A 144179-nucleotide genomic window follows, 5' to 3' on the forward strand; every position below is an offset into this window, starting at 1 on the left:
GCTATTGTAAAGAGAAAAGTGTCGCATATCGGCCTTTTTGTAGAAAATTTACTTATGTTGAAACTGAGGTATGGGGTATTGTAACTCACGAATTGTTGTAATATACCATAACTTTTGAACGCATTTAGGTAAAATAAACTGTTTTAGCACGATTCACCAATGGATTTCTTAAAATTATAATTTGAGCGGAAGCTGTGGTCGTATTAATGTAGAAAAAATAGGAAAAAATCGTTGAAGGAAACAAGTTTTTTTAAGTCAATTTTCAATTAGTGGCCTTACAATACAATGTAGAGTATAATGTTCAAAGAAGAAGTTAAAGAATACACTTCAGAGATTAAGTTTCTAATGTATAATTTTTTAATATAACCACTGCATCAATCTCAAACGGATGCCGACATTTTGAAGACTGACAAATTGGGTTTTTTGAATTTTTGCTCTAATCGGGACGCGCAACTGTACTCGTTTAAAAACTGATTATGAGATTGTAGTACTCGCGAATACGCATTTTTTGATGTATAACTCGGGCGTGTATCCTTCAAAGGTTCGCAACAATTTCAGCTTAAAGTCGAAATCCGCGTGAATTTAGTTTTTTTACGTTCTGAATCTAACAAGCCTTTGCGCGTCTAAATCCATCCACTAGATCGGCGGATATGATACCCCTCAAATTTCGAAAATCTGCAAAAAATGTGTTTGAAAATATCGCGTATTTAGACGCGTTTTAGATGTGTTATTCCTACTTAGATAAATAGAGCGAAACGCATATTTAAAATGTGCGAAAACAGATATTGAAAAACGTTCGCGAATCCGGAGATATAATAGATTTTTTCTAAAAACTGAGTGCGATGCTACATCGACGGTTCTGAATGGATCGCATTAAAATGACATAGGATGATGTATTTTTTAATGGTGATCATTGAAATCGGATGCGCATTAAATGCAAATGTACTTCGTGGAGATTATGGGCATTTTACTGTTTTTTGCACCCTAACATGCAACTGATGCTACATCGTGGTCGCCAAATGGAATTTCACAAAGTGTATATCAAATAAGAGGGATTGATTCGGATGCGCATCAAACCATTTTCACTATTACGTGGTTTATATGCGTTTCAAATGTTGTAATATTCAATATAATATTATTTTAATGTTATGCCACAATTGGAATTCCTTCCTTCCCTATATACGAAAAATTTGTTGCAACGAAATATCTTCATTATTGCGTGACATTTGGACGAAATTGACGAAGAACTCAAACATTTTTTCTTCAACCTTTCCTATAAAACCATAAAAGAATAACATTATTTTTATTTCTTTTGTCATATTTTCTTTGTAGTTTTGCAAATAACATGAATACTATAGCTCCAAACTTCACGACTTAGGTTTCATTTTATTCCTCACAATGTCTGGATGCTGCTATAATTTTTTTATATATTTTTTGTAAGTATAAGCGCTATTGTTTCAAAAATATGTTTGTAAATACGTGAAATTATTTAACAAAATTAATTTTTCGCGAATCCATTGAAACTTTTCCAATTTTTTTTGCATCATCGCAAAGGGTGCGAATTCAGTTAATGCAAATAGGATATAACAGCTTACTATATTAAGCCGCGATTTTTTTTAGAATTTTTTCTAATTAGCATAATTAAAACGGTCATATCTTTTTCGCGCAACTATCAAAGTTGGTAACGAAAACAGATTTGGAATGACGATTTTTGTCTTAATCTATGTACCATATATCATAGATGTAGTATCAAAATTTTTTTTTCGATTTTTTTGAAATGGAAAAGACGATTTTAGAAATTTTTGCTGATATGTATATAAAACCACGGTCTTCCCGTACCATCGTAGTAGCAATGAATCAGTATGCACTCAACAGCACATCCATCTACTTCAGTCGTGCTTTCAATTCATTCGCTTCAATCAATGAATAATTCCCATTCGCTTCATACCAGCTGAGCCTTTAGTATTTCAGTTTTGAAGTGAGTTTTCTAGTGTTGGGAGCTTGCTATCCACCATGGTGGGGTGTTGTTAAATTATGGAATGGAGTAACAATTGTGACAGTTCTAATGATGCACACACTGACTTTTTGTTGACTGTTCTACACAAAGACTTCGGTTTTCTTCCCCACACTAAGGCTTGGGCTTTCCGTCCAACTCATAGACTTCGGCTTTCTGTCCCAAACAGAGATTTCGATTTTCTGTCCCAAACGGAGGCTTCGGTTTTACGTACACACAGAGACTTTGGTTTTCTGTACCTCACAGGAACGTTGGTTGCCTGTTTATACAGATACGTAGTATTTTGTACAAGATCGTAGCAGTAACTATAGTAGCGTTAGCTAGTTATTACATCGTCGTATCCGATCTTCACCAGCCGAGCAACGTTCCTGATCATCACTAAATCGTATAATTAACCAGCTTTGACAACTTTCATCGATCATCGTAGTTCCCGAACTCACACTGATTACACTGCTCAACAAAATTGAAAAAGCTGAATATTTCAACCGAAATTTTTGTTGTTTCTAAATGACGACGTAATTACAGCTTAAAGTGCGCAAAATATGCAATTTTTACAAGGTCCATCGAATGTTTTCTATATTTTTTCGTTATATATTCACTGTAATTTTTTCAAAAACTGTTTCTATCGAACGTACAACATCTCCTTAATATATTAGTGTCGAAAAACCCACAAAAAATATTTGCTTGTATCCGGAAATAATAAAATTCTGGGTAAAACTCGTAAAACCCGATTTTGAGCTATATCTCAAAAAAAAAGAGCTGATGGAGAAAAACCGTGACCGGATTTGAAAATAACTCGTCGAATACATTTAGAAACAACAAAAATTTCGGTTGAAACAAATGTCGTGTTTACCAGTGTTATCATCAGCCGAGTTCAATCGCGATTATCGTCAACATAGTTCCCGAACTTCATCATATCGTCGTCAACCGAATAATCAGCAATCAACATGTTCCCGATGATCGTTAAATTGTAGAACTCGTTTGCCAATCAGCTTCGTCTTCCTGATCAGTGTAGAACCCGATAATCAGAGCAGTTCGTCATTAACGAACACCTTCAATACTGAAACATCAATCAACATCGTCATTACCGATCATCCCTAACAATTAGTCCCTAAACTTCTCATAGAAGTTTTTTTTCGTTCACCTTTATACTTCGAGTTGACGATTGATGTTTGGGTATAAAAAGTTGTTTGTTGAAAAAGTTATTGAAAAATAACTTCGGTGGGGAATCTCCCCAAACAAGAAAAAAGGGAACTGATGAGATCCTGTGTCGAGAGTCAATCTAGTCTTCCCTGCCTTACCCCTTGGCGAACAATTCCAAATATTCTCCACTAATAAATTATTTATTTAAAAATATTAAAACAACAACAATGGGATTAAGCCAGACTATTTTGAAAAAAAAAATTGTAACACTGGCACGGTTTGTATGGTTGGTTATGACTGTAACAAGCATACCAACAACATTTTGTTTTACGTTTTTATCCGCTTAACAGTTACAAATTGTTAAAAAAAATCCACCACGAGTTGTATTGAAGTAAAAAGGAACAACTAGTTTTAGTTTTCGCTCGTTTATGAAAGTAATAGGCTCTTCCTCTACATTAACTGTATTATATTGAGAGAGAGACATCCCATTACCCATTCAGAATCCGAAATACCATGTTTCAGTCATTCCATTTGGTGTGTCCACTTTGAAAATCCGTAAAATCTGGAGATATCTTCATATTGGGAATATAACAACATATGAACTTATATTGATAATGTTCTTCAAGGAGCTTTTCTACCCATTAAGAATTTACCCATTATGAAATACAATACTAACAGCGAATTCCGTCCCGAAAAATGGCTGACACGATTTTGTCCTATCGAGTAAAAAACGAAAAAAATATGGAAAAATGCATGGATTGGATTGTATTACAAATTTGCTCCTTAGCTACCATGTTGCCCGGTTTTAGCCCACTCTGACCATTTCCATTTTTATGGAGCATAAAAACTAACGTGTTTTTCTCGAAATGACGTTTAAAAGCGGTGTCCACTGAAGCTCGAAAATGGATGATCCGAACTTAAATTTTTTTGGTAAGTTTACTATACACATAAAAATCTTCTCCTTAATTTTAACGGATTTATGGCCGAATTCGTTTAATTCGTTAAAATCGAAATTTTGACTTTGACAGTTCACCATTTTTTTTTTAAATGGATATTTTTTATTCTATTTCGCTTAAGGACAAGATTGTTAGGTTCTTAATGATAACCTGATCGGTTTATTCGTTTTCGAGCTACAGTGGACACCGCACACTACTTTAGTAAAACACCTGTGCAAGATTTCAGAGTTAGCTCAAGGTGCGACCTTTCAGATGAAAAACATCTTCTAACATTTTTTCCCACTAATAAAATTAAATTGTTTCAATAAAATATTAAAACAACGACTGTGGGATTAAGCCTGACTATTTTGAAAAGCAAAATAGAAGTCGTCATCCCAAATAACCCTCCTAATTGTGAGACCGCGCACCATCGAAAGTGTTGTTTATTGCTGTCCTAAGCAATACCAACAAATTAGTTATGTGTTTTTCGTTGAGATTCAACGAACGCATAGCAGTGGGAAAAATTTGGTTTTGTTTGCAAGTGAAAATGCTCGAGTTCAGAGTGTTTCTTTGGACACGTATCTATTTGAGCGAGCAATTGACACTTGGGTATAAAAAGTTTCTTGTTGAAAAATAGGAAACAAGGGAACTGATGAGGATCTGTGCCGAGATCCGAAACTATAGTCTTCCCTGCCTTACCCCTTGGTAAGCATCACCAATTTTTCCCACTAATTAAATACAGTTGTTTTAATAAAATATTAAAACAATGACTATGGGATTAAGCCTGACTATTTTGAAAAGCAAAACATAAGTCGTCATCCCAAATAAAAACGCCAACCCTCCAAATTATTGTTTTATTAGATAAAAACTACAATTGTGTCTGACTGGATTTTAAAATCTGGGGGCCAAAAAAATAACCACTTATTTCAGGCAATATGTCCTTGTTAAAATAACGGGTTTTGTAATGAGTATTTTTGCGACCTGACGTAATGCGCTACGGTTATTAGGCCCAAAAATAATTTTGGTCACTATGACTGTTCAGGCCGCACCCATAAGGTGCAATTTTACATTGGGCATTACATAGGACACAGCGCCCAATTTTTTGGTTTATAAAAATAAGTTTTCTTGGAGTTGTCTGCCGTCTGCAGGGAGTTAAGACTTCCCCCTTGGATAGATGCAAATTCCTGTAAGCAGACGACCTTCGGCCAGACTTCAGACTTTCACCCTTGAAGAGGCCTAAAGCCGACTATATCTCAAGGTCCTATGGGTCAAAACTGAATTTGGTTTTATGACAACGATATGTATGGTTATAAAACCCAAGATTAATTTTGGCCTTGTCTCCATATTGGGCCACTATGTGCGGAGCCCAAAAGTGTAGTGGCTCCTATTACAACGATATAATTTGATTTTCCATGCTTACCTCGACAAAGGTCCGAAAGTTTCAAAAATTCCGCCCAATTGGTGTTATTGTGGAATATAAAGGGTTATTACATATAGTCGTTAGTCCGGTGAAGCTCGATACCCCACTTGCTAACAATGCAGTATCTTCTGAGAAATTTGGTCTGACTAACGGACTCCTGCAGCAGTGATTGTTTCTCAGAAACTCCATTCTGTCACCCGAACATCAATATTTGACAGTTCTCTGAAGGATAAATCCTAACGACTATTGAAGTTCACTATTTATTAAATTTACCCATTCTGCAAATGTTTAATTTCGAATTGAGGGTTTTCAGAGCAAAAAGTCTTTCATAATGAAAAATATTGCTCGAGAGGTACCGTTAAATTAAATGGGATTATAATAAAACATGAACGAGCTTTACAGAAATCGGTCGAAAAGTCTTTCATAATGAAAAATATTGCTCGAGAGGTACCGTTAAATTAAATGGGATTATAATAAAACATGAACGAGCTTTACAGAAATCGGTCGAACCCATTCAACAAAACTTAAAATAGGAATGAACCTCTGTACAGGAACTTCCATCTCTAATATGTATGTATATACATATGTATATGACTTCTAATCGATCTAGAAATATATTCGTCGTCAAACCGAAAGAATGTAGAAATTGTAAGCAGCAACACTTCTAATTATAATATATAATAACTAGCAAATGCCCGCTACTTCGTATGCGGAAAGGGAATAAAATATATATAAACAATATTTAATATGAAAATGTACCCTATTTTAATACCAATATTTAATCTATTTAATTCCTTTTAGTAATTTACACTGTAGTTAGAATTTCCAAAAAAAATAATAATAATAATAATAATTTGCCGTATGGCACCCCTACACAGCTACCATATTTTTTATTTCGAATTTCCAAAACTACGACCTCTTATCACAGATATACAACAACAGCGACTCATATTGCAAATTTTAGACTTGACTTCTGGTTTTACCACTTCAGTAACACAGGATTTCCTTTCCAGTACGAATTTTCAATGACTAAGTTTTACCTCACCCCTTCACAACAACAATAACCCACATTCACAATTCAAGGTCCTAGCTTCAGCGGTTTCCCCAAGAAACCGAATACGTCCGTAAACTTAATTCCAAATTCCAGATCTATGCGTTCACCCAAATCCAAATCATACTAAACTTACTGCCATTTAAGACTTTCCGAACTTTGGTACATCTTTCTTACTCTTCATCCATCACATCATTCCAAATTTCAGGATTCCAGGCTCTATTCGTTAACCCAAATCCAAATTCAACTATATTTAGTACCATTTATTACTTTTCGTACACTTTTAGTTCGAATTTCCAAAAACCTATCTTTGTTACTCCCCATCAGTGACCCCTCATTCCAAATTTCAGGATTACAGCTCTATCCGTTCACCCAAATGCAAATTGTACTAAATTTAGTACCATTTATTATGCTTCGTACACTTATTGTTCGACTTTCCAAAAACTTTTCATTGTTACTCCTCATCAGTGACCCTCTTTCCAAATTTCAGGATTCCAACTCTATTCGTTCACCCAAATCCAAATTATACTAAATTTAGTACCTTTTCGAACTTTTCGTACACTTATAGTTCAAATTTCCAAAACTTTTCTTTGTTACTCCATCAGTGACCCTCATTCCAGGATTCCAGCTCAATCCGTTCACCCAAATACAAATTGTACTGAATTTTGTACCATTTAGTATAGTTCGAATTTCCAAAAACCTTTCATTGTTACTCTTCATCAGTGACCATCATTTCTAATTTCAGGATTCCAGGATTCCCAAATATAAATTGTACTAAATTTTGTATAGTTAGAATTTTCAAAAACCTTTCATTGTTACTCTTCATCAGTGACCCTCATTCCAAATTTCAGGATTCCATCTCTACGTATAAGTACCGATTTCCAAAACTTCCCCAATCCTACACTCCAACAGTAATCTCAATTCCAAATTTCAGGATTCCAGCTCTATCCATTTACCCAAATCCCTATTGTACCATATTTAGTACCATTTAGTACTTTTCGTACACATAAATACGAATTTACAAAACCACCCTCATGTGCCAATCCTACACTTTAACAGTAATCTTAATTCCTAATTTCAGGTTTCCAGCTCTATGCATTCACCCAAATACAAATTGTACCAAATCTAGTACCACTTAGTACTTTTCGTACCCATAACTACGAATTTCCAAAAATACCTCTGTCCTACACTCCAACAGTAATTCTAATTTCAAACTTCAGGACTTAAGAGCTATGCGTTCACCCAAATCCAAATTGTACCACATTTAGTACTTTTCATATCCATAAGTACGAATTTCCAAAACTACCTTTATCTAACACTTCAACAGAATTTCAATTGCAAATTTAAGGATTCCAGATCTATTCGTTCACTCAAATCCAAATTGTACTAAATTTGGTACCATTTTGTACTTTTCGTACCCATAAGTACGAATTTCCAAAACTACCTTAATCCCACACTTCAACAAGAATTTCAATTATAAATTTCAGGATTCCAGATTCCGAATACCCATTATACTAAATTTAGTACCATTTAGCACTTTTCGTACACATACTCACCAATTTCCAAAACTACCTCAATCCTACACTCCGTCAGTAATCTCAATTCCAAATTTCGAGATTCCAGCTCTTTCCGGTCACCCAAATGATCATTTTAGCAAATTTAGTACCATTAAGTACTTTTCGTACACATAAGTACGAATTTCCAAAACCACCCTCATATCTCAATCTTACACTCCAACAGTAATCTTAATTACAAATGTCAGGTTTTGCAGCTCTATCCGTTCACCCAAATCCAAATTGTACTTAATTTAGTACTTTTCGTACGTATAAGTACCGATTTCCAAAACTTCCCCAATCCTACACTCCAACAGTAATCTCAATTCCAAATTTCAGGATTCCAGTTCTATCCATTTACCCAAATCCCTATTGTACCATATTTAGTACCATTTAGTACTTTTCGTACACATAAATACGAATATACAAAACCACCCTCATGTGTCAATCCTACACTTCAACAGTAATGTTAATTCCTAATTTCAGGTTTCCAGCTCTATGCATTCACCCAAATCCAAATTGTACCAAATTTAGTACCATTTAGTACTTTTCTTACACATAAGTACGAATTTCCAAAACCACCCTTATGTCTCAATCCTACACTTCAACAGTAATCTTAATTCCAAATTCCAAATATCCGTTCACCCACATCGAAATTGTATCAAATTTACCCATAAGAACGAATGTTTAAAACTACCCATATATCTCAATCCTAAACTTCAACAGTAATCTTAATCACAAGTTTCAGTTTTCCAACTCTATCCGTTCACCCAAATATATATTGTACTAAATTTAGTATCATTTAGTACTTTTCGTACACATTAGTACGATTTTCTAAAACCATTTAATTACATCAACACCACTTCCCAACCTTGATTTCCTTGCCAAATTCCATTATTCTAGCTATATTTGTTCAAAATATTTCTAAGGCATTTGACACTTTTTCTCATTCTTTGTTGTTGAATAAACTGTATAATTTAGGCATTCATTCCTCATGTTTAAATTGGCTAAAGTCATATCCATATGATCGGAAATGTGTGGTAAAAATAGGTGAATATGAGTCAATGGCATACTTTCAAACGTCTGGCGTTCCCCAAGGAAGCATCCTCGGACCCTTACTGTTTAGTATATTTATCAATGATATTCATATTTGCTTTGAACATACAGAATTCTTACTGTATGCTGATGATTTGAAGATCTATTTGAAAGTTAATTCAATAATGGATTCTTTTTAAGTTCAAAACGATCTTAATAATCTTAATCAATGGTGTTGCCAAAACAATTTAACTCTCAATGTTGATAAATGTTTTCATCTCAGTTTCTATCGTTCTAGAAATCCAATTCAATTTACATTTATGATTGGTAGTCACAATTTGAATAAAGTTGATGAAAAAGGTGACTTAGGAATTCTTTTTGATCATAAGCTTTCGTTTACCCCTCACATTGATTCATTAATACCCAAAGTGTATTCTTTACTCGCTTTTGTTAAACGTAATTCTGCGGAGTTTAGAGATCCTTATACGTTAAAACTCCATAATACTTCTTTAATCCGATCTAAATTAGAATACGGATCCATTATTTGGAGTCCCTATACTAAAATTCAAATAAATCGTTTGGAAAAATACAAAGAAAATTTATTAAATATGCCTTATCGAATATTAATTTCACTCAGCCTTTTCCAAGTTACGAGTCCCGTTGTCTCCTCATTCATTTGGATATACATATTTGAGTGGAGAAGAAAATTGCATTCCATGATTTTTATCTATGACATTGTCATCTATAGTATTGATTGCTCTTTTCTTTTGGAAAAAAAATTCCTTCAATGTGCCAATACGACATCTTCGGAACTTTAAAATGTTTCATATTGATTGTCATCGATCCAACTATACCTTAAATAGCCCTATAAATAGGGCATTAATAAACTATAACAACCTTAATCGATCCTGCCTTATTAAATTTAGCGCATCAAAAAACTCTTTCAAAGAAACTTTAAAAAGATTTTTATTGTAATTCCCTTTCTTATGTATGTATATAATAAGTAAATTATATGTACATATTATTTTTATTTTTAATCATAGTCTGTAAGGAACATTGTTCTATAGACTATTATGAAATAAAGAAATATACAATTGGTACTAAATTTTGTAAATTTTAGTACTTTTCGTACACTTAGAGGTCGAATTTCCAAAAACACTTTGGTGCATATTTATAACTCTCCATCAGTTACCCTCATTACGAATTTCAGAATTCTAGCTCTTCCCGTTTGCCTTATACCAAGGGTACCATATTTAGTACCTTTTAGTACTTTTCGTACACTTCTAGGTCGAATTTTCAAAAACCCAGCCTTATCTCACCCCTACAACCTAAACCCAAAATTTCAACTTTCTAGCTTAAGCGGTTTCGTCTGGGAGCTGATGAATCAGTCAGTCAGTCAGTGAATACCTCACCTCACTGCTCTTTTATATATATAGAAGATACACACTTTTTTATTCCATGTCGTATATCTCTCATATCACACTCAACTTGTTCTTTCCTCTGCATTATAGGTAATTTGGACAAGTTTTTAGGCAAAGAGTCGATGTTTGCACTTTTAATAAAGCGAGTTTTCTAATTTGATTCAAAAAAAGAACATATCGACGCCTCCAAACAATAGTATGCTAAGTCGACTTAGCATGTTTTCAAGTTCTTTACATTTTAATATTTAACGTCCTTTAACTTAAATTCTGTCTAATTTTGGTAATGATCGGTCAATCCGAACAGAAGTTATAAACAAATATTGACTTAGCATAGTACTGACGTTCAAAAAAATTTCCAAACTTTGAGAGCTGCTCCTGCAAAACTCACTTTTTAGACTTAGCATACTATTATTTGGAGGTGTCGATATTAAGTTATACGAATGTGCAATTTGTTTTCAAAAATTTCGAAGACAAAATAAAAATGTTAAAAAAGATTAAAACTCATAGCAGAATTTGAACGAAATTTGTAAGAGTTTGGCAATAATCAAAAACATAGATATGATATTCAGTGGAATTGTGTACTTTCTGTTTAAATAAAAAATTTTGTTCAAAATGTATGTTACAGCGGAAAAAATCGTCATATAGGATACAACCTAAGATTTATTTTTATAAAATTATAGTTATACCTTACACCACTATGTGGGGAGGGTATTTATTATAAGTTGGTTTTGGCCAAAAAGTTTGTAACGCATCGAAATAATGGTCGCAGACCCATACATATATATACCAAAATGAATGTCTCGATGAGCTGAGTCGATCTGGCTATGTGTGTCCGTCCATCCCTCTAAATTTTGTTATCACGCTACAGGTCGCAATTTTAATCCGATCGTCACCAAATTTTGGGTGTTGATGAAGGTCCCGGAGGGGAAGAAGCCTATTGATTTTGGTGGTGGTCGAATCGAAAAAGTCAACGTTTTATTCCAAACGAATATCTCCGCTTCTATAAGGAGTATATCAAAAACAAAACCTGCTAATAAAAGTAGAAAATATCACCTTTGCAAACGATGTAAGGCTGTCGTAGGTGGTCAAACAAGGAGGATATCGCAATAGCCGCTAATAGAACCCAACGCAATAGTAATACATCCCATTTTTTAATTTTTTTTGTAATCCCCCTACAGGTCGCAATTTTGATCGGCTTGTCACGAAATTTTTGGGGTTAATGGGGGTCCTACCGAAGAAGAAGAAGCCTATTGATTTTGGTCATGGTCGGATAATATTCAGGAGTCGGAATGGGTGAAAAAATTTTCGAGAAAAAGTCAACGTTTTATTTCAAAGCGAATATCTCCGCTTTTGTAAGGAGTATATCAAAAGCAAAACCTGCTATTGAAAGTAGAAAATATCCCCTTTTCAACGATGTAACGAAGGTTGTCCAACAACAGTGATATCGCAATAGTCGGTAATGCATCCCTTTTTTCCATTTTTTGTGCAATCAAACTACAGCTCGGAATTTTGATCAGATCCTCACGAAATTTTGGGGGTTGATGGGGGTCTCACAGAGAAAGAAGCCTATTGATGGCTGGCGTACATCTCACTTTTCCATTTTTTATTTGAGTTGCGCTAACGATGCACTTAAATGCGTTTCAACAAAATTTACCTGTATTAATGAAGACATTCAGAGCAAAGACGCTAAGCTATCCCAATTTTAATATTTTGAATTTTACCAGTGAAAAGCTTATTCACAGGGGTAGTGGTGTAGGGTATCACATAGTCGGCCGCGACCCGACTATAGGCTTGACATTTACAAAATTGTCCAGCTTTGTCTGAAAATCTGCCACCCGAAATATCTTCAGCAAAGGGTTGTGAATGAACTACATAATATACCAAGTTGCGATATTTTGTGTTTTTTGATTTATACCACTTTTTTAAGGTGCCCTCCTTGCAGAAAAATATTTGTTTTTATACCCTCAGCCTTTAGGCTAAAGAGGGTATTTACACTTTGATACGACCAAAACTGTGCCTCATCGAAATAATGGTTTTAGACCCCAAGTATGTTTGTACGATATCTGTTTCAGACAATTTTGAGTAGATCTAGCAATGTCCGTCCGTCTGTCTGTCTGGCTGGCTGGTGCGCACGATAACTCTCGAACGGATCAATCGATTCGGTTCAAATTTTGGGTGTCCAAATATTTTGTTCAGACTTGATTTAAGTTCTAAGATGGGCCATATAGGTCCACTCCTTCAGGTACCTCCCCCGCAAATGTTCAAAAATTGTTGCAATACTTGTGCGCATGATAACTCTCGAAGGGAGTAACCGAATTGAACCAAACTTTGCATATGGTGCATACTACCTCTATGCATACTACCTCTAGGCATACATCAAGTTCGAATATGGATTATATCGAATATGGATTATATCACTCCTTCGGGTACCTCCCACACAAAATTTCGGAAAAGTTCAGTTTAGAGCCATCTCTCGAATCGCTTTGATTTTTGTTTTAGCAACTTGTATTCACTGCCCTCCATACGACGGTACAAGTTTCATCAGGGGCAAGTCCTTACTTCCTGAGAATATAGCTTGAAAGTTGCAAAAAAAACCCGTATGACACCGTGTGAAGTTGTTGGAGCGCAAGATAACTCTCGAACGGATCTGCCAATTCGGTCCAAAATTTGGCCTTAGTAATATTTTGTCCAAACATAGTTTAAGTCTGAAGATAAGCCATATCGGTCCTCTCCTTCAGGTACCTCCCCCACAAAAGTTCAAAAATGTTCGGAAAAATTGTGCGCACGATAACTCTGGATGGGAGTGGCCGAATCGGTCTATACTTTACACATCCTAATATATCTACCAGATATAGATCAGGTTCAAATATGGACTATATTTGTCCACTCCATCCGGTACCTCCCACACAAAATTTTGGATAAGTTCACTTTAAGACATGCTCTCGAATCACTTTAATGTTTGTTGAAGCAACTTACATTCGCTGCCTCAATTACGATGGTAAAAGTTTTTTAGGGGCAAGTCCATACTTCTTGAGCAAACAGCCCGAAGAGTGTAAAAACCCCCTATGGCACCATATGTTGTGGCTGGAGATCCACTTCCATAACGGTCAATGTCGATCCATTCCTTTTAGTATCTCCTCCGCAAAACTTTTGATCTTTAATCCTAATCAACCGCTTTGTCGATTCAAACACCCAAAATTTTTAAAACCCCCTAAGAACATACGTATTTTGGGAAAAATTGTTTCAATATACAAAGGCTGAGGGTATATTTCTGTCGGCAAAGCCGACTGATACTTTTTTACTTGTTTAATTTGTGGTTTGGAGAATAAGATATTAAACACAAGAAAGCATCCGATTTTAACTAAAAAGACATTTTCTTCAAAGACATATTCACCATTTGTTGTAAAAATGTACAGACGTGACGTGGTCAACAGTTTTGTAATACGTTCTATCTAGGGATCATGATTGCTCGATTTATTTTGTCTTTTTGAAAAACTAACATTTTTTAATATCTCTTCGCGAACCAATATTTTAAACAAATCAATGTTTATAAAAATCTTTTGGCGGATCAATATTTTAGTTCATTGTAACCGTTTTTCTTTTGTTTTAACCGCGTTCATTGGGTTGGAACGAATAAAATAGGTAAAATGGGAATAGGGGGGTAAGGAACAAGAAAATTTGTTCGTATATCAGGTGTTCGTTATAAACGTGTTCATCTGTAAAATTCTTATTAAAGCTTACTTTTAAATATGATATATTAAAATATTTGAAACAGTGCTTCAATTCCTCGCTACCTTGTTGTGCTTTAAAGCGGACATGTAAATCCTAACATATTGTAAAAAAATCTACTCGCGGTGTGACAATTTTTGTTCGTTATAATCGTTGTCATTTTAAGAAAATATTCTTTAGGAAGACAAAACTTTGTTCCTTATAGACGTAGTTTCTTATAACCGATGTTCGCTATATCCGAATTTTACTGTGTAATTCTTTGTTTTAGGTTACTTTTGCATATAAAGCATTAAAAATATATAAAAAGCCCATAACTCCACCGCTATTAATGTTTGCCTCAAAAACAGGCCAAATTGCCTATAGTGCGGCGTATGATTAATACAAATTATATTATTTATGGTATGGTAGTTATACGCCAGGGGTAGAACTATAATTAACTTTCCTTATTTCAGAAGCACTTTCAATGATTTGCTTCTAACTTTTATAACTTTTCATCGATTTCGTTCATCCAAGGACCATTGTAATCATGACTTTGTAAACTATAAAGGACATATCAAATCCGTATATAGTTATATTGTAATTTGGCCGACGAAAAGAGATCCAGTTGTTCAATTCCAAAAATAACTGAAAATACTAATAGGCAAAATTTTCAAATAAAAAATAAAAAAAATCAGCTTGAACCAGGCTGGGGTTCGAACCCACGTCCTTGAAAAACACATAGAAAAAAGTGTTGTCACGGCGTGTTAGTGTTCAGAACCAAACTCATAACTTCCAAAGGCTACGCTAATCGTTTGTCATGAAAGCCATACAAAGATTTGAACAAAAAATTCAACTTTGTAAAAAAACAAATTGCATTTGAAAGAGGAAAAAGTTAGATGATAGCGAAGCCGCCCCACAATCGATGTATCTGAGGAGCCTTCCTAAACCAAAGGCGAAACATGTCATGTCACACAGTGGTGGTTGTGTGGGTTCGTATCGTCGGCTTTCCTTTTTCAAAAAAGAATCTTGGTCAGTAAGCTCGTCTCTAATGAGAAATTAATTAAAAATTACCTTCGCCTAATAGGCAAAATTTTCAAATACTAATTTTTTCGTTGATTAAATGAAAAAGAGAAAGGACTATATTAGACAAAATGTGCAAAGTTTAAGCTTTGAAATTTATCGATGGTAGTTGTTGTGGTCCTGTTTACAACCATATAATATTTTTTTGTGGAAAAGTCCATGTTTCCTGACATAACAGATGCTTTAAAAATCCTACGGCGACCAAAAAAATGGCAGTTGGGCACAGTTACTATCGAAAGACTATGGACTATGTTCCTCTAGGTACCACCATCACAAGTATAAACACACAGAACAAAACACAAAATACACTGTTATATTAGACCTCTCAAAGGGATCTTCTAAAGGGTACTGTTTTGGTGGTAGACCTTCTAAATTATCTTCTAATAATGGGCTTCCCAAAAAATCTTACAGCGACCAACAAAAATGTCAGGTTTGCACAGTAACTATCGAAAGACTATGGACTATGTTCCTCTAGGTACCACCATCACAAGTATAAACACACAAAAAAAAAACACAAAATACCTTTGATGGCCACTGTTCAGATTTATAGTAGACCTCTAAAAGGGATCTTCTAAAGGTTTTGATGGTAGACCTTCTAAATTATTTTCTATTGATAATGGACTTCCTAAAGAGGTCTTCTATTGATAGTAGACCTCATATAGGGGTCCTCTACTAATAGAAGACCTCCTAAAGGGGAGTTTTATTGATAGTGGACCTCATATAAAGTTATTCTATTGATAGTAGACCTCTGCTATTAATACTAGACCTCCAAAAGGGGTATGCTATTAATACTAGACCTCTTAAAGGGGTCTTCTATTGATAGTATACCTCCGAAAGGGGTATGCTATTAATACTAGACCTCATAAAGGGGTCTTCTATTGATAGTATACCTCCGAAAGAGGTTTTATATTGATAGTAGATCTCCGAAAGAGGTCTTCTATTAATAGTAGACCTCCTAAAGGGGTCTTCTACTGATAGTAGATCTCTTAAAGGGATCTTCTATTGAAAGAAGGCCTTCTAAAGGATACTATTTTGATGGTAGACCTTCTAAATTATCTTCTATTGATAATGGACCTTTGATGGCCACTGCTGAAATTTACATAGCATGACGCCTCTGGAATCATTTTGTAATTTTATTGCAAATATTCCGTTGATAATGACTACAACATTATAATATTTCCCGAGATATGAGCCCCCGGTATGTTTCAATATTGAGGGCCACCGCCATCCCCAGTACAAAAGTGTGACTCTGCGAATAGTACTAATTCCAAAATATAGCAGAATTAACCCAATACGAAAGAGAAAGGACTATCCCAAAATCCGTCCAATTTATCATTATGAATGTTTACCCAATGCCCAATTTTTATAACCTCAACCAGAATATATATAAATGTATCATTTCGTTCGTAACACATAGAAATATTCGTCGGAGACTCTCCAAAGTACATATTCTTGATCAGCATAAAATTCTAAGACGAGAAAGCCATATTCGTCCGTCTGTCTGTTGAAATCAATATACAGGATGGAGCTTTGAAAATTGGTAAAATAGTTTCAATTGCTCCTAGAATGTTTGGTATTAAAAATACTTACTTACTTAGCTGGCTTTTTGCAGAACATTTGTTCCATAAGCCGAACTAAGAAAAAATCTCCAATCCTCTCTGTTTGCTGCTGTATTTTCCCAATCTGGGATAAGTAGCTTTTTGATGCCTCGTTTCACTTGTTCGCTCCAACGAAGCTTTGGCCTTCCAGATCTGCGTGCGGCTCGTATTTATACTCCTTTTTAGCGGGTTTATCATCACTCATACTTATGACATGGCCTAGCCATCGCAATCGTTGTATCTCGATTCGTTCAACTATATTGATGTCGCACATTGTTCAAAAATTGTGATGTTAACTTTTACATATGTTCATGATTTTTTCTTACAGTAAACACATCCCATACAACGAATCTGAAAGAATTTTGTCGATATGTGCATCCATAATGAAGTTAAAGCCCTTGAAATATGAAAAATATTTCCCAGGTAATCTAAAGCGGTAATCATATGAAAATTAGACAATTTTTAAAATAACATTTTCTAAAAAGTTTGATGATAAAATTAAATGTTTTGGATGGGGATTTGATGGGTGGGCTATAAATATAAAATTTTAGTACAAAAAGTTGACATCAACTACACGAGGGCTATGAACCGTTATCAAGAAATCAAAATTTAAATTTGATAAAAAAAATTCAAATTCTTATTATTTAGTAGAGCAGATCTTTTGATTGCCACCTATTGCCACCTCGGCTCTTGTTTTCCGTTAATTGGCCATCTCTTCCAAATAAAAATGTGCAAAAACGTTCTGCCCATCCCTGCAACCTTCTGAGATATATCGGTTCAGGTTTTATATTACCCCCATATATATCTTTTCCCGATTTAGCTACAACTTGTTCAATTTTGATCGGATAGTAGTACGTGTTATTTTCTTGGGCCCCTGAATAGCCACACCGATTTTCACAAAAATCGGTTCAGATTTGGATATAGCCCCCATATATATCTATCACCGATTTTGCTATAACTCGGTCAATTTTAATCGAATAGCCTTCAAATTATATTTGCGATATTTTCTTAGGCCCCTGAATTGATTCACTGATTTTCGTAAAAATCGGTTCAGATTTGGATGTAGCCCCCATATATATCTTCCCACGATTTTGTTATAATTCGCTCAATTTTTGATGAATAGCATTCAAATTTAACATGGGATGTTCCTCAGGCCCCTGTTCAGTTTTACCTTTGACCTAGGTTGATGAATGTTTGCACAAGTACTTATGAGGGCACAGGAATGAAAAAAATCAACTTTGGTCCATATCGGCTCTGGTTTGAACATGGCTTCGATATATAATTTCGCCCGATGTCACTCAAGTACGGATAATTACGTCATATTTTCTTATTTAACCAATATCTCATATACATTGCGTGTTTAGTGAAAATATATATGAGAGCTATATCCAAATCTAAAATCGGTGAAACTAAAAAAGGCCTTAAGAAAACATCCCATGTTAAATTTGAAGGCTATGTTTCAAAAATTGATCGATTTATAGCAAAATCGGTGAAAGATATATATAGAGCCTATATCCTAATCTGTAGCGATTTTTGCGAAATCAAATCAAAATCGGTAAAACTGAACAGTGGGCTGAGAAAACATACCATGTTAAATTTAAAGGCTATTCATCAAAAATTGAGGGATTTATAGCAAAATCGGGGAAAGATATATATGGGAGCTATATCCAAATCTGAACCGATTTTTACGAAAATCGATGAAACTACTCGGGGGCATAAGAAAATATCACATATAAAATTTGAAGGCTATTCGATTAAAATTGACCGAGTTATAGCAAAATCGGGGAAGGATATATATGGGGACTATATCCAAATCTGATGCGATTTTTGTGAGAATCGGTAGAGCTACTCATGGGCCCAAGAAAATATTACATATTAAATTTGAAGGCTATTCGATCAAAGTTGACCGAGTTATAGCAAAATCGGGGAAAGATATATATGGGGGCTATATCCAAATCTGAACCGATATGGACCAAAGTTGAAATTTTTCATTCCTATGCCCTTATAAGTACTTGTGCAAAAATTCATCAACCTTGGTCAACTACTTCTATTTTTGTCCACTTTTGTATGGAAGCGGCAACACTGTGTGTCGTTGTATAGTTGATACAGCTCGTTGTTCATACGACATCGATATTCCCCGTCAACGCAGATTGGCCCGTAGATCTTTCGAAGAATTTTGCCCATGCTTCGGTACCATACATTAGCAAGGGCAGTATCAGTGTTTTGTAAAGTGTTACTTTTGTTTGACGAGATGTGGCGTTATTCTTAAACTGCTTACTTAGCCTAAAGTAGCATCTGTTGGCCAACACAATTCTTCTTCGTATTTCACAACTGATGTTGTTTGTTGTGTTTATGGCGGTGCCGAGGAAGAGGACGTTCTTTAATACCTCAAAATTGTAGGTACTAACACAGACAGATGTTGCGAGATCTGTGGACGTATTACGTGTTGATACCATTAACATGGTTTCATCGCCGTTTACTGCCAGACCGACTTTAGTAGATTCGCTTTCGACTTTTGCAAAGTTATCAGTTACTTCCTTTACCGATCGACCCATGATGTTAATGTGGTGGACATAAGTGAGTAACATATGGCTGTTTGTGTATATTGTTCCACTTCTTTTGACCTTCGCCTCTCGTATGACCTTTTCCATCCGGATGTTGAAGAGATCACACGACAGGCCGTCTCCTTGTCTGGAACCTCTTTTGGTAATAAACTCTTCGGAGTGGTTATTTCCTATTTTAACTGAGGCCCGAGTATCACACGTCCACTTGAGATGTGAGAGGGACCAAAATAAAGCCTGGACTTTGCCATGTTAAAGCCGGTCAGGACCGTTCCTTGGTATCTTTCACCCAAATTATTAAAAATTAGCTATATGAAATTGGTCGGTATAGGTCCACGCCTTACCATAGCCTTATAGAGCGGTACATCCCGATTTTCAGTATTTTGAAGGTTGTGACCTCAATATCCCACCGATACTACTGAAATTTGGTATTTAGTCTTCTTTGCGGGTTTAAACTTTCCACCTGTTCCACCAATTTTCGGTATTGGCGCACGACTTCATATAGCCACATCATTCAACCGGAATTACTGAAATTTGGTACATATTTAGTCTTCGCTAAAGATACAAAATATTTTTACAGGTACAAAATACCCCTTGCAAAAAAATATACAGTATACGTCCACGTTTTGCTATAGCCCTTATAAAAGGGCGTCACCACTTTTTGAAGATCTTAGTCACGTTTTTCTATCGAATTGGTTATTAATTTTACTTACCTCAATACCATTGTTATACCCCTACGCATTTATGCTAACGAGGGTATATGGCAAATAACAAAAATGTTTTGCAATCGATGAATCCGAGTTTCACCCTATCAGAATTCGCGAACTGTTAACATATTCTATAATGTATGACTACAGTTCTTTAAAATGAAGTGTTTTAGGAGGGATCCCATAATGTCGACCATTAAAATTAATTTTCGTGGAAGCTGTGTTGGCATCAATGTAGAAAAATGAGTAAAAATGGGTTGAAGCCAACAAGTTTTTTTATGTTCCCATACGATTTCTGGCTTAACCTTACATTTGTTAAACCTATCCCCAAAGAAAGAATTACAGAATACTCCATGGGCAACAAGATTGTAGTGTATGATTTTTCGATATATCCACTGCATCCACCTAAAATTGATGCTAACATTTTGAAGCCGGAATTTCGGGGTTTTTTGAATTTTTTTAATAATCCGGACGCGCAAGAAGATAATATTCCAAACACTTAACACGATTATAGAACTCGTGATTTTACGTCGTTTGATGCATATCTCATGAGTGTGCTCCTTACAGCATCCTAGTAATTGGAGTCGAAATGCCAAAATTTGATGCGAGAATTTTCTTACAAAACCTATTTTTTGCGTCTAAAATTTACAACTGTCATTCCATTTCCTTTGAAACCCGCGTAAATTTAGTTTTTTTTACGCGACGGTTCTAATGAAGCCTTCCGCGATCGAATCCATCTACTAAAACCGCGGATATAGATACCTTGAAAATCGGAAAATCAGCAAAAATATATTTTGACAAATCCGCGTACTAAACCGCGATTTTCTTTAAAATTTTGTACATAAATGGAATCCTTTACTGGCGATTATAATATTTGCGAAAACGCGTGTCATAAAAGAAAAGAGATACGCGAGTAATATGGGTCTTTCACAAAAAATTTAATGTGGAGGCACATCCGCGGTTCTTGAAGAATCTAATTAAAATTGGTATATTTTGACGTATTTTTAATAGGCGCTGATGAAACCGGATGCGCATCAAAATCGTATGCACATTGCTCGACTTTTACCAACTTTAAGGTTTTTTGCAGTGTATGATGCAACTGGCGGCACACAATGGTCCCTGAGTGAAACATCGAAATATGCATAAATTTTGAAAGAGATAGATTCGCTGTATCGAAAAACGGATGCGCATCCACCGACTTTAACTAATTCGCGAATAACGGGCTTTTTAATTTTAATATTAATTGAATGATTGTAATTTCAATATTACTCTTAATTTCCTACCCTTATAAGTTATCACAGTAATCAGTTAAACTCTCGCGATAGTAAACCATATTTTTTGATGAAGTTTTAACAGTATACATTCATTATTCTATGGGATTTTAGCAAAATAGTTGGAGAACTCCCAAATATTTTTTTCTAATTTTCAGAATCAAACCAAAAAAATATTTGCATCAAAATTTTCCAACAATAAGCTTTTCTCTTTTGTTGTTGCTATAATATGCAATTTGTGTACCCAATCTCTATAAATTTGGTATCATATTTTTCTACGCATTGTCTAGATTCCGCATATATTCTTTAATTTATTTTTTGAGGGTTTGTACGGATTCTGGGACAGGATAATTTGGATGTACTTCAATTTTTTTATTATGTGTTGATTTTCCGCGAAAATAATAATAAATTTAATAACTATTTAAACATCTACGAATAGATATGGAATGCTGTTAACGATTTATGCATACATTTTCTCATAACAACAAAAAATATATTTTTAAATATTTTTTCTTTATATGAGAATAAAAACCGCTATAACTTTTGCGCGCATTGGCCAATTTCGTGAACGCGAGCAGATTTGAAACCGGATTTTTTTCCTTTACCTCTGTACCAAAAATCGTAGATGTGCTCGCAAAAAAAATTTTTAATTTTTTTCAAATGGAATTGTAAAGGAATTTTGTTATTCGCCATATACACTTTCATACGGGCAAAATGTGCCTCATCGAAATAATGGTTTTAGACCCCAAGTATGTTTGGACGAAATGTGTTTAAGACAATTTGTAGTCGATTGAGTCCGTCCGTCTGTCTGCCTGTCTGGCTGGCTGGCTGGCGCGCACGATAACTCTCGAACGGATGAACCGATTCGGTTCAAATTTTGGCTTTCGTAATATTTTGCCCAAACTTAGTTTAAGTTCGAAGATGGGCTATATCGGTCCACTCCTTCCGGTACCTCCCACACAAAAGTTCGAAAATGTTCGGAAAATTTGTACTCACGATAACTCTTGAAGGGAGTAACCGATTTGGTCCATACTTTGCACATTCTGAAATGTGTACCAGACTTAGATAAGGTTTCAATACGGACTCAATCGGTCCACTTCTTCGGGTACCTCCCACACAAAATTTCGGAAAAGTTCAGTTTAGGGCCATCTCTCGAATTGCTTTGATTTTTGTTTTAGCAACTTGTATTCACTGTCCCCGATACGACGGTACAAGTTTCATTAGGGGCAAGCCCATACTTCCTGAGAAAATAGCATGAAAGTTGCAAAAAACCCCTAAGACACCGTGTGAGGTGGTTGGAGCGCAAGATAACTCTAGAACGGATCTGCCGATTCGGTCCAACATTTAGCCTTAGTAATATTTTGTCCAAACATAGTTTAAGTTCGAAGATAAACCATATCGGTCCACTACTTCAGGTACCTCCCCCACAAAAGTTCAAAAATATTCGGAAAAATTGTTCGTACGATAATTCTTGAAGGGAGTGGCCGAATTGGTCCATACTTTACAAATCCTAATATATCTTCCTGGTATAGATCAGGTTCAAATACGGACTATATTTGTCTACTCCATCCGGTACCTCCAACACAAAATTTCGGTTAAGTTCACTTTAAGACCTGATATCGAATCATTTTTATTTTTGTTGAAGCAACTTGCATTAGCTGCTTCAATTACGATGGTAAAAGTTTTTTTCAGGGGCAAGTCCATACTTCTTGAGAAAACAGCCCGAAGGGTGTAAAAACCCCATAGGCACCATATGTAGTGGCTGGAGATCCACTTCCATAATGGTCTATGTCGATCCATTTCTTTAAATATCGCCTCCGCAAAACTTTTGATCTTTAATCCTAATCAACATTTTTGTCGGTTCAAACGTCCACAAATACATAAGTTTTTTGGGGAAAAATTGTTTTAATATACACAGGCTGAGGGTATATCTCTGTCGGCAAAGCCGACTGATACTTTTTTACTTGTTATTAATGAAGGACACAATGACCTTAATACATCGATCTGTACCGTAATAACGCCCAAGATTTTTTGGGCCTTATGGCCGTTGGTCGTAATGTCAGATCCCCATTTCGTGCCACTATTCGCTGTGCTATTTAATTTTATTCTCCATACTTACCCGATAATGACCCGTAAGTTACAAAATTTCCAACTGAGTGGTGTTTTTGCTTATTTTTAAGGATTATGGATAAAGCTCGATTCTCTCATTTGTTAGTCCCGCAGTATCTTCTGAGAAATTTGTTGGAAATATGTAATGAAAACTACTTGTTTATCTTAATTTGAAATTGAACTTTTTGTTTACCAATATTATTTTTCTGTAACATAGTAAGCTTTGATTTAAAATAATGTACACTACATTTCTATTTTGTCAACATTAAATATTTTTCTCATTCTCTTGTTAACTTTTGTGAAATAAACATTAATTGAATTTGTAATATAAATTGTGGTGTTTCTTCTGCGTTTTGCTCTGACAAAATTTTTTCTCACCAGCGGACTTCAGAAACTCCATTCTGCTACCAAAACATCAACATTTCACAGTTCAGCTCTCTAAACGATAAATCCCAGCCGTTCTCAACTGATGTCATTATCAACGGACGACATTTGATTTTTATTTATATAGATAAAGCATTTTTAAAAAAATAGGGTATAGGGGAAGTACCCCGCCCCTTCCCAAATTGAACAAAATATCTAGCATAATTTTACTGGGGGCCATCCCTGTACATTCCCTGACAATATCAGGAAAATCAGTTCAGTAGTTTTTGTAGAAAAGACTAAAATTATTAATTAAGAAAGTGGGCGTAAAAGTGTGCGTGGTCAAATTTTCGCTGCATAAAAACCTAAGTTGGGTTATGATGAACATTTCAAAAAAAGGGGTTGCCAAATCGACTTGAAAAGCGGCAGATTTTTTAGTGATATATCAAAAGATGTCAATGTTGCTCTCAATAACGTTTATTGTAATTGGGAAGTTCAAGTGAGTGGCAATAGTAAGCATGAAACACGAATGTAGTATATTTTATTATTTAATTTATTTATGAATATCCATTATATTTATTTGTTCTTTATTCTACTATGAATTTGTTAAAAGATTATACAAATTTATATTAATTGATGTATATTACAAATTACGTTATATAAAATTAAATTCTAAATAAAAAACAAAAAAATAACTTCTATTGTACAGAAACAGCATTTCTAGGTTTATCGATAGCGGTAAGTGTATTGGTATATTATAATATGTTTGCATATAAGCGACTGACTACTTCATTATATTTAAATTGATAAATTCGATTAAGAGAGAGGCAGCAGATTGACGCGTTTATGCCCGATTTATACATGCGGTCAATAGGAAAGTGTAGGGATCTATTTTTATACTCGTATGTATGTATTCAAATTGTTTGTACTTACCAATGCTATTATTTATTGTGTGCAAGCAATTAGCGGGGGAGAGAAAACTTTTTAAGTGTCTCTAATTTTAATGAAGTTCTTTTAATAAAAGTAACACAAAGTTATAATTTTTGTAAAATATATATTTATTCTATTTTTACTATGAACATTTTAGGCGATATTTTATAGGGTGGAAGGGGGACATGGTGGAACTCATTGGAACTGATTTCTATTTGGAGCACAATGTTATGGAGTTGTGTCTGTCGCTGAATGGAATCGAATTATAAACAAAGAACATCACCAATATTAAGAAAGTTTTGATTTGCAGAAGAAAAAAGAAGAAACATTGCTGCAATTGCTGAGGTGGTTAAATATCCCTGAAAATGAGATATTTTTGTAAGGAAAGTTGTGTTGTGTTAGGCGGACATATCGCTCATTGACTCAAGGAGTCTCAGGACTGGAAAAGACTGGGAACTAAGAGTTCCTTTATAATAAGATTACCAACACTAATAGTCAATGGTCGCACAAAGTTATAATTTTTGAAAAAAATATATTTATTAATTATACCCCTGCCAGCAATTGGAAGTGAGTTTCGCACTCCCTCGCCTAAGAGGTCACTCCGGAGACACCCCAAGGAAGATAGTCGGTGAATTACACAAACAATTTCTATAGCCTTATTGTGATTACGTTTTATCGCGTATGCCGACACTTCGGAGTGACTTCTGAGTGACTTCCAAGGCGATTGTTTACATTCATTTAATGATTCAACACATTTGAACAAATATAGAACATTTTCTATGTGATGATTGTATGAGACGGTGGTGCAGTGGTAAGCACACTCGCTTTGCACTCTGAAGGTCCGGGTTCGCTTCCCAAGTCAGGCAAAAAAAACATCACATTTTTAAAATGACAAAATTAATGTAGGCGTAAGTTGCAAAAACTAATTTCTTTAAAATAGAAGAGAAATAAAAAAATAAATAAAAATAAAAAATATTAAAAAATAAATAAAAATAAAAAAATTAATTAAAAATAAATAGAATTTTTTTTTTAATTTCTAGAACTATCGCGGAAATGATCTTCTACAAGTGTCTCTGGGGTGACTTCCAAGACGACACCCCGGCGTGGTTCATTTCTTCACAACGGAGGTCACTTCGGGGTGACTTCTACGACTATCGCCGCGACTGTTTTCATCGCCCTGGGCGACACGCCTAAGTCACTTCCGCGATAGTTTTTGCTTGCAGGGACCCTCAGCATTTATGCTAACGAGGGTATATACACTTTCATACGGGCAAAATGTGTCTCATCAAAATAATGGTTTTAGGCCCCAAGTATGTTTGGACGAAATGTGTTTCAGACAATTTGGAGCTGATTTAGCCATGTCCGTCCGTCCGTCTGTCTGCCTGGCTGGAGCGCACCATAACTCTCGAACGGATCAACCGATTCGGTCCAAAATTTGGCTTTCGTAATATTTTATTTAAACTTAGTTTAAATTCGAAGAGGGGTTTGCCGGTCCACTCCTTCCCGTACCTCCCCCACAAAAGTTCGGAAAATTTGTCGGTTACTCCCGAGTTGGTCCATACTTTGCATATCGTGAAACGTCTACCAGAGTTAGATGAGGTTCCAATATGGACTCAATCGGTCCACTCCTTCGGGTACCTCCCACAGAAAATTTCGGAACAGTTCACTTTAAGACCTGCTCTCGAATCATTTTGGTTTTTGTTGAAGCGATTTGCATTCGCTACCTCCATTACGACGGTAAAAGTCTTTTCAGGGGCAAGTCCATATTTCTTGGGAAAACAGCTCGAAAGGTGTAAAAAACCCTTATGTCACCATATGTGGCGGTCGAAGAGCACGATAACTCTCGAACTGTTCAACCGATTTGGTCAAACATTTGGTCTTCGTCATATTATATCCAAACTTAGTTTCATGGGGCAATATCGGTCCACAACTTCCAGTACTTCTCCGCAATATTTAAAAAATGTCACTAAAATGCTGGGATAATATCACTTGAATGGGGCAACCAAACTTTGGAACTCCTAATAATTTGTCAAAATATAGTCTAACTTCTTAAATGGCCCATATCGGTCCTCCCTAAGGGTACCTCCTCCACAAAAGTTCAACATTTGTATCTTAGTGCAGTTAATTCCTAATCCACATTTTTATCGGTTCAAATGTGTAAAAGGGACATAAAATTCTGAAGAGACCTTAAATACATTCGATCTGTCACATAGGTGAAAGTTTCACTTCACATTGGCTGAGGGTATATATCTGTCGGCAAAGCCGACTGACACTTTTTTACTTGTGTGTTTATAATTGTTTAAGCGATATTTGATATAAGGGAAGAAAAACCTGGTGGAACAAAGCGTAGTGGGATTGGATCTCAATTTTATGGAAGTTCTTAGTGCTAAACCAGGTACGTCACCAACATTAAAGAGAAATACTGATACCATAAAATTAATTATTCCTGAAAATGATATATTTTTGTAAGGCCAAGTGTTGTGATAGACTGCCATAATACGTTCACTTAATCCAAACATACATACATGTTTATACCCTGCACCATAATATGGAGGGTATAATTATATTTGTCATTCTGTTTGTAGCACATGGAAATATTTGTCGGATACCCTATAAAGTATATATATTCTTTATCAGCATAACATACTAAGTGGATATAACCATGTACGTCTGTTGACATCAAGATACAGCTCGCAATTTTTAAGATAGAGCTTTATAATTTAGTACAGAATTTGAATTTTCTATTACTCCTAAGGTGTTTGGTATTGAAAATGGGGTATACAGGTCCCCATAGAAAGTCAACTTCCGATTATCGATATTTTGAAGGTTGTGGGCACAATATCCCACCGAAAAGGCTGAAATTTGGTATTTAGTCTTTGTTGGGGTTATACAACTTTCCAGAACGGTACCTCCCGATTTTCGGGGTTTTAAAGGTTTTAGCCTCATTAACACACCGAAATGGCTGAAAGTCGTCGTTGGGAGTAAAAAGATTTCCATTTGACCGGGTATAAAAAATTTTGGGTATAAAAAATTTCTTGTTGAAGAAGTTATTGAATAACAACTTCGGTGGAGAATATCCACAAACAAAAAACAAGGGAACTGATGAGATCCTGTGGCGAGGATCGAAACTAGTCTTCCCTGCCTTACCCTTGGCGAGCAATGCCAAACTTTCTCCACTATTAAATTAGTTGTTTTAAATATTAAAACAACAACAATGGGATTAAGCCGGACTATTTTGAAAAATCAAAATTGTAACAGCTATCCCAATAAGAAAACGCCACCGATGTTCTATTTGAGAAACACTGGCCCGGTTTGTGTATGGTTGGTTATGGCTAGAAAAAGCTACCAAAAACATTAAGTTGTGTTGTTTTCGTTGAAAATCAACGACACACAACAGTGAAGAAGGTTTGCTTTGTTCTACAACCACTTTCGTCAGGGTTGTGTGAGGTTGCCAAAGAAAAACTTCTCATTGAAGTTTTTTCTTGGTTTACCTTTATACTTCGAGCTGACGATTGATGTTTGGGTGTAAAAAGTTTTTTGTTGAAGAAGTTATTGAATAACAAAATCGGTGGAGAATATCCACAAACAAAAAAGAAGGGAACTGATGACATCCTGTGGCGAGGATCGAAACTAGTCTTCCCTTCCTTACCTCTTGGCGAACAATGCCAAACCTTCTCCACTAATAAATTACTTGTTTAAACAATAACAATGGAATTTAGCCAGACTATTTTGAAAAATCAAAAAACTTTTTATTTTTCAGAACTTTTGACTATTTTTTGAAGTCACTATAAGCGACATTTAACTGAAGACAAGGTAAGGGGCACGCGACGGAAGCTATTTTAGTCATAAATAGGTAAAAGGTCATTCATTCGTGCAACAGGAAATAATTTTTTGAGACATTTTTTTCATTTCTTAGATTTAAGAAAGAACAATTTTCAAAGTGGTTTGCGCGGAACTTTTTTTTATAAAAGTTTCAAAAGTTCATTCATTCTCATACAGGAAATTATTTTTGAGAAAACATGTCAAAAAATCATAACCCTAACCCACATGTTTCAACTGCATTCGCTTTTATTTGCCATTTTTTTGAGTTCTAATACCCTCTGAGAATTGGCAATATAGGGATTCTTTTGGCTGGAGAACTTCCACGCAGAAAACATCGAAAATAGCTCCAAGCGTAAATGAAATCCCTATATTCATAATTCTATTCAAATAGAGTTATGTAGGGTTTTAATGTGATGAAGTGTGTAAAAAATACTTTTTATATCTTTACAGTACATATCGACACCAAGGAGTCGAGCCATGTTATCAAAATCCAACTTCTGTACCACTTTTAAAAAAGTTTTCAATTGGAAACATAACCTGTAGTGGAATTCTGTAACTCATTTTGCAAGTTACCGACAAAAATCGATAAAATTAAAACGCATATAATCTCGGTAAGCAACGATCATTTTCGGTAAGATAACAACCAAAATAATGTCGTCGCTAAGTCCTACCGATAGCAACAGTGTTGTCAATGTTTATTGATATTTTTCATTCATAATTTTGCATTTTAATTTTACCGATTTTTGTCGGTAACTCAAAAAATGGGTTACAGAATTTCACTACTGATCTGTCTAAAAAATCTTTTTGTAGTCAGTAATCCTTCAAAGTATTTTATTAACTAGGAATTTTTCTCTCTTTAAACTAGTTTAAAAGTATATATCTAAAAGGACTCTGCGTGATATTCTATGATTCCTAAGTGCAAAATAAACGTCTTATATGAATTAAACTTAGTTCCATTGGATCTCAAATCAAAGTTAAAAACCATCTTCAGGCCTTCAAACCATGGTATAACAAAGAAGGTAGAACAGCTTCGGAAAAACTATGGATTTCCAACACTACAGCTGTGCCCGCTTTCTTTGTTTATTGGCACACGCAACAAGTTGTTTATATTTATTTTGGTATTTTTGTTATTTTATGGAATTAATAAGAAAAACATGAAAACTGAATGAAACATCGAGTTTTCGCTTCATACTTATACTATTTCCACGGTAAATTTGATGAATATCTTCTACAGCGGCTCTATAAATATGGTTTCTATTATAATCGATTTTTAATTATTTTCAAAATAGTTTTCGTATTTTTCAAAACAATGTACATATTCACAAAATAAAACATAAAACTTAATGGTGGATAATTCAGATGCCTGGGAGCATTTGGGCATGGAAACAGCATCAGGAGAACATTTATTTCACAAAGTTACCCAACTTTTTGGCGTTTTTTTTTTTTTTGACTCAAGCTTACCGAAAATTAAATTCTTATTAGTCCACAATATGCTCTGCCATAATGATTGTGGGGGGTAAATGATTTTTATTGAAAATCTAATTGACAATTTTTGTAGCTATGCCTTATCAACCGAGTGGAATACCATATTATGACATCAAATTAATTTTTTCTAATGTCTAAAGGTTCTAATCTTAACAGAGAACTTGTTTTGGGATCGAAATTGCTCAGAAGATGAGGATTTGTCTGCATAAGTAAGATTAGATTTGTAATTCTGCTCTATTTACCGGAGAGTAATTTCACATTTTTCTGCCTAGATCGTGCATATTTACAACGTTTTCAGTATTTTGATATTTATCCGTTACAAAATAAACAAATAACTGCAGCATATCTAATCATTAGCTACATTTATCACCGAAATTGTAATTTTAAATTTCGTTACAACTTTTGCCACCAACATTCCCTATTTTATTTGAAAATTTTGCCTTTTTAGGGCGAAGATCATTTTTAATATTAATTTTTAATAAATTTATCGTTGGAATCGAGCTTAAAGATCAACGATGCAAGTGAAGAAGGAAAGCCGACGATTTGAACCTACACAACCACCACTATGTGATATGCATGTTTCGCCTTTGGCAGAGGCTCTTCAGACATATCGGCTGTGGAGCGGCTTCACTGCCATCGAAATTTTTTTCTTTCAAATGCATTTTTTGTTTTTTACAACAACAATGGGTACTTGCCCATTTAGTTGTGCTTTCATGACAAACGCTACGCGCTGCCTTTGAAAGTATTGATTGAGTTTGACTCGGAACGTTAACACGCAGTGAAAACACCTTTTTTCTTGTGTTTTTTTTTTAAGGGCGTGGGTCCAAACCGCAGCCTTGCTCAGCTGATTTTATTTAATGGAAAATTTTGCCTTTTTAGGGCTAAGATAATTTTTAATATTAATTTTCAATTAATGAGCTCGTGGGAATCGAGCTCAATGATGCAAGTGAAAAAGGAAAGCCGACAATTCGAACCCACACAACCACCACTATTTTGACATGCATGTTTCGCCTTTGGCAGAGGCTCTTCGGACATATCGGCTGTGGAGCGGCTTCGCTGTCATCGAACTTTTCTTCTTTCAAATGCTTTCCTTTTTTACTTGCATCATTGATCATTAAACACGATTCCAACGAGAAATTAATTAAAAATTCCCTATATTAAATTAAAATCTATGACTGCCAAGTACATTTTTACTTAAATGTTAATAATTTAGCTAAAGCATTTAATTTTTGTACCAAAAGGTACGATTAAGTACCAAAAGTAACATAACTATGACGTGTCAAAATACTTATGCCGTTTTGTTTTTGTCTTTCTATTTAAACATTCGCCTACATAATCAGAAATTAAGCTGGAATTTCTTTGATCCATTAACATTTATTTAGCTGAAAGTTCAAAGAAACCCCCTAAGCTGTTAATATCCCGTTTTATGAGTGCTGACAATAATTATATGCCTTTAAGACAAATGTAGATTTTGTCAAAATAATTATGTCAGGGACTGTATATTGTACCACACATTTTTTCCTAAAATGTCGAGAATTGGAGAAAATTATTTGGTGTTAAATACCCTCAAAAAATGCTTATGTTTAAATATGAAAATGCTTATAAAACAAAATATACAAACTGTTTTCCAATATTTCGCAATGACGTGCAAAATGTCCAGTTGATAATTTTCTAAGTGTATTTTTGAAGGTAACGCAAGGACTACACAGCAATTTAAATGCGATTAATTCACAATAACAATGAATTGTCAATAACATTCTTTCCTACTTTGTTGGGATACAAATGCACAATGCGTAAGATTCTTAAATACGTATACAGTAAAAAACGACATGAAAATAAATATAAAAATTCAATCGACACATATGGACGATAGAGCATGTAATTCTGTATTTTATATGGCCTAAATATGTATATATTTCAACTACGTAATGTAATCATATCAATCTAAACTGACTTTTTCGGTGAAATTGTTAACCAAAATTTACATATATGATGACATTTTATGACAAAAATCAAATCGATTAAGTTTCCATCACAAATTTTAAGCACCTGTATAAATATTCAGACCATATCGACACCTCCAAATAATAGTATGCTAAGTCTAAAAAGTGAGTTTTGCAGGAGAAGCTCTCAAAGTGTGGAAATTTTTTTGAACTTCAGTACTATGCTAAGTCAATATTTGTTTATAACTTCTGTTCGGATTGACCGATCATTACCAAAATTTGACAGAATTTAAGTTAAAGGACGTTCGACACCTCCAAATAATAGTTTGCTAATTCTGAACAGTGAGTTTTGCAGGACAAGCTCTAAAAGTTTGGAAATTTCTTTGACCTTCAGTACTATGCTAAGTAAATATTTGTTTATAACTTCTGTTCGGATTGTCCGATTATTACCAAAATTTGACAGAATTTAAGTTAAAGGACGTTAAATATAAAAATGTAAAGAACTTGAAAACATGCTAAGTCGACTTAGCATACTATTGTTTGGAGGCGTCGATATGTTGATTTGAATTCGATAGAATTGTGCAAAGCTATTTAAGATGAAACAATAATTTTCTCTCCCCTTTATGTGAGTTAAAAGACGCCAAATTTCAAAACACAAAATTCAAATTTCGAAAAATAAAAAAAAATAAGTTTGTTTTTGTTTAAAATGTTTGTTTTTTGATTTTTTTGTAATTTAATTTATTAATTGTTCTTTTTTGTTTCTGCATATGCAATTCAGAATTATGTATATCGATTATTTATTAACTAATACGAATAGCAATAGGTAATTAATTAATTTTTTGTTTTACTTTCGATCACTTACAATAATAATTATTATTATGGAGATGTGGTTACCCTATTATTACGGCTATAATTTGTTTTTGGGATTGTTTTTTTATTTTATGAATTACTTAAAATATATATTTAATTGTTTTCCTTTTTTTTTTTAATTAATATTAGCAATATTTTAATGACAATTTAAAAATTTTTTGCCTTACTATTTATAGTTATGTATATTTTTTGTATAAAAAATGTTTATTATTGCAATGAAAGGAAGAAAGACTTAAACGAAACCACATCAATTATAGTAATTTTTATACAAAAACCTAATAAATTGTATTCACTTTTTAGAAAAATAATATCGTTGTCCAATTTGACTAAATTTTGGGTTGGGGAAAAGCAAACTAAAACGTAGGGAAACAAAAGCAGTAGAAAGAAATAACATAGTTGTTTAAAGTATAAAAATTGTTTTTTTTATTTAAAATATTTTTTGTTTTATGAAAAAATAATAATTTAAATTATAAACAACATTAATATAAGTATAAAACTTATATTCCACTAATTAATTACAGCTATTTATTGATGAGATGAGAATTATTTAATAGAAATTGGGTTTTTTTTTATAAATGTATAATTCACAATAAACAAATTAAGGCTAGAAATTACAAAAAGAAATAATAACACAAGAAATTACAAAGAAAAATAAACTTAAGAAATTTATAACTAAAAGCAAAAAATAGCAACTCATTTACAATAACAAAATTCATTAATACATTGTTGTTTTTTCTTTTGTTTTATTTTCTTCTAGACATGCTAATTACAAAACAAAAATAAATTGTTTTTTTCTAATATTATTAAAATTAAATTATATTTTTCTTTAATTACAAATATTACTTTTTAAGATTTTATTATTAATGTTAGGTTAAGTAGAGAATAAGTTTATGTATGATTAGAAGTTATGATCTAATGAATTAAGTATGTTCTTGTTGTTATAGTATTTAATTTGGGGTTTTTTAATATTTTTAACAATCACTATATATGAATATATAATGAAAATAAAAAATATTTAATGCTATGCTGGGACTTTTTTTCAGTGTTTTATTTTTACTTTCAAGGGATTTTTTGTTTCATTTTTATTTATTTTTCAGTTTGTTTGTATTTTTCTTTTATTTAAGCCATTTATAGAGTAAACAGACACACATCAATTAATTTGTTATTGTTGATTTGATTTTGTAGCTAAATCTAAAATATTGTTCTTCTTTTAAATGAATATTGGCTTGATTTTTTTAATGACATACACCATGTTTTGAAATATTATTTTGTTTTGTTTATAATTTGTTTTTGTATTTATTATATTAAAGCATATTTTATTTTTATGTAGAAATTTTTACAATTGTTTTTATTTTGAATTTTTTGTAAATTTAATTTTAGTTATGTACAAGAACTTTTTTCTTTGAGAATTTTGTAACCATTGATTTCAAAAGATGGAGATTCAGTTTAAATAAAGTTGAAATGAAATTTTTAAATTTCCTTAATAAACACAACCGTTTTTTTTTTTAATTTCTGAAAACAAAGTAAAATTTTCCAGGGGAAAAGCGGTGTTGGTGTGGCACCGGGGATACTGATGGGACAAAGAAAGGCCAAAGCCTGGTAGTACTGCGTTTACAAATAACCTCTAATTGCTTGACACATTTGCCTAAAACCCTAAAAATTCAAATTGAAAAAATGTCTACACCTCGAGTGTGTGAAAACTAAAACTCTAACCAAATCGGTCTCAGATAAAATATCTGACCCCATTTACAATAAACCACAAATGACTTACTTGGTTCAAACCCAAAACTATTTCCAATGAAAAATGATTTGTTTACCCTTAAGTGTGTGAAATTTGCAATTTCAGTCAAATCGGGGTTACAAATATGTTTAAAATTTCTAATTCCTGGCAATGAACTTGGAAGTTAATATCAAAACAGGTGACTTTCTATAAAATTTCGGAAGAGAACAGGTTGAAGAAATGGGATTCATTTGATGACATTCGACACCAAAGTGTACACAAACAGCTAAGGAGTTAGATATGCATAATTTAGGGAAAATAAACATTTGCTCAGTGTGTTTTCACATGTGGGACTTATGGACAATGAAAAAGCAGACAAAGTAGCCGGAGCATGATTTTTGGAATAGTTCCTGGGAAGTCGGTTTCAGAAGGCATTCCTCGAAACGAAACTGGCTGCAGTTAAAAAGGACATCCTGATGTAAAATCTAAACCAAACATTGTCCTATTGGGATCCATCTCAAAATATGATATTTAACTAATTTCAAACTACAAAGTCAATACTATGATCACTGAAGACCTAAACTTCTACATCTATTCCTCAAGGCTGTGTGTATCGAGTACTAATATTTATTTTGACAAATCAGGTGAAGGGGTTACAACATTTTAACATTATGGATGGATATTTTGCAAATAAAGTGTTAAAGAGTACAAATGTGCCTAGAAAATTTCCCCAATAGTACAAATATTTCGATATTTGAAATCTAATCACCTAATAATTTAAACCTCAAAATTGTGATTTATAAAGAAAATTTAAAATTTCTTTTTGCAATTTTTCGAAAAAAAAAAACTGTGCATAAAATTGTCAATTTATTTTTGTGAACTAATATTATGTGTCTGTTCTAGTCTATTTTATCGTCAAATATTTAATTATTTACGGCTATAGTTTATGTTTGAAACCAAAATAAAACAAATCTAAAAATTCTTAATATGATGTTCTTCATACAAAGCGAACGTAAGGATATTTTAGCCAAATATTTAGGTTAATTTGCACATTTAAGAATTTTCAGAAATGCTTCGGTGTAGTTGATAATGTAATGAAATAGGGTGGGAGGGAGGGAGTATGTCTGTAGAAAACAAAAAAATTCAAATGAGATACAATGCAAAAAAGACTGTATTAACTATTTATAGAATTCTACTTATGTATGTTATAGACAAAATTTAAGTATGTTTTTTTTTACTTCTTCTTCATTTTCACTTTTTTCTTTATGTATAAATGTTATTTGTTGTGTCTATGTTTAGATTAAATTCTATATTCATGCCTTATGTTCGTTTATTCACACACACGCCCAACCGCATTCACATATATACAGATTTTGAAATTCCCCTTTTATCTTTTCACATGTTCAAATTTTAATGAGGGAATGTCTGTGGTATGCACTCAGGGTATTGGTGGTGTGAATTGAATTGAACTGGTAGCCGACTGTTTTGATCAGCAGCAGTGTCTGACATTGAGTACTCATGGGATATTTTGTTGTTGTTGTTTTCTTTATATATTTTTAATTATCCGTTTTTTTGTTTTCTTTCCATAATTTTGCTTATTACCTCACTGATATTCTGTCATAGTTTCGGTTTTAATATTGGCTAAATGTTAGTAAGTTGGAAATCCCATGGTGCCAGCACTGCTGTTATCCAAAGGTCACTGATGCATTTTGGTGGCATGATGGCCCATGCTCAAACCCAAACCCAAATGATGATTATTGTGTAGCTGTTGTGGTGCCTGACTGTGATTGTGATTGGAATTTGAACTATTGTTGCTGCTTTGTTGATTTGTTTGACGCTGGGAATTCTTTTTGTTTTTCATGCGGCGATTTTGGAACCAAATCTTGACCTGTAGGAAAAATTAATATACATTAATAAATATATCAGTTATTTCAATTTCAAAATTTTAACTTACTTGTCTTTCAGTTAGATTTAAATTTCTGGCCAATTCCCAACGTTTCTGTTTGGAGACATAAGCATTGTACAAGAATTCCTTTTCCAGTTCCAGTGTTTGGAATTTGGAATAGGGCTTACGCTTTTTCCTTACCGACACTTGGCCGGTCCATTCATGCAAAGCATTATTGGGTGTACATGGTCCAACGGCGCCCACAGATAAGCCACCTGAACCACCTGAAAAAAAAATACGAAACAAACACAAAACCATTATTAAATTGTGTTCAAAATTTGTTTTTTTTTCTTGGCCAAAAGCCAATGGTGTATAATAGTGACATTTATATTTATTGCCAATGTTTGTAGCAAAAATCCGCATATATATATTTCTTTTTATTTTGGGGTCCACCCATAAAATGTGTTTTTAGTAGACCTCATTTAAAATACATTATTTGAAATTGAATAAATTTAGAAAATTTCGAAATCTCACAGAATTTATAACATTTAAAAATGACACATGTTATGGGGTGTTAAGGTGAAATACATACATTTAAACGCACACAAACACATATTTTAACCAATGCAAATAGCCACTAACCGGAAATATGCAAAAATCCTCAAGATGTTGATGGAATTTTTTTTAGTTTTTTTTTTCAAAATATTTGATTCATATAGGTGTGGTATTCCCACTCAATTTGTATTTTTGCCTGTTTTTCGAAATTTATTTAATTTATAGGTTGTGTTTTGTTGAAAAATAGTTTCTACGCTTGGCATTGGCTGTTTAAAATCTAAAGATATGCAAATGCAAACACATTTTTTTATTAAATATTGTGAAAAATTTCAATTCGAAATATCCATCAACGAAAAATTATCATAGCGCATCTGTGTTATTTTGTTTAAAAATAAGGAACGTATTGAATTCTCAAAAAAACTCCTTACAATGTACAGTTCTGTTCATTTCAGTTGATGCTTATGAACGCTATAGATCAGTGAATTAATTTCATTAGTTCATTGGTTCCAAACTCCGCCCTTTCACTTTCTTTTGGTTTCCTTTGTTCCAAATAGTTCCGAGATCGAAATAGTTCAATGAATATTCCTCTTTTATCGTTCTTTTTATTACCAAAATTTTGGTGAATAAATTGACATAAACAAATTTACAAAAAAATATTTATTTAACAATGTGAAGCCCTAAACACATCCAACGTTTGAGTAAAGTTTTGTGTCATTTCTTGTAGAAGAACAATGAAAAAGTTAAACTTGGCAGCACTTTGTCTTTTATTCATCTACAAGAAATGACACAAAACTTTTCTCAAACGTTGGACATGGTAGAACAAATACAAGGTAGAGTTAATACTACAACAAATACAACTCGAACAACAACCACAAAGGAATTTGTTTTTGTTTGTAACGTTACTGCCAGTTGTATTTGTAAACAAAACAAGGAAATGTCTTTAAATTATTGGAATTTAAAAAACTAATAATTTTTCACATTTGGTTGAATATTTTGGAAAACATGAATGAAAATTCGTTACATTTTCAATTTTTATGGTTCCACATCATTCCACTAAATGCATAAATTCTCGCAGAAAGTAGAATTCTTGCAGAAAAGTTTGGGGTCGCTGGAAATTCATAGAAAAAGGAGAAGCTGTTTCAATGTTTTGTTTTAGAAATCAAAGAAGCACATGTTTATTAGGGCTTTATTTTTTTAAATTTTAACAAAATACCTCACATATTAACAAACGTTGTATCGCCTCTACAAGCGGTGATTTACTGCGCGGCTTATCGTTCGAACTTGGAGGAGATTACATATCATTGATATGAAGAAGTCTTTCTGGGAAATGGTTTTTTCCGAATGATATATATTTTTTCCCAAAAAATATATGTCCCTAATGTACATCGAAATAGAAATAAATGTATAAAATGTCATATGAAATTTGACACTAACACTACAACCCAGTTCAGTCAGCTGGGTATTGCAGCTACCTTTTCTTGTTCTACCATGAACGTTGGATGTGTTTTCAGCTTGACAGTAACTGAATAATGAACGAAACGAACGAGAATGATCGATGTGAGTGTGGAATTAAAGAAAGAAGATAGACTATATTGATGAAAGGAGCTATATGAACGCAACAGCAGTATATTGTTCCAATAGTTCCTTATACGGAATAGTTCCTTGGAACTAGGTCGTTCCGGAAATACACAACTCTAACAAAATCTGGCATTTTATGACCGAACTAGTCATAAAAAATGCTTGAATTAAGTCGGATGTGTTACTTCAATTAGCTCATTTACTTGGAGTTTTTTTGAATCGGTAAAAATCTACGGAGCTTCCGGTGGTCCATATTTTAATAATTTGATTGATTACGTTTTTCGTACAAACATTCACCATTTCATTAAAGACTAATCGAATATCTGATTCTTGCATTCGTTATTGACGCCATTTGGGAGGAAGAATGGCTTCGTTTGACTGATATCCTCATGTTGCTAATTTCAGTGAATCATTGTATTGAACCAGAGAACATAGTGAGCTACACAACATTATTTTATTACTACACAACATTAGTTACAAATGCAAATTGTTTAAGAAGTCACCACCTTCCAATGGGAGTTAAGGAGGAGTATAGGTTATTTAGGTCTAATATTACGAAAGAGTGTTAGCTCTGGGAATATATTGAAACCCACACTTTAGAAATATCGATTAGAAAATATTTTTAATTGAAAATATATTTATTCTGGGCAATAATTGGTCTGTTCCAGAACTGCTAAAATCTATGAATTAATAATTTTTTGATAACATAAAGGAAAAATTGTTATCGTAGTAAAATTTTATATATTCTTGCGGCTTCTGGGACAGAGCAAAAATTAAATTTTTAAAATAACAAACAGATCTTGAATTTATTTGATTAGCATTTCCCGCAGGGTAATTTATTGCATTAAAAAAATCGATATATTTCCTCTCATGGGATTTAGTTGATCTAACATTAGGTAATTTTGAAAAATATTAAGATCTGCGTTATAATTTCTGATACAAGAAATATAACCGCAATACTTTTAATTTAAAAAAATATTGGATTAAATTGGTTAGATTTTCCTGCAGTGTATTTTATCGCAATAAAATTCCCAATACGGAATTTTATGGTGGTAACAAGGTGATCATAACTTTGGATATGATAAAAATTAGCTCTTAATATTCGCACAACTTAGAGTTGTTACTTAGCTCACATTCAAAAAGTTTTTCAGTACTCGCAACTAACAAAATTTTCGATGCAATTGGTTAGTTTTTCCTACAGGGTAATTACTTCAATAAAAATAATCGAAATTTTTCCTCTGATGGGATCTTAGTGTTCTAATCTTAGGGTATTTTGAAACAAAAATATTTGTACTAAAGTTTTTGTTTTATTGAAATCTTTGAAAATTTTTCTAGTCTATGAACCACATGTTTTTTTGCATTTTATTACCGCCAATATCGGCTACTGTACAATTTATTTTAACAAAACGTTACGAGTCACGAAACATGTAACTTTAATTTATTTATTACGTTAAGTATAAATCATAAAACTGAACGGAAATTAAATTAAATAATAACGCTATAAAAAAATATACATTGCAATTGTCTTTATAGGCGGTTAAATCAAAATGCTCATAAAAGTGCATACAAAAATGAAATATATTGCAAACATGACATTACTCTGGCGCAAACATATTTCACCTGTTACGCGGAGTAGTACATAGTTAGTTTGAACAACTTTTTGTAAGTCAGTTGTTTTCAAGTCTTAATCTCCATTATTAAAAAACTAAAACGTTTAATATAAAATAATTCTTAGGTGAGCTTTGAAATTCCCTTTCGTTGTGATTTAAATATTCCGCACTATTCACTTTTTCCCCTTTTTGATTGTGATTTTCTAAGGTTCACAACATTCCCCCCTTGAAACACTTTTTGTTACAACAATCATCCAACCACTAAACACACAACTCAAAAATTTTCCTCTCTTTGGTATGCTTCATTCATTCATTCGTTGCTGTATTTTAAATCAATTACTTAAATTAATGCCAAAGCTACCTTCACCCAAACCCAGTTACTATTATTACCTTGGCCTTAAGGATGTCTGGTGTGTTCGTATATCTTATGTATGTTTGTAACTGTGTAAATTCATTTCTATATTCAACTAAAATGATATATGCACATTGTTTTTTCTGTTTGTTTTTTATTTACCTGTACTTGAGTATGCTTCACTTGGATACGCTCGTAAACCACTAGGTGATGAATAGGTTGGCGTTTCATAGCTGGACTGAGATGTGCCCTCAACCGATTGTCTGGCTGCAGCAGCTGCACTTACACTGGCATGACGATCATCACTGGCGCTCATATATGCTGCAGCAGCAGCGGAAGTAGGCTGTTCACGGTAATTCCAGTAAGGCTGCAATTGTGGAAAAAAAAGCACACTTATAATTAATATTTGTATGGGAAAGATATATAATTATTTAAAGTAAAACAAATTCGCGGAATTTTATTTATTAGGTGATGCAAAGCAAAATTGACTAACTAACAAAATTAAAATTTTTATCAGTTTAGAACTTGAAAAAAATATTTAATATTATAATATATAGGGAAAATATAGTTAGAAATCCATAGTTAAAAACAATCATTAGTTCAAAATAACAGTAAGCCATTAAAATTGTGGTAGCTACATGACATTTATTAATACATTACATGGTAATGCCAATTTTCGTTTTGTTTCAATTTTCTAATATTTGTAATTGCATTGTAATACTTTTCTAAGATTGATATTAGGGTTATGACTTTTTTACAACCCTGTATCCCTTTATTATATTTTTATGAGTTTTTACCTAAGAATACATAAAATCTAAATTATAAAGTGATTCGATAAAAAAGCTTCCGCACAAAAAGCTTTTAAAGTTTTGATTTCTCAGAATTTTTGAAAATATTTTGAAGTCACTGTAAGCAGGTATTTAACTGAAAACAAGGCATAGGGGCACACGACATTTTGTTTGTTTCTCACTAATTTTATCATCGTATTATATATTATTTTATATTACATATAACATTATTTCATATATCATAAACATTAAAAGTAGTTTGCGCGTGACCTTTTTTAATATTTAAATGGAATAACGGTTATTTTAGTCGTTAATAGGCAAAATGTCATTCATTCGTGTAATAGGAAATAATTTTTTGAAAAAAAAAATGTCCATTTCATAAAATTTTTTCAAAGTTGTTTGTGCGGAACCTTTTTTATAATAAAATGGAATGAATGTAATTTTAGGCAATAATAGGCAAAAGTTCATTCATTCTCACTACAGGAAATCATATTTGAGAAAAAATTTCAAAAAGTCATAACCCTAATTTACATATTGCTCTGTAATATTTGTAATGCGCATTCATTTATATATTATTTTATATTTTTTTATAAAAAAAACTTAATTTTTTATTTACCTGAAATTGCGTTTCTGGATAACCATAAAATACAGGCTTACGATCTCTTTCTAAATAATATTGCGATGCATGATGATATTGGGCCGAGCTAAAGCCATCGCTTTCATACGGCCATGCCGGATGAGGATGCCGTTTAACGGCTGCACTGGCTGCATCGGCCTCAAAACCTGGCCGTATCGCGGGTATATGCAATGGAGCTAATGAGAGGGACATATCTGGAAAAATAATTAAAAATAAATATAGAAATTATTAACAGATGCATAATTGTAATAAATATTATGAATACATATTTAAAGGGGTATAATGTATAATGGATTTCTAAAATCTATCTATACATATATGTCAGATTTTTTTTTTAATACAATAATCAATAACATTGAAATGAATTGAATTTATTAAAATAACCAATATTTTTACTTCTGGTGGGAACTAGATGAACTAATCTTTCGAAGAAAATATCAGGAACATTTTCTGATGTAAGGAATATCTTATTAACAAATTATAAGGTACTTTGTTGAACTAAAATAAATAAAAAACACTTTTCTTGTGATGGGATCTCGGTGTTCCAAACATAGGTAATTTAGTAAAATATTAGGAATATTCTGCAAATATCTGTGTTAAAATTTCTTATACGAAAATGTATTGTATTAGATGAAAATAAGTCTGTATTTCTCTCAATTTGCTTTTCCTGGAGGGTACTTTATTATGTACACTGAAATAATAAATATTTTTCTTCTGCCCAGATTAAAGGGATCTAATCTTAGGTAATTTAAAAATAATAATAATAATATTCCCCAATATCTGTATTAAAAGTTCCATAGTCAAAAATATTTTTATAAAAAATAAAAAATCTGTAATTCTATTCATTAGCTTTTCCTGCAGGGTACTTTATAGCATTGAGATAATCGATATGATTCTTCTGATGTGATCTAGGTGATATAATCTGAGATAATTTATAAGAAAATGTAATGTAAGAGATGTTAGAAATATTATGACAAATGTTTTTTTATTATAAAAATGTAGGATTCAATAGGTTAACTTTTAAGGTCTCGACACATAGGAAGCATGGCATTCTTGCTTAAGTCATATCTGGTAAATGACTAAAGACCAAGTTCGACCTAATTCAAATGTGATTCTGAAATCTTTTTACTAGGTCGAACTTGGTCTTTAGTCTTTTCTTGCTTCTTATGTGTCGAGGCCTTTACTGCATTCAAATAATCAATATTGTTCTTCTGATTGGATGTAAGTGATATTCTAATCATAGGTAAGCTAGATAAATTATAGGAATGTTGTCCAACATTTATGTTATATCTGATGTCAAAAATATTAGGAGGAATGTTTTTTTTTTGCAACAAAAAATCTTGGATTCAGTTAATTAGCTTTTCCTGCAGGGTACTTCATTGCATTAAAATAATCAACAGTTTTCATTCGGATGGATTTTAGTGATCTAATCTTAGGCAATTTAGAAAACAATATTAGGAATATCCGACTATGTCTGTGTTATAATTTTTGTCAGAAAAATTAGAGCGAAAGTTGTTTTTTTTTTAATTTTGGATTCAATTGATTAACTTTTCGTTCAAGGTGCAGTATTGCCTAGAAAAACCAAATGTATCGTCTAATGAAATCTAAGTGATTTAATCTTGACAAATCGGAATCTTAAGAGTTTTTTCTCTCTGCTTATGGAAGACATAACTTTCCATTTTACATTACACAAATAAGACTTTTGATTTTTTTCCGAACATCCCAGAAGGATCAAGGGGAGATGACTTTCACATCAAAGTGTATTGCCGGCTCTAAGTTCAGATCACTAATATTGGTACTACGGAAGCCACTCTTTTACAGCGGTGGCATGTCCGATATGCAACTAGAAGATCGTGAGTCAATTTTTGTCGTTGGTTCTACTTCTAAGCAAAATACCAGGCTCATGTTCTAAACATTCTAGCTATCATAGTCAGTTGCAACATGACAATAACAATAAAGTCCTATATTATTAAGCCAAAACTATTATCGGATTTCGCCGAAAATGTGATTTCGGGATTTCCAACCACAACCTTTAGCAAGTGAATTATGATATGAGTCAGCAAACACACAACAAATCAGGTTGTTTATTTGTAATCCTAGTCCGGGGAATCAGCTTAAGCACATCCAGCCATCACTCAACAAAAAATATTTTTTTTTTTATTTTTGTATCAGAATTGCCCACAGATGATCGGAGTAGAAGTTTAAATAGAAAAGGCTATATTTTTGAAACGATGTCATCTGTAACCAACAAGTTTAAGTTCTGCAAGAATCTACTAATTCCGGAAATTATACTTTTTTATTTATATTTTATAAATTTGAAAACTTTTGCCAAGTTTTTGTGTACGGAAACACACACAAGAATTATTCGAAATTTCAAAATTAAACATTGGTTTAATATTTTGGTTATATACCTTGCCAGTTTTTTCTTTAATTGAAGATGAGCTTTTTCTAAGTTTGATTATCCTAAACTGAAGAAGTTCTGTTCAAATTTAAAGTTTCTTCGAAAACTGATATCAAAAAAACATATATGAAAGTCGCAGGTAATATTTTATTCTGCGGTTTTGAATTCTTCCCAAAAAGTTCTTCGAACACTGAAATGTGTAATCTTTGGTTCGTTTCATAAATTTCTATGCTCTTTTTGGTTTTAAACCCAAAACATTCAATTAATGTTCGGTTTCTCTAAGACGTTTCGAATTCGTTCGAAATACTACCAAAATCTTGTTATTATAGAATAAAAATGATTTTAACAGTTTTCAAAAAAAAATTTTTAATTCGAATCGTTTCAGTGAAATACACCATAATTTTGGTAGTAGTTCAATTTGAGTTCGAATCGTCTTAGTGAAACAGGCCACGACATTTTAAGAGTTATAATGGAGAATTACTCAAATTCTGGCTGGAACATACGGGTCTTTTTTTCTAATCTTATTAAAATGTATATCCTAAAATTAATTTCGATCGATGTATCTTAGGATAATATAGGTAAAAATATTTAAATCCTTTAGACTTGATTTTATTTCTAAAATTAGATCATTTCATTATTTAATATGAACTCTTGGCTTTCCGATCCCTAGAATTAATTTTTTCAAAACAATTTTTCAGTATACTTTCCCTCCCATAGAAGTTCGTTCCAATTGACCAACTAAATATTTTATAATTTTTTACAATTTCAAATTTCTTGGTACTCGTTCTGTCTTTAAAATAATGAAATAATACCCTTATGGACCCTGAGGAGTAGTACCTCAATTTTCATAACTGTTGTGGATACCCCAAAAAGAACTTCAGAATAGTTGTGTGATGAACATTAACACCTCACTCAATAGACAAAGTACACCTGAACACCTTCAAAGATTCCAAAATAAAAACCCAATCAACTCAAGGTACCCCTGAACAAATCCAAAAATTCCCAAATGAAAAATCCCATTTCCTTTTTGAGCTTTCTTTAATTATTTTCTCTTTGAAAGCCCCCCTCCATTACAACAATTGAGGTTAATGCATTTTTCCTCTAACTTACCTGGAGGTTGGGAGCTAACACTGGATGGGGAAACACTCGCCGCAGACGGCGCAACAATTTGTGTCTGGCCGGACGCCACTGCTGTGTTTTGTTGCTGTTGTTGTTGCTGTTGTTGCTGAATACTTGATGTAGCACTGGAGGGTAATGTATTTGACTGAGATTGTTGTTGTTGCTGCTGCTGATGATGGGGTGATGTTAAATGTTGTTGTGTATGTGAGGCAGGACCCGAGGGTGTTTGTGTAGGACTTAGACCACCAACTGGTGTTGTTGCAACGTTATTATGAGATTGTTGCTGCTGTTGTTGACTGGCAGATTGTTGCTGTTGTTGTTGTGGATGCGGGAGATGATGAGACTGTTGTTGTTGTTGCTGTTGCTGAACTATTGAAACAGGCGGGGGATCTTCATACATAACCGCATGAGTGGGCGTGGAATGTGTGTTGTTGGTTTGTTGTGATGCGGATTGTTGTTGTTGTGAAGATTGTTGTTGTTGTTGTTGTTGTTGCAGTCCAGTATCGTTACCCAACAATGACGAGGCAGATGATGCATTCGATGATGGTATACCCGTTGTTGTCGATGAATTAAGTTGGGTATGTGACAATTGTTGTTGTTGTTGCAGGTGGTGTTGATGTTGCAGGTGTTGTTGATGTTGTTGTTGCAGCAAATGCGCATGGGCATGCGGATGTGCGTGATGGGCCGGATGATGGAGTTGTTGATGATGTGGCGTTGTTGTTGGTGTGCCCGTTGTGCCAATTGTTGCCGTTTGATGGTGAGCCGGATGATGTGGATGATGATTAAGGGCGGCCGTGGCAGCAGTTGTCGAAGGATGTGGAGTAGCGTGATGATGTGGCCCCCACCAAGCCCCGGCAGCGGCGTGCGACCCGACTGCCGAGACATCGTGGGGGTCGTATAGAGCGCACGCCAGCGGGATGGTTGGGGTTTGGGGGAGGGGTGGAATATTTACGGTTATTTTGAACGCGATTTCAAATAAAGCGTTTTTTTGTTTCGATACGATTTCAATTAGAGCGCGTTTAAATATTCAATAATTTCAATGGAAAATAATCAAAATGCCGATTAGCAAGAAATTTGAAATGTTGATGGTTGTTTAAAGTTTTCGATTTGGAGAATTTTGTTTATTCAACATTATTTTGAAAGATAGTTTTTTGTTGTTGCACAGGCCAAGTCACCAAGCGTAGTCACCAGGAAGACACACAATTGTCCGTGTGCGTGTCAGGGGACAATTTGAGTTGTGGTGTGTATGGATAGATGGAAGGTTGTTGGTTGGGTTGGTTTGGTTGAATGGCGGTGGTGGTTGTTGGTGTTTCCGTATTATTTGGTTGGATATTAAGAGAACATTGCAAGAGCACAACACAAGTTATCCAAAGAGCAAATAATGGTTGGGTTCATGAACGTTAGATCGAAATTTAGATTTTTTGTGGACAAGTTAAGAGTAAGACCACACGAAAAACACAGGGTGCAGTATAAATATTTTTTTTACAATTTTTTAAAGTTTTTTAGTTTATTTAAACAAAATTGTTCAATATTGTTTTTGTTAAAATTTGATTAATTTTCGTTTCGTTGTAGATTGAAGTGTCATTCATTGGCAATTGTATTGTATCAGTTGTTTATGTTGGTGTTGTTGTGGTTGTTGACGATGGCGGTAATATTTAAGTGGGCCATAAAATTCCATTTTACGATCAAAACAAATAATAATAATTTTTTATATATTTTTCGTTTTGTAGACCATGTTATGTGGGTTATGTTATGTTTTGTTTGGTTTTGCAGCAGCAGCAGTTTTGTTTATATATTATTTTTAATAATTAATTTTTTTGCGCCAAACAAAATTTGCCGGTTCCACACATTAAAACGATTGATATCCAATATGTTGCGTAAATATATCCAATTTTGGGTTTAAACAATTTTCAAATTGTTTATGTGTTGAGGTTGTGGTGGGGAGTAGGGAGAGGTTGATTTTTTTGGGGGGAAATAAAATAAAACACAGTTTGTGATTTAGTTTAAATGTTTTTCAAATAGTTTTTGTTATTAACAGTTTACAGAATTTTATTATGTTTTTTATTGTTAAAATTTGAGTATGTTTCGAGTTTTTAAAACTTTTTCTGATTTTTAATTATTGCACTTTTTGTTTAATAAATTTTTAAAATTTCTTTCCTTTTTTGTTCACACTTTTAGTTATTGAAATTCAAATTTTCTTATTGGAATTCTTTATTTTGAACTTTTTTGTTTTTCTTATTTTCTTTCTACGATTGTAACGTTTTATGGGCTAGTCTGCCTACGACTGAATGGCTGACGTTAGTTGTTAAGATTTTCAAAATATTTTTTGTTGCTTTTGAGACACTCAAGTTTTCAATAAGATTTTTGTTTGTTGTCTGATTTGTATGGTCGAACGTTGTGTGTGTTGGTTGTTGTTGTAAAAATTTTCTTATTTCACACAAATATTTTTTTCTTCTTCTTTTTGGGAAATGTGAACAATTGACGACCGTGTGGCCTGTACCGAACGCAGCGGAGTACAAATCTACACTGACAACAGAGATTCTTTTGTCCGCATACACAAACTGAAAAATGTCTTGATGGAAACACACACGGCACACACAGTTTGAGCTGAGCGTACTCAAGTTGAACACAATGTTGAAGCGGCTAATGAATGTACCGCCACTATTCCAATCGTTGGTCTGGTCTGGCGCACACACAAACACACTCACTCACGTAGAGCTGAAAATGCTCTGTATTCTCATGAGAGCTCTTCAAAAGCGACAATCAGCCAGCCAGCAGAACGTCTATCCATGTATCCCATCCATCCATCCGTACGTCCGTCCGTCTGTCCAACAGAGCGTACGTACGACCAAACTATTGACAAGTAGCGCACACTTCCAACACTTTGAGAATAAAAGAAAATTCGTCACGTTTGTTTTTCCACAGTGTCACAATGTCAGAGAGAAAAGGGAGACGGAAGGGTGGCCAAAAAGCCAAAGAACTCGTTTATAAGTCCCATCCAACAACCAACTCTATATTGCGGCGCTCTTTAATAACAATTTCTATCAACTCCCCCCAAAAAGAAAAATTCTACTCACACGTATTGTACGTTGCCTAGAACTATGATAACGCCAAAATTGTTTTGAGTTGTAGTGGTGTTGGTGGTGTGTTATTGATAATGCCTCCTGACATCAGCTCACATGCGCTCTTTTTTCAGGTTCTGGTATTGTGTGCCGTGTGTGGCTCTTGTTCTTTTTGATTGCAATCCCCCATTTGGGAGTAGGAAGTAAGTCAAAGAGTAGTGTGAGTGAGTGTGTGGGTATAAGGTGGATGAAACGAACCCACAAGCCCCTTGTTCACTCATGAACAAGTGTAGAGAGCCTCACACGTATTCACAGATACTGTACGTGTGTATCCATGGATTTTCACATGGACACGCAGTACAAAAAGAAAGAAAATTGTATACAAAAGAGAAACAAAAGTCAAGTGTATGACAAAAATATGGGGGTTACACAAACACAAAGTGTATCCAAAAGATACAAGAGAGTCAATGTGTGAGGAAATGAACTCGCTCTTTACTATGGAAAGAGAATTAATACAAAATAAACAAGGCTGACTTAAAATGAATATTTATTTAAATTTTTAATATTCAGAAGATATGGAAATTATATATAAGAATTATTGTTTTCGAATAGTCTTTTAAATAATTTAATAAAAACATTTTTAAAGAAATTCTTATTATTTTTTAATTTAATTCAAAATAGAAAATTCGAAAATCGAAACAAATTCTCTTTGCGCCTGCCTTTTGAGAGCCCCCCATACAAAATATACAACGTCCATGTCAGTCACACAGATATGTTTTGCTCTCACACTGATGCACACACACACATAGCCACCCTTCACTTTTGTACGTTTGTGTCTCTGACCCAAGATAGAAGAAAGATTTATCTTTTTTTGTTGTATCTCTTTTTTGAGATTTGCCTTTTGTCAAGTGTTTAGGTTTGTTTGGTGTCTACATTTATTTTGGAGCTCGTCAAACTGGCGGTCTGTTTGCGTACATATGGCTCCATCTATGTGTGGCGATATTGTTTATCATGGCATTGTTGTATTTTTTGTGAGGAGGAATGGGGAGTTGGGACTGTTCGTTAAAGTCGTTAAATTGTTGGATGTCTGTAGACCGCCAAAATACTTCGATTATTTTTTCAGCTGGGGTTTTGAGGTCAGTGAATGGGTAATGGGATGTAATCTTTTATCGAGTGATTTTTTTATGAACAATCATATTTTGAGAACGGGTCAAATCTAAACTGGTAATGTAATGGTACTTGGGGGTCTATGGCTTCAAAGCTAACTTTGCTACTTTACACCACTATATCTATTCACACAATAATGTTATTATACTTATATAATGAAATGTAAATAATCTTATTAAAATTAAAGAAATAAATAATTTAAAAAAATCCCACGTAGATACTTTCTTATTTTATTATATTATTGTTTTTATTTGTACTATGTTTTAATCTTTCAACATAAAGTTATACTTCAGTATCAAGAGCCTTTTATAGAGACAACTATTATTAAAATAAAACATTATATAATGCATATTGATAAAGAAAATCATGCCAAAAGGGGGTATTTCCACATTTTGCAGTAAGTAGGTGTTGAAGTTGGCCTAGAATGAAGATACTATTTTTCTTTTAATTCTGCAGGCCACTAAAACATATTCAAAACGACATTTCAAAATGTTAGAGCCTGTTTTGAATATATCCCAAACAAAAATACACTTGTTTCAAAAACAAGTAGATATGAACTGTACTCATCCCTTGAACAAATTTAACAAAAGGCCTTAAGATGTAAGATGGGTTTGGTATAATCGATTTAAAGGTAGGCAGAAGACATACGCTTCTGAGGAAAAGTTTTTTTTTAATATTTTTGGGACTTTAGTTTGCGATAACTAAAAATTTTCATAGGCTCATATTTCGTAAACTGTTTGAAATTTTGACATATTTTCAGAAGTAGAGTTATAGCCATTGTCGCGAGATACAATTTATCTGTTCCTATTACTTAAAAACTTCGTTTTTATGGGATATGTACTATAGGGTAGGCCGATAAAGAAAATTCGTTCTGTGGGGGCTATATGAAGATATCGACCTATACCGGCAAATTTCAGGTGAAAGTTATATCCTCCCAACGAAGAGTAAATGCCAAATTTCAGCCATTTTGGTGGGACATTGGTGCCACAACCTTAAAAATAACGAAAATCGGGATGTACCACCCTTCCATGGGCGCTATACGGAAACGAAGACCTTTACTGATAATTCTATTCCGGAATGTTTGATACCCCCATCGCTACCTAAATACCAAATTTCATCCATTTAGGTTTTATAATGACGCCTAAACTTCCAAAATTCCGAAAATCGAAAGGAACTGTTCTATTGGTGCTATATCAAAACGTGAACCGATATAACACATTTTTAATTACAATCATCCTAGGAGTAATATAAACTTCTGAACAAAATTATAAAGCTCTATCTTAAATGTTGCGAGCTGTATCGTGAATTCAACTGACCAAAGCTTTGCAACGGACATCTTAATATCGACTTAGAATTTTATGGTGGAATACAATAATTGCTAAACCATCTTCTAAATCGAAAATGAAGGAGTTTATAAGATGTTTGAGATAAATTCCTAAATGAAACAATAAAACAAATTTTTAATTTTTTTCGTAAAATTTCTTGACAAATTAAAAAAAAAGTGGAAAAAATAGCAATTATTCGAATACTAATTAATCGTAGTTTAATACAAAAAAATTCAATAAAATCGAAGGGTATAATCATTGATAAAAATTATGTAATTAGTAGAGCCCACTAAAGCGAACACTGAAAGAAATGAACCACCATCAGTCATATCTGCAAACATGAAAATAGTTTCCCTGATTGTGATATGAATATGAAACCTTTTGAGAAGAGACGCAGATCGTTTCCGCTTTCGATAAGCCTATAAGGCCTTGCGATAGACCTGGTATTTCACCATATACAAAATAGCATTTCCACGAGGGTAAACTTATTTAGGAAATGGGAGACTTATCCTATATCATGAAGTACCGCTCGATTATACTTTAAGATAGCGATAATGGGACAGGTCAAGAATATTACTATTATGTAGAAAACTCCATAATGCAGGAAATTTAGGCCAACATAACGCTAAAAATTTTGAGACATTGTATTACCGGAAACTCAAATGGAACTTTGCACCAAGGATAATAATATGTATATTATGCGAAAAGCCAAATGTGCCACTTCATTATCCCACATTAAATCCAGAAAGGGACCCAAGACCATTATTTGTAACCCGGCTTATCAACTTTTCGGTGTACTGCTGTAACTTTCAGTTATACGCTGAGATCTTTTTATTGGTCATACACAAAACTACAAATGCCAAATTCTGAAGAAGGCGCCGAAGAATCAGATATCTGACAACTACAATATCCCGTAACAAAACCACATTTTCCAAATATGGTCTGCATTGGGGACTCCTGCGAACCACATTCTCCAAATATGGTCTGCATTGGGGACTCCTGAGTATCGTTCGATACCCAACATTCAGCTTTGAAGAATTTAGCAAATTGGGTCTGGCATATGAAGTTGATATCAACGCGCGAAATGTCCAGTAGATTCGGAAAGACTGTAAACATGTTAAAGCTAAAGGAAAACATCTTGAAACTTGGTGTACGTTGAAGTAGCGAACAAGATAGCCTACTGGATTTTGAAAGATATTTTCATAGAGGCTTCCGGATTTTTAAAAATATTTTGGCAGAGCCCCTACAAAGGATTTTTGAGAATATTTTGTCCTACAAAGATTCTTGGATTATGAAGAATATTTTTACAGAGGCTCCTATAAAAGCTTTTGGATTTTGACGAATATTTTTATAGAGGCTTCCGGATTTTTAGAGATATTTTCGCAGAGGCTCCTACAAAGACTCTTGGATTTGTAAGAATATTTTCACGGAGGCTCCTACAAAAACTCTTGGATTTGTAGGAATATTTTCAAGGATGCTCCTACAAAGGCTTTTTGATTTTAAAACTATTTTCATAGTGGCTCCTGTTTCTCTAAGACGAGTCAAAAATAAAATCGTATTACTATCAGTATAGATGGGATTCTACCCGGTATTTACCCAAAATTTGGGTAAATACCAAATAAATATCTTTTTTGGGTGTTTATTTGGGTAAATAAAGTTTTATTTTGAAATCAAAATTTAGTTTTTTCTGTCAGACAGATAATCAAAAAGAATACCAGAAAAGCGGTAAAACCACGCGGACTAAACTTTTTATACGTCAAATCGGTCGTTGGAGTTGCTTGTGCGAAGAATGCAAAAATTATAGCTTTTTCGAGGAGGAATCAAATCTCAAGATTATCCGCTGAAGTCCATCTGAAAAGTTTGGATTTCGATCCACCATTTATGATTTTCTGCAAGAAGATATACAACAAACTGCTCTAATAGTTGTCAAATACCGAAAATATGATGTCACAATATATGAGAGATTTACCAAAATATGGACCAAAATTTATCATATTTTAACTTGCGCCCTATCCAAAAACGGTCATTTTATTCATAGTCATTTAAAATTTGGTAAAACATTGCGTTTTCGCATCTAATTTCATGATTTTGGTTTCTGTAGTTTATACCCACAATTTGGGTAAATACCCGGGTATGTACCCATTTCTACCCAATTTACCCATTTTAATGGGTATTTACCATTTGGGTATTTACCCATTTCCCATCTCTAACTATCAGATGTGTGTATTTAATTTATATTTGTCTTCAATCAAACCACAATTTTCACAATAACAGAAGTTTGACAGTAATTCGAACAAATCTAGTTTCGAATCGTCTTAGAGAAACCGGTCATAGAAATCCACGATAATATACAGCGTTTTGGTGTTTTATTGTCTGCAAGTTTTTGGGTCACAGCGGAATATTTGGATCATAAAAGGCAATAAAAGGAAATACATATTTATAAACGATATTGAAAAATTTTAGCACCTTATTATTAGGTGTTGTTTTATTTCGAATTCATATTTTATGCATTATGCATATGCAAAATCAGAAATTATCGCCATAACATAATCTTCCGTATTCGTATATTTGGCTTACGCATAAGTATATGTCACATACAAAAAATTATTCTAAATTTAGTTTTCCCTTGTTAAAGACAAAAAAATTTAATTGAACATCAAAAGACATTTGATACTGCAAACCAAACCAGCAATTGAAGTTTTATAGATGTTGTTTACAAAAAAATGGAAAACAATTAAGCGGCAAATCACTACTTTTGACACAAAGGAAGTGTGTTCGGTATATTTTCTTTCCTTTTTTCTCGCTCCAATGGATCCGAAAAAATAATAATAAATAAAAGAAATATTTTTATGACTATAACTAATATTTGTCTACGTAGACAATATGTGCAATTGGAAATAATAATAACAAAAATGACTAATGTCATTATTATCAGGGTATGCTTACATAACTACACACATTCATATACTATATAAATCCCCCTATAAGTCATAAATTCCATGTTGACAAATAGTATTTGAAATTTCTAAATTGAGTTTTTGAAAACTAAAAATCCATTACATCTTTGTTGTTCTCATAATTTTACAAATTACATAAAAACAGACATTAAAATATATTCATTTGTATTCTTTGCCGCTTTTCTTGTTGTTTTTATTGTTGCCGCTGGAAAGGATATGAGACATTGTCAGCAGGAATTTTATATTAGGCGCCGTCAAGGGTTAAATATTCTTCTAAGAAACTTGTATATTTTCCTCTTTTTTCGTTGTCATTGTTTCACATTGGTTGGTACTCAAACACACGCACACGCCGTGTGACAATTTTGCATAAGAAAAGATATGGAATGGTAGAATGCAATGCAATGGAATGGCAATGACGAAAAAGGGTTATTATAGCGGAACATGACGTTATGTACATTGTCATTGTATTTATGACCTGATTTGTTTGATTTTCACACATTTTGTTCCATGGTATTGGATGGATGGATGGTTGGAGGGTTTGCATCATCAGCAGCAACATAGTCAGTCACTCGCCCAGGTAGCGTGAGCAAAACCCCAGGAGAAATATCACTGTAATGACATTCTTCCAAGTTATACAATATGCCCATAAGAGCACAACAGGAAGGAAGTACTCACTTAACAGTACTCCAAAAAGGCAGAAAGGTATGAAAGAACAAAAACAACAATACGAGAAATAAAAGAAAAAAGAAATCTTAGAATACATTCATCCACGCCATATATCCATCCATTTATCTATTTGTCTTAGGTAATAAAACATTTAAATTCCATGTCCATATACCTTGTCTTTGACAGGCAGACAGACAGACATACTCGTACATACATTGCATACATCCTTGTAGATTTTTCATATCACGATTCATGTCTCCTTCTCTTGCTTGGGAGACAGTGACGTATGCATTTAAACGGTAGTTAAAATATACATCGTAAATAATGACTTTTTTATAGTATAGAAGAAGAAATCGTTAACGCCATTCAGGGTCAAACATTTGTTTCGACTTTGCAATGGAGTAAAATCTCTGTTCCTCAACAGCCATGGGAAATGTAAACGAAAATGTGTCTTTGAAGAAATGGTGGACATTTTGTATTTATTTCCTCATTTTCCGTATTTGCATAAATAGCCTAAACAAATATGTAGTTAACATAGTTCTATTTTTATGTAGCAAATTATCAAATTACTTTTTTCAATGCCATTAAAATGTGCCTCCTTTGCCTTCTTCGCCCTATGACTTTTGGTGGGACAATTACGGAAAAACCTTTGAAATTACTCAACATGCCACAAGCAGGATGATTCATTCATTGAAAAGAAATGGAAAAGAGAAATGTATGTGGTATATATAGCAAGAGAAATAAGAGCAATTTACTTGAGCGATAATTTTACATGAAAGTAAGTGGGAGATATTTTATCAGAGTACTTGGCCAGGTGTGGTTTAATATATAAAATGGAAATTATGGGATTTAATAACCATTTTCGTTCTAAATAATATTTTGTTGTAAATTTGGGTGAAATGTAAAACTGATAGCGGGGACATAGCTCCCCAAATGTCAAAGTTTCGACGAAATATTGGAAAATCAGTTCTCGATCCTTTTCATTTTTTTTAATTGGATCCAGGAAATCAAGTTGATATCAACGAATGAAATATTCAGTAGACCTCGACAGACTGTTGATTTGAAAACTAAGTTTTTAGGGTAGAAAGCGACATTGCGTACCACAAAACCGTAAATCAATTTGTATCACAATCGAATATGGTACGGGATAATACACAATACTTTAATGTCCATAAAGAAAAAGATTAAAATTCGATAGATGGGAAAATTGAAGTTTAAAACTTGATATAGCCTTTCTGGACCAAATTTTACAATTATACAATGTTACCAGTAGAGATGTGTAGTTCTGGAACGAACTGTTTCCAAGGAACTATTCCGGACAAGGAACTATATTCGACTACTTCGTTATTATAATTCCTATCGTTCACACATCGCCTTTTATTCGTATAGTTCACCTAATTCCTTTAACACCACACTCACTTCGATCTTTCTCGTTCGTTTCGTTCAGAGGATGAAAGAAAAAGATTCGTTGATTATTTCGGTCTTGGAACTATTTGGAACGAAGGAAACCAAAAATAGCCATGCAAGAGAAAAAATCATTGAACTATATAGTTCTCGGAACTATTTGGAATTATATTAAGGTACTAGTTCATTTTTGGAAAAGGAACTAGAAAGATAGATCCGCTCCGGGAACTAGATTGCCCAACTATAGTTATCAAATGAGATCAGCGAATAAAATTAAATTGATCACCTTGGATTTAAGAGTTTACAATTTCTGCTTATAATTAAAGAAAGCAATCAAATTCGATCATTGACTTCTATGCACCAACGAAAATGTATCTACAAATTGACTTGAAAAGCGAAGATTATTAGATTGTGTTTTTTTTTTAATTTTAAATGAGGTTGACCTTAAAAAGAAAAGAGTTGTCCATACTAGTTCATTTGGCAGATCGCTTCATTTAGTTCAGATCTTTAAACTAAACTAGTTCATTAATATAGTTCATAGCTCACAGTTTAGTTCAATCGTTCGGATCAGAATCGTTCATTGTCTTTAAATCGTTTGCGTACAATTTCTCTCGTATGTTAAAACACAAATACATTGATACACCCACTTCAATATAATCAAGCTACTCCAGAAATTTTTAACAATTTATAAGGGATCGTAAAAGTTGATTCTGAGTTTTAATTTGTATCTATCCTCACTTTCTTCTTTTCTTTTTTTCTAGTGGTTATATCTCAGAAACCAATTTAAATTTTGATACCCTGCCTTCTGCTAAAATTTAGCAAATAACTAGAAGAAATCAAATCTAAATATACAAATTCGAATCAGTTAAATTTATTATAAACATTTGCAAATGTGTTTTTTGAACAAGCGTTGTCATTAATGGTCCCATAAGTTCTTCTAACGTCTACATCTCTAAAATCAATTTTCGAAGATTGGATACCACGCATATTGGTATCATGCGTGGTATCCAATCTTCGAAAATTCTGTATCAATGGATTACAAGAAAACAAAGGTGATCGATATAAAAGGGAAGAGATAAAACTCGGTTATGTAAATCAAATACTGCTGAAATATCTATTTGGCGGAAATTGGTTACTTTAGGTCGGCCTTCGGTATTACCTTACTCGCGTGCAAGCAAGGAAAGTTTCTCTCTCCACTCACACAATTCAACCCACTGCAAAACCATGCACTTACACAATTAAAGCTGGTTAAAGTATTCAACAAGACCTCACGATTTTTTAAAGGTTATTCGAATAATTTTCGTTACAATTTGAAATATTTCACTAGAAATTATGGAATTCTAATTAAATCCAGCACACTTCTCAGTATTAAATAATACCAGAGACTACAGAATAGGAGCTCAGGAGAGTTATGTTGATGTGTTCAGACGATCTGATAGAATTCTGTAGAAATTCTGAAGTATTTACATAAAGTGTTGCTGTTTTTTTATCAGATGCAATTAAGAATTTTCATTTTATTCCAAAGTGTCTTCTAATAAGAGAGATGGGGGATTTTTTGTTGTCTTCAGACAGGTCTGGACAAATTCTGCAGAAAGTCTTATAGGTATTGGAGCGAAATATTTTTGGTTTATCTTCGCTCTCTTTCATAATGGGAAAAATGATGCATTTACGTACAGCAGTTGACTTTAAAATATGTTTACATTTGCAATTTTGCAAAAACCGAAAGGTGAATTCAAATTCCAAATTTGGAGGAAAAATCTCATATAATTAAGTATCCAAATGAACGTGATAAATATTGAAAGGAAATTCAAATTACTCTCAGCATTGTCGACAAAATCTGATCTCAATCTGAATCGTATTAAAATTTTCTAAGAACTATTCCTACATTTTATAATTACTTCAATGATATGAGTTTAAGAGAGTTATGTATGTAGTTGTGTTCAGACAGGTTTGATACAATTCTGCAGAAAATCTGAAGTATTTGCGAAAAGTGTTTCCGATTTTTTCAGATTCACTTTTCCTAAATTATTGCTAAAGTGAAAGTCATTTAAATTTTTACTGTTCTCAGACATGTCTGGAATAATTTGAAGAAAGTCTGATATATATTTGCCCGAGGAATTTTGTTGTTCTTCCTTAGCTCACTTTCAGAGGGAGAACAGAGTAAAATTTATCCGCAGAAGTAATCTTTAGAATCATAGTAATATGTATTTGAAACTCGGTGTATACAGAAAGGGGTGAGTTCAAATTCCACATTTGAAGGAAAAATTTCAATGTGATTTTTATCAGATATATTTAAAAATTTAAAGTGAGAGTCAGGGAATTTTTTGTTTTGTTCAGAAAAGTCTGGAAATTCTGAAACTAAGCTCTCTTTTAGAAAATTGATATACGAATTTACTAATGAGTTCATATCCCAAAATTGACGACCATATGTCATATAAATAAGCAATACAATCAGCATGATAAATCAGATGCTCCTAAGAAATGTAATTTTAATTTTGCATTTTTTCTAAAGTCAGGGAATATTTTATTGCGTTCAGACAGGTCTGGAAAAATTCTGATAGTTTTTGCTCGATGTATTTTCGAAATTAGCTCTCTTTTAGAAAGGATATACTTGCAGAAGTACATAAACTTTTAAAAAATGTTCATGTAAGTAGAGGGGGATGATTTCAAATCCCAAATTTGGAGGAACATTTTCATATAAATAAGTATTAAAATAAGCGTGGTAGTTTCAATATGGCCTTTATAAAGTCGGAAAATATTTTTATCCTTTATTTTATTCCTCTCGGGAACATAGGGCTTCAATACGATTTTTCCACATGTTGGTATAATATATTGTTTTCAATCTCATCCCATGCCATATTCAGCTTTCTTGCGGTATAATTCGGTATAATTTGATCACTGTCATAAGTCGGATCATAACAACAATCAATGGTTATTGTTATTTCGATATTCAAACACCTGTGTAATGTCCATGGAAAAGTATAGGACCCACATTTGATGGTAAAAGTAAACTAATACCAGATAAGGGCAATATTATTTTATGTTCGATGAAATGGTATTTATGACTTCATTGTGGGGATAATATAATTTAATATCATAGTGTAATAACTTGATAAAGCGAAACGCCTTTACACACAGATGACTAAAACATTCAGCGTCTCAAAGAGTACCATAAACAAAGACTTTCATTTGAATACCTTTATTAAAAAACTTGCCACGTGGTGTAATATTTCGTGTTTATTTTTTGTGTATTTTATTTTATAATTTGTATTAGAGATAATATCTCTTGTAAAAGCTTGAATGTCTCGATTTATTTGAAGTTATTTTAGTTCTTTTCATTGATACTGAAATCCAAATAACAACGTTGGATGTGTTTCATCTTAAGTACAAGATTTCTAATTATATAATTAAAGGTATTACCAACTACACTGGAAATTGGAGAATAACTTTAGAAAATTGTTCTTTAAAAATTTGCAAAAATCACTTCCTCTAAATGATTATTTCATTCCTAAAGCCTTTTTTATTGGCACCAATCACCTTAAGTATTCCCCATAGACACTTCACATCGCAGAAATGGTCACATATCACAGCATAACTTAATTGCCTCCGCACAAAAACCCCAAAAGAACAGTGCAATGACTGACATTGCCGGATAATAAAGTAAATTTTTATTATTTGTTTATACATAAATCTCCTCTTAACGTGGGCAAAAACATTTGAAAAACTAGTTCAATGGGCGGGCGTTTGGTTAAGAGTTGGTGGCAGTGGTGTGCTCATTGCTTCCAACACACTCCTTCGGAACAGCTGACATAGAACAATAAATGACTTGTTGGTTTCGTCAAACGAAAAAAAGGAATAGTACCTTTAAGTCATTTTACTATTTTATTGACATATTACCATACCATTCATTTATTGTTCATAAAACACAAGCCATCAGCAACCGCAACACAATTACAATTTTGAACAAAAAACGGAAAACATTTCTTTTACTGCTTCTTATAACAAGGAAGATGATGTACGATGAGTATATAAACGAATTTCCAAAGCAGTTACAGTAGCCCAAGAATATGCTGTCTCAGACATCATTCATCCAAGTGTAAATGTGGATTTTGTTAATTTGCCTTTATGACCCGTTCGGGTAATGTGTTAATTGCTGTTTATAAGGTGTTAATATGAACCGGCGAACGAATGAATGAATGAAAACGTTCAAAAACAACAAATACACACTTTATGTTTATGATCTCTCGTTAAGTAGATCATATAAAGAAATCATTTCAGCCTGACTGAATGTCAGTCAGTCCCTAAGCAATCATTCATTTATTTATAGTACATTCCGACACCTGTATTGCGTAGAGAAAAGTCATCATCATCATCGTCGTTAATGTTGTTTATTACCGGGCGCTTGATATATTATTAACTCATTAAGAGTTTATAAAATAATTATTGTATAATAATTTCACACATTGTTATGGGGCGCTCTCTCACTGTTCATTATTTTCTTTAAATACTCTTTGGATATAATGGTTATTGAAAAAATATAATTGAATTACATAATTCGTTTAATATTGTTAAATAAACAAATCCAATCCACTTCGTAATTGATACAATTTTGGCAGAGTCTTTATATTCATTTAAAAATGTTATTGTATACCATTAGAATTTTATTTAATTTTTCTAAATGATTTTTTTTTTTGCTAAATTTTCTAATTACTTCCAGAATTGGAGTTTAGTGGAATTATACTATTTTTTTCAGACAGATCTGATACAATTCTGCAGAAAATCTGAAGTTTTTGTGAAAAGCGTTTCTGATTTTCTTATCATATGCACCTATTAACTGTTAGAGTCCTTAACCTTTTATTACTTGGTTTATTTCAACATTTCTAGATACCAAAGGAATTTTTTATTGTGTTCAGACAGGTCTGGAAAAGTTTTAAAGGAAGTCTGTTAGATATTTGCGCAAGGTATTTTTGTTTTAGCTTTCAGAAAGAAAACAAGTATGATTTTAAAGGCAGAAATAACCTTTAAATAATGTTAATATTGAAAACTTTGTGTTAGCCAGGGCTTCGGAGTCGGAGTTGGAGTCGGAGTCTGGAGTCGGAGTCTAGCAAATTTTGCTGGAGTCGGAGTCGGAGCCGGAGTCGTGAAAAAAATCTCGACTCCGACTCCGGGCAACAATCTGTTCTACATTTATCAAAATTTGTCAAATCAATCTAATTTATTTAAATGATCATAGTTAAAAAAAAAAAACTCTTAATCTCTATTTTGACTACAAAATGCATATCGGAAGCATTTTTGGGACAATTGATTGGAATAATGTTTGCATGCTCCAAATATACTTGGGTAAGATCTTTTAGAAGATTTACAGGTCATTTTAAGGAAGACTCACCGGTCTCCTCTTGTTTTTTTTTTAGAAGTCATTTACATATGTCTGCTGTAAAAGAAGCAGTTGGACTTCTATGAAAGACCTTGTAGTACTTTAAGGGAAATCATACGAAAGACTTACCACGGTGCCCCTTAACCAAATTTAAATGGAAGGAGCTTACACCTGAGAAGTTTCGCGGATTCTGAAACTGCAATATCCGGAGGGCTTTTTAAAGAAATCGCGGTCAAACTTGAAAACCGCAAGTCCTATGGAAATGATGTAAAGAAAATGTTGTAGCAGTGAAAATTTTCTCTGCACTGACTGTACCGCCTCTTTATAAAACTATGTCTTGACTACAATTTACCAACTTAAACTTATATATCTCAAAAATGGTAGAACCTAGGAAATTATTGCAAAAGTCAGTATTGTAGAGAATTTCCACAGCTATATGATTTTCTCCAGTCCCATTTCGATAAGACTTGCCGTTCCCAAGCAAAATGGTGAAAACCTAATAATAAAAACCTAAAAATGTGACCTAAACTTCTATATCTGAAAAATGGTAAAACCTACGAAATTGTAAAGGTCAATCCTCTAGCGAATTTTTGCAGAAACAATATTTTCTTTAGCCCTATTTCGATAGGACTTACCGTTTTCAAGCAAAATCGTGAAAACATAAAAAACCTTAAAAATGTGAACTTCAAGTAACCTTAACCACGAAAGTGTATGTTAAGGGGAAATAGGCTATTTTGGTCTTCTATCACGATGCGGTGTTAAAATATCGTTAATTTTCCATAACTCAAAAAATTACAGTAATTATGGTAATTTGATATTTCGAGTCTCATTGGGTACATAAGTCAAATTCGGATAATTGTGAATATACTCGTATGTTGGTGTTTAGGTAGAGAAACCTTGTAACGATACCGTCCAATTGCAGTTGCTTTGAAGGGGTTTGCTACATGTTCTGAAGTGTGAAGTATACTGAAGTGCTAGTTACTTTGTATTCTGTATTGTCAACGAAAAAAAAACGAACAACTATATTTTGGTATCCTCCCAATGTAATGTATCTTGAAAGTTCAAACTGAAATTACTGTAATTTGTGAATTTTATTTTATCTATTTTCGGAGTCGACTCCGGAATTGGAGTCGGAGTCGGAGTCGAGAAAAAAATTGGACTGGAGTCGGAGTCGGAGTCTGCTCAAAAATGGCTCGACTCCGAAGCCTTGGTGTTAGCAGAGGGTGATGAGCTCAAATCCCAATATTGGTCGTAATGCAGAATTCAAAAATTGATACCTACATGCTGGCAATACGAGCGTTTAGTTACCCTTTGTTAAATAAATTATTGAGAGTTCATTCGTTTTTACCATTAAAAAGTCCCAGAACACATTATTAAATTGAGTTGTTAACAATATATTTCACTTGATTAAATATGAAATATTTTTTTATTCTTTCTCACATTTTAACATCTAAGCAACTAACCCTAGCTTTCCCCAACTCTTTCGAAGTTCCCACGATCTTCTACCATTCAAAATTTAAAACCAGTATTTCAAAATGAGAACACACACAAAACATGGCAGTTTGTCTTCATTTGTATGGATTTTTTCTCAAGAACCCCTTTTTCATTTTGCGCCATAATTTTTTTCTTCATTTTGAATTAACAAAATGAGAAGAGAAAAATAAGCCATTAATTGTTATTAAGTTACTGCTGCAAGTGATCATTTGATGATGATGGTGGTGGACAAACTCCATTTTGTTGGCCTGGCCATAGCCTTTAGTCATGCAATGATGCCGCACGATGTTCTTCCTCCTCACCGTCTTTCATCACATTCGACTCTTATGGCCAAGTGCTACAAATTGGAGTTGCTTTATCTGTGTTTTTTTTTTTTGCTTTTCTTAATTGCGGCACTTTTCTTTGAAATAACTTGAGAACAAAAGGCAAACTCACGACGCAACAAATCTAAAAGTTGAAATCATTTTGTTTTTTATTTATTTCGTACAAACCCCGTCTTTTTTAGATGCCTGATTGTATGTATGGTTGTTGAGTAATGTACTTTATACATCACACAAAAGAAACAAAGCACTTTTGATGATCTCAAAATTGATGCTCTGTTGAGGAGGGGTACATTTTTTTCTTGTTTTTGTAAAACACGATTGTAGGTCTGCCAGAGGGGAATCGTGTCGTGATGAAGAAAGGCCAACACAAGATGCTGGATATTGATAATAATGGTGTGAGAAACTAAAGTGAGTTGAAACATGAAATTAAATTGAAAACAAAAAAACAACAACTACAGAAAGAGGAAGATACAAAACTAGAACATAAATCACTATTCCACGAAAACGTCATGGAACAAGTTAGAGATACATAAGGTACATACATACATAAACATGTATGTACATTTGGCCTTTTTCGTTAATAGTTTTTTTTTCAATTTGTTCTTTTTTTAATATTCACGTTGAAGAGGAATTAATGTGGAGTAAAACAGTAAAATGCCTACTGCATTATCTTGTAAAAAATTTAACTAACTTTAGATCAATTTTATGGCACCTTTTTTGCACCAGCTTCAAACGGCATGGATATAGTAAAATATTTTATTTTGTACCACTGAAAAATGTTATGATATCGTCAAGAGGTGAACCGCTGGATAGATAGATTTTACCCAGAAAAAATGTGAAAGCCACATGAGCCGAATAACCCAGTGTGTATAGCTACGAATCAGAAGTTCGCAAGTTCAAATCCATCAGAGAACAACATAAAAATGTGTTCTTTAAAAATAAAACATATGTTTTTAACTTATTTTCAAACTTCTAGTGGCCATTTAATAACTAGTTATTGAGTGCGTTGATTTGTAAGTAATTACGACAACCAAAAATTACTATAAAACCACCTTATTTGGTAATGGGATTTTTTGATGAGCACGGCTTTTTGATAGGTTTGAAGTCATCAGAGAGAGCGGTATTCCTTCGACAATCATTAGTAACAAAGTCGATAACAAAATGTCTACTTTTCGATATTCTCTATAATCAAAAGTCGATTTCGATCTTAGACTTATCAATTATTATAATAATATAATATGAAGAATATTCTTCCCAAAAATTAAGTGTGTAGTGCCATGGACAAAACCCACAATCAACGACAGACCATTAATAAAAAGTAAGTAGTAACATCATAAGTGGCAAGCAATGAATGCATGAATATGTAAGTGAAAATCATCTTTTGCAGATCTCTGTTTGGTATCCCTGCAATTTCCTCGGGCTTTGTAAGAGGACAATATGCAGTAATTATACGAAAAAAGCTCTCGAACCATTTATTATTAAATAAGGGGACAATAAATACAGTGATCTTTTTAACACATTATTCGCAAACGCTAGGAATGGTATTAAAATACGCCACAAAATGCCTATAATAGCTAAGATTATCCCGTTTTAGGAAGATTCGGCAACATCTACAATCAATGACAGACAACTAATAAAAAGTGAGCAATACCACCACAAGTGGAATGACAGTGGTAATCAATATAACAGCAATGAATACTCGAATATGCTGTAAAAGAGAATCAGCTCCTACAGATCTCTGTTTGATATCTCTGCTCATCGGAATTCCCTGAATCTTTAAGCATCAAACGGGGGTGACATTGAACTCTATGATCTTTCCATCCTGATTAAAAAAATTATACAAAATGCGAACATGAATCGAAAACTGCACACTTTTGACTATATAACACATTTTATTTGTATGCCATAATCGCCATCATGACTCGAACTCGAAAAAGTCGAAAAAAATCTGTTGAATAGGTCCTGTTATAAAGGATGAGGAACCCCAATTTTATAAAAATATTTTTAAATAAATTTGTTTTTTTTTTTGTTTTGCGAAATTTTTTAATATCTTCTACAATTAGAATTATGCTGTTGGCATGCCTGAACATGTCTAACACAATTCTGCGGAAATTCTGAAGTATTTGCGGGAAAAAAAATCCTTCTAAAGTGAGAGACAGGGAATTTTTTAATTGTATTCAGACGCTTTGTCTTGCAGATGTGTATATACATATTTTCGTTGATTCAGAATGTCAGAATAGGGAAACTTCCTGGTATTTAGGTAAAATTTAGAGTTTTGATGTATTCTAGGACCCATAGTAAAATTTTAATAGGAGATTTCAAAGATTTGTGGAAAGGGGACCAAAAGACCCCTTTTATGACGCACACGAGGGTTAATTTTTTTATGACAAATATTTTTCGCATTCTTGTTAGTAAAGTTGCCAAAGACACCATATACCTAAAGTGCAAGGATTCCAAGTAATCTTAACTCAAATATTTCCAAAACTGTAGAAATGGTAGAAGCTTCCAGCCATATTTTCGTTGCTTAGTTTTTTTGGCAAAATTGATACCGAAATTTGCTTAGTATGAAATGAAAATAGAGGTTTCACTTCCTTAGTGACTTATTGTAAAATTTAGCGAACAACATTTTTGTCTTTGACACCATTCTTTTTAAATGATGTTTTGTGTGACAATTTTGACAAAACTCACATGGAGTACGAATTTAACCCTAAAACGTGTTTTTAATTTTGCGTACTTCTGAAGTTTAGGTAAGATATAAAGTTTTGGTGTATTCTAGGAGATATAGTAGAACTTGATGACGATTAAATTTGTAGAATATTTTGATCTGATACGATTACATTTTATAGGATAAAAAATATGAAAAATGAAACCAGGGACCCGATAAACAATAGAACTGAAGGTTAGGTCTAATCCAGTGCCGATCAAGAAGAGCAAAGCCACAAAACATTGGTAATTTATGACAGTGTGTTAATAAGATTGTATGCACGCAAGCTACAAAACAAAAACAAATCAAAACATTTGCTCTCCCTTGCACTCTCTTTCTTTGCGTTCGGATCGTATGTTTGTGAATTGCCGAAAATCTTCGTAACCAGCGACAAATGGATGTTCGGCACTGGTCTAAATCCATTCATTTTTAGAGTTTTGGTCAGGTTTTTTGTAAAATTGGCCACTGTGCGTTCCGTTCTTCATTCTGTTGTGTTCAAGGTCATTTTGAAATTTCTTTTCTAATTTATTTATTTTTCCCCTAATTAGGTTCAAAACTCTTAATTAGACCCACTAGCGACATTTAATTAATGAAATGTAAAATGTTTTTGGCCACATTCATTTACATTTGCACCAAATACCCATTCAAATTAATGCCAAATAAATTAAATTCCAATAATCTCATGATTCCCCACAAAAAACAAAAGTTATAGCCTTCTAAGGAGAGACTTTTTTTCTGTTTACAATCACTTCCAAGCTCTTACGAATTAATGACCATTAAAAATGAGCAATAATGCCAACAAAACGGTAACAAAACAAATTAATTTCATTTAAAGTGGCGCTAAAATGACATTGAAAAAAATTAAACGGCCACAAAAATAATAATACCCAAAGCCCAAAGCGCAGCGCACTTATACCAGCAAAAACAACAACAACAAACATTATGCCGATTGTATACAAAACAAAAATCTATAACTTTCACTTTTGCCACAAGTCGTAACTCAATTTTGTTGTACCAATAAAACTATTTACGATTATGACGATGATGGGGCTCTAAACTTAAAAAAAAAAAGAAATGTGAAAAAACACAGAGAGGGATTGACAGGAGGGTGGGTGGCTAAGCCAAAAGACTTTGATTGAAAGCAAAAGTCTCTCAAAATAACAAGAGAAGGCAGCAAAACAAAAAAAAGAAAACTTATGAACCACAAAATAATTAAATTTTTATTGTTACTAATAAATTTAAGGCTAATTCAGGAGTTGCCTTCAAAACTATGCCAACAACAACACGTTGAAAGAGAAAAATAAATACAAAATATTGGTAAAAAAACACCTAGAATATGATTGTTTAGATGAATGGAGAGTATTGCTAACCAGGCCTAGTATATTTTGAAAATAATAACAATCATAAAAATAAACCGAACAGTAGCACCACCACCACCAACAACAACGTGAAGAAATTGTACGCAATAAAACTGTAGAAACATTGATGAATGATGACGACGAAGAACCTTTATTGCAATACGTGAAATGTTCAACTCTCAGTCTGTATGGCTGTCTGTCTGGGGATCTATCCACCATATAGACATACATTTATGGGTCGGTCTTTCTTCCTTTATTTTGTTTATGATTGATTTAAACGACCTTCAAGTTGTAAAAAAATAAATTATACTATTCGAACGCTGAACAACGAACGACAGCAACAGCAAATTAATGGCATATTTAGCATACTGGTCGTAATTCTTCAAACATTTTGCCAACATACACACATAGCTAGACCATTCAGTCAGTCCATTGACTTATCATTCCAGAGCTGTTTTTTGGTTTGCTTCAAAGGCGGGAGAAAAATTATCATAATATTATGGATACACACAAGTGTTTATATAATGAACTTAGTGGAGTATAAAAATTAAAGTTTTTTTATTTGAAATTTATTCGAAATTCTCACTTATTTATGTAGAGAATTAAATTAAATGTGAATTGATTTTTATTCGAAAAGATACATCTATATCAAGTGGCCAAGCATTGTTTGTTGTTGATTTTGAATATTAGGAGTGTATAAATATTTTTTTTTCGTAAAATTGGGATTTTTCAGCTAGTTTTGGTAAGACAGATACATATTGGCTACCCACCAGTCTTGGGAGCTTTGAATAAGTAAAAGAGGTTTTATGTTAATTTGACCTCAATATTGTAGACCTTCCACCATAATGAACCATTAACATTCTGCCAGGTATGGATAAAATGATGTTTAAGGAAAAAAATGGAACAAATGAAAAATACTACCCAATGGCTTTAAGATTTGGTGGCAACCTTTGTAGCCAAGAAAACGCAAACTAAAAGATTTGCTTCTGAAATGTATTTCAACATCACTATCTATACAAATTTTCGGAGGTAAGGAACTCACTTACTGGGTACTCATCAACTGCCAGGAAAATCGCCTAAACATTTTCACTAGAGTTCGAAGTTGTGAGATAAGGCTGTGTTCTTGGGAAATACGTTCTGGAAGGGTACAAAGAGACCAAAATATACCTGACTTCTTACTAAAATCTGTTTTGAATCTGTTATAGCCATACCTATTTTTGTAGTGAACTTTGTTACAAATTTTTACCATTCTATGGGTTGCCTATAGTAGAAATCGATTTTCCTGCCAAAACCCCCATTTTTTGTTACTACCGATTGGTAATTTCTATATAGGATTCGATTGTAAACATATTGGAACTAAGGAAAGCAAAACATAAGATCAAAATATGGGAACGTGTGGGCGTGGCTCCTAAAGGCGAAAAATGTTTCTCAATTTTGGAAAATACGTAATTTTTGCAAATTTCTGGGGAAAGAAACAGCTATTTCTCAGAAACTATAACAGATATTGTGTTCGTTGTTCTTTTGTTAGATATGTAGGTAGGATTGTTGCCTTTAATAGTCGTTTTAATAAATCACCGTAGCGTTTACACCAAGTGAGCTATTTTATTTTTCCTCAGGTACTAAATTTTAGTGAAATTCCAAGATTAGTGGACAAGAACTTTTAGGGAACAGCTTGGAACAAAGTTCTGTTTCCACAGAATGATTCTCGAATGTCCCTTTTTCAGCCCATATATACCTTTGTACCCACACTATTCCGTCCGTTTAACACTTTTTAAATTGTTTGACCGTTTCCCATATAATTTATAGATTTTTCACACAAATGAACATTTTTTAATATATGAGTTTTTATAAGAGTTATAAAAGTTTTGTGAGCATTTTTTTCAATTTTGGAAAAATTAAATTCTTTTAAAACAATTTTTTAATTTTTTTGTATTTTTTTGGTTTGCTTATTGGGGTTTGACCTTACTTAAATGGTTAGAACATATGAACAACTCAAAAACACTCATATTTTGCATGAACAAAACACAAACTTTAAATTTTGACCTTAAATTCCTTTGCAACCGCTAGACTGAATTTCTAACAAAAAAGGAATTACTTAAATATCTCTATCCGTTCAAAAGTTACAGAGTTTTGACCAGGAAAAACGATCCTGAGCCACTGACGACCTTTATTTGTTTAAAATTTAACATAAATTTTCCTCTAAGGAAGGAAATTATTCCTAACTCGAAGATGATGCAGACCTACAGTTGCTACCTTTTCACCTCCATTATTTAATTTAAAAGTTTGTGTTTTTTTCTACACATCTTTAGACGACATTATAACGGAAGTTGAAAGAGAAACTTTATGCCTTGGCAAAAGTAATCATAACTTACTTCAAATAACTTTTATAAAGCCACAGAAGTTTTTTCTGTCTATCGTGCTTTCTTTTTTATTTATTTTTGCTTCAATGAACCAAAAAAAAAAAAAAAACAAAAAAAAAACTTTGAGTAAAGTAGGTACAACTTTCTAGCTGAATTGAAATAATAACAAAAAGAAAATGAGCTCACATAGAAAAAAATACAAAAGAATAAGGAAAATAGAAACCAGAAATACCTAAAGGCAAAAGGAATTTCGTTTAAGTAATTCATCCCTTCCACCTCCCCCTACCCAAAATTATGTGAAATTCTCCGAAACTAGTCTTGCTGAAACGGATACCATAGCACATAGTCAGATAACGTACACGCAATTTACTGATAAGCACAGTGGCAACGACCCAACTGGGATCGATATTTTTACAAAAAGCATTTGAAAGCCACAAGGCGAAGCATGGAAAAAAGCATGGGGTTGCTACAAAAGTTCTAAATAGATTTTCCTTAAATCTCTAAAAGTGTGATTTTTTGGATACATTGTTTGAAGAAGTTTACAGGTTTAATTTATTTCCTACAGTAGCGAACAAACTTAAAGGCAAATTTCCTTCATCCATAGTTTAAAGAACCAAAGTTCCTTTGGTTATTTTCAACGATTGGAAAAATAATTTTCATTTAGTATCCTCGTTTGTTCCTTGGTTGGGTAAAACTAAGATTTCTTTACCCAAGGATATAGTCGAAATGAGAAAACATTTATCGCATGTCATGCAGACTAAAAATACAAAAATCTACTTCCATACTTTACAAATTCATACACGCAATATTGTATTTTAAAGGCAACGTTCGTGCAAAGCAGCTGTGTCAGAGTTTCCCAAATTGCTTAACTGTGGAACATACTCGCCTTTAATTTGGGGAAACGATTTAATATAGGCATTTGTTTCATTCCATATCAAGATTTTAGAATGGCTAGAACTAAAAAGTAGTTCTATTACCAAGCAAAAATACTCATTAGAAAACCCACTACTAACACATTATTTTTACAAGGGCAGGTCGCGCGAAAATTGTAGTTATTTCAGGCCACTTAAATAAGTAGTCACGATTTAAGTCACTAGTTGCTTAACTACTTATTTAAGTGCTCAGAAAATAACTACTTATTTCGCGCGTCATTTAAAATAATGGGTTAGTAGGGAGTTCTGTAATGTGTATTTGTGCTGGGTACGAACTTCCTGAACATTGACCAAAACAAAATGAAAATTTCCCACTCCCATGAGCTCCGATTTTGTGTTAGCTTATCTTCGCATAACCTGCAGTAGTCAACATTTGCGGGACATTGGTATTATTCTGCAGTGGTCCAATGACTACTTCATGGAAAGCAGACATGCAGTTATTCGCTTGGAGTTTTGCCTATATACTTTACAGCTAGATTTTTTTGGCACAAGGGTGGCTTGATTGAGTTGTCGACTTCAAGGCACCAGTTTATCTGTCATTTTATTACCTACAAGGTTGCAATGACCCGGGACCCAACACAAAGTAACGATTTATTTTAACAGATGTGATGGAATGCGGCCTAAGTGATTCAAGGGCCGCTTGACTATCCATATAGAAAGTCCCCGGTACTGCTAAGTCCCTTTTCACGTTACTTATCATGTCTGCAGTTTTTTTTTTTTGCTTGCAAAGATCTCAGCTTGGAAAACACTACAATTTTCGTTCAAGTTGTATATAAATTGAGTGTATCGCTGTAGACGTCTGATCCTGTTTCCATCTTGAATCCATCGTTATATATCTCAATACTGAGTAGAGGTGCCAAGTTGTGTTTCTAGGCCTCCCTGCGGGGCATTTGGACATTAATTTGGTCGTGGAGCTATACAAAATTTCAGTGTGACTTTTCTTAACTGAGCCATGAATATATCTCCTTGAGTCGGAGCTCACTCCTGGTTGATAGTTTCCGTATTATTCAATGGCTGAAGGTCAAGCAGTAAATTGAGGGCCGCCTGTGGAGTTCTTTTCATATACCAGAGAACCATAAGTGAGAATTGGGCTTACTATGGTAGTGATGATCTAATGGTTAACCTGCGGTTACAATCTCCAACTCTTACAAATGGCGTTCTTGCGTGAATATAGGGCTATTAGACCTCTGTTGGTACGTTTTTGACATTTCACTTTCAAGTTAATTGGTGGTCCAGAACTATGCCGAGGTACTTGAGTGTGAGTGAGCTTTAGGGTGACTCCATCAAGCATTGGTAGGACGAATGGATTGACTTTTCTCTTGTTCGTGAACAGAACCAACTCTGTCTTACCAGCTCTCTCCAAGAGCATTGTTGTGTGCCCATCTCCTTGAACTCCTTGCATGAGTTCCGATAGTGTTTGTGGGAACTTCCCGCTAATCACGTAGTCAGCATTTGTTATGGGGTTTATTCGTCGGATATCAAATTCCTTAGGTATTTAGAAGCCACATCAGCGGCGAAAGAATGTCACCTTGTGGTGTATCCCTGGTGACAGACTTCCGAATGAAACTCTCACCGATATTTGAGTTGAATATCCTCTTCGGGGCATTCCATAAATCCATATAAGCAGTGTAGAGGAAACACCTAAGTTAGAGGGGGCATCATGGATGGACTCAACCTTAACGTTGTTAAAGGCACCTTCTATGTAAAGAAAGGCTGCTAATGTATAGTTTAAGCCTTCCATATTTCTCTCGATAAAATACACGACCTCATTCAACACAGTCTTCACCGATATAGCAATGCTAGGCAGGACTTATAACAGTACTTCAAAGTCTGGACCTGCTTCCAGCAGCATTTCTAAGATTTTCAGTGGAAAGTAACATAGGCTGATCGATCTATCAGATTCTCCTTACCGTTGCATAACAAATTCTTTTGCGCTTGCCGTGGAAGTACTAGAACCATGACCATATTTTCAAGTACGAAAGTTCAACCGAAAATAATCTACGCTACTTATAGAAAAGTTTTGGATGACTGAAATGCTCAGGAAATCTAGGCACGAGGGGCATAATCAACTGCGTAAAATATTCTGTTTCGACACATACTACCTTCTTATCAGTTACAAAGAATCTTTTAAGGCCTCGGTACATAAGCAATATTTTGTTGTTTCAATAGTTGAAGAATATTTAATAGGCGGAAGCAAAGTAGACTTTAGTTTCGGATGCAGACAAACTTCCTCAACAGTTCCTTAACCGCCGACTCTGTGTCGATAAACAGATCAATAAGAGGCACCAGAAAATTAAGCTGGTGGTGCAATGGTATGCACACCCGCTTTGCACGCTGAAGGTCGTGGGTCCGATTCCCCGACCAGGCAACATCAAACATTTTCAACGGTGGCAAAATACCCCTCTGTAATGTTGGCGACATTTCCTGAGTATTTCAGCCATGAAAAACTTCTCTACAAGTGGTGTCTTTGGACGTTCGGACTCGGCATTAAACTGTAGGTCCCATATCATTGAACTAATATGAATCGGAGTGCACTCATTGATATGAGAGAAGTCTCCCTTATCTCTTCCGGGATGTTTGTGAAACCATTATTATTATATTAAGAAATTGTCTGCATCCTCCTAAATCTGATGACCGCAGAATTGAATCGGAGTAACCAAAATCAAACACCCACTACTTATAAAAGAGTAAAGAACGGCGAGCCGAAATCGAATTAGGTTACCCTTGGCCTTTTAGTATTAAACTTAAGTAAGAAAGCCAGCCGCCTATGTACCGAGGACTTTATTATTTCATTATCTAAATTTGATATGCCTTCAAAGCTCATGTAGCTTTACAGGATGACCCTAGCTGATGTAGAGGATAGTGTGTCCCATTATAATTCAGCCGACTGCTGGAAAATGTTATACTAGATGCTAATATGTATGGGAATTGCACACTATACACAAACCAACACATATTACTGGCTTATGTCGACGAGTCCACATACAACCCATCATTAGTGTCGATCGGCGACAAAACTTTGTTAATGGACAGACAGTAGGGGTTGAACGGCCCGTCGATGGTCGTACAAAGTCTTTATTAACCCACTTAGCGCCGAGAATTTTTTTAGAAGAAAACTTAAAATTTTTTATGAAAAATATATTTTTGAGATTTTTCAAACATTTTTTTAAAAAATAGCTTTTTTCTCTAAAACGTATAGTTTTCCTGCAATCGGGCCTTCTTTTAAAAGTTCCAAAAACTTTGGAGGGTAATATAGGTGTATCCTTTCATGCCAATCCCTTGGTTTTTTATTTATTTTTATTATTGAAAAAAAAAAAACAGAGTTATACGTCAATTTTTGCAACCATTTTTTGTGGCGTTTAAACGACCAGTGGCTTTATCTGGGTTAAATAGGACACAACGACCAACATGTTGAAGTTGGCATTAAAGAATACTCCTTTTCTCATTTCAAAATCCCTAAAACTCATTTTTTCTCTCCTACTATTTCCCAAATTTTTTACTTCAAATTAAACTTTAACTTAAATTCATTGCAACAAACTCCCGTTTGGGAAACTCTGACTTCTAAGGAAATTCCAACCAATAATGCCGGCAGCTTAAATTGAAATCAAAATGAAAAAACGACAAGAAAAGAGGCAGACAGAGAACGAAAAAAAAACAACAACAAAAGTAAAACAGGGGAAACATTTTCTCAACATTTTTTGGGGGTGGTTTCTGGTTTTAACAAAATGAAAATACAAACAACAGCAAAGCAAAATGGTTTATGTAGGCAAAATACAAAATAACATGAACTGGGTTGTACAACAATATGAGGACGACTGAATGTGTAGGATAGAATTTGCTGCGTGTGTTTGTGTGTTGTATATTTGTCATACAACGTAAGCAGATCTACTGTAATAGTACATCTGTGCACGATATAGTATGTAAAAATGTGTGTAAGGAAAACATCGTTGTTGTTGATGTCGGCTGGGTTGGTTGGTTTCTGCTGATTCCATGCCAAAAATATACCAAATACCCCCGAGATAGAAAGAGGGTGGTAATATTGCGTGGGTTGCCAATGTTCTAAAATAGTACAAAAGGAAGAAATACAACCTGAACTGAACTCATGCTGATGACGATGATGATAGAGAAGAAGAAGCAGAACAAGAAAACGAAGAAGAGGCACACACACACGGCTGTACAACTATACAAAGTGAAATTAACTTTAAGGGAGTAGCACGCCATTTGAATAAATATTGTGCTGACTTCAAAATAAGCGTCTTGTTTTGGGCTCGTGTTAGCTAGCTGATGTAGTAGTCTAGGGTGTAGGAGAGGGGTTGTGCGGTGGTGTGGATGTTCAGGGTTATAAGCACGAGTATTCCTAATGTAACATTTTGTTGTTGTTATTCTTCTTCTTTTGCTGCTGGGTTTCCTCTGTGCGGTGTTACAATGAACTTTTGCCAACTTTGTTGTTGTAGATTTGTATGTGTGTGGATTTGTATATTACCAATCCAATATCCAACAGACATACCCTTCCATTATTATTTTGCTTTTTTACTTTTACTTTGTTTTGCTTTGTTATTTTTAACTTGTTTTGAGCTTAGTGGGTATCGTTGTGTTGTGCCTGTAAGGCTGTTGTAAGCAAAAAACAACGGCTCACTGAATAACTAACTATGTATGACGGTTATTGTCAGTTGTACCACCCTCTACCCCCCTAGGCCTTAACCAAGGAAATGCCTTGATGCCACTGGGGATTTATGTTGTATGAATGTGTGTGTATGTTTGTGTTACTTATCTGATGAGGAGTCTGTTTAGGATGAATAACTATGTGGAAATTATGTTTATGTAAAAAAATGTAAATGCGAAAAGGAAAGGAAAAAATTGCACGAGCACTAAAACTTTTACATTTAGACACAAGTGAAGAAGTAAACAAACATGTGTATGTTGGAAAGTGTGTTGTATGTTTTCATGGAGATTAGAGCCAATGTTGGTAGGTATATTATTTCAGTGAAGATAATTTTAAATCTTATCAAAACGAGGAAATAGAGCGAAACAATCCAAGCAAAACAAACGGCAAGTAATGAATGCCAAACAACCAAACTGTAATGAAATCATCCCCAATTACAATGACTTCAGTAATAGTAGCGTTTGGAAAAATATCTATGCAAAACAAGATTTTGGAATTTGGGAATTGAAGATAGCAGCAGTTGGTGTTAATGAAGATATTGTGTGTGTTGCAGTACACAAAATCTAGTGAAAATTTTCACACTTATAAAGAAACTAAATTTTAAACATTTTCCAAAAATTGGAGATTCTTACAAGTTCTGGAATAGGACAATTTTTGTATAAAATTAAAAAAATTGAATTTTTTAAAGACATTATAGAAATAGACTATCCGATACTTTATATACCCAACAAAGAAGAACTCGGCTTAGGGTAAATCAAAAGCTTTGTTCCTTTTCGGGCAAGAATCTTCAAGTTTTACAACTTTTTACGCAAAAATTGTTCCTTTACTTGATATAAGCATACAATTGATATGAGAGCAATTCACAATTTTTGCCACTTTTGCCATTTTTTAAGTAAAGGAACAGAACAAAAATTATAGCAAAGAAAAGGTCCCAATTTCCTTAAGGTTCTTTGAACTAAATAGGTATTCTGAGGTTAAAAAAAGAAATATTTTGAGAAACAAATTTAAGTTACGACAAAAGGTTAGGTTATATAACAGTTCCAACATCTAGACGCCCTTTAAAGTGAAAATAAGTATTATCATCTTGAAACTTAACGACAAAACAGATGTAGAAGATAAGACAGTTCGCATAAAATCTTCTAAGAATAAAATTTAACACTTCCAGGAGAATTTTTTTTTATTTTTTGAACAAATTTTAAATTTTTGAAAATTTGTTTTTGTATTTTTATGGATTGTTTATTGGTGTCAGACCTTTTTTAATAGATTTGAAATACCCAAAACTGATTATGCAAAATATGAAAAACTCATTTTTTTAACTTTGACCTTGAATTCCGAATTTGATCGTGGACCCCAAAAGATGCCATTCATTTTTAGATCAAAAGCATGTCATTTACACCAATGCTTTGACATGTCAATTTCACTAATGCTTTGGCATTTCATTTCCACCAATGCTTTGGCATGCCATTTTTACCAACCCTTGGCAATGACATTATCATTACGACGAGCGTTTTAACAACGTTGATTGTGATTTCGAGTCTCCGAAAATGTGTATAAATAAAACACACAAAATTCATCTCTATTGGATCGATGTAATGGGTTCAAATGCTAATGGAAAGATCGGATTTTTTACGACTTCATTCGAACCCATGCATAAGATGCAATGAAATCACGTCATCGTATAGAACCCCTTCCTTCAAATTTTCTTTTGATGATTACCCTATTTTCCTTTAAACTACGGATGTCCGGTGTGTTGGAATCAAATAGTGTGATTAGCTGTTTTTAGGAAACTTAAATTCACCCAGAACAAGTCTGACTACGGGGTTTTCAAAACCAACAACCCTGGAAAAAGAAATCTAGAAAATAATATATATAAAATATAAAAGTTACGGTACAGGACTTAAATAGCTCATTGCACCCATGTTCGAATGGCATATTTGGTATCGGACATTTTGCAGGGAATGGTTCAATTGAAATTATCATTAGAGAGGACATGTTGATGTTCCTCTTCGCATCACACCGTCTTGGGATAGCACACTCAAGCAGATGAGAAAACATGACGGTCGACCTACCATCGATCCAGCCGCGTCAGTAAGCTCAGTCTTGACAAAGAAACATTTTACAACGGAATGAGATTGACAGACATCTTAGCGACAAAATACGGCTGTTACCAGGGCTAGAGTTGAAGACCTCAGTTTGGCTTAAGAACTGACAAATCAACCTTTGACCAGATATTTACGTTGCGGCAACTCATGGATGAGACCCAAGACATGCAGATCGACACTTACCATCATTTTTGACTATTACAAAGCAGCCTTCGACAGCCCTATACGTTCAAAGGTATTCCAAGCCATGTCTGAATTTGGTATTTCTGAAAACTCATTCGACTTTGTACCAGGTCCTCGGTCATCGACGTGCAGTTGCGAGCAAAACTCAATTGAGTATACTCTTTTTTCTTTGCCACTCTAATTAGAGCGCATATACTTTGCTTGTTTTCGAGTGGGAGGAAAATACGCTCGAAATCGAGCAGATTCTAATCTTGTCGAGTACTATCCGTAGTACCGTTGTTTGGTATTTTCTTGGCTTTGTACACCGCTCGAGCGTGCCACACAAAAAAGAATGGGGAGCAAACTTCATGTAAAACTCGTACTCCCACTAGCGAATATTTTCCACTCGCGAGTATTTGTAACTGGCGAGTAAAACTGAGCAAATTGGAGCTATGAACCGAATAGCTTCTTGTTAATGTAATGGCTGATTAATGTAAAAAGATGCAGTGCGGAGGCACTTACCCTTGTCGGTCCAGGTTTTGATATAGCCCCCATCATCTTTGGGACTACAAAACTTTCCCCCAGAAATTTGTCAGTATAGGTTCACGTGTTGATATAGTCCTCATAGAATAGTTCCTCCCGATTTTCGGTATTTTGAAGGTTTTAGCTACATTATCTTACAAAAGTCGCTGAAATTAAGTATTTTGTCTTCTTTGGGGTACCTTCCAATTTTCGGCATTTTCAAGTTTTAGGCTGTTTATCACACCAAAATGGCTGAAATTTCGTATCTAGTCTTCGTTTGGACCATTAAACTCTCTCCCAGAAATATGTTGCTATAGGTTCCTCATAGATCGATACCTCATGATATTCAAAGTTTTAGTATAGTTATCACACCAAAATTGCTTAAATTTCGTATTTAGTATTCATTATTAGCAATAAAGTTTTCCCCTGAAATTTTTTGCTATGGGTCTACGTTTTGGTATAGCCACACTCCCTCCGGATTTTCAAGGTTTTAGCTTTATTACCACACTGAAATGGCTGAAATTTCGTATCTAGTCTTCGTTGGGGGAGCATTGAACTTTCCCTTCGTAATTTGTCGCTATAAGTTCACGTTTTGAGAGGTACTTGCTATATTTTGATATTTTCAAGAATTTAGCCTTCGTGTTTAGCCTTGTTATTTACCCTTCGATAGGGGTATAAATATTTTAATTTATTTTTTGGATATAACAAGTTCGTCACGGACTAACATAATCAAATGTTTCGTTGGTAAAACATTTTGTTCATACCCCAACCCTCTGCAATGTGCTTCCCAACTAAATATAAATGTAATATTGTTGTGCTTCCTCCCATGCACTGTGTTAAGGATTTAAAGCTTTATGAATTTTTGAATAATTTATTTTCACACTTCATTTTATATTCCAGAACAGTAGTAGAGCGGCAAACAAATTCTAACCCCAATCCCTCTCCACCAAAAAAATAACCCAAAAAAGAACAGAAAATAAAACGATATGAAACTGTGATGAATGCTTTTAGTAAATCCATTGTTAGTATATTTTAGGATTTTATTTGCCGGTCTGCTTTTTTCATTCTATCTCCATATTTCTTTTTGCTGTTGTTATTGTGAATGTGTTTTGAGCTTCCATTTCTTCATCATTTTTTGGGGATTTTTATTTTCGTTATGGTGAAGGGATTAACTTTGATTTTTTACGGTTTATAGTATTTTCCCTTGATTTCATGGAAGATTTTCTGTTTTATTTTAAATTGGAATTTTTGCCAAAGGGAAAAACATTTGCTGTCTCATTTCGGGGTGTTGGGGATGATGATGACTGAAGAAAAAATGAAAGGAAAATTTGCTTAATGAAGTTTTGTTGTACAATAAATTATTCTTTTTTAACAAAATTGAACAATAATGCCGAAAGTATTTATTTTCAAAGCTAACAAATTGAATATTTATGCACCAACAGTGCAGAGTGGAAGGATATAGTTCCAGGAAACATATCGCCCATTTACTCAAAGAGTGACATATCTGAAAAAAACAGTTCCGAGAAAAACACATTTTAAGTTGACGATTGAAATTTTATTTCCCAACTTAAAAATATTATTACACAAAAACTAAAATATTTACTGTGCAAGATCAAGCATGATTTGAAGTGTTGTGGTGCTTCATAAACTAATGAAATCATTTTGTTGAATAATGCCAAACTCGTAGTAAATGAGCTGTAACTAATTGAGTTTTAGAGATATCAATATGAAAATGTGAGACAAGATAAAATAGAAGTCGTAGAAAAGATTGAAATTGCTAACTCAGAAAACGCATTTTTTAGTAGCAGGCTAATATTTTATATATAGTTAATATAACTACAGTAAAATCCCAATAGTACGCTATCAAAGATATCGGATATTTTTTTTTTAGTTATCGTGGTTTTCCATTTAACTGAGTCAACATCCGAAGAAAATAGCTTCAACGACCGACCGACAGTTTATTGATTTGACTGTTTTATCTTTCAAAATTTGATGCCTATATCCTATAGTCCTACAATTTTCAAAATATCGTATTTATGAAATTTGTCAACAGGCATCGAAAAACTTGATACATCTTCTACAAGATGTGGGTATATCAAAATTCCAAGGCTGGGATTATAAAAACATAATTGTGAGAAGTGTGATAATAATAAATGCTTTGATTTTTAAAATCTTTAAAAAGTATCAATGAATGAATGCTGGCTCTTCTTCTGGTATCCGATATCAAACTATAAGGAACTACTTTTGCTTTTTCCCCAAAAATTCCCTTTTCTCAGCGAAAGGTTCAGTATACTTCTCTAACAAAATAAAAAAATATTTAAAATTCGAATAACTTCAGTCGGTGTCATGCTGATGATATCTTTCCCCTAATGAAACCCAATAAGTGTTTTATATACTTTTCTATGTAAGTATGCATGTGAATTTACCCTCAGAAATTTTGAAATGAAAAACTTCAATTTTTTATAGGACACGCTTTAAACACATTAAATTGCTTAATTTAATCGAATGAAGCCATTCGATAGGCTTCATTCAGTTGTGTGAGATTTTTTTAATTCAACAACAAAAATCTTTTTTTTTTCTTAATGTAAAATAACCCAAAGGTGTAACCGCCATTAAGAGAAGGCAAATCAGACCCATGCAGCAGAAAAAAAAATAAAAATTAATGAAAGAAGGGAACATCAAGTCGTAACACATTAAGAAAACAAGCCAAGTGCATTCATCCATTGACACATGAATTCCATATCGATAATGAATAAAACACCAATCCCTCTTTTGGGAGAAAATGGTTGTTTGTTGTATCTTTTTTATACGAAAACAGGTATCAGATACTTTTTTCTTGCATTTAAGACAAGTCTTGTGAATACTTTTGTCATTGGCCGATTGTTTCTAGCCTCTGCTTGGACCATACCCCAGACAAACAACACTGGCTTTGAAAATAATATTCCTTGACCAAATTAACTACAAGGAATATCCATGCATTTGTCTGTCCCATTTCTCCCGGTTTTCTTTTTTTGTCTTTTTTGGTGTCGCGTCTCTTCTCTTGTCTCGCTGACATTATTAATTGAAATATAAATTTAACATTTTATGAGTTTTTGTCTCTTCTACAGATTACGTGATATGCCTTGGAATTAATGTATTGTATTTTAGATTGGTTGGTTTTTTTCTTTCTTCCATTCGTTATTTCGTTTTTTTCTCTTGAAGCCATTTAGGCCCTCTACTACCCACTATGCATTCAATTCAATGGCCAAAATGCCTGTCTGATTATTTCGATGCTTAAAAAGGGCTTTATATTAAGTAGATTGGTATTTGCCGTTGAAAAGGAGATGTGTGTTCGTACTTCTTCGACCAACCGTTAATTTACATTTATATGAAACAAAAAACAGCAACACAAAGAAACACACATTTCCATAAGAAATGTCGAAAAAGAAAAGGAACCCAGTATGTAATCAGAAAAAGTGAAATAATGCTAATCTGATTAAAGATGTCCAACTCCAAAAAGGAATTATACAACCACATTAGGCCATGTCACAGTGTGGAGGAGACAAAAGGTCAAAGTGGCTACAAGAAATTATATACACGATGGTTCATGAATAAAATGGTGCTTTAATGAAAGTTTTTGTTTTTGTAATATTTTAAAACGATTATAAGTTCCACCAGGAGGGCTATATTAACATGTGATATGATCAAAAAGTTTTTTTTTTTCAGGGAATAGAGATGGCCAAGTTAGAATTACAAGTTAATCGACTTCAAAAGTCGAAGTGTTATTCTGGTTATGGAGAAAACAATAACTAGACATTTCAGATTTCTCTTCGGGACAATTGGAATGATAGTTCTATTCACAATAGGTCTGTACGATAATCCAAAAACTTTTAAAATTTTTTTCTGAATGCTGTTCGATAACAAAAGTGTCCAGTAAAAGAGAGCGAGTGAAGAGAGTTTTTGACAGTGTTGAGACTGAGAACTTGAGAAATTTTTACTGGGAAAATTTGTCCCGCAAACATTTGTAAGTTTGGCCAGCTGATTTTTAGTCAGGTGTTTAATGTTAACAACAATTTGTAACATTATTAACCAAAAAATGTCACAACCTCACATTTTTTAGATTGTACAGCGTTGTGAATAGGATTGCATTAAATAAGTAAAATGCAATTTTAAAATTTAGGATTTTGTTCCATTTGGTTTAAAATATCAAAGGAAACAAAAACAATTTTCATACATTTTCGGAAACAGTTGACTTTCTTGCAAGTCATCTGATTGCTTGATGGTTTTTGCTGGGAAGGTGTCTGTTTACTTTTTACAATTTTCTTGCAAAAGAGAATAAGAACTCCTTACTCTCTGAGAAAGTTCTTGCTGAAAAAGTAACCAAACAGACTTAATGCTGTTCGGTAACTTTCTGAATTTTTTTGCTGCTTGAGAGAGTAAAATGCACTGAGAGAAGCTGCTGGAACTAGCTGAGTAATTACTGCAGGGAAAGTTACCGTACAGACCTATTTTGTAAGAACTTGCAAGAAAATCAGCTGTTTAGGAAAATGTATGAAAATTGTTTTTGTTTCTTTTGATATTTTTAATGGAACAGAATTGAACAGAAACATAAATTTTAAAATTGCATTTGACTTATTTAAAGCAGTAATCCTATCCACAACGCTTTAAAATCTATAAATATGTGAAATTTTCTTGCTCAAAAATGTTAACATTTCAAGTTGCTTACATTGAACAGCTGATTAAAAGTCAGCTGGCCGAACTTACAAATTTTTACTGGAAAATTTTTCCCAGCAAAAAATTGCAAGTTCTCAGTCACAAAACTCTCCAAACTCGCTCCCTTTTGCTGGACAATTTTGTTATCGAATAGCATTCAGTACAAATTTGTACAATTTTTTGGGTTATCGTACAGACCTAATATTCATCATAATTTGAAATCGATCATGATGTCGATCTTTGTTTTTATTTTTTGTTGAGATTGGTTCGAACAACAATCGAAAAAATTTTACTGAGGATTGTAACATCATGTTGTTTTTGTAGGGTATAGGGGGATACAAATGGTCTGTTCCTTCACTTAACAAAATGGTAAAAGTAGTGTAAGTTTCAAACTGCTTTCATATCAATTGTATACTTACATCAAGTAATAGATCGCTTTTCGTGTAAAATGTGGAAAAACATGAAGATTCTTGCACGTAAAGGAACAGAGCTATAATTGTACTCTCACTTAAACCACAGTTTGAAAGAAAAGGGGACAAGTCAATGTCGACTATTTATTATAGAGAAAATTGGCTCGATTTTTAATGATCGACTTTCGATTTTTTCTTCTGAATGTCAAATTAATTTATTTTATTTTTTTAATTTTATGTTTTTCTATAGTTGTGGGTAGATTCGGCATGGACTAACTTAATCCAGTTATTTTGCTGGCATATTCTGACAGGTTCATTCCAGTTTCAATATAAAAGGAATATTGTGCTTTCTCCATGAACGACTTTAGATTTTTCTTTCAAATGTCACATCGAAAAGTTGACTTTCCTTGATAGACTTAAATTTTTTCTCTGAAAACTATTTTCGATATGGAAGCTTTGTTGGGTGGCACCAAGTCATATTGAAAAGGTAGTGGTTTCACACCAGCTTTTCGAATATGAAGTGTCAATCCCTTTGTAAAAAATTAAGTTTTTAGTAATTTCCGTAACAACATAAATAAAATGTTAACACAACATATTCAAAATTTGTCGGAACCACTACCTGTTCAATTGGACCTTGGTGCCTCTATATGTCAGCGTAATGCCTGTGTATTTAAGTCAGGTAAAATGTATCTACAAGTAGTGCTTTAAGGCTCGCCCTGTATCATAGGCTTGTTGATCTAGCGGCTCTACCTTGTAACTTTGGATCTCTCCATCTACGTACTTCAGGACCTTGAAGATAGTTATCAGTTTTTTGCAGACGGTTGTGGCATACGCGAGCGATTTAAACATGCTGCCGAATGTATCCCTGGCAATCATTGGATAGTAAGTCTTTGGAATTATTCTATCAAAGACATGCTGCACGTTCAGTGATATTCTCATTTCAGCAGTCAATATGATGCTTGTTGCATGACTACATCAACTTCACAGTTTGACAGAGACTTCAACTGGGCCACCACTTAAATGTTTCACCTTTCAAATGAACTAGCAACTGTACTCACCGACCTAACTGCTGATCTCTGACTGACGTGTTGAATTGCTTGGTTCACGGTGAACTAGTTCAATTGAACGATTCACCGAAAAGAGCGTACGAACTACGTCAGTCCATATTTTGCATTATATTCCACTGAACTATGATTAGTAAACATTAGTAAAGTAAGGAACGATCAAGGAAGGAACGATTTACGAACCATTACCGCGAGACAGTTAGAACTGGTAAACAAGCGAACGAAAAGGCTGGTAAACAAGCGAACGAAAAGGCTGAATAGCTTAATGATGAACAAAAAGCTATTGAGCTAAAATAACGAACTACCGCATTTTAATGAGCTGAACTACAAAGAGCGAACAGTTGCATTATGGTTGGTTAATTCGGAAACGAAAGAACGATTACCGTTAGACAATTAGAGTTGGTGAACAATCAATAGGAAACTGAACTAAAAGAACGAACTATACAAATATATGTAGAAAAATTTTTAGTCATCTATAGGATTTTATGCATTCGGCGATATTCTAAAATGTTTATTATTTATAAAAAAAAAACTTTAGAAACGTTTTCTGTCTATAAAAGACCTGACGAATGTTTTTATCTACGGAGGACCTTCTGAAAGGTCTTTCAGTTTTCCTTCGACATGGGGACTTTTGACGCGATATTTTGAAAGGTTTTCTTTTTTACAAAAATAAATTTGGACGACCTGAAATATAATTTGAGATGGTTTCCTTTTATATCAGACCTCTTAAAGGTCTATCCACTGAGAAGATATATTGAAATGACTGCTATCTACGAAAACACTTTAATTTTTTTTTATTTCTACTTAACATTTGTTTCTCTATAAGGACCTTTTTAATTTTCTTCAGTTTGAAGGGGGACTTTTTAAAGGTCTTAGACCAGGACATTAGTCGGTAGAATACCTTTAAATGCTTCATTTATCTACACGCAAAGTAGAGAGAGCAGAATGCAATATTGTTAATATGTATGATATATATTGTTGGAGCAATAATAAATAGTTGCTGCAAAGATATATACATATGTTATGTTATATGTTTACATATTCACCATAAAATAAAATTAGCGTTTGTCGTGAAGAAAAATACATTTCAGCGGCGTAAATGTATAAAACACATTTGCATTTGAAAAACGAAAAGTTCTAGGACAGAGAAGCCACTACAGAGTCGATACGTCCGAAGATCTGCTTTACCACCAGTGAAACCAGGTAACGTAATTTGGTGACTAAGTGGGTTCGAGTCCTTGGCTTTCCTTTTTCACTTGCAAATAATTTCCGATCATCAAGCTTAACTCTAAACGAGAAAATTAATAAAATTAGTAAAGCTAAAGCAGCATTTAGAATGTTGCTACCAATTTGGCAAAACAACAACATAAGTCTGGGAACAATACTCAGAACATTCGAGTCCAATGTCCAATATGCCCAAATTAACAATTGTGTAACGGAAGGACTACAATTTGTCATTAATCGTGGCCTCCGCCGAATCTTATGTATACGAGTATTTTGAAAGGCGTTCAGCCCATGAAAGACATTGTCTTTTAAAAACCTTTGAAGGATCTTCTGTGTATATAACTGTCTTCTGAAAAAGTCTTTTTTAACTGTACAACACTTTAGGAATATTGGATTTTTAGGATTATTTATCGGTTTCCATTCTTAGCCTTTACTCCGATAAGTTTATTGTGGATAAATGAACAATGATATGGATTTGAATTTATTCTATTGGCAGTATGTTGTTATAGTATCAAATAAACGATAACACTATGTCCGGTTCAATATTTTTCTCCAAATTTATTCATTGTAATCATCAATATACCTGTTATGTTTTAACATTTAAACTGCAGCTTGAATCTGATACGGCAACAAAGAAACTTTAAGTTTAGGGGCTTTCACCAAAAACAAAAAAGAGAGAAAACTCGAATTTCAATGGTAATTGCTTAGACACCATCTTTAAAATGTATTCAAAAAAATGAAAAGCTATACTACCAGCAGCAAGTAAACGCAATTTAATGAGTCAAATTTCAAGGCAACAACAAAAACAACCATAAGATAACAAGCACTCGAAAAAAAAGAAAATTTCCAACAGAAAGAAAAAAGAAAATCTCATTAAAACAAACAAAATAACCGGTTGAATTTTCAAAAGAAAAACAAGACGAAGAAGAAACGAGGTTGGTTGCTTTTGAGGCCATTTTGATGGCTTCATTCAATGTCCACAAATGCATGCAGCAGACAACAACAGTTATGGCAGCGGGTGACCTTTTTTCTTTGCTTGAATTCTGATGTCTTCTGTCCTTTATTTTCTTACTGGTCGTTGTTGTCGTGTCTTTATCATGGGTCTGGCTGACTGTCAAGTGAATTTTGTGTAAAATACATGACCTGAACAGAGAATTTCGTTGTGTATTTTTGTTTTATATTAATTATATATTCCTTTTGTTGTTTCAATAACCTCCTGTGTTTCATGAGGTTCATTCCCCTTGCTAAGATTCAACGAGTCAAAAAAAAAACAACACCACTCACAGTGTTGACTTGTCAAATTTTTGTGTCGTGTATATAAAATATATAAAATATTGTCCAAAAAAGGCGTTGTTTTCATGTCATTGTCATTTGTTGTTTTCACACTAGTTGATGTATAGTTTTGTTGTTGTTGTTTTTTAATTTATCGAATAGGTCATGAGTTGTTTTTTCTTCTTCTCAATTTGCTGATACATATCGGGATAGTTTTAATATTAAAATTTTAATAACGTTTTTTGTTAATTTATAAGTTTTATTGCTGGAATTGTCATTTGGTTGGTCAGTTAGTCGGAGGTTGTCTACCTGAACTAAATTTTTAATATTCATATTCTCAATATTCTCAGTTCAATAGGTTGGGGATGTTGGATGTAGTATACTTAGTTACTTTGGGGCTTAAAGCTTTTACTGATCGCTACCAATATCATGATTTCTTCACATTATCTTAAATTGGAAGGAACCCCAATATGAGGGCTAAATACAATCGTGGACCTATGTCACCAATTTTTGGTAGAGAGGTTCTCTGGCCACTCATAATACAGTTTGCACAATTTCAGAATTTTAAATATTTGAATTTTTTTATTAAAGTATACACGGTGCTCTTGAACCAACTTTAAATGGAAAGTGCTTACACTTGGAAAATTTGTGCGGATTCTACAACTACAAAGTTCATAGATTAGAAAAATCAATAAAATCGCCGGAGGGCTTTTTAAATAAATTGCGGTCAAATTTCACATTTCTAGCATTTTTTAGGTTTCCACGATTTATCTGGGAAACCGATAGCCCTATCAAAATGGAATGTTGTAGCAGTGAAAATTCTCTACAAGATTGTTCTTTATGATACTTTCGTAGGTTTTACCATTTTTGAGATATAGAAGTTCAAATTAGGACTGTATTGTCTCCTTATAAAACAATGTCAAGACTGCAATTTCCCAACTTAAATTTAATTATCTCAGACATGGTACAACCTAGGAAAATATTACTAAAGCCAAACTTATAGCGAATTTTCACAGCTCTCTAGTCCCATTTCGATAAGACTTACCGTTTTCAAGCAAATCCTAACAAAAAAAACCTAAAAATAAACGTGGATTTTTTAAAGGATATTTTTATGGGCCATCGAAGCTATGAATTTGGATTTCTTAAAGAATATTTTTTTTGGGCCATCATGGAAGAAATAAATTTGGATTTTTTAAGAATATTTTTTCATGGGCCATCGAAGCAATAGATTTGTATTTTTTAAAGAATATTTTTCATGGGCCATCAAAGCAATAAATTTGGATCTTTTAAAGAATATTTTTTCATGGGCCATCGAAGCAATAAATTTGGATCTTTTAAAGAATATTTTTTCATGGGCCATCGAAGCAATAAATTTGGATTTTTTAAGAATATTTTTTTCATGGGTCATGGAAGAAATAAATTTGGATTTTTTAAGAATATTTTTTCATGGGCCATCGAAGCAATAGATTTGTATTTTTTAAAGAATATTTTTTCATGGGCCATCGAAGCAATAAAATTTGTATCTTTTAAAGAATATTTTTTATCGGAAAAAAATATTTTTTCAATAATTTGCCCTCTTCCTTATCTAATAGCAAGATTTTTTATAAATATTTTCTACTTTTTAAGTCTTCTCTATGATGGATTTTGATGGTAGTTCTTTCTCGAATTGCCCTATGGCCAACATTAGCCTATGATGTTGATAAATTGATAATTATTTCAAAATGCAGAAAAATTTCAACACACCTTGTTGCCATGTACTCTTCAATGCATTTCATTTCTTATCAACAAATTACTATCTGCAGCTTGAAAAATTAAATGCCAAGATGTTCTGTTTAGAGAACCATTTTAACAAGTGCTGAAGGTAAAGTGCGTCCACAACTCCAAGTAGTTGGGAAAATTAGGAAACCCGAACAATTGATTCCATATGAAAGATAAACTAACGAAGAAAATTAAGACATTTTATGGGAATTCATTCAAAAACAAGAATATGTGGGCTAAAGATGTTAAATACAAAATGCCGCCTGTCATTTAAAAGCGCTACAGGGGTATGTTCTTCCATTGTATTTACTATGTATGATCATACATATGTATTTGAACAAGTGCCCATGTTACCGTTGGTATTTGAAAAAAAAAAACACAAAGAAAGGCAACCTGAAAATGCTTTTAATAATTATTATGGTTGTTTTTGTAAAAAACACATAAAATTATTAGATTCCACTTGAAGATTTCATATTTTTTGTTTCTTGCTTAGAAAATAATTCCACATTCTTTTGAAAAGCAACAAAAGAATATTTTGAGGTACACAGAAATGTCAGCACCACATAAATTGTAGGTTTTTTCTGTTTTCGTTTTTTCATTCTCTTCTTTCAGGTGGGGTTAAAACAACAAATGCATTTAAAATTTCAATAGGGATGTTAAAGGAATTTCTAATTTAGTAATAAAAGGTTCTTCTTTTTCTTTCTTTCTTTTCTCAAAAGAGCACCTGACTTGATCGTATCTAAGCATAACTAACGGATATCTTAAAAATGGCTTATATCACTAATCAGCTGGCTGGCATACAACAGGGGAGAAGCGCAACAAATTATTTTTTATGACTTCTTAGTGTGTAAGGCCGGCCGCCATTATTAATGGCTATATAATTCCAAACTCCAGCAATGATGACGATAATGGGTGAAATGGTGGTGTATGTACGGCAGGCTAATTTATTTTCTTTCATTTTAGGTAATCATTGATATTTTAATAATCTAACCTTTGGCACCTTTTCCATGATGCTGATGCTGTTGTGGAATGTTGATGACGACGATGACTCAAGCCGACAACAATATGTTTCAGTTTTATAGCCTACCACCTTCCAATACCACCATTTTTATGGACTTATAATCATCTTAGTGCGGCAAAAAGGTCCACCACATACCAAGTAAGCGGCCTGAACTTGTTTGCCCCTTGGCCTCTCAACGTGCCTTTGAATTTTTCCCACTGAAATCAAGAGAAATTTTCTTTTCTTGTGTTTTGGCGATTGATTTAATGTGTCATTCATAGATTTTTTATAGCGCCATTTTATTGCCTGTTTTAACTTCCGATTTACCACAATTGGCCAGTTTGCCCTTTTTGACATGGTCACCAATATTACTGACTGCATTAAGCTTTAACTAGGGGGGTAGTGAATTATTTTCCAGGTCTAATGACAGAAAGTTAGCTTGGCAAGGGTAATATTACTGCACATTTGACCACACATAACGCCGCTTAGCCAGCCAGGCTCAGAGCTTAGACATTTTTTGTTTTTCTTAGGAATGTTTGTCATAGCAAGAGACCTACCACTTTAACAGGAAAATCATGTACTCAGCATACTTTATTTTATTTATGACCATTTTTAATACCCCCACATTGGTCGGCGCTATCAAATTCCTTGCTTCTTGCTACTTGTGTTTGATGACCACGTCGGGGCTGACTTAACTGCCCATTGTAATGATGGTTGTTTTGTACAAAAACAACATCAACTTAACATGCAGTCAAATCACACATACTCTCACAACACCACATATCCTTTAGCTCTCATTCATTCATCCGTCCACATTTGTCCGTCCATCAATGCGAATATAAAAACAATTTGGCTTTTAATGTTAATGCAATGTTCCCCAGGCACAGTTCGTCCGCTTTATTTTTTTTGCTATTGTTATTCTTGTTGCTATTTTATTGGTGTTGTTAAAGTACCGTATACTAAGCACTCACTCGTTCAAACAATTTCTAAACTCATTCATGACCAGAGTAAATTTATGATTCTTTTTTTTTTTGTTAAGGGAATAGCAAACCAAAATATATTTTTTGTCACTGTTTGACGAATCACGACGGTGAATTGTTTTGGTCGTAAAAATTAAAAAGGTATTTATTGCATAAACATGGCTATTCAGAAGTTATTTGCAGACAATTTAATCGATGAAGAAATTGGAAATTGGACTCATTTAATAATTGGGATTTAAAATGAATTGTTTAAATGTAATAAATAAGTATATTATCAGTATTCTTTTTTAACGACAAAATAACATTTTAGTTTACTCGAAACATACTCAAACTTGTTGTTATTATTATAATAATATTTTTGTAGATACATACCGTATTATTTATTATTCGATCCTTTGGCAAATGAGTAGATTTTTTCCAACGTCTGAATTTAAAAGAACCTGAAAATGGTAATGGAAAATTAATTAGTTTTAAGTTTGTAATAAAACATTTAAAAAAATTACTATGAGTAAAAAAAATTAGAAAAGTATCTGTCAGCGGTGCTGACAGAAACATGCCCTCAGCCTCTGACCAAAAATTACATTTTTAAATAGTTTGAGAGTTACACTGTGCAACAAAATTCAATTATTTTTTTCAAAATGATGCGAAAACCCGAATAGATTATGAAAGTAGAGCTAAAAATGAGACACGTGTATAGGCGTTTTTAAAGTTTACATCGGAAAGTAACCAAAGTAGGCGGGGCAAGTTCCGCCCATTTATAGTTTTTTTGGAATATTCGAATTAAGATATCTTGGTATCCTTACATTTTAGGTATATAGCGTCTTTAGCAACTTTACAGAGGAAGATGTGGAGAATATTTTCGTTAAAAATTTTAACCCTCATGCGGTGCATCAAAGGGGATTTTGTGGTCCTTTTTTGAAAATCGTTCAAAAACTCCTTCAAAATGTAATCATATCATTTCCAAATATATTACAAAATTATTCGCCATAAAATTTTACTATAGGTCTTAGAATACACCAAATCTGTAATTCTTATCTAATCGCCAGGAATCTCTAAAAATAAAAAACACGGTTCCGGGTTAAAGCCGGACAACATAAAAATATTTCCCAATTTTGTAATAACATTTGTTCATTCTTTTTTCGAGCTGATACATGAAAGTAATATAAAAGTTTGTTTTAGGTAAAAAGTGTCAAAAGAGTAAGAATTCATTATGAGTTTCAGAATAAACCATATATCTAGGTATACTATTTTCTTAAGAAAATTAGGTTACAAATTTATATATTTTAGGAGGAAATTATTTGTTTTCATTTTGGACTGTTAATTTTACATAATTCCATCCCGCGTCATAATCTGCAAAATCCTTTACTTTTTGGGGATATCGTTAAAAAAATAAACGTTCCAAATCAAATTTAACTATGAGTCTGCGAATAAATAAATCTGTAACCATAATATACATATAACACTCTTAGCTGACCTTGTTTTTGATATAGGGTTTTGGGGCATATTTTACAAATTTTATTCAGATTGGAGCAATCGATTTGGTCCAAACTTTGCAAATCATATGATTCCTCCCAGATATATATCGGGTTTGAATATGGACTATATCGGTCCACTCCTTCGGGTACCTACCACACAAACTTCGGATAAAATTAAGTTTAAGAACTGTCGGATCGTTTTGAAAAATTTTTTCAGTAGGTTGTCCTTGCGGCTCCCTTTACGACGGTACAATTTGTTTCTTGCGCAAGTCCATACTTCCTTAGATATTTGCCTAAGAGCTCTATGAAACCTACGGCACCAACCAAAATGACAAATCTGAAAAATAATTCTCGCAGGGAGTTTCTGATTGGTGCAGACTTTGCACATCGTATTATTTTATCCAGTTATGTATCAGGTTGGAATATGGACTAAATCGGTCCACTCCTTCGGGTACCTCCCACACGAAATTCGGAAAAAGTGAAGTTTAAGAACTTTTCTCGCATCGTTTTGATTCGTTTTCAGTGGGTTGTTCTAGCGGCCTCATTTACAACGGTACAATTTTTTCCCGGAGTGAGTCAATACTTCCTGAGATAATGGCCCAAAAGCTGCAACACCCTGCAGGCACTTACTAAAATGGCTATTGTGCAAGATAACTCAAAGACATTTTCAACAATTTCTTCCAAACTTAGTTTAACGTAATTTAAAATTTGGGGTCCTTTATGAAGAAATTTGGTTACTAAAAATGTTTGGTATATGTCAATGATTTGGTATAGCCCCACATTACGGTACCTACAGATTTTAAAGCAAACAAATTTATGATACAAAATCAATCTATTTTATATACGTCATATTTAATGTGTTTGGTTTTGTTTTTGTTTTTTTTAGTGGCTAAGGGCATAGCACAGCTGACTGATACTTTCTTACTTGGTTTTAAATCATTTTGCGCGTGAGTTTGTTTATAGAACCACCTAATAAATAATATTTTATCTAGTCGTTTTTATTAAAAAATGTATTCGAATTTTATTCCCAGTTGGCATTAGAGTCTAAATTATTGTGATAACTTGTATACAACATAGCTGCCCAGTATCATATTTTGATGAGCTGTTATTTAAAATTATATAAAATCTCACATATAAGGTGTTTCGATAAAAACCTCACGCAAAAATGATTAAAACATAATATATATACAATTCACCGATTTTCCGTATATTGAGAAAATCTACTAATCAAACATTTGAATAGAAATTGAAAATATCGTATTTTTCAGAATTTGTTCCGAATTTTTTTCAGAATCTCAAAATAATCCTCCAAACATTCCTATTTTCTACAGATTATTACAAAAAAAAAACACAATTTCCCTTAGAATTTTCCTAAAAATTTCTTTCGAATCATAAACGAAATAGTTTCGTATCTCGAATGTTCTTTTCGAACTTCCCTCGAATCGCTTCATACAAATTCGTACCTGTTTTGCATGCGGAAGGAATCTGAAATGGAAATTTGTGCAGAGATTTTGTCTGAACACGGTACAATCTCAGTGAAAATTTCGTGGGTAGTTTGATCTAATTAATATCACTATAATTACATACATAAATGTATGTAAGTAACATGTGTATATTTACATACATTTATGTAAGTATGTACCCAGCAAACCAAATGTCGGATGTCCGACACATCTGAAAAATTTCAGAAGCAAAATCGTTCAGATTTCGTTCCATTTCTATACGATTTTTCGTAGGGGAATTCATTCAAATTTCGTTCCGATTTCGGAGAGAATATCGGAAGTAAATTTCCCTTCGAATATGCCAATGCTTTTCTTCTGATTTCGGTACGAATTCGGAGCGAAATGTTAGAAAAAATGTCCCTTTGCACAACAACCACTTTTTGTATATATCAAAATGGCTGGTTATTAAATTCGCATTTACAATTTTTAAATATTTTATATATAAATGCAACATGCAACATATAATAATTCAAGCTAGTGCTGATAGACTCAATAAATTCGTACACAAAGTCCATATTTATATTAGGCAATTTTCCTTGCGGCAATTGTCAGTTTGATGTAGAGAGAAGTGAGGCATATGGTAACCCTTTGCCTCTCACCACCCTCTCTCAACGACAAACTGACAATTGCCGCAAGGAAGATTGCCTAATGTAAATATGGACTTTGTGTACGAATATATTGAGTCTATCAGCACTAGCTTGAATTATTATATGTTGCATTTATATATAAAATATTTAAAAATTGTATATGCGAATTTTATAACCAACCATTTTGATTTTCGACAACAAACTAAAATGTTGCTTGTTAGATATATACAAAAAGTGGTTGTTCTACTTCAACAACAAAATGATAACAACAGTGAAAATCATTAGATACGATTGAAATTACAATCTTCCAATAAAAAACATAACAAAAAAAATTAATCAATAAAAAAAGAGACATCAGAGAAAAATTTTTCCTTCAATATTCATACGACATTATTTCGAAATCGTTCAGAAATCTGTACGAAAATTCGAAAGAAAAAATTCACATTCCGAATTTCCCAAGGATTTTCTTCCGATTTCGTTCTGAATTCTGAACGAAATCGATCCGATTTCGCTCCGAAATTATGTCAACCACTTCATACAACTTTCGTTAAGATATCGTTACGATTTCGGATCCGACGGAGGACGTAGCTTCCGAATTTTGTTCCCATTTCGTTACGATGTCGGTACGATTGATTTGCTGGCTATATACATGTATTTCTAAATTTATATATACATTTACATATGTACATAAATACTAGCTGATCCTGGGCCGTGGTTAAGATTTTTAATGTCAACTTTTTATGAGCTTAATACAGGATCTGTTTGAATAAATCTATTATTCGTACCTTACTTTATCATTCAAGTGTTTCATGTTCAAGTTTTAAAATGTAATATCAACATTTACATGCTGGTAAATGTCATATATTATTGCAATCATCTGTTTCTGATTTAACATTATTTTTATGATTAATATTGTCATATTGTCATAATTTTTGCTTGTTCATAGATAAGAAATAAACAATAAAAATTCATCATAATTTTTGTTGTTTTCTTGTTTAATTTTTCATAGTTTTTTTTTTCTTTTTACATTTGCTTGGTGATAACAAATGTGCCATTGTGTCAATTCTTGACAATAAAGACTTTGTTTTTGCTCTTCTTATTGATGTTATTAATAATTTTTTCTTGTGTAGGACGCTCTGCTATGGATTGTTTTTTATTGTTAAATTAATAAATGAATGCTTGTTGGTCTGAAACGACCAAAAAACAACAACAAAAAGAAAGAAGGAGAATTATACAAAATTAAGACATATTCTGTATTCTCATAATTAATAATAACATCAATAAATGTCAAACTGTTTGCCGATGAAGATGTCATAATTATTTTTTATATATTGTTTCTTATAAATATGAAACGCTTTTGAGGCACAAAATAAAAAAACACGAATAAGTGATAAGAGTTTGAAGCAATAAAAAGTTAACAGAATCATGTTTATTTGGGAAGAGTTACTGGCCGGCCAGACATTCCATTTACTTATCAATATTTCAAGCTGAATTTTGATAAATTTTGTTTAAAAATAAATCCAATATACAGTGAGTCAATTAAGTATTTTGCCTCTTTAGAAAAATGAAAATTTTTCAATAAAATCGTTTGAAACCATCAAATTAGTGATCAAAAAGTCGAATATTTATATGTAGTATGTTTGTGGGTAGTTTAGTAAGCAATATCTGCAAGAAACGCAGCGAAAGGCTTAATGGTCTTCTAGATATTGACCAAAATCTATAACAACATAAAATATTTTAGCTCAAAAAAGTATTTTGCCTTTTACATATTTTTTGAGAAAAAGGCATTTTTGTTACACGCTAAAGATTTTTATTGTTACCGTTGGAGATTATGACATTATGCAACTGTTTCGGCACCAGTTCTACCACCTTGCGACATGTTTACGCGGTTATTTTCTCCAATTTTCCTACATTAATTTCTTTGACAATATGTTTTATTAATTTTGGTCATTACCGACATTAATCTCTAAGAAAATCAGTGAAAAATGATTCGCCGCTACCTTCAAATCCTAACAAAAGCGAAACAAATAAATAAAAAGCTAAAAGGCATCGCGAATAGTGAAAGAAATTATAGTTTGGAACTATGAAAATCAAGAACAGAGACAAAAAAATATTTAAAAAATCGCGAAGATCACTCCTGACCGCTTCCAAAAATGAATCGTGTCTTCAATACTAATCTCGGAACCAATGTCTTGGATGAAGTGTCCACAAGGTTTCAAAATCCAAAGATATTGACGGTGTTATAGAAAAAAAAACATATTACTTTTTAATAAATAAGTCAAAATAGATCGCTCTTTATTGGTATTTTCCCGCAACATGTGAGGGTCATCCGATGCAAATATATTTAAATACCTTCGCCACTAAACCGCACCATTTTTAAAATCCAATTTTATAACTTCAGAGGTCTTGGCAAGGGATGATTGTTTCCCTATATTTTCCAATTATATTCTAATGTTTTATTTACTACAAAACCATCAATATCTCTGGATTTTGGAAACTTGTGGGCAATTTATGCAAGGCATTGGTTCCGAGATTAATATTGAAGACACGATTAATTTTTGGAAGCGGTCAGGAAGGATCTTCGCGATTTTTTAAATATTTTTTTGTCTCTGTTCTTGATTTTCATAGTTCCAAACTATAATTTCTTTTTAAACTATTACAATTTTATAGCTGTGTTTTAGAAAAAAGGTTAATATGTCAACAAGCTATAAGATAGAATTTCAATTATGTACAAATAAGGCGGAGAAACATAAGCAGCATGACATTCAAACATAAGTCATCTCCTGCAAAAAATAAAAGGCCAAGTACGTCCTAATTCAAAATCGGTTGTGGCATTTCTTTATTTATTTTTGTATAAATGACATGAGTCTATGGGTCTCGGCTACAATGATTTTTATTATTAGAAAATATTGAATGAAAAAGAAGAACATTTCTGATGACGTCCATTAGATAAAATTATGTACTTCTTTTTAAAATTTGTATTTAATGAAATACTCAGGAAATGTCGCCAACATCACTGAGGGGTAATTTGCCACCGTTGAAAATTTGATGTTGCCTGGCCTGGGAATCGAACCCACGACCTTTAGCGTGCAAGGCGGGTGTGCATACCATTGCACAACGGTGGCACCCACAGAAAATTAAGTTTACAAATAAATTTATTTTCAAGGGCAATTTTTCTGAAAAATATAAACGACAATCAAAATATTTTTTGAAACTAACACCCAGTTTATGTATTTCGAAACGAAAATGTGTGCGCATGAAACACACCCAAACTTTAGTTTTTGAAATATTATTGCCTTTGCTTTTACTTCAAAACAAAAAACAAATTTGAAAAACACACTCAAATTTGGTAGTCTTTCTTGCGCATTCATTTTCTTATCGATATACATGAACAGGCTGTTAAAAAAACGCTTAGTTCCATTTGCCAAAATTTGATCAAAGATTTATATATGAGCCGCTCAGCGCCAAAACGGCCTAACCCACATGTTCAAAAAAATCAAACTGAATATAAAGATTTAGCCGGAACATTTTGAAATAAATACTAAAAAACTGCATATTTCATTGTTTTAGCAGGTAGTATAACCTAGTGTTATACGATGCAATAGGATAAATCTTTATGGTCTTTTTTTTTAACATGTGGATTAGGCCGTTTTGGCGCTGAGCGCCTCATATGTAAAATTAAGCGTTACCTTTATATTATTATATACCTAAAAGCTAATCAAATCTTTATAATTGTTATACCCTCAGCCTTAGTTTAACAAGCATGGATACAATTTGATACGATACAAATATACCACATAAATGTGGAGGAAATCTGTTTCAGACAATTTGGAGAATCTGTCGCTCTGGCTGTCTGGAGTGCACGATAACTCTGGAACGGATCAACCGATTAGATCCAAACTTAGTCCTAGTATTATTTTGTCCAAATTTGGATCAAGTCCGAAAATGGGACATGTCGCTCCACTCCTTCCTGTATCCTGTAACGTTGCACAATCCCTCCACACAAAATTAAAAAAAATCGTTAGTGCAGTTTAAGGACATTTCTGGTATCGTTTTGATATTTTGCATCAGGTTGTCCTCGAGGCAAGCCTATCCGCCGGCACCAACCAAAATGACAGATGAGCACCATTATTTACGTATCGGGTATCGGACTTTACCTCAACTTTGCACATCAATAATTTTTTCCAAATCACTTTTGGGTACCTCCCTTACAAAAATTTGAAATTATTCGCTAAAATTTTGCGCACGTTGACTCTTAAACGAATCGATTTGATCCAAAATAAGTTCTTCCTAATATTTCTTACAGATATAGATCCGGTTCTTTAGTGTACCTCCCACACAAAATTTAAATTTAATTGTCTTGGTTTATTTCTTTTCACTCCTCTTGTCAGCATAGAGCTTCCACAAAACATCGTCATTAGAATTATGACATTTTGACATTTTTTCTCAAAAATAGTGAGAATGAATGAACTTTTGCCTATAAATGCCTAAAATAACATTCACTTCATTTTATTATAAAAAAGTTTCCGCACAAACAACTTTGAAAAAAATTTTTTTTTATTTGAAAAAATGCTATGAAATGTAAAAAAAAAATTCAAAAAATTTCTTCCTGTTGCACGAATGATTTAAATAACTTTCATCAAACATTTAAATATTAAAAAATGTTCCGCACAGACCACTTTTAATTTTTATGATATATGAAATTTTTATGATATATGAATAACCCTAATCGTCATCTTACTCGATTAGTTGCCGCTGTTTTTGCATCTTTCCATGTAAGATTATTTTCCCTAAATTCTTGGGTCATTAGAACCAAGCCACGATTCACTGCCGTATAGCAGAATCAATTTTATACATGCTTCGAATATTCTAACCTGGGTTTTCACGGATATATGTGAAATTCTCCATACACCTTGCAGTCGTCCGAATGCTGATCTCGCTTTGTTTAGCGTATTGATTACATCCTTTTCTGTACTACCACTCATTGTTACAGTGCTTCGTAGATAGCAGAAGCTATCTGCTGTTTTCTGTACTGGTGTTGTTAATCCTCATGGCCTTAGTTTTCTTGATCTAAATCACAAGTCAAACATTGCGAGCCAGTCTCTTGAGGTCTTCTAAGTACACCGTCAGCCTATAGGCTATAGAGGGTATATACACTTTGATACGACCAAAAATGTGGACAAAAACTGTTTCAGAAAATTTGGATTCGATTGAGCAATGTCCGTCCGTCTGACTGGTGCGAACGATAACTCTCGAACGAAGCAATCGATCAGTAGTGCTATTCTGTAACAATTTACCAACAGAAATTTTTATTTGCTTATAATTTCGATAATTAACGAAATTTGTCGGTAAGTTACCGACCAAAATGAAGTTGTCGCTAACCCATACCGATACCGCATGTGTTGTCAACGTTTATTTCAGCTTTTCATTCATAATTTTGTGTTTTAATTTTACCGATTTTTTTGTCGGTAACTGCAAAAGCAGTTACAGAATCCCATTACAGGTCCAAATAATGGCTTAAAAGCTCAAGGAAACCTTAAGGGCACCAACTAAAATGGCAAATCCGCAAGATAACTTTCGCATGAAGTTTCTAATTGGTCCAAACGTCGCCCATCGTCCAAACCTCAGGACGCGACAGAGACATGACTAGATCATGTCTCGGTCGCGTCTTGCGGGTACCTCCCAGCCAAAATTGGGGAAAAGTGCAGTTATAAGCTCATCTCCAATCGTTTTGAATTTTTGTATCTTCCCGAGATAATGGCACCATATCTTCGATAAAAGCCTACCGGTACCAACTACATAACCATCGATGGGAAAACCGATTTGGCCCAAACCTTGTACATCGTATTATTTCTAACAGCCTCCAATTATGTCCGAATATAGACTAGATCGGACCACTCTATCGGGTACCTCCCACATAAAGTTTAGAAAGAGTGCAGTTTAAGGACTCGTCTGGGATCGTTGTTAAATTCTTGGCAACATATTTTGTATGCGGTCCTAGTTAAAACGACACAATTTTTTCGGGGCAAATTCATACTTTCTGAAAAATTGGCCCAAAAACTCGAAAAACTTCTATAAACGTCAGACGTATTGTTGTGTTTGCTTCTTTTCTTTAGGTTCGAGCCTGAGGGTAACTTTTTTACTGCATGTTGGATATCTCATGAGAGAGAAGACAGATAACATCCGCATAATCTCCTCCTTCTAGTTGTCTTGGGAGACTTCATGTTATGCCTCTTCTCTGAAAACAGACTTCAGAATTGTGAACAGGGGGCATCCGGGGCATCAGGTTGTTTGTCCTCGGGACTCCAATTATTTATTTTATTTAGCGTATGGATTTTTAAAAAATTACAGACTTAATGTTGATTTAATGTATCTAGATCGAATTCAGTGGGTGCCACCGTGGTGCAATGGTATGCACACTAGGGTTATGACTTTTTGACATTTTTCCTCAAAAATGATTTCCTGTAGCAGGGATGAATGAACTTTTGCCTATTAATCACTATGCTATCGTTTATTCCATCGAAATATAAAAAAAGTTCACGCACAAATCGATTTTAAAAAAATAATTTTTTGAAAAAATATATGAAATGAAAAAAATTTTTTTTTTTCAAAAAATTATTTTTTGTTGCACGAATGAATAAATATAAGCCTACTAATAACTATAATAACGTTTATTTCATTCAAATATTAAAAAATTCGCGAAAAAAGTCATTTTTAAAACATTTAAAATTTTTTGTTTTTTGTTAAAAAATTATATTTTTGAATAAAAACGTTTAGGACATTTTTCGATTCTCAGAATTGAAGAGAAATAGTGAGAAATAAATTGTATGCCATTTTAATTATCTCGTGTGGCTCTAAAGTTTATTTTCAACTATATATGTATCTGTTTTCAGTGACTTCAAAAAATTGTCCATAATTTTGATAAATTCAAATTTTAAAATCATTTTGTGCGTGAGATTTTTTCACCGAATCACCTTATAATTAAGATTTTATGTAATCTTATGGCAAAACTCATCACGCTTTGATACAGGGATATGAGGTTGTAAAAAAGTCATAACCCTAATGCACACCCGCCTTGCACGCTAAAGGTCGTGGGTTCGATTCCCAGGCCAGGCAACATCAAATTTTCAACGGTGGCAAAATACCCCTCAGTGATGTTGGCGACATTTCCTGAGTATTTCAGCCTTGTAAAAACTTCTCTACAAGTGGTGTCTTAGGACACGCCGTTCGGACTCGGCAATAAACTGTAGGTCCCATATCATTGAGCTAATATGAATCGGGGTGCACTCATTAATATGAGAGAAGTCTCCCTTGTCCCATCTGGGATGTTTGTGAAACAATTAGATCGAATTCACTTGTTCTGTTCTGTGGGTTGAAAATAGGACTGCTGCGACCCGAGGAGTTTCACTGCGATAGCCAGCAGTCTGTGTATTGAAATTTTCGCTGTGTAGTTGTTTAGCTAGTAACAAAGGTGGTTTTCTGGATTTCAGCCTGGATTTATATGATGTTGATAAATCTAGATTAAGAGGGATACATGTTTTAGTTGGGTGTCAATTCGTTTTACGTGGTTACTGTTGAGCCACACAGGTGCTCCGTATTCGGCTGTTGAGTATATGAGAGGCAAGGCAGATGTTCAAAGTCAATTGGCCGAGGCACCCAAATTTGTTCCTGCGAGTTTCTGGATGATTTTGTTTCTAGATTTGATTTTTTATGATGTTTTATCTAGGTGTTGTTTGAACGAAAGGGTTCCCAGGTATTTTGGATTGAAGTTGTGGGAAAGAACAGACCCATTGAGGCGTGAGGTGGAAGCAACACACTTCGGTTTTTGATAGACTGGGCTTTAGTCTCCATCTTCGGCAATAGGATGAGATTATAGATATATCACCCTCTAAACCTTCTCCAAAATATGAAAATTAGAGTTTTGAACTACAAACGTCATATCGTCCGCGTAAATGAATTTGCGGGAAGCAGTCCCTGTAAGATCATGGATGTACAGATTGAAGAGTGTAGGAGCTAGTATTGAGACCTGTGGCAAGCCCTTGTTGAGTTTACTCGTTCTGCTATGGTTTTTGTTTAGATGGACAATGTAGAGGCGGTCACAGAGGAGAGCTGCAAATTCTACTGCACGGAATGATCTTATTTAATTTAAAAATTATAAAATTTTTTCGTGGGTAAGTCTATATTTTCTCCATAATTTTTTTCAGCCGACACACATTGATCTAACGGCGCGGCACCATGAAAAATTGTTGATCAGCACGTTGTATGTATCCAATTTCGCCGTGTTCATAGTATATTTAGGTTCACCAATCCTGTTACGGATTCTTGTAGTTTTTTGGACAACCAGACACTAAAGTACGCAAGTTTAAAAATAACCTAAATATAAATTTCTGATGTAAGGAGAATAATCTTTTTCGCTACGGCAACAAGTTTTGACATTGATAATAATACAAAACAATCATCAATTCCCCTCCTATATGACCTGGATTGGGCCATGGTTCTATCTGTCTAGTTTCCATTTTAAATTTAGGCTGTAGTTCCACCTGGTGAGATTTAGTTATACGTACATATTCAACAATGCACTTCAAACTTCAGCTACGGAAAATACATACACACATTGTATATAAATTCATTGTCTTAAAATATTCTCAGCTTCAACATAATTTATTACTCTTAACCCACTCACCTTACAGTCAGTCATTCAATTAACAAAAAATGCTTCCGCAATTTTAACTTTTAATTTAACAGTTGACCTTAACGTCATTAAAGCTTTTTTGTTTGTCAGTTTTATTTCAATTATATAATTCTGAATATTGTATTAAAATGCATTTATGTATGTGGTGAACATTCTTTTACATTTTTTTATTTTCAACAAAAAATTCTAAACCACTGACTGCATTGCATTTTTAAATAAATTACAATATTAACTGAAATCACAATAAACACTTTATAATCGTAAATATATTTCTTCGTTTATTTTTCTTCTTCTTTCCTTGTCTTACTATTAAAGATCAATTAAATTAATCTTTATATTATTTGAAATTATTTATTTATCACTTTTTTAGTGTTGTTTGCGGACGACTCATAACATTGAACATAACATTGGTACATTGTGGTGGTTTTTGATTCTTGATGGCATCACTTGTGAACATGAATTCAAATTTATAACATTTCATTAAATTATCAAACAAAAAACGTTATTTATCGGTCACGATACGTCGTTGTAACTGTTGTAACCCCAAACGCAAAAAAAAATAATATAACTAATCGTTGATGAACCAAGAAAAAATATATAAAATAAAACAAAAAACAAAGCGACGCGCGCATGCGATAACGACTCGAAAATTGTTAAATTGCTACTAACAAACAGTAAATAAAAAATTTAATTCAATATTTCTCTTTAGTCAAATGTACGACAAAATAAAACCAAAAAAACAACAAAACGGCGAAACAGAAATAAAAACAGACACAAACATAAAAAATATACCAAAAAAATACAAACAACTACACATGGATGAGGGCATGGATACGAAAAACCAAAATTGAGAAAAAAAGCTATACGTCTCGTATGAGTAGTAAACGTTTGCTTGACTGAAATGAGCAATAAGTGGCGCGGCCATGGTAGTCGTCGCTCACTCTGTGATATTTATACATAGACAAGACTCGAAGTAGTCCGACGAAGACGTATGTGGGGAGCAATATAGTAACCCCGAAAAGAAACGCTCGCTGCTGATATTTTATTTTTACTACACTGGCAAACTGTGAACCAGACAGCTAGCTAGTCATCCATCTTTTTGAACGTCATACGTATGGAACATTCATCCATCTGTACTCGTACAAGCTGCCAGACAAACCACCAACAAGATACTGAAACCAACCCAACAATTATTAGACCAGACCTCACCGCAAAAGTTGTTAGAACATGAGCTCCAAAGAAAAACACAACAAAAAAAAACATGCCACGAATTGTTTTTGTAGTTTGACGTGAAGATCACAGTGGGGCCAAAAATGAGGAATTTGTATCCGCATATACATAAATACATATGTACATACTGACAAGCATGCACACAGTTATGTTTATGACACAGATACACTGAAAAACTACGTAGACAATCCCAATTGGGCTTGGGATTGAAAAAACAAACAGAAGAAAATGTCAAGTATTTTCGTAATACCGCCCCATTTGGTCCATAATTTCTGGCAAATCAACCCTGTGTCCCACAACTTGAAAATTTGTTATTTATTGTTGTCTGGTTAGGACGAAGGTCATTATTTATAAAAGTTTTAAATTAATTGAATTAATCGAGCTAACATGACCTAGGGTATTTGTATTGAAAAAGTGAATTCTAGCGAAGTCCCAAACACCCAACCAATATGCTACGATCGTTTCGCTGGTGGTTTAATTCAGCTCATCAGGCATATCGGATGTGAACGGCTAGAGGACAAAGGCTGAGTTTGATAACTTTTATTATTGCAAATTTGCAGATATGAAGTATTTTTTGTATTTTTACAAATCGAATGTACGATCTTCATGAATTGTAATGCCTTTCTGTTCGGAAGTTTGATAGATTGGCAGTGGCTTAGAACGCTAAGGCATCGACAAATTGTCTGTTTTTTGGAGAGGACCCAGGTTCAAACCTCAGCCGGTCCAGCCGGGGCCCTGCTGTGAATCTTTATTTATTGTTGTCTTATTAGGACGAAGGTCATTATTTATGAAAGTTTTTAATTAATTGAATTAATCGAGTTAATATGACCTAGGGAGTTTGTATTGAAAAAGTTTGTTGTTTGCGTTAAATTTAAGGGCAATTTCGAGGGTCGTCTTGAACTTGATGAACTGAATGAACTTTTGCCCAGTTTTACAGTTAAATATTCAAAAGGTTCCGCACAAACAACTTAGATTTTTTTTTTAAATTATTTTGTGCGTGAGGTTTTAAACGAATCACCTTATATGTAAAATGTATAATACAATACAATGATTTTAATAGTATAATACAATAATTGTTCCACAAACATCCCATACGGGACAAAGGAGACTTCTCTCATCTCAATGAATACACCCCGATTCATATTAGCTCAATGATATGGAACCTACTGTTTATCGCTGAGTCCGAACGGCGTGTCTTAAGACACCATTTGGGGTTTCTCAGATTTTCAAATATTCGAATGTTGTCGGCTCGGTTGACTGCGGGTGCGTTGATCATCTCTGAAGCATTCGGGTGTAGTAGGGATAGAGTTCGGTTTAGTGAGAGCTGGCTATGATCGTCGAGCTGGCTACCAACTTGGAGCTTGCTTAGAGCGTGGAACGTGCTAAGCGATCTGGCTATGAGCGTCGGGCTGGCTACCAACTTAGAGCTTGCTTAGAGCGTGGAAAGTGCTAAGCGCCAGGAGATTGCTAAGAGCTTGAAGCCTGCTAAGTACAGTGAACTTACTAGAGCTTGAAGAGTGCTGAGCGCAGGGCGCTTATAACAGTTTGAGCTTGATAAGAGTGTGAGGCGTGCTAAGCGCAGAATCGATAACTTGGCTGACTAGTAACTATGTCAAATTTTCCAATAGAAATGTCAAATGGTGCCTGAAAACTCATAGTGTTTCCTAGGCCAGAAAATTATATAGTAGCCCTCGTACGTTGTCTGTGGCATTCGATAACTTCTCGAAGAAAACCAGAATGTATATTCCGGTAGGAACATGAAGTGACATAGGGGGTGGAAGGTACCCAGCAACGGTCCTGTCCGGCTTTAACCTGGCAAAGACTAGGAGTTATCTTAAGTGAACACTAATGTATCCGTGTTGTAACATGGAGAAATGCCTTTAATACCCGTTAAAGGTAGTGAGGTAATACGTGCCGTGCGTTCATCCATAAGATCGATAAAAACTAAGGTTGGGTGTCGGGTTAGTAACCCACTTCTATAAAAAAAAAAACAAGGGAACACGATGTGAATGAGAATTATTTCTCCCACACTTACATTGAACCTCTGCATATGCTCTACAATGGTTGGAAGACGAACTTTAGAACAAACCCTTAGATTGGTTGGGCGTTTACCCACTTGTGGGACTACTTTGAGACCTTTCGGTCCATTGTGAACATCCAAAAATATATGGCAAGAAAGAAGAAGAAAAAAGTATTGAGAAAAGGCAAAAAGTAGATTGAATTATTTTACAAAGATGTAGAATATCGATGTTTATATACATGTAATTTTAGACTGGTGATGGTTATAAATCCTTCGGAGAAGAGATATTTTTGGAACAATCATATTCCATGAACAAAACAGGATATTTTAAAAATCTGAACATATATATTGTAGAATCAAACATATATTTTGTGCCAGACACCTAATGACACAAAATATATTGTTGAATGAACAATATAAATAACCCACTTTGTTCTTAAATTATGATTGCTCTAGCAATATTTTTTCTCTGCCAGCAGTTTACGTTTCCAGATTATCATGGTAACGGGCTTCATGTTTAAATGAAAGGTTAGACTTGGAGGAAAGTGGATACCTAGGATGTCATGCGGCTTGTGTCCGAGCATTGGGCAGAGATATATGAGATGTTCTATTGCCTCAGTCTCATCTGCAGCTCGACACCTTCATCGTTCCATTTGTTGGTGAAAACTCCAATATTACAATGTCCGGTAGTGAATCCTCTCATTATCCTATTATCCTAATTATTGATTTGCTCAAATTTATATTTGATTTGGCCAAATGTTTCTTGGCACGTTTCATTTAGGCTCCTTACGCCATAGTTCTTTAGCTCTTTCATCAAAGAACGCTTACATTTTTCGAAAAAAGTGACATATAGTAAATTTTAATTGTTGATTGTGCTCCCTGCCTATCGAATTAATCTGTTTATTCGTTACGCATTATGTAACAATTTCTTTATACTCGGTATCCTCGGAAAGCTTTTGTTAGGGTTTTCAATGCTGTTCTGCACTTAAGGACGGCCTCAGATATATCGATGCTAAAGAATTTGATGGCTTTAAGAGTCGCTTGATTATCCACAAAGATGGTCACCGGTCATCAATTATGTTGCCTTCCTGATCGTGAAGATCTTAGCTTGGAATACACCACAGGTGTTTTCAAATTTGTATGGGTATTCATGACCTAGCCTTTCGCAGTAAACGCCTGCACCAGTATCTCCATCTATCTTGGAACCTGTATAGAAGACCAGTAGTGCGATTTTCTAACTCATTTTTTGAGTTACCGACAAAATTCGGTAACATTAAAACGCTGTTGCTGTAGGTAGAACTTTACGACCATTTTTCATTGGTCGCTACCTTACCGATTTATACCGTTAATTACCGAAATTATTTGCATTTAATTTTACCAATTTTTGTCGGTAACTCAAGAAATGAGTTAGAGTCATCTCTATTTGAGATAACGACCTCAACATCTTCGAATCTCTAGACTGGTGATATAGAGTCGGTAGATTTCCCTTGCAGATTCACTTTCAAGTTTGCTCCTAATCCCTTGGGATACATGGGCATCGTAGATGCTGTCGCGCTAAAGATTTAGTTCTCACAGCCTCAAAAAATTACACGCTGCCTGACATGTAATGTTGAGTACCCTAGACCGGAAGTTCAGCATTGCATTCAGAGCTGTTTGTGGTGTACTTCTAAAAGCAATTGTTATTAGAATCTAGGTTGTCCTTTGCACCCTGTCCAGTTTTCTGGATATTCGATTTATGGCATAATTCCTCAACACTGTATTGTTGGACATAGATAGGCTTCCAGGCCAGGCAACATCATATTTTCAACGGTGATAAAAAATATCCCTCCGCGTAATGTTGGCGGCACTTTCTGAGTATCTCAGCCATGTAAATAAACAGTAAGTTCCATATCATTGAGCTAATTTGAATCGGGGTGTGCTCTTTGCAATGAGAGAAATTCCCCTTGTCCCTTTTGGGATGTTTGTGAATAAATATATTGTTTCACTAAGTCCATATTTACATTCGGCAATTGTCAGTATGTCGTTGAGAGAGGGCGTTGAGAGGCATAGGGTTACCATATGCCTCACCTGTCTGTCCATCAAACTGAAAATTGTCGCAAGGAAAATTGCCTAACATAAATATGCACTAAGACGACTCGAATTCAAATTCGTACAAAATAGTAACAAACTTCTGTTTTTTGAAATATATTTTCATAAGTCTTTTGCCAGACTATGAACATTTTCATTAGAAAATTCTTTGTTATTCTCTTTTAAAGTTTCATTGACGTCCACATAACATTTTTTTCCACAACTGTTGTTATGTTATGTTTCACTGTTTTGCATTGGTTTGAGAGTTACGAATTTAACCCATTTCGTACCTGGTGTTCGATTTTTCGAACAGTAAACTTTGTATGGAAGTAAAACATTTTGCTACATTTTGGCATACAGATTTTCCAGGAAAACGAAAAATCGGAAAAAATTAGAGTAGATTTGTTACATCGGTGGGTCGTCCTAATAATTTCAGATTACAGAACCTTGTGTACAGAGTTTCACCCCCTACGCACCTCTTACCTATAAACTAATTTTCATGCTAATGAAAATGTTCATAGTCTGGTATAAGACTAATTTTTGTTTTCAATCAAACCATGGTAGAACATACAAGGTAAAGTAAATACTACAACAAATACAACTCAACAACAACCACATAGAAAATTGTTTTTGTTTGTAATGTTAGTGTCACTGGTATATCTAAACAAAAGAAGGTAATGTCAATAAAATAATGGAATTTAAAAAACTAATATTTTTTCATATTTCATTAAATATTTTGAAAAACATCAATGAAAATTCGTTCCATTTTCAATTTGAATGTTTCCATATCATTCCAATTAATGGATAATTCCTCGCAGAAGTTAGAACTCTTGCAAAAATCTTTGGGATCACTGGATATTCATTTAAAAAGGTGACGCTGTTTCAGTCTTTTGTTTTTGAAATCAAAAGGCACATGTTTATTAGGGCTTTATTTTTTCAAATTTAACAAAATACCCCACATATTAACAAATGTTGTACCGCCTCTATAAGTGGTGTTTTAGTGTGCGGCACGTCGTTCGGACTTGGATGAGGTTACATGTCCTTGATATGAAGAAGTATTTATGGCAAATAGTTTTTTTCGGAATGATATATTTTTTCCTCAAAAAATATTTATCGCTAATATACATGGAAAATAGCATTAACATTACAACCCAGTTCAGTCAGCTGGGTATTGCTGTTACCTTATATTGTTCAACCATACAATCAAACAAAAATTGTCTACAATAACAGGATTGTTAGTAATTCGAACGAATTTGAATTCGAATCGTCTTAGAGAAACAGCTCATCAATCTTCTCGTTTAAAAGTCAGTGTCTTCATAGGATAACAATGATGAATATCTTCCCTCCACAATTTTAACAATGTATTCTTACAATTTGTCCTATTAACTTCCTAATAGTTTCTCTACGTGTATAACACAACTCATCCATTCATCCATCGTCATTCGTCAATGCATTTCATGATTTAATGTTCAAATGAATTTTGTACTCAAATAAAGTCAAAGGTCTTCTTATCGTTCAGCATCATTCAATGATCTTTGTTTTCTTAATTCTTTTTTATTGTCGCCAACGTAGATCAGTAGTGGCTTGTCAGCAAGTAGCGAGCTGGCAACACGCTTCTGTTCATAAAAGTTAGAAATAAAAAAAAACGCTATGTGTGGTCTACTAGTTGGCGGCAATGAAAAAAAAACTACAACTAATAAAATATTACAATGTCTTATTAAACGAAACAAACTACTTTACAAGTATTTAAATATTTCAAGATTTTTTATTCAAAATAATATGTAGAAGAATTCCTACGAATTTTAACACCAAGGGACATATTAATTGTGTCCAGTTTCAAGTTTTTACTATTAATATGGGACCGGGCATGCAAAAGAAGGTCAAGAGGTCACATTTTTAGCGATGGATAGATAAATCTCAACATAAATGGACCCGTCCTACGGGCTTGACAAACACAAGGAGGTCATCGTTTGTAACATTAAAATGAATGAAATAAAATTGTTGAAGATTGTTACTCTGAGCGCTAATCGATATCGGCTACAAGAAAAATATTCCCAGGACTGCTCTCTGCGATATATTTAAAAATCTCCCTTGTCCCTTCTGAATTGCTTGTGGGAAATAGTCTTTTTCAATACAAATTAGAACCGATGTGCCTGCATTGATGCTGGCAACTCTTCCGCTACATAAAATGTATCTATAAGTGGTCTAAAACTTCTAAAGGAGTAGATACATAAGCGGCATAACCACATTACTTTTATTCCTTTGCTAGAAATGATTTAATTATGAATGCCATGCTCATGTACGAGTATTCCCCCTTAAAGCTTAAAAGGATGGAATTCCCATATGATTCTGTAAAATGGAGTTCAACAAAACTGTTTAACACGTGAAATGCTTGTTTGGGCATTTGTGGGAAAAAATATAAAATTAAAAAAATATTTTGTGCTACATTGTTTAGAACTAAATTATATATTTTGTTTCTATTTCGGAATTCCTCTGTTACTTCAAATGAAATTTTAGTACTTGAAAACCTGCTAAATATACAGCTATTCTCAGCCATAAGTGCTAGAATATGTTTAATGATGACGATGGCCGTTTAAGTAAACTAGGTTGGACGGGGGCATGTTCAAACGCAAACGCAGCGGAAAAAAGTGTTTTTTTTTTTTCTTAATTAAAGTTGCAAGTCGTAAAATGTTTTAAATAGTGGCAAGACCACTGACAATTATTTTTATTAAAACTCATCATTGGCGTAATCAACACACACATAGTGCAAAGAGACACAGCCTCAATTGTTGCCAGCCAGTCAGATATACAGGCAAACGGACTTTCATGTAAAACAACTTTGATAAGTACAGTGGTGTAGAAATGTTTAGGCATACAAAATATTAATATATTATTGAGACAACAAAGACAACACCATTTAAAAGATAGAGATATAACTTTATAATTAAAAATGTTTTAGTAGAACTGAAGTCTAAAGATAATCGAATATTGTTTCCGATATATCGATAATAGCTTTCAAGAAATTACTACATTTCTCTCTAGAAATTTACATTATTTACGTGTTGCCTGTAAGGGTCCGACAAGTCCACATCTTCCAATAGTTTGACCCAATCTTTGGTTTCCTTAGTTTCCATATATTTACGATGGTACCTTCTATGGTAGTACATCAGGCGATCGTCATCGTTCAAGATGCCTTCGTCACGCAGCTTTAATAAAGCTGCAGGGTGCAAATGTTTCCTTGTGCAAATGGTGGGGAGTTCCTTATTGTACTCCAGAAATTCTTCTACCATCCTGTTATCCACATTTTGGCTCCTCTCCCTAAAGTTGAGCGTGTTCCTCATCATATCTGCATCGATCCTGCTGAGGTCTCTAGCGATGTAGATGTCTCTCTTGGGCGGACGCATATACTCCATTGGCATCAACAGTTGGCCTCATTCCTAAGCATGCTGTAAATATCCTCCAGATCCTAATCCTTTGCTTTTGAGCCGACGATATTTCTGCCCAGGCGGCGAAAGAGTAGGTGATGATTAGACAGCGGAATCCTATGGCATATATGGTTAGGATGGTCGTAGCGAAAATCTGATTAGAACAGAAACTCGTTTTATTAAAAAAAAAGAATTATTTTGCATATCGTGCATATTTTGACATATTTTTTCATATCATATCATATCATATCATATCATCATAACCATATGCAAAAATATATTCAAGGATTTGTGGTCTAAATATCCCACCGAAATGTCTGAAATTTGGTATTAAGTCTTCGTTAGGGGTATGTAACTTTACAACTGTTCAGACATATTGCAAGCATGAGACAATTTTGATGATCGAAGTCAAACGATTGCATTTTGAATCAAAATCCATTCTTTCATACCGTATCGAATACTTTGACGAAATCCACGCCCACCGCAATGGTCGCTTTTTTCGCCCTTAAACCTTCCGATACATATGTGTAGAAGACTGTCAGAGCTTGGGTTGTTGAGTGTTTAGTTCGAAATACAAATTGACAGTCTCTCAAAATTCTCCAGATCCCGATGACCCGGTTGATGCGTCGCCGTAAGAAATATTCAAACAACTTCTCAAAGGGCGATAAGAGTGAAAATGGTTTCTAACTTCCACGCTGACGAGCATCAGCTCTAGGTTTCAGGTACCACTAGTGCTTTATTCTAGACTATCGGTAAATAGCCAATGTTGAGACAGTTGAACAGAATAGTCCAGACTTATGTAGTGCTATGGCTGATCCGACCATATCTAGATCAACAGGCTCCTTGTCTTCCTATAGAGATTCCCTACCTGTTGAGAACGTATCTGCTTTTAGTTCCTTGCTAAATTCAATCATCGGCATGTAATTTCCTATACGTTCCACAGCCGTGCTGACCTCGTTTTTTGTGACTGGTGAATATCCTACATGTGACCTACCAGAATTTTTGCCTTCTGTGCGTTATCCAAGATTAAGCCGCCGTCGTTACATATGATTTCTTTTATGGGCTGTCTGAAGGTTATGCCAGCAGCTTTTTTCACCTTCCCGTAGGTTTTGGACTTTTGAGGTATGTTTTGAATCGCCCCTTCTCTTGTATATGATTATTACACTGACAATTCTGATGTCCGCTTTGATGATAGAGTGACTCAGGACCTGTACTTCTCTGAAGTATGATGTTGCTTGGAAGATCTCCAAGGAAACTTCTTCTTGTTTGCATCGGCACGTTGTTGTAAATGGTTATTCTAAAGACAAAACTGGGATGTTCCTGTCAACGGGGGGAATGTGTTCCAGGAAGCCCTTCTGCAGCTGTCCTCCTGCAGCTGTCTTCTGTATAGGCGTATCCTGGTTCTATCAAAATTTTATAAGATCGCTTTTCTTCGTGTTGAATATCATCAATAAGCAGGCACATCTCCACTGCTCGATGATCAGACTCAAATTTGTGGGTTGCCAGTGGTCTCTGGAAGTCCAGCACTAGTCCAGGCGTTTTCAGAACATAGTCAATCAATGATCCTGATTACTCCTGGTCAGCTCAGAGGTAGGGCATAGGTCTAGATTTGGGCAGCTTTTGAGGAATTGATTCAGAGCACGTCCTCTCGTGCCTCCACCCCAGCTTTGATGTTTTGCGTTGACATCACATCCAATGATTACCTTAGGGGTAGTGCTCAGATTGATGACATCGCTGAAATTGGCTGGGTTGAATTCTGCTTGTGGTCGGAGATACATTGCCATTAAGACAATGTATGCACCATCCATGGTCCGAATCCATGCTGCACAGGATTCTATTTGGCCGGTACCCACAAAGACTTGCTCCGACTTCAGTGATTTCGATGTCGGCATTCTTTGTAGCATGCGTAACCGTCAATGGTAAATCGATGTCTCTCCGTAAGTTTATGTTCTGCTAAGAGCAGAAAATCTGGCTTATGCTGATTGATGAATTGTTGCAGAATTTATGCTGATGAATATTCAATATCCCGTGATCTGCATAAGAAGGGACATGAAAGCCCTTTCATTTCCTTCAGCATCTCGTATTCTCATAATCTCCCAGCCTTTCACTTAATACGTTGCAGCGAACCCCACTAAATCCATATTCTCTAAATGAACAACTTATAAATTGTTATAATGAAATCTCCTCTCTTTCCCAACATTTAATTTACCCTCAATAGTGACCCAAATACTGCACATCCAATTTTCATCCTTACTGTATCTTTTTTCCTTCGCCGTCGTCGTATGTATGCCATGAAATATTTCTTTTTGTTAATTTTAGTTAGAGCGTCTATTATTATCATCATCGGTAGTGTTGTAGTTGTTGTACAAGTAGTTATTAGTTTTCTTGCTGTTGCTGGTTTTGCCTGCCATTTTGTTCACTTCACTTTACTTTACTTACGCGAAACTGGCCAAGTTGGCCAGCGCTCACAATTACACTGCAGACAGAAGGACAGACATTCATTCATTCACAAAAAAAAAAAATACTGTTAAACAAGAAGAAGTGGACTTTTTAATTACACAGTTGTGAACGCAATTTTTTTACGATTGCTAAACTTTTTAATTAAACTTGAATTTTTGTTTGTTACTTTTGCTGCAATGTTGTTTATGTTGCTGGGTCAAGCGCAAAAAAGCGGCAACATTCCCTTCCCTTCGTTTCAACAACTTATTTTTGCACTTATTTCATCATTGTTTTCCGGGGAATGTTGCAGAAAAATAGAAAATCATTAGCAAAGCTGTGCTGACTGGTTTGCCATTAATTAAAGTTAGTCTGTGATTAACAAAGACAAAGAAAACATAGTCAAATGGTATGCGAAATTATTTTGCAATGCAAATTTTTAGGAGGGTTTCCAGAGATAAAATTAAAATAATGACATGATTTATAATGACGGAGACAAAAAAAATGTTTGAGAGGGGGACAAACAATTTTACCACCAACAAGTAAAAAAGTATCAGTCGGCTTTGCCGACAGAGATATACCCTCAGCATGGGCAAATTGAAACGCTTTTTTCACAAAAAACTTATATAGTTAGGGGGTTTCAAAATTTTGGTCGTATGAACCGACAAAAATGTTGATTAGGATTAAAGTTCAAAATTTTTGCGGAAAAGGTACTTAAAGGAATGGACCGACATAGACCATGGGGGTGCCATAGGGGGTTTTTACACCCTTCGGGCTGTTTTCTCAAGAAGTATGGACTTGCCGCTGAAATAACTTTTACCATCGTAATTGAGGCAGCGAATGTAAGTTGTTTCTACAAAAAACAAAGTGATTCAATAGCAGGTCCTAAACTGAACTTTTCCGAAATTTTGTGTGGGAGATACTCGAAGGAGTTTACCGATTGAGTCCATATTGGAACCTCATCTAAGTCTGGTAAAAATTTCATAATGTGCAAAGTAATGACCAAATCGGTAACTTCCTTCAAGAGTTATCGTACGCACAAATTTTCCGAACATTTTCGAACTTTTGTGGGGGAGGTACCGGAAGGAGTGGACCGATATAATCCATCTTTGAACTTGAACTAAGTTTGGACAAAATATTACGAAAGCCAAATTTTGGACCGAATCGGCAGATCCGTTCGAGGGTTATCTTGCGCTCCAACCATTACACACGGTGTCATAGGGCTTTTTGTAACTTTCAGGCTATTTCCTCAGGAAGTATGGACTTGCCCCTAATGAAACTTACAGCGTCGTATAGAGGACATCGAATACAACTTGCGTAAACAAAAATCAAAGCGATTCGAGACCAGGTCCTAAACTGAAGTTTTCCGAAATTTTGTGTGGGAGGTACCCGAAAGAGTGGACCGATTGAGTCCATATTGAAACCTCATCTAAGTTTGGTAGAAATTACACGATGTGCAAAGTATGGACCAAATCGGTTATTCCCTACAAGAGTTATCGTGCGCACAAGTTTTGTGACAATTTTTGAACATTTGTGGGGGAGGTACCTGAAGGAGTGGACCTATATGGCCCATCTTCGAACTTAAATCGAATCTGGACAAAATAATTCGATACCCAAAATTTGAACCGAATCGATTGATCCGTTCGAGAGTTATCGTGCGCACCAGCCAGCCAGACAGACAGACCGACAGACAGGCAGACAGACGGACGGACATTGCTAGATCTAAAATTGTCTGAAACGGATATCGTACAAACATACTTGGGGTCTAAAACCATTATTTCGACGAGGCACATTTTTGGTCGTATCAAAGTGTAAATACCCTCTTTAGCCTAAAGGCTGAGGGTATAAAAAGTGGCGGAAATTTTGGCATGAAATACTAAACTGTACATGCAGAGAAAAAATATTTTTCGCTTTTGTTGGAACAACAACATCTATTTTTGTTCCAACAATTTTGTTTGTTTCGTTCAAGCGTTGCAATTGCAAATCCAAAAATATCATCGTTTGCCCCAAACATACAAAACAAAAACAACTTGTGAAATTCCTCAATATTGTAAAAATCATTGACAATACATATGGTAGGAAATATCATAATCTAGAATTCTTACAAAAACTATTGTCAGCCCAGAAAACCTGTTACTGAAATTTTTGATTTGGTCATATATAATTCTCATATACACTTTCCACATAACTTTGGTATAAATGTCACGTATAATATTATGAGCATTGTCAAACCCTACACATGACCAGGTTTTGCAAGGTCTAACTAAAAATACAACAATTTGAATGAAGAATCATAATTACTCCACTGCGCTCATCCTCCAAGCACCTACCCCAACATAAGGAAATAAATAAAAAAATAAAATAAATAAAAATAACAAAAAAAAGAAAACTACAAAAATAAGAGTAGACAAAACTCACCAAATTTGTTTTTTTTTCACCTCGGCATCGAAGATAATAAACTTGTCGAAGAAAAGAGAATAAAATTGTCCAGCAGACAAAAACTGTTGTTGGATATGACAACAACCATTGTTGGATACAACGATTGTTGTAATTAACAAAAGCGATTGTTGGACTTACAATACGACATGCGGAATCTAACAATATCGTTACAATACACATTTTGTTCTTCGAATATTGTTGGATCAATCATATTTTTTCCCTGCGCGTAGTTCCTATGGAGCAAAAAATCTTGACAATATTTACTATAGCTTGTAGTTCCAGAAAAAAACTAGTTGCAAAGAACTATTGGAACTGTATACAGCTCTTGCTTTCATATATGTAGTTCCTTTCGTTCATCTCTTTCCTTTACGAACCTCTATCTTTCTTCGTTACGTTTATGTTGGAACTATTTAGAACGAAGGAAACAAAAAGAACGACGATAGAGAAAAAATTATATAAGTCTCGGAACTATGCAACTATATTAATGAACTAGTTCCTTCTGGGAAAAGAAACTTGAAAGATCGATCCACTCCAGGAAATATATTGCCAAACTCTAACATAAAAAATATAGCATAACCTTCAATGTATTGTTTCGATTAAAAACACCTGAAAGTATTTAAAAACTATTACAAAAAATATGAAAAATTTTACATTTATCTTTACCAAGAAAAAACTGGTGTATACACATTGCATTGCACCAATTACTTTCACCACACTTCTTTGAATAAATTCCATTTTGTAGTGTATTTCGAAAAAATATGGCACAGCTGCAAAAACATTAGTTGTCCATTAACATCATGTCAAACAGAACACCACAAAAAGCATTTTAGTTTGATTGGTTGACAGATGGTTAGGTGAGGGGGAGAGAGTGAAAACCCTAATGTAAACTAAAATGAATGTAAAACACAAGTGATGAAAACTCATATACTATAGCTATAATCTGTAAGATTACATGAATGAAACGTTTTCTCCAAGCCGCCACCCACCCTATACTAGACGACGAGCCACGCGAAACATATGTGCAAAAAATTTGTGGCACATAATGTTAATGTTATAATAAAGTCATTAAGAAAATATGTATGTACGTATTCATGTATGGATATTATTGATTTTATACATTAATCAATTAAACAAAAACAAATAAATGGTCCAAAATGGTGTTAATTATGGCTGTCATCAAAATCAATGGCACAGGACACAGAGGGTGGAAGGGACAATAATCAAGGGACAATAATTCTTAAATAAACACAAAATGAAATAAAATAATGAAACTCGAAATAAAAGATTTCCAAGCATATAAGTTTTCAACATATTTTACTATTTTTGCTTGGACGCCACATTATAGATATCTCTGTGTTGAATGTGAATACGCCAACATCACCATGAATATTTATATATGTACATTTTAACAAATTGCAAAAATATTTCAAAAATGCCACATTCGAATCAGCACGTTGTTCGACTCGTGTCATAAATTTTAGTCATGCAAATGCCCCACTGGACTAACGAAGAATGAATAAAACAAGAATTATTGCCTGCACTAAAATCAATAAACTCACAGAACCATAGCGTAACTACAGCACTTTTTCCTCAATGTAAAAAAAAAATCATTTTTCACTAGAAATTTTTCATTCTTATCTTCGTGTCTGAGCGGAAGTTTTTTTCCTTTTGTTTCTACATTTTTTACATAGATCATAAATAATGGTTAGCGCCATGGCTGGAAGAAAAACTTGCACGGTCTATTAGCTTGTCCGTTTTTTACAAAAAGAAACTTGGATTTGTTTTTTTTTCGCTTTGTTCGTGCATGTTAACTAGAAAATCTTTACATTAAAATTTACCAAGGTTGCTGCTTAGTTAGGTTTGCTAACCATGAAACTATGTTTAACCACACAAAAATGTGCAACTGCAGTCTAAAAATTTGTGATAATAATGTTCTTGTTAATTATTTGTTTTTCTTTTTAGAAACTTGCCACAACCTTTGCACTTAAAACCACGCCTTGTATACCCTCAAATCGCTTAAAACTCATTTTTAATTAATCAGACTTTATTTATTTACTTCTTGCAATGTTTAGCTAAAAATAATGTACAAAAACACATGTTTTCGCCTCATATCGACTTCAGTAGGCCTATTCTGTAACTTTTTAACAACTTTACTCATTGTTTATTTTACAACAATTTCATTTGTTTGTTTTGTAGTTGTTACAAAAACAAAAGAAATTTTAACAACTTTTGAATCGATAAAATTTACAGAATAGGCCTACAGGCAAACTTTTCATTTGTTATGCAAAAATTAAAAATATTTTGTAATAATTTCTTTTTGTAATGTTTCAAGTTTTTCAAGTTTATATTTACATCAAAATTCTAGACAAAGTTGTTTAATAAATTATTTTCTAACAATAATTCTTAAGTCTACAACTTAAATATCTACTTAGCATAAGTTCTTATTTTTCTACGTTTGTCTATATAGTACTCTATAGGAGGCCACAGTGTTGCTGCAGCCTTTCGTTAATACTTAACTAAAGTTACAATAGTACTTATAATGTAAACTATTATTACTATTATTACATTATATGTTCTCCTAAAAAATGATGAGTAAAAAAAGGAGCCCCTAACGAATTTTATATTTATATTTCTTATATGCTACATTAATATCTAATTAAACTAATTCTACAGGCTACTATTTACAAATCTTAAATTAATTAACGAAACTAATATTTACAATATTTACAGCGACGGGGCGTTACACCGGCTACTGAGCTACCTGATAGACTGTATCATCAATGTCTAACGTGCCAAACCTACGATGATAGAAGAGGAGTTTGTCATCTCTATAGAGAAGACCTTCTACATCAAGTGTAACTAAACTACTCGGTGGCCTACAATTGGCCCGAATCAGCCCTTGTACGTCCCTTTCGTGCAATAGGCTATCTCTAACTAAGCTATTGTCTAAAGTAGCTGCTCTGTCTAGGAACTTTAGAGCGCTTGCCATTAGAAAATTATCTATACGGCTGAAGTCAATGGAATCATATACCACCCTGTTGGGTGGTAGACGCCAGATCCCATCATCCCCTTGTGTTGGCCTTAAGCCCAAGCAGGACCTAAGAATCCGCCTTTCCCAAATACGAAGCCTCTCCATTTGGTGGGAAGAAATCCCGAACCAGACGGGGAAGGCATACTCAATTAGTGGCCTGATAATCTGTTTGTAGATTAGTAACCTAACCTTAACCTTAACCTGGTCTGAATTTCGGATAGCTTGGCCTCCAATTTCAAGGGTAGGCTCATACTGCCTGGCGCTGCGGTACAAGTATTTCTTCTTGCCTTTGAAGGTTATCGCTTCACACTTATCGATATTTAAATGCATTTTCCATGTTTGGAAGTATTCAGAGAGTTGCTCCAAATATGCATTTAATCTGTTATTAGTATTCCCTGCGTGAGCTCCTGCTGCTGCGACAAAGATGTCATCTGCATAAATCAGGAGTAAGTGCCCTTCGGGCGCTCGAGGTATATCACTAATAAATATGTTGAAGAGGACAGGTCCTAGGAGTGATCCTTGTGGAACCCCAGCATTGACTGCCCTTTCTGAAGAAAGGTCCTCTTTAACTTTTACCACAAAACTTCTTTCAGCTAGGAAACTAGTCACTAGCCTGCATATATTAAATTCGAAGCCTAGCCTTCTCATTTTATATATGATTGCGTTTTGCCAGACGTTGTCGAACGTTCTGGCAAAGTCCAAACTAACAGCGACAGTTATGCGCTTGTTATTTAGAGCTCCCATCAGGGCATGTGACGTTGAATGACCCTGCCTGAAGCCAAACTGACTGTCAGATAGGATTGCTCCATCCTCTAACTTCTCTCTAATTTCAGAGAGTATAAAATACTCAAATAGCTTCCCGAACGCTGAGAGTAAGCTAATTGGCCTGTAACTACCGCATAATGTCGGGTCCTTACCAGGTTTCAGGATGGGTATTGTAATTTCTTTTTGTAATGTGTTTGTTTTTACTTTTTATACCCTCAGCATTTATGCAAACGACAAAAAAATGTGCCTCATAGAAATAACGTTTTAGACCCCAAGTATGCTTGGACGAAATTCGTTTCAGACAATTTGGAGTCGATTTAGCCATGTACGTCCGTCTGTCTGTCGGTCTGCCTGTCTGGCTCTGCACTTCGTAATATTTTGCCCAAACTTAGTTCAAGTTCGAAGATGAGCCATATTGGTCCACTCGTTCGGGTACCTCCCCCACAAAAGTTCAAAATTTTTCTGTATAATGTTGTGAACGATAACTCTCGAAGCGAGCAATCGATTTGGTCCAAACTTTGTACATCGTATTATTCCTTCTAGACATAGATCTGGTTCGAATATGGATTGTATCGGTCCACTCATTTGGGTACCTCCCACACAAAATTCGGAACAAGTGAAGTTTAAGAGCTCCTCTCGGATCGTCTTGAATTTTTTTCCAGCAGGTTGTCCTTGCGGCTCCCTTTATTACGGTATAATTTTTTTCTTGTGCAAGTCCATACTTCCATATATATTTGCCTAAAAGTTCCACGAAACCCTGACGACGCCAATCAAAAGTGACAAATCCGCTAGATAATTCTCGCAGAGAGTTTTTGATTGGTACATACTTTGCACTATATTTGTCCACTCCTGCGGGTACCTCCCACACAAAATTCGGAAAAGGTGAAGTTTAAGAGCTCCTTTCGCATCGTTTTGATTCTTTTTTCAGTAGGTTGTTCTAGCGGCCTCATTTACAACGGTACAATTTTTTTCCGGAGTAAGTCAATACTGCCTGAGATAATGGTCCAAAAGCTCCAAAACGCTGCCGGCACATACTAAAATGGCTATTGTGCAAGATAACTAACAACTTTTCTAAAACTAAAACTTTTTCAAAAATTTCTTCCAAACTTAGGGGTAGTTTACACTATATGTAAATGTCATATTTCCATCGTTATATATTCGTTAATATGTGTAATACTGGAGATTTTCCTTACGCCAAACTACGTCTCCACATTGCCTCCGTGGGTAAATATGGAATGTTTTTATATCGTGTCATATGACATAGATATATAGTGTAAACTACCTCTTAGTTTAACGTAGTTTAATATTTCGAGTCCTTTATGAAGAAGTTTGGTTACTAAAAATATTCGGTATTTGTCAATGACATGGTATAGCCCCACTTTACGGTACCTAAAGATTTTAGAGCAAACTTATGATACAAAATCAATATATTTTGTATACGGCGTAATTATTATGTTTGGGTTTGTCATTGGCTGAGGTTATATCTCCGTCAGCACGGCTGACTGATACTTTCTTACTTGTCTTTAAAAACACAACGAAATTAGTAAATGTTTGAAAATTAGTAAATGTTAATACAATTACGGAACATCCACAACAGTAATATTTTCTTAAGAGATATATGGTCTGTTCCTTAACTTCTGGAAATGGTAAAACCGGCAAAAGTAGTAAAAGTTGTAAACCGCTATCATAAAACTTGAAGATTCTTGAACGTAAAGGAACAGAGCTATATATATCCTCACTGACATGTACATATGTATGTATGACTTTTTTACGACCTCATATCCCTGTATCAAAGCGTGATGAGTTTCTACATAAAATTACATTAAATCATAATTATAAGGTGATTCGGTGAAAAAAACCTCACGCACAAAATAATTTTAAAATTTGTATTTATCAGAATTATGGCCAATTTCTTAAAGTCACTGTAAGCAGCTATATAATTGAAAATAAAGTTTAGAGCCGCATAAGATAACTAAACTGACATAACATTTGTTTCTCACTGATTTTCTTTAATTCTGAGAATCTTAAAAATGTCGTAAACACTTTTTTCAAAGATATAATTAAAAAAAAAATCAAAAATATTCCAAAGTGATTTGTAGATGACCTTTTTCAATATTTGAATGGAATAAACGTTATTAGTAGGCATAAGTTTATTCATTCATGACACAAGAAACAGTTTGTGAGAAATTTTTTTTTTCATTTCAAATTTTTTTTCAAAAAAATTATTTTTTTTTAATCTATTTGTGCGTGAACTTTTTTTATATTTCAATGGAATAAACGTTAGATTAGTGATTAATAGGCAAAAGTTCATTTATCCGTGCTACAGGAAATTATTTTTGAGAAAAAATGGCGAAAAGTCATAACCCTAATGTATAACAAATGGTCTTAGCTCAATGTAATTTTACACAAAGTTAGCTGACAATATTATGCGTGTCCGTGTACTCGATAATAATTATTACAAAATTTTACTGAATGTTATTCTTTTACTCAATTTGACAATAGTAATATTGAAAAGATGCTAAACTTTACTTGGGAAATTTGTTTAAGAATATTTGGTATCTAAAAGTACAAATCTATTGTTATCGTTATTTAAGACTACTGGTATATTTTTTATTATTTAGTAGAAATCAGCTAACTCTGTGTAAAATTCCATTGAGCTTAGGCCATTTATTATATCGGAATTTAACTTTTTGGTAGTGAGTGTTTTTCACCACAACATATTAACCCACTTAGCGCCGATATTTTTTTTTTGCAAGAAAACTTAAAATTTTTGTGTGGAAATTATATTTTTGAAAATTGTAAAGCATTTCTTAAGAAATCACTTTTTTCTCTAAAACGAATAGTTTTCCTGCAATCGGGTCTTCTTTTAAAAGTGCCGAAAACTTTGAAGGGTAATATTGGTGTATTCTTACATGACAATCCCTTGGTTTTTCATTGAGAAAATACTCTTGCTACATTCTCAACAAATCCTTGAAGCTATATGAATGTAACATTTTTGATTAAATGTTTATGGCATATTTAAATTTTTCATAAAAATACGAAAATTATAAAAAGTCGATTTTTTTAATTGCTTGCGTTTTAGACCAAATGCGTGGAAATGTGTAGGGCAAACTAAACTTTCAAGGCGTGGAATGACAGATAACAGACAATACTATAACAAAATGCAAAAAAAAACCCACAAAAATATGCGAAAATACCCGAGTTTTACGTCAATTATTGCAACCATTTTTGATGGCGTTTAAACGACCAGTGGCTTTAAGTGGGTTAATGTCTGTAATTACCTATATTAAAATTAGCAAATTTTCAATAAAATGTCTGTTGTGATGGTAGAGAATATTCAAAAGTAGACATTAGAAAAAGAAATTACCTATAACAAAATACCTATGTACTTGTAATGCTACCATTTTTGCTGATGATCATCGGAAAGTAAACTAAATTTCGAAGCAAATAAACTTCTGTTTATTGCAGTTGGAAAAATTTACTCGGAATGGCGAATGATTGAAGTTAGGCAAATCCTTAAGGTCCAGACTATTGGTGCACATACCTTATATTTACCGGCAATTGGTAATTGTGATTGGAAGTTTGGACTCGAAAGTGGGAAAGATTAAAGGAAATACAGTCAACCAAAAAAGTCTACATACACCCTGTAATTTTTCGATTTTACCCATTAGACAACTTAAAATTAAAAAACCATTTATGCAAGTTTTTAGAGTATCGATAGACATGATAAATTGAAAAAAAAATTATAAAAAAAATATATAGTGTTAGTAATATTCGAAAAATATTGTAAAATGGACCCCAAAAAAGTCTACATACACCGTGGCAACTCTTCAAAGGTGGGGGCAAAGCGGTTGTTACAAGAGGGAAACCCCTTTTTTATATTGTGTCATTTCTTTTAGTGATCTGTTTACACACATTTTTAAACAACTTGCTCCAAAAAGTTCATTCAATTGCGTATTTTATCTTGAAAAAATGGTTAGAAATATAGTAATTAAGCTTCGAAATGAAAAGAAATCTTATGGAGAAATAGCTAAAACTTGTATGTTAAGTTAAGTGGGTTAAATGCAAACTATAATTAGAACTTATAATACTAGTGGTACAACTGAAAACAAAGCCAGAAAAGGCAGACCAAAGAAATTGAGTGAGCGTGATATCAGAATTATTCTCAGGAAAGTAAGACAAAATCCTAAAACAAGTTCTCCAAAATTGGCGGAAAATATTGAGAAACGTTCCCACAAGATCGTCCATCCGCAAACTATATCAAATACGTTGCACAATATGGGATATAGAAGCAGAGTTCCACGTAAAAAACCTTTGATCTCAGAGAAAAACAAAAAACTTCGCCTTGACTTTGCCCATTTGTATATTAACAAGGGAATGGATTTTTGGAAACGTGTTTTATTTACAGACGAAAGTAAATTTAACATTTTCGGAAGTGACGGTCGATCAAAAGTTTGGAGGAATCCCAATACAGCCCTAGATTCCCAGAATCTAATACCAACAGTGAAACATGGTGGCGGAAGTGTAATGGTGTGGGGAGGAATTGCGGCATCGGGAGTGGGGGAATTAGTTTTTATAGAAAGTATTATGGATCGACATTTATACAAGAACATATTAGAACAACATTTGCCACAATCTATCAACAATTTGGGCCTCGGAAATCAATGGATTTTTCAACATCACAATGATCCTAAGCATACCGCCCATCTTGTTCGTGAATGGCTATTGTATAATGCGCCAAGACAACTTTATTCCTCTCCCCAATCGCCCGATCTTAATCCAATCGAACATATCTGGGACATTTTGGAAAGAAAAATTAGAAAATACGACATCAGTAACCGCCAGAACCTGAAAACAGCCTTAATCCGTGCATGGTCTGAAATTACCCCCGATATAACGGGAAATTTAGTATCTTCTATGCCTAGACGTCTTGCTGCTGTCATTGACGCTAATGGTGGACCAACAAAATACTAAATATTATAAGAAATATACAAGTTTTTAGTAATAAGATGAAGTTTTCTATTTATTTTGTAACTGTATGTAGACTTTTTTCCGATGATTTTTTTTATTTTTGCTTTTATTGTTTTTGTTGTACTTTCAAAAATGAATTTTTTTGTTTAAATAAACTTAGTTTTCCATGAACTAATTATTCCTATATCAACTTGCTTTATTTCCTTTACTATGTCTAGGAACACACAAAAAATGGGGGTGTATGTAGACTTTTTTGGTTGACTGTAGATCCTGGAAGTATTGACTACTGGTACACTTACCCTATGTGTTTTAATAAAATAATATTTGTTTTCTCCTATTTCTTCATGTATTTTGACTTATGCATAGGTATTTATTTATCTATCAATTTTACAAATTTTGAATTGAAGTGGCTAATTTAATTAGGGAAAAATACATATGTATAATCCGAATTTGCACATTTAACATTTCCTATTATTTTCAAGTATTTAAAATTGTATAGTAGTATTTTGTTTAAAGTGCGTGATTTTTTCCTCACCTAATCGCTTTGAACTTATGCATTTAATATGGCATTATATAACGTAAAAAAATGTTATGTTATTATTCGATTCAAGAACAATACATTATTTTAATCACATATTATAAATTACCAAAGAATTTAAATGAATAAATCAACAATTGTTTTTATTAAACCCATAAAAATTATAAACGCAAAACATTGAACACATTAATACTTAAATTATAATTGTCTAGCAATTACAATTAAATAATAAAAGTGTGTGACCATAATTATTAAATCGTAATAATTATCTATAATAAAATAAGGTAATAAAAAATCACTGTCTGCTTGCTGCAAAGGCAAAAAAAGTGTTAAAAATTCCAAAGAAAAAGTCAACCGACGGCAAAACGAAGAAGGAAAAAAGAGTTTCCATTCAACAACGAAAAAATGATCATGTTTGGTTGTTGTTGTTGTTGTTTGACATAAAACAGTAACAACAAAACACATGGTAATTCTTTCAAAAACCTGATTTACCACCACTCACCAAGAGATATCAGAATGCCATCAACAAACACACACACAATCTCATGCATATTTATGGCTGCTCTCCTCTCGCCAAAAAACTACGGCCAACCCATTGATATTTTGTTTGTTTGGTTGCTACCTTTAGCCACATTAGTGGGAGCAGAACGGACAATCACTGCCAGCCAATAATCATGCAGGAGTAAAAGAGACAAAAGACTTATGGCTGATGTGATAATGGCTGGCTGCATGGCTGTCATTGAGACTACTTTACCATTATGGCAGTAACAACAAAAACAACTAAACAAGAAGATCCATACCTCTATTAAGGAGGATCTTAAGAAGCTAAACCCAACCCCTGATCAGAACAACTGACAAAACAACATGAATGAGGAAAAAGGTGTAAAAGGAATAATTTTGGACTGTACACACAACTTGTGCACTCTTTTTGTGGATGAAATTTACATTTGGAATTGTGGGTTTGTTCCTGTTTTTATATTTTTGGAACGCTAACCCAACAAAGAATATAAAATGGTCTAATAAATTTTTTACGATACACTATAGTTTGCTTACAATTGATCTTTTTATGGGAATTTAAACGATCATTAAACAGAATAGACTTATGAGCCAACAATCAACTGGCCGACAAACCAGACAACCGAGCAACCAACAACAACAACACTTAAGCAGGCATAATAGCCAATAAAAATGTGCCAAAAATCCAATAAAAAAATCATCATTTCGTGGTGAAAAGCATTTGTTTGGCCAAAAATAAATAAAGAAAAAGAATGTGCCAATCGCACTCTGGATGACATTGTAAAGTGAATAAAACCACTTGTTGCTGGCCCACTGGCAGTTGTATATTTTATTTTGCAGCTTGACTTCTGTTTCCTAGAGATCATCAGTTTATTAGCCTGGATTTTATAGAGTCGTCATAAGTTGTTGCATATTAGTGGCATCGCATTCGACACACCGTTCTTATTTGGCGATAGGCTGGAGGTTCCAAATCAGTACAAATAGAGAATTGAACTACCCACATTGGCCTTGTCGCCTTGGGATTTTTTATAGGCTTCGAAGAAGAGGACAACAACTCCATTTAATTTCTGATCTTTATTTTTTACCACAATCAACACACTCACATCTACTTGAGTTTCGTGCAGATTAGAGTACGATTGCATTTACGAAATCCAGTGGATTTCAACTGACAATTCCATTATATATGTATACGACAAATGAATTTACTACATTTCAAATAAATTTTTATTTGACGTGGAATTGACAATTGAAATCCACTGGATTTCGTAAATGTAAACATGGCTTAATACAAAATTCAAAACGTTTTGTTTAATAACATCTTCCAGTGGGTAACTTCATTATATTGGTGTTGTTAAAGTGTGTAATGTGGGTGAAAAGAAGGGAAAATAAGTGCTAATATAAATGTACATTATTGCCACTGTTACGCTGGGTGCTGTTGGCTTTTTCGTGTGTGTGTCATAAAATTAAACAAATAAAATATACATATCACCGTTTAAACTGCAACGACAACAACACCCATATAACAATTATTCTGTGTTCATTTTTTAAGGCTAAATTGTGTTTGATGAGTTTTTAAACGTTTGTAAATAATGATTGTCTTAGCCGACTACTTGAGCTTACAATAAAAAAACCCCATCACCATGTGTAAATTGCAAATGCACAATAACGTTAACGTTAAAAATGGAGCATCCCATACTAAACAAGTACAGTCATAAATACAAACATTCAAATAATAAATTTTTATTGGTCTCTTTTACATTCACTAAATTACCTACCGCAAAGTGATTGTGATGAATGAATTTTGGTATTTCAAAAAATATACACGAGAGACAGAACACAAATGAGTAACAAAAATTAAGTAGTTCATTCATAAGTAGGCAATTGGAATGAGTTTATGCGTGCTGCGGATCATTTGACATTCGAAAAATATTAAGCGCAAAATTGCAATAACATATGTAGTATATTTTAAGAAGTATGCCACTAGGCCGCTTATATTCTATTCAATTGCATTCGTATTATCTATGTGTGTGCCAGCAGTAAATTATGTTCCAAAAATATTAAATTTTATTTTTTATGTGCCATGTTCAAAATAACTATGTAGTGTTTAACTCACACAAAGGTCGATAAATATTAAGTTTTGTCTAGGGTTAACTTTGAAAATTGGAGATTTATTAATCTACTAAATGGTAATATAACAAGTGTATGGATTTTTAAAAATTAAAAAAATGGTAAGATGGCTATGGCCTCTTTCACTAAGACAATTCCAATACAAATTCGTTTAAACTACATTCTAAATTATTTGTTGAAAATTGCAACGAAAATCACAGCAATTTTTTGTTGATTTTTGAAGCGGTGCGTAAAAATTAACAAATTATAGTGTTATTTATGGAAATGCGTAATTTCAAATACAAATTATTGCAAAAACAGTAGTTTCAACAAAATATACTTGAAATTAAACACAACTGCTTATTTTCAAACAAAAAGTGTTGCAAAAACTCAACAAAAAATTGTATTTTTCAAGCAGAAGAACGACAAAACTCAAAGAACACGTTTTAATTGCCGGCGGTTCTTTGTTCAAATCGGACGAAAGATTGTGAAGAAATTGTTTTTAACAAATCAAAATTAAAAAAAGAAGTAATTAATAAAGTCAATAATCATATTTGTGAAAAAGTAATTAAAAGCCGAAAAAAAATTGCATTAATGTGTAAAATAATTCTTAATGTCATAAATAATTTTAATTATCATTAAAGTTTAGAATTCTTCAACCGGATTGTATATATAATTAAATATATATTTAATTTTATTATAATTTTTAATTTCATAAATGACAAAAGTTATGTTTTTATATCAATAACACGATTTTTCTCCTTATTAAAAATGTAGTTTTATTAAACACGTTCAGAAATTATGTATACATACACATACAGGTAGTTGGCAGTAGGAGTTGGAAGCAAAGAGTGCTCTCCGACTCAAGGAGTTAAATTCATGGCGTAACTTCGACTACGGCCATGCTGCTATCTTACGACAATCTGGACTATCAGTGGGTTTGGAGGTAATCAGTGACTATATATCACCACAATTACACTTCGACGACATTGAAGTTCGGATACCTGACAGAGAAGCCTGGACCCACAACTCCCTACCTCTACCCGGTATAGAGATTTATACCGACGGATCCAAGATGGAAAAGGGAACAGGAGCGGGCGTCTACAGCGATACCCTCAACTTACGGATCTCGTACAAGCTAAGCGAAAATTTTAGCGTCTTCCAAGCCGAAATCTTTGCGGTCACGAAAGCAGCAGAATTGATTAAAAACATGGAAGGGGATATAGCCGGACCGGTGACTATCTATGTGGATAGCCAAGCGGCTCTAAAATCACTTAGATCCCATTCAATCAAATCTGCTGCGGTCTTGCACTGCAGGAAAGCTTTGGAGGCCCTACGATCAATCGTTACCTTGTGCTGGGTCCCGGGGCATTGCGACATCGAGGGAAATGAAAAGGCGGATGAACTGGCACGTCGCGGATCTGAGTCAAACGACATCGAAATCGATAACTCAATCAGGCCACCCCTGTGTCACTTCATGCGGCTCCTAGAACAAACATACAGGGAGAAGGCTGGTCAGATTTGGAATAACGAACCTGGCTGCAAGGTATCAAAGGCAATCTGGCCCAACCTCTCCAAACGGAAGACCACTTCCCTACTCTCTATGAGAAAACCCGACCTAAAACTAATGATTGGAGTTATCACGGGACACTGCAGGATAAGATCAATGACCTGCAAATGGGATAGAGATGACCCCACGGACTACTGCAGATTATGCGAAGACGAAGAAGAAACAGAGACGATTGAGCACTTATTATGCCGTTGTCCAATGCTCAGGACGAGGAGAATTCAAACAATGGGTGAACATACGTTATCATCTCTGACAACATTCTGCCAAGCCGAGCCGACAACACTGCTTCTTTTCGCCAAAGGTCTGAAGTGGCTTCAACACGATCAAACTACAGCATCTTAATACGGCAAACCTCCTTACTCGCTCTCTCTCTCTCTCTTTACAAATAATTTCTCAATCCGTAGCACTTACTTAATCATTCTCAACTATCTTCTCATTTACTTAATTATTCCTTTTTCTTACTTCTAAACTCGATACCTCCTATGCTATTATTTCTTTTCTTTTCTCCTCCCCTTACTATAGGCTGAACACAATGGACCATAAGGTCTCCGAGTGGAGTGGCTGTCCAACACGACAGCTGCGCGTCCTTTAACCTAACCTACACCTACAAAAAAAGTGAGTAAAACTACAAAAAATTGTGTCTAAAACAGTAACTGAAAATGTGTAAATTTTAAACACATTTTGCGTATAATTTTACAACAACAAATCTGTTGAAAATTACGCCTTTTTGTGTCGCATCTTGTTTTCTATCATTATAATTGTGAAACTCAACAAAAAAGTTTACTACAAAACTTCTGATTTTTGAAAAACATTTGATTTATTTTTGTTTTCAATCGACCAACAATTTTGGTAGTAATTCGAACGAATTTGAATTGTCTTAAAGAAACAGGCTATATATTTTAGTATTTTTTTTTTTTTTTTCAATTTACGTTCTATTTAAGTATTAAAAAGGTCACGCACAAACCACTTCGATTTTTTTAAATACTATAAAAAAAAGAAATGAAAAAAATATCAAAAATTATTTCCTGTTGCACGAATGAACGGCCTTTTGCCTATTATTGACTAAAATAACTTTTATTCCATTTATATATTGAAAAAAGTCCCGCACAAACCACTTTTTATTGATATGATATATGAAGTGAATATAAATATGAATATAAGATGGTATATATGGGCATTTCTGAGTGAAATCGGATACTTATTCAAAAAGTGGTTTTTGATTTCCTTTATTTGTTGCTGTGTTGATGCTGCTCATCAGCAAAACATTTGTATTTTCAATTTTTGGACTAACGGTTCCAGAGATATCGCGCCTTGAAAAAGTCGAATTCTGTAAAAACGATATGCAAAGAAGTACTCATATCTTCTTTAAGTTTCAGAAAATCGAAAATAAATTATTGGCTTATTTTAAAGTGGATGTACCATAGAATAAAATAATAGAATAAAATAATAATAGTAAAACTATCAAGTCGATCGGCCTGAGATATGTATAAGCTTTCGAAGGAAAAAATGTTGTGTTTTATAAGCAACATAGAAATGACATTTTGAAATCGGTGCCAACTCTAGCTCGAAAACTAATGAACCGTTTGTCATACAATTTTGTGGAGTTATCAAGGACATCAAAATCTAGTCCTTCATAGATGGATTTTATTTTTAAAAATTTTGTCAGTTTTATGACCAGGAAACGTCCGTTTTTTAAGCCAAACATTTAAATTTTTGAACCAACATTTCAGAAAAATCCAATATTTAGAAAAATCGATCGATGAAGGACTAGATCTTTAAGTTCCTAATATGCCCACGGAAATATATTATGATAGGTTATTTAGTTTCCGAGCTAGAGTTGGCACCGCAAAATCTTTTTTAAAAAAAGGGTTTCGTGGACGGTAATTTGCCACGAAACCACAATATATTATTAAGAAAATCAGACCCTACATTAAGATGTGCTCTTTCAGATGAAAAAAAGTCTACCAAAACAGTTTGTTATTTTTCATGGAAAAATTGAATTTTTTGAGCTTTACACCCCTTAACGTAGTGGTTAAACAAAGGACCAAATCGACCATTTTTGCATCAAACACATGTGGATGCGAAACATAATGGATATCTCAGAAACAAACGTAGTGCTCTGACATCTCATCAGATCACCATCTTGTCAGTGCAGAGCTGAGACTAAGAGTTGTATGGACTAATGATCCTGGAACTGTTAATGCCGGCAAGTTTAACATTGGAAAACTCAAGAGCTCCCAAATAAGCAATGCTTTCTACTTCAATGTGGAAACTGAAACTGGAAGTTTTTCCCGAGTTATTGTTTGTTTCCACTAAAAATGGATCTCCGACGATACCTGGGCGAAAATTGACAAAAGGGGGAAAGCCAACAACGCCAAAGACATACGGAGAGCGCCAAGTAATGGCTTTATCACACCATATGCTTTTTAACATGTATGTTGTCACATTGGGTATACTAATATACAGACCACCTGATGTCATACATGTGAAAAAGAATATGGGTGATATAGCCATAGGCATACACCTCAATTTATACCAGTGTTAAACGGTTATGGCGACGCGATAAACACAGATGGTTTTAATCAATCGCCAAAGAAGCTGAAACCGCTGCCACTACAGAAAATTGAAAAGTACTCTATGACTGTACAAACCGCATGATTGAAAATAAAAGAAACATGACTGTACCTATCAAAAAATAGAGATGGAGTAATGTTACTCACGGATGTGAAAGATGAACTTAAATGCTGGAGAGAACATTTTACCATGGTATTCAGCTCACTTTCTTCCCCTGCTAATAACATTGATGTAAGCTCAATCAACATCCCTAAAATATCACATTTTAATATTCAAATCCCCAATATTAATGAAATTTGATTAGCTATCCGTAAGAGCAAATCCTACTAAACGGCAGGAGCAGATGACAGACGCACACAAAAGTGTTCAGATTCTCCACCCGCAAACTGAGGTATTCTTGGGAACCTCTTAAAACTGGAGTATCTAATCGATTTAACATATGCTGACGATTACTTCCTTCATTGATCTCCTCCTCCCAATGTCATACATATGTAAAGCAATCTAAATTACTTGCAAACCAAAGCAGATGAATATCGACTACGGGCGAAAAGACTAAATCGATGCAATTAAAGGATGCGAACTCTGGCAACTTCCATCGTGACGGCAGGGAAATCGACGATATAATCAGCGTCACATACATACATATCTTGGAAGCCAGACTTGCTAAAGCTAAACGTACCTTTGCTTAACTTCGGAAAATATGGCGTTCTCGGCAGTCAAAACCGACAAAAATTCGCATATTCAACTTGAACGTAAAGTCCATACAATTAAACGGATGTGAACAGGGTTTAAAATGCTAACGCCATATTAGCAAAAGCACCGAATATTTGCAGCTTTGCTTGCTAAAATTTCTTCGAAATATATTTAGCAACAATGAACAACGGCAACATGTAGCAACAAATTTCACAAAAATATTGCTAGCGATGTTGATGCTATTTGACATTGTAGCTTTAATAAAATAGCATCGGGCACGCATACTCATATTTTGCAGCACACATGATCAACACATATCCGAAAAGAGAATAAGCAACAAAGTTACAACGGCTTAGCCATGTTTTCAGCAAACAATTGTTTTTGAGATCAGCGTTACCAGTGTAATGCATTAAAAAACACGATACAATTAATTCCATTTTTTCGTTCAAAGGACAAGTGAATTTTTGGTGAAGCTGTTCAATATATATATTTTTTTATTTTTAAACAATAATAATTAGTATTCTTTAGGTTCTACCCTATGATGGAGGCATTTTGACATTAAATGACACCTTTTTTATTACTGCGTTGGCAACTCTAATCAAAAAACCACCCTCTGATGCTAATTCGTTCTTACGAATGGTCAGCCGACTGCTAAATATGTAGCGTGGTTGTCGAATATGCGTAAAAAACGAAATAAGCAAAAATTTACAAAAATAAATATGCGTTCGGTTGCTTATTTAGCCGTGTGTGTCTAATAGACACTGTCTATATTGTGTAGCAGTTGAAGTGTACAGCTAATGCCAATGTTTTTAAATGCTGGCTTTTAAATCCTGGATGTGAAACATGGCTATGATCCACCAGAGGATCAAATAAATTACAATGCTTTATTAACCGCTGCTTAAGGCATATTTTGCAATAAAATCCCAATCGAAAAAGAAATGGGTAACAAAATGGAATGGGATGGACATATTGGAACGGGGGTTCGATGTCGAGGACGGGCTAGAGGCTCTTGGCGTTGAAGTTTAAATAATGAAACAAAGTCCGTTAACTAGAAGTAAAAGCATTAGCTAAAGATCGCAACAAATTTAAAGAATTTTGTACGACACGTTTAAATAATGAAATTAATGGTCTGTTCCAAAACTGCAAGACTATCCGATAAAATAAAGGAAAAATTGTTATCGTAGTAAAATGTGTAGATTATTGCAGGTTCTGGAACAGACATAGAGTCTGTTAACGAGAACCTTAGCTGGTCTCAAGAGAAAGCAATAGCTAAAGATCGTAACAAATTGAAGATATTTTGAACGGCACTATACACCTATTAACATAAACTAAAGGTATTATTTTCTTTTCCATTTTGCTTCAATGCAAGTAGTGGTGAACGCTATAAAAAGTTCGGACAGACCAAACTTAACGCCTTATTTTACTTGTTTCTTTATGTCACAAGAATATGGCATATCTCTGTCAGCAAACCCGACTGATATTGAATATTGAGTGAATTGTATCTCAATGTTCCAAGAGAATGCTTAACCATATTTACAGGTTAAGATTTAATTCAGATTTCCCCGTTTAAAAAAAAAAAACAATAAGATTCTACCGTTAATACGATCAAGAAACAAACTGGAGTCCCATTGAGGTATAGACTTAATTTCCAACAAATTCTACCGTTAATACGACGAATCAACTTAATCCATAATGAAAATGGAATTTTGAAATCCAACCATCATTGAAAACTGTACAACTGAATTTCGAATTAATACAAAAAATTAATTCAAAATGGAGTCAATCCGTTAAATTGTCTACACATTCTGTAGATAAGACGTCTCACATTAGTTTCTGAATTTGAAATCACATTGAAATGGCGTGTTGTTCAGTGTCACATAAATATGTGACATTAATTATGATAATTTAAAACTGTTGGCTGGCTGACCTGCATTTAAAATGGTGCAGTGCAGTAAATGCGCAGAGGGTTAATATGAGATTGTTGACTTAACTAATTTTAACATGGTGTATTGTGAATTAGAAAAAAATTATTTCCAATCGAATAGAAAATACAACAACATTGAGAAAACATGACACAATAGATAAAAAGCCATTGTTAAGTGGAAGAATATTGCCTTGGGTTTTTCATTGGCAACTGAAGTCTATTAAGGTTTCTTGTTAAATCACTAAAATTTGTATTGGGTTGTATTTAAATTTTACTCCTTATTTACATTTTGTTTATGTGATTTCTTGTCAATCTTACGGCATGCAAATTCTTTTTGTTTTTATTAAAGAAAAATATAGAGCATTCCATACTCTGTGTGTTTAGAATAACAATTTTTATTAATTACAAATTAAATCACGTTTTTGTTATAAAGTTTTTCGTTTTCAAAAATAAAAGTTTTTGCTTGATTCCTCAAAGCAGTTACTATTTGATGACTTTGAATTTAATACTTCTGCGTTTTTTTCAGTGGTAATAACATGAATTGATTGTTTAATTGGATTTTAAACACAATATTGCCACTGAATGCAAATACGAGACATTATCAGACTTGTATTTGCTTTTGTGTGTAAAACATGTGTATTTTTACATTCCGCAAAATATAAAGCTCATAATATTCGACCATAAAATTGATTGTTGAACATTTCTAATAACACATCAATTTATGTATTAATTTTATGACAAGTGTGTGTGTGTTTTTTTTTGTGTACCATTAATGAGCAATATTAATTTTTACGATGGGAAAAAGCGTAATTTATAAAGTTTGAAATGTATTTAATGAAGCGGGGAGGCAAAAATGTCAATATTTTGGTCAGTATGGCAAAAATAAATAATAAAAATTAAAAATAACAGAAAAATTCCAGGTCCAGTTTTGAAAACAGGATAAAGTTTAACAACTTTCATGCATAAAATGAAGCTTTTTATATTTCTTAAATATTAATTTGAAAGTTCCGAAGATTTAACAAACATCTTACAAAGATTTAGAGTTTTATCCAACACATTTATACTCCAAATATTTATTGTTTATGAACATAGACTATTTGATTCACCTCATATATCCTTCCTAACATGTTTGTTTACAATGCAGTAAGTCAAACAAAGTCACACGACTAAATGATTTCTTTTTGAAACAAAAAACGCCGACGCGTTACTAAAATTTCACAACAAAAATATATGTATAGCATGAAAATTGGGATTTAGAACGAAAAAAATTGATAAACAAAAATTTCGTCTATTCAACTTCAAATGGAAAAAATGGATTTTACAATAACGAATCCAACCATACAACTCTGCCCGGCATGTTTATTTATCTTTAAAATAAACAGACGCCCTGATTAAAGAAACAGAAACAACATTTTTTTTTTTTTTGAAATTCTGGCTGCTGTTTTTCCTGGCGATAATAACCATAAACAAAAATATGCAGTGATAAACAAAAACAACAAACGTCAAAGGAGGCATCGGTAATCGGTTAAGGGGGTAAAATGAAAGAACGAAATGTGTTACACTAACGCCTATTTTGCCTAAAAATCAGAGCATGAACTCAGCAGCCAGCGGCAGCAGCAGTTAAAAGTTAAACAAATATTTGTTGAAATACGAAATGTTCCATTCCATCCCAGCAACAACAACCTTACCCTTTAGCAAAAAGGGTATGGCAACCAACGACGGGATGGCATTGGTAATGCTTCCATTTAACCACTCTTACACAATAATATTCAAAAGAAATTCATTGTTCACGCTCAAAACAGGCCACAGTTAAACATTGAGTGCTGAAAAATAGAAGAAAATCTTAAAATATCAAAAGCAAAAAAAGACCAGAGTTTTCACTGAAATTTTGATCTAAATATGAAACATTTGTTTGGTATCTGCATATTTTCAACACAGTCGAAAATAAGATGAGGGCTAAAATTGAAAGGGTTTGGTTTGTCAGTGTCATAAATCAGCATGAATACGAAATTATGCGTAAATACAATAAAATCATAAAACGTTTTCTGTTTCATAAATATAGACCAAAAACGTCCAGCCAGACCTAAAGCAAACATAAAATGATTTTAAAGGCGCGCAAGACAACAACAACGAACGCAGCACTCAATATGTATGCTAGGCTAGCCATCCAACCAATCCCACCAACAAACATTTAACGTCAGTGACAAATTTGAATTTTTCTCCGCTAAGAAATATTAACCCACTATGACATCATAAATATGGCCTAAGCAAATGAGCGAACGAACGGACGGACATTTTGTTGTGTGGGTAAAGGGTTTAGTTTTTCCTGCTGTTATTAGAAAGTCGTATGGCTTGTCTCACGCAGAGTTAAGAAATTGTATTACAAACGTGTGCTAAGGCTTTAATGCTCTAATTTTTCGTCGTCGTCGTATACATGCATAGATACGTTCATACATACATACATATTTAAAGTAGGAACAGTTTTTTTCAGAAAAGAAGTACAATTTCGAACTGGTTCTAATTTTACACAAATTTGAATAAAGAAATAAGATACTATTGTGAGGATGTTGCTGGAGATTTTATAAAAAATATTAGGTGGAACATAGATTTTATACACTAAAAGTGTAAATATCAGGAAACCTTATTGAAAACCATAGTATTATGTATTACAAGTTAAAACTAATTTTTTCTTACATATTAAATTTTATAAAAATTTACAGATTTTTTCTGGAAATCTTTAAAACATATTTAATTAATTTTTAATTTAGAAAATCCATTAGATATATACACTCTGTTGCTCGAAATAAAAGCAAATTAAAATTATTATTTGCAGGTCTGAAAATTTGTATGCAGTTTTACAGTAAAATTTCATGAATATCTGACATATACATACATATATAAAAGCAATGCTGTATGTCTTAGTACTCCAATTCGCTCTAATCATTCTTCTATCAATCTCAACTTATCGCTTAATATTTTTAACGACTGGTATAAAGCTAAGATTTTTATTTATGAAAAGCCTATAGCCTAACAATAACCAAAGCATCAGTAATATTTTTTGGTACCGGTTAAAAGTGGAATCCTGAAATTTGAATATTTTCTTTTCACTTTGCTAATCCTGCACAGCATTTAATCCCCTTTTAATTCGAATTTCCAAAACTGCGATTTCATTTCGCAAATACACACCAAAAAATCGAATTGTCCTTAAAATTTGCGGTATTCAAAATGGCCATAGAAGTCCACGATTTTGGACTCTAATGCTTAGAGGATATAAAGCCTTAATTAAAAAATGTTTAACTTTTGTCCAAGTTTTATTAAATTTTACCCACATTATCAACCGAATTAGTTGTACATACATAAGAACGAATTTCAAAACTATATCAATCCTTCCCTCCTAGAGTAATATTAATTCAAGCTCTATCCGTTCACCCTTAACCAAATTGTACCGCATTTAGTATATTTTAGTGCCTTTCGTACACCTTCTACACTAGAGTTATGACTTTTTTATAACCTCGTATCCCTGTATGATATTTTGATGAGTTTTTACCTAAGATTACATAAAATCTTAATAAAAAAGTGATTTGATAGAAAAAGCTTCCGCACAAAAAGCTTTTAAAGATATTGTTTTTCAGAATTTTGGAAAAAAATTTGAAGTCAATATCGGGACATTTTTCCAATATTTAAATGGAATAAAAGTTATTTTAGACATTAATGGGCAATAGGTTATTCATTCGTGCCACAGGAAATAATTTTTTGAAAAAAATTTTTTCGTTTCATAGAATTTTTTCAAAAAAAAATCAAAATGGTTTGTGCGGAATCTATTTATACCCTATACCACAATGTGGAAAAGGGTATTATAAGTTTGTTTTGGTAAAAATTCATGTAACACCGCGAAATATTCGTCGGAGACCCCCAATGTGGTATACCAATCTTCATATCTCGACGAGATAAAGCGATTTTGAGATGTGTGTCTGTCCGTCCGTCCGTCCGTCTGTCCATTATAAATTGTAAACACGCTCCAGGCCGCAATTATGGACCGATCGTCACGAAATTTTGTGTGGAGGTCGGGTTCAGATCAGAATAGATCCCTATTCTTATTGGTGATGATCGTGAAATATTTAGCGGGTGAAATGGACCAAAAACATAATATTTATCCAATTTTCTTGCGGCTCTGTAGGTCTCAATAATAGTCCGATCAGCGCGTAATTTTAAATAAGGTAAGAGTATATCACAAAGGGGAAGCTTGCAATTTGAGATGGCGATCGGATAATATTTAGAGGGTTAAATGGACCAAAACTTCTGTGTGAAAATTGTGAAAATTTTTAATATACAGCTTATATCTTAATTCCTGGAAGTGACATTCCGGACAAGTGAGATATACTTAAAAGTGGAACGCTTGACCTTTCAATTGATGCCAATTATGTTGGTGTGCATGATCACATAACAGAGTTACAGCCTAATATATTCCGTTATTTGTTTGTAGTGTAATAATAAACTCGCTGGAAGTCGCAATTATACATCAATAGTTACGAAATTTTGCACCGGGTAAGAGTATACATAGGTCGAAAAAGATGCCTACAATTTTGAATGATGATCTGATATTCTTTAGCGGGTGAAATGGACCATTACTTTTGTATGAAAAATATAAAAATTTTATTTTTGGTCAATATTTTAATCCTTCGGACATAATTTTGATTTTTCAAAATAGTCTGGCTTAATCCCTTTTGTTGTTTTAATATTTAAAACAACAAGTTTATTAGTGGAGAAGGTTTGGCATTGTTCGCCAAGGGGTAAGGCAAGGAAGACTAGTTTCGATCCACGCCACTGGATCTCATCAGTTCCCTTTGTTTCTTGTTTGTGGATATTCTCCACCGAAGTTATTTTTCAATAACTTCTTCAACAAGAAACTTTTTATACCCAAACATCAATCGTCAGCTCGAAGTATAAACGTAAACAAAGAAAAACATTCAATGAGAAGTTTTTCGCAAAGTAGCCTACATATGGAAAAAACTACTGACCTTTCCTCTGATGTAAATTGCAATAAAGTGTTTGCTAGATAACGGGCCTACTGCCTAATATATAATGGGTTCTGTGTAGAGAACCACATTTTTATCCCATGCTACATATTGTCTCTCCAAAAGTTTATGTAACACCACGAAATATTCGTCCTAGATCCCTTATTTGTATGCCAAAATTCATATCTCGACGAGATAAAGCGATTTAGCGATGTGTGTCCGTCCATTAAAAATTGTAAACAAGCTTAAGGCCGCAATAATGGACCGATTGTAACGAATTTTTTAAGGAGGTTGGGTTCGGGCCAGAATAGAAATGATTAGTTTTTGCTGATGATCGTGAAATGTTCAGGGAATGAAATGGACCAAAAACAAAATTTTAACCAATTTTGTAGCGGCTCTGTAGGTCAAAATAATAAAATAATAGCAACATTTTAAACAAAGTTTGAGTTTATGATGAAGAAGAAGCGTACAAACCAACGTGAAGATTAGATAATACTTAGCGGGTTAAATGGACTGAAACTTTTATGTGAAATTGGTAAGAACTTCAATAACGTAGCTGTTAAACAACGGAAGTAGTAGTACTACATAAGTTGGCTTCATTACATTTTAGTTTGTGTGAACTAACTTTTCCTTTCCAGCTACAAAAATGTCTTTGTCATGCTAGATAACTTTTTGGTTTCGGTCATAGGTATTATACATTACATCTCTGATATTTGATAATTAAATTTTCACAAGCATTGAAAAGAAGTTCCGTGGAGAGCGATTGTCCAGGGATAGTGGTATAGGGTATCCCATGGTCGGCTCCGTCCGACTATAGACTTTTCTTACTTGTTTTATAATAAAACGGATTTAACTTTAGTTTATGCATTAATAGGCAAAAGTTCATTCATTCTCATCACAGGAAATCATTTGTGAGAAAAAATGTCAAAAAGTCATAACCTTATTTTATATTCCAATATTAATGTCAAGTCCAAATTCCAGGATATCAGTTTTATCTGATCCAAATTATACAAAATTAAGTACCATTTAGGACACATAAGTACGAATTTGCAAACCTACATATTTCAATCCAGCAGGATAATCATAATTCCAATTTTTTTTTTGAATCCAGTTCTATCCGTTGTTCCATATACACAACTCCAACTCCAACAGTAATCATAATTCCAAATTCCAGCTCTATTCGTTCACCCAAATACAAATTGTACCAAATTTAGTAGCTTTTGTGCACATAAGTACGAATTTCCAAAACTATGTCAATCCTTCACTTCAACAGTAATATTAGTTCCAGATTTTAGGTACGAATGTCCAAAAGTACCTCTATACATCTATCCTACACTCCAACAGCAATCTTAATTCCAAATTTCAGGTTTGCAGCTTTATCCGTTCATTCCAACACAAATTGTACCAAATTTAATAGCATTTGGTGCTTTTCGTACAAATGAGTTCGAATTTCCAAAACTATCTCAATCCTCCACTCCAGCAGCAATCTTAACTCCAAAATCCAGAAGGATTCGTTCACCAAGTCCAATATGTACCAAGTTTGTACTATACTACTTTTCGCAAAAATAAGAACGATATTCTAAAAGTTCTTCCATATCTGAATCCTCTATCTTTAATCTTTATTCCAAATTTCAGGATTCTAGCTCTATCGATTCACCTAATACCAAATGGTACCAAATTTAGTACCATTTAATACTTTTTTTACACATTAGTACGAATTTTCAATGTTACCTTCCAAATTCCAAATTTCAGGAATCCAGATCTAACGGTTCATTCATATGTAAATTGTACAAAAGTTGGTACAGTTTAGGGCACATAACTACGAATTTCTAAACCCACCTCCATATGTCAATCCTGTAGGATTATCATAATTCCAAATTTCTTGAATCCAGCTATATCCGTTGATCCAAATCTAATTTGTACCAAATTTAGTACCATTTAGTACTTTTCGTCCACATAAGTACGAATTTCCAAAACTATCTCAACCATTCACTTCAACAGTAATCTTACTTCCAGATTTTAGGATTCCAGCTCTACCCGTTCACCCAAATCCAATTTGTACCAAATTTAGTACTTTTCGTACACATAAGAACAAATTTCCAAAACAACTTCCGTGCATCTATCCTACACTCCAACAGCAATCTTAATTCCAAATGTCAGGTTTGCAGCTCTATCCGTTCAACCAAATGCAAATTGTACCAAATTTAGTATCATTAAGTACATAAGTAAGAATTCCAAAACCATTTCCTTATATCAACGTCACTTCCCAACCTTGATTTCCATACCATATTCCAAGATGCTAGCTATATCCGTTCAAAATATACAACTGGTACTAAATTTAGTAGCTTTCAGTACTTTTCGTACACACCATTTTACCAAAAAAATTTGAACTTTAGTGGGGGAGATATCGGAAGAAATGGACCGATATGACCCATCTTCAAACTTGAACTAAATTTCGACAAAATATTGCGAATACCAAATTTTGGACCAGATCGGTTGATCTGTTCGAGAGTTATAGTGCCACACAGACGGACGGACAGGGCTAAATTCATTTCAAAGTGTCTAAAACGGATTTCGTCCAAACATATTTGGGGTGTAAAAGAAAAAATAAATTATGAGAAAACTCATCTGTTCGACTACCGGTAACTCTGCATGTAATCGATCAATTTTATTGAATAATTTTTATGGTGTGTATCAAGGTGGGGTCCTTGAAATTGTATATTTGATTTTATTTATGAATATACAAGTGGATTTCCCTCGTACTTCAATATTTAGGATAGCTCCCTATCCATCGTGGTGCAATGGTTTTCAAAAAAGTTTTCTTATATACATCACGGTGCTGTGAATCAAATTTAAATTGAAGTTTTTGTATTCTGAAACTACAATGTTCATAGATGAGAAAAATCAAAAAACAAAAACAATCGCCGGAGCGGTCTTTTAATAAATCGCAATTCAAGTTGACATTTTTAGGGGTTGCTTAGGTTTTCACGATTTTGCTTAGAAACCGCAAGTCTTATCAAAATGAGAATGAGAAAATGTTGTAGCTATGAAAATTCTCTACAAGATTGACCTTTGCGATATTTTCGTAAGTTTTACCATTTTTGAGATATAGAAGTTCAAATTGGGACAATGCATTGACTGTATCGCCCCCTTATAAAACAATGTGATCAAGGGTGCGCCTTAACTAACTTTTAATTGAAACCGCTTACACAGGGTAAGTTTTTCTGAATTCTGAAACAGCAGTGTTCATAGATGAGAAAAAAAAACAAGAAAAAATCGCTGTAGGGATTTTTAAATAAATCGCGGTCAAAATTCACATTTTTAGGTTTTAACGATTTTGCTTGGAAACCGCAAGTCCAATCGAAATGGAGCTAAAATGGAAAATGTTGTAGCTGTGAAAATTCTCTACAGGACTGAAGTTTATGATTTGTTCTCAGGCTGTACCATTTTTGAGATAAAGAAGCTCAGTTTACATTTTTAGGTTTTTTTGTTAGGGTTTCGCGATATTGCTTGAATACGGCAAGTCTTATCGGCATGGGACCTGAGCAAATCATATAGCTGTGAAAATTCTCTACAAGACTGGCTTATGTAATTTTTCCTAGGTTGTACAATTTTTTTAAATATATAAGTTTAAGTTGGGAATTGCAGTCATGGCATTGTTTTATAAGGAGACGATACAGAATTGAATTGAATTTGAATTGTCCCAATTTCAACTTCTATATCTCAAAAGTTGTAAAACCTACGAAAATATCATTAAGGTCAATCTTGTAGATAATTTTGATAGCTTCAACATTTTCTTTATTCCCATTGATAGGACTTGCGATTTCCAAGGAAAATCGCGAAAACATAAACAACCCCTAAAAATGTCAACTTTAATCGCGATTTATTTAAAAAGCGCTCCGGCGATTTTTTTTGTTTTTTGATTTTTCTCATCTATGAAGATTGTAGTTTCAGAATCCGCAAA

At 33.7% G+C, this 144179-nt stretch overlaps 2 protein-coding genes across 3 annotated transcripts; one reads left to right on the forward strand and one right to left on the reverse strand.

Annotated features, from left to right (window-relative positions):
* Positions 1 to 36018: 36018 nt before the first annotated feature.
* On the reverse strand, positions 36019 to 103561 carry Abd-B (Homeobox protein abdominal B). Of its 2 annotated transcripts, XM_073958739.1 has the most exons (7): positions 102887 to 103561; positions 91012 to 91079; positions 45656 to 46537; positions 42124 to 42338; positions 40882 to 41086; positions 36694 to 36908; positions 36019 to 36627 (listed from the first exon to the last, which is right to left on the reverse strand). In XM_073958739.1, exons 3-7 carry the CDS (start codon positions 46062 to 46064, stop codon positions 36436 to 36438), a joined length of 1236 nt encoding a protein of 411 aa, XP_073814840.1. In that variant the 5' UTR covers positions 46065 to 46537; positions 91012 to 91079; positions 102887 to 103561; the 3' UTR covers positions 36019 to 36435. The 2 variants fall into 2 exon arrangements, with proteins under 2 accessions (XP_073814840.1, XP_073814839.1); XM_073958738.1 differs by lacking the exons at positions 91012 to 91079; positions 102887 to 103561 and having other exon boundaries at positions 45656 to 48294.
* Positions 47046 to 65150, forward strand: LOC141389165 (uncharacterized). Its single transcript, XM_073960256.1, has 4 exons — positions 47046 to 47126; positions 47237 to 47312; positions 47395 to 47450; positions 65031 to 65150. The coding sequence occupies exons 1-4, from the start codon at positions 47046 to 47048 to the stop codon at positions 65148 to 65150; spliced, it is 333 nt and encodes a 110-aa protein (XP_073816357.1).
* Positions 103562 to 144179: the final 40618 nt, after the last annotated feature.

This window comes from Musca autumnalis, unplaced genomic scaffold (assembly GCF_047663935.1).
Source record: "Musca autumnalis isolate F117 unplaced genomic scaffold, ASM4766393v1 scaffold_1, whole genome shotgun sequence".
NCBI classification, from domain to species: Eukaryota; Metazoa; Arthropoda; class Insecta; order Diptera; family Muscidae; genus Musca; species Musca autumnalis.

What these genes read in the sequence shown, in the direction of transcription:
- LOC141389165 (XM_073960256.1), top strand. Translation starts at nt 47,046, where the DNA reads ATGGTTGGGTTCATGAACGTTAGATCGAAATTTAGATTTTTTGTGGAC. An exon ending in GACCACACGAAAAACACAGG is followed by an intron (nt 47,127 to 47,236) that starts GTGCAGTATAAA and finishes GTTTCGTTGTAG; the next exon opens with ATTGAAGTGTCATTCATTGG. An exon ending in TGTGGTTGTTGACGATGGCG is followed by an intron (nt 47,313 to 47,394) that starts GTAATATTTAAG and finishes TTCGTTTTGTAG; the next exon opens with ACCATGTTATGTGGGTTATG.
- Abd-B (XM_073958739.1), bottom strand. Translation starts at nt 46,064, where the DNA reads ATGTATGAAGATCCCCCGCCTGTTTCAATAGTTCAGCAACAGCAACAA. An exon ending in TGTTAGCTCCCAACCTCCAG is followed by an intron (nt 42,339 to 45,655) that starts GTAAGTTAGAGG and finishes TTATTTTTCCAG; the next exon opens with ATATGTCCCTCTCATTAGCT. An exon ending in TAAATCTAACTGAAAGACAA is followed by an intron (nt 36,628 to 36,693) that starts GTAAGTTAAAAT and finishes TTTTTCCTACAG; the next exon opens with GTCAAGATTTGGTTCCAAAA.